Source organism: Ovis aries, chromosome 5 (assembly GCF_016772045.2).
Source record: "Ovis aries strain OAR_USU_Benz2616 breed Rambouillet chromosome 5, ARS-UI_Ramb_v3.0, whole genome shotgun sequence".
NCBI lineage: Eukaryota > Metazoa > Chordata > Mammalia > Artiodactyla > Bovidae > Ovis > Ovis aries.
The window spans coordinates 39,022,426-39,166,604 of NC_056058.1; the positions used below are offsets into that span (position 1 = coordinate 39,022,426).

At 37.7% G+C, this 144,179-nt stretch overlaps 5 protein-coding genes and 2 pseudogenes across 7 annotated transcripts; 4 read left to right on the forward strand and 3 right to left on the reverse strand.

Annotated features, from left to right (window-relative positions):
* The first annotated feature begins 9,178 nt into the window (after positions 1-9,178).
* Positions 9,179-10,126, forward strand: LOC101104974 (olfactory receptor 6J1-like). The gene has a single exon (XM_004023024.3). The coding sequence runs from the start codon at positions 9,179-9,181 to the stop codon at positions 10,124-10,126; it is 948 nt and encodes a 315-aa protein (XP_004023073.1).
* A 1,095-nt stretch (positions 10,127-11,221) lies between these two features.
* Positions 11,222-12,158, reverse strand: LOC101104726 (syntaxin-17-like; annotated as a pseudogene).
* Positions 12,159-46,458: 34,300 nt separating this feature from the next.
* LOC101117077 (olfactory receptor 11L1-like) lies at positions 46,459-47,430 on the reverse strand. Its single transcript, XM_004009421.5, has one exon. The coding sequence runs from the start codon at positions 47,428-47,430 to the stop codon at positions 46,459-46,461; it is 972 nt and encodes a 323-aa protein (XP_004009470.3).
* Positions 47,431-58,932: 11,502 nt separating this feature from the next.
* On the forward strand, positions 58,933-77,796 carry TRIM58 (tripartite motif containing 58). Of its 3 annotated transcripts, none has more exons than XM_042250407.2 (6): positions 58,933-59,437; positions 64,281-64,376; positions 66,368-66,598; positions 68,704-68,726; positions 68,805-68,923; positions 73,493-77,796. In XM_042250407.2, the coding sequence occupies exons 1-6, from the start codon at positions 59,015-59,017 to the stop codon at positions 74,080-74,082; spliced, it is 1,482 nt and encodes a 493-aa protein (XP_042106341.1). In that variant the 5' UTR covers positions 58,933-59,014; the 3' UTR covers positions 74,083-77,796. The 3 variants fall into 3 exon arrangements, with proteins under 3 accessions (XP_042106341.1, XP_004008796.2, XP_060272380.1); XM_004008747.6 differs by having other exon boundaries at positions 68,823-68,923; XM_060416397.1 differs by having other exon boundaries at positions 68,704-68,923.
* Positions 77,797-86,320: 8,524 nt separating this feature from the next.
* LOC101117332 (olfactory receptor 2W3) lies at positions 86,321-94,189 on the forward strand. Its single transcript, XM_060416398.1, has 2 exons — positions 86,321-89,706; positions 92,471-94,189. Exon 1 carries the CDS (start codon positions 86,326-86,328, stop codon positions 87,295-87,297), a length of 972 nt encoding a protein of 323 aa, XP_060272381.1. The 5' UTR covers positions 86,321-86,325; the 3' UTR covers positions 87,298-89,706; positions 92,471-94,189.
* A 19,587-nt stretch (positions 94,190-113,776) lies between these two features.
* On the forward strand, positions 113,777-114,724 carry LOC101117585 (olfactory receptor 2W3-like). Its single transcript, XM_004009423.3, has one exon. The coding sequence runs from the start codon at positions 113,777-113,779 to the stop codon at positions 114,722-114,724; it is 948 nt and encodes a 315-aa protein (XP_004009472.3).
* Positions 114,725-125,229: 10,505 nt separating this feature from the next.
* LOC114114942 (olfactory receptor 2T27-like) lies at positions 125,230-126,177 on the reverse strand (annotated as a pseudogene).
* Positions 126,178-144,179: the final 18,002 nt, after the last annotated feature.

A 144,179-nucleotide genomic window follows, 5' to 3' on the forward strand; every position in this document is an offset into this window, starting at 1 on the left:
CCAGCTTGAACACCTGGAATTTCTCAGTTCAAGCACTGTTGAAGTCTAGCTTATAGAATTTTGATCATTACTTTGCTAGCATATGAGATTAGTGCAGCTGTGCAGTAGTGTGAACATACTTTGGCCTTGCCTTTCTTTGGGATTGGAATGGAAACTGACCTTTTCCAGTCTGTGGCCACTAATGAGTTTTCCAAATTTGCTGGCATATTGAGTGCAGCAGTTTGACAGCATCATCTTTTAGGATTTGAAATAGCTCAACTGGAATCCCATCACCTCCACTAGCTTTGTTTGTTGTGATATTTCCTAAGGCCCATTTGTCTTCACATTCAGGATGTCTGGCTCTAGACGAGTGATTACACCATCATGGTTATCTGGTTCATGAAGATCTCTTTTATATAGTTCTTCTGTGCATTTTTGCCACCTCTTCTTAATATCTTCTGCTTCTTTTAGGTCCATACCATTTCTGTCCTTTATTGGGCCCATCTTTTCATGAAATATTCCCTTGGTATCTCTAATTTTCTCAAAGAGATCTCTGGTCTTTTCTATTCTATTGTTTTCCTCCTCTTTTTTTACATTGATCACTAAGGAAGGCTTTCCTATCTCTCCTTACTATTCTTTGGAACTCTGCATTCAAATTGATATATCTTTCCTTTTTTCCTTTGCCTTTAGCTTTTCTTCTTTTCACAGCTATTTTTTAATATAAATTTATGTATTTTAATTGGAAGTTAATTACTTTACAATATTGTATTGGTTTTTCCATACATCAACATGAATCTGCCACAGGTATACACGTGTTCCCCATCTTGAACCCTCCTCCCTTCTCCCTCCCCATACCATCTCTCTGGGTCATCTCAGTTCACCAGCCCCAAGCATCCAGTATCATGCATCAAACCTAAACTGGTGATTCATTTCTTACATGATATTATACATGTTTCAATGCCATTCTCCCAAATCATCCCACCCTATCCCTCTCCCACAGAGTCTGAAAGACTGTTCTATACATCTGTGTCTCTTTTGCTCTCTCGCATACAGGGTTATCGTTACCATCTTTCTAAATTCCATATATATGTGTTAGTATACTGTATTGGTGTTTTTCTTTCTGGCTAACTTCACTCTGAATAATAGGCTCCAGTTTCATCCACCTCATTAAAACTGATTCAAATGTATTCTTTTTAATGGCTGAGTAATACTCCATTGTGTATATGTACCACAGCTTTCTTATCCTTTCATCTGATGATGGACATCTAGGTTGCTTCCATGTCCTGGCTATTATAAACAGTGCTGCGATGAACATTGGGGTACACATGTCTCTTTCAATTCTGGTTTCCTCAGTGTGTATGCCCAGCAGTGGGATTGCTGGGTCATAAGGCAGCTCTATTTCCAGTTTTTTAAGGAATCTCCACACTGTTCTCCATAGTGGCTGTACTAGTTTGCATTCCCACCAACAGTGTAAGAGGGTTCCCTTTTCTCCACACTCTCTCCAGCATTTATTGCTTGTAGACTTTTGGATCACAGCCTTTCTGACTGGCGTTTTCACAGCTATTTGTAAGGCCTCCTCAGACAATCATTTTGCCTTTTTGCATTTCATTTTTTGAGGATGGTCTTGATCACTGCCTCTGTACAATGTCATGAACTTCCATCCACAGTTCTTAAGGCATTCTCTCTATCAGATCTAATCCCTTGAATCTATTTGTCACTTTCACTGTATAATCATAAAGGATTTTATTAGGTCATATCCAAATGGTCTAGTGGTTTTCCATACTTTCTTCAATTTAAGTCTGAATTTGGCAATAAGGAGTTCACTATCTGAGCCCATTTGCTGACTGTGTACAGCTTCTCCATCTTTGGCTGTAAAGAATATAATCAATCTGAATTCTGTATTGACCATCTGGTGATGTCCATGTGTAAAGTCTTCTCTTGTGTTGTTGGAAGAGGGTGTTTGATATGACCAGTGCTTCTCTTGTCAAAACTCTATTAGCTTTTGCCCTGCTTCATTCTGCACTCCAAGGCCAAATTTGCCTGTTACTCTAGGTATTTCTTAACTTCCTACTTTTGCATTCCAGTCCCCTATAATGAGAAGGACATATTTTTTGGCTGTTAGTCCTAGAAAGTCTTGTAGGTCTTCATAGAATCGTTCAAGTTCAGCTTCTTCAGCATTACTGGTTGGGGCATAGACTTGGATTACTGTGATATTGAATGGTTTGCCTTTGAAATGAAGAGATCATTCTGTTGTTTTTGAGACTGCATCCAAGTACTGCATTTTGGACTCTTTTGTTGACTACGATCGCTGCTCCATTTCTTCTAAGGGATTCTTGCACACGGTAGTAGATATAATGGTCATCTGAGGTAAATTCACCCATTCCTGTCCATTTTGGTTCACTGATTCCTAAAGTGTCGGTGTTCACTCTTGCCATCTTATGTTTGACCACTTTCAATTCTTTGTGACACCATGTACTACACAGTACACAGGAATTCTTCAGGCTACAATACTGATTGGATTTCCTTGCAGTCTAAGGGACTCTTAAGAGTTTTCTCCAACACCATAGTCAAAAGCATCAATTCTTTGGTTCTCTGCTTTCTTTATAGTCCAACTCTCACATCCATACATGACCACTGGAAAAACCGTAGTTTTGACTAGATGGACCTTTGTTGGCAAAGTAATTATGTCTCTGCTTTTTAGTATGCTATCTAGGTTGGTCATAGCTTTTCTTCCAAGGAGCAAGCATCTTTTAATTTCATGGCTGCAGTAACCGTCTGCAGTGATTTTGGAGCCCCCTAAAATAAAATCTCTCATTGTTTCCATTGTCTCCCCATCTATTTGCCATGAAGTGATGGAACCACATGCCATGATCTGAATGCTGAGTTTTCTAAATGTTGAGTTTTGAGCCAACTTTTTCACTATCCTCTTTCACTTTCATCAAGAGGCTCTTGAATTCTTCTAAAGTTCCCATGCATGCACTGCTGCAGTAAGTGCCCCTGACCCATGCTTCCATTGGAGACTCCTGGATACTCACAGGCAAGTCTGGGTTAGTGTTTTATGGGATCACTGCTCCTTTCCTATGTAAGTTATGATGGCTCTATGTTGGGTTTAATGGTGACCTCCTCCAAGAGTGTTTATGCCATATCCAGGTCTGGTACACTCAGAGCCCCTGTCCCTGAGGCAGGCCACTCTTGACCTGAACCTCTTCAGGAGACACTCAGACACACAGCTCTGGCTCAGTCTCTGTGGGGTCCCTGGGTCCTGGTGTGCACAAGGTTTGTTTGAGCCCTGGAGTGTCTCTCCAGGGTATGGGGTTTGATTCTAAACATAATTTCACCCCTCCTACCATCTTGCTGGGACTTCTCATTTGCCCTTGGATGTGGGGTTATCTTTTTTTGGTGGGATCCAACATTCTCCTGTCAACCATTGTTCAGCAGTTAGTTTTAATTTTGTAGTTCTCACAGGAGAAGATGAACACACGTCCTTATACTCTGCGATCTTAAGGATATCTCATTAAATTCTTCTCATGCTTGAAACTTTTTGCTTTAGTCTTCTGCTACCAACCAAAGGAAACTGTGCTCTCAAAGGGTTCCTCACCCTTTGGAGAGCCATCAGGATCTCAAATCACCACAAGATCTTTTCAAGGTCAAGTTGTCCATCATTCAAATTTTGCTGCAGGTTTCTTTTCCTTAAACTGTTCTGCAGGTCAGAAGTCCAAAACATCAAGGTGTCAGCCAGGCTGTCTTCCTTTTGCAGGCCACAGGGAGAATTCATTTCTTCACTTTCTCCATGTTCTAGAGTTGCTTGCACTTTGTGGCTTGTGGCTCTTCCCCCAGAGAGGTGGTTATGTGCAAATGAATTGACTAGTCAATGTAGGCTTTGAGTTGGAAAGTGGGTATGATCAAGACTCAGCACACATGCACACATGATCAACAAACTGAAAAATTCTTTAGAAGCTTAAAAAAAAAGAATAAAATGGATTATCCCTTGGAGTTTTTATACCCATGTTAATAGATTGACTTTAGTCCAGTAAAATACATGTAAGATTATTGACTACCAGAAATTTAAGTTTAAAAATGTGTTATTTTCAGTCACTTCTTTTGGTAGAAAAATAATGTATATAGAAAAACAAAATGTAAACAAAATTTGTATTTTAATGTTGAAAATTAAAAAACATCAATGAAATGTTAAAGTGAGTGAATACACGAGGGTTCTAAAGCTAGATGCAGCATCACTACAAATGCCACAAATATTGAAAAGGAAGTATGATACAGCATAAACTTTATGTCATTTTAATGATAACTTTGATGAAATTAACATGTTCCATGTGCTAAGTCTCTTAGTTGTGTCTGACTTTTTGCAAGAATCTTGGAGTGGGTTGCCATGCTCTCCTCCAAGGGATCTTCCTGACCGAGGACTCAAACCCACGTCTCTTATGTCTCCTGCATTGACAGACAGGTTCTTTACCACTAGCATCAACTGGAAAATTGACATATTTTTTTTGCCAAAAAGGTCATAATAATGATACAATAGAAAACATTACTTTGACCTGCAAAACATCTGCAGAAGAATTTATATATCCACATGACTTCATAAGTGAAATTTTGTGAATATTATTAAGGTTTATTTCCCTTACACAAATTATTTCAGGAAATAGAGGTAAAAGAATTCTACCCACCCATTTATGAGCTCAAAAAGACCTATAGTAGTATTGCAATTATTATAAAATTATGAAATTATAGTATTACTATAATAATAAAGTATAATTTTAACTGAGAAGGCAGGAGGAGAAGGGGATGACAGAGGATGAGATGGTTGAATGGCATCACCGACTTGATGAACATGAGTTTAAGGAAGCTCCAGGTGTTGGTAATGGATAGGGAAGCCTGGCTTGTTGCAGTGCATGGGGTCACAAAGAGTCAGACAGGACTGAGTGACTGAACTAAACTGATAACTGAGAAGAATATGACAAAATCAACAGCCAAAGAACAATATTCTTCATAAATATAGACAAAAGAGTTCAAAATATAAGCAAACATGATTATGTTCTCTATTAAAAGAGAACTCTATATTGTACATTATTGATACATATTCAAGGAATGAAAGTTTATTTGTCTTAAAAAATCAATCAGTTTATTATTTACATGAATAAATGAAAGAAATAATATGATCAACTAAACAAATATATGAAAATAATAAAAGTAAAAATTTATTCACAATAAAACCATAATAGGTATGAATAGAACCTCCCTTAATGTTGCAGCTATTAAGTGTATAGTACACCTTTTGCAGGAAAAAAAAGTTTGTTAGCAGGGAAGTCTTTATTTATAGAATACATTTGGCAGGATGTATCGGGCTGTCTAGGATTCCTTATAGCATATAACACTTTATGTATTTATTGACTAGGACTTCCTGGTAAATGCCATGCAAATTAAAAATGATATGCTTATATAGGGCAGGTTTCTTTAACCAAATCTTTGTATTCAATACATGTGCTGTGATTACACATATTATACAGAAGTATCATATATTAAATTGAGTTGGAAGGATGCCTTGATATATATAGTACTTCTCTGAAAAACTTCATTCAAGAGCTTAGAGTTCACCAGGAGACTTAGAGGTCAAAAAAACTCAGATATTTTTGTGTTTGAAATTATACATTTTAAAAAAGGTACTAAATGAGATCTCTGGGCTTTCTATGTGTAATTTGACAATTCAGTAATTTATCTTATCTCAGTTGAAACTCAAAATTATACCATGGAAGACAAGAAAGAAAGAAGAAAAAATTAAGGTTGATTTAAACTTGATATATATAGAGATGTTAGCAAAATGGAAGGCCAAAAATATCTTTCCCCTACAAAGACAGAAAGTTAAAAATAATATAAGGGCTAGGGAAAATTTGAGAACTCTAGAGGCCAGTTGAGAAGCTACAACACAGAGGATGATGTAAAATCATGAAAGGATTCAAGCAAAAGTGGTAGGAAAATTCAGAGCATTTGCATGCTTATCTATGATATTCCTATACCCAAGGAGAATAGCGAAACTGGGAGGAACATTGCATATCAAGATTCCTTCTTCTGGATTGAAATAAATAGGGGACTGTATGTTCAATGTCTTCCTTGTCTGGAGGCAGCCCAAGTAACTGGTTTATGTGCAGCCTCAGTGTGCTCTTGGGCCCTGTGGCAGAATTTGGAAGCCACTGAAAATAGAGGCAAATACCACTGCAATTTATAGCTCCCTGTAGTTCTAGAAACAAACACTAAGTAGAATAAGAGACCAGAAAAGGTGTCTGAGGTTCTAGAAACTTTGGGTGTGATGAGTGGTGAAGGTCTTCAGTTGCTTATAGCCAGTATATAGGGACTTCATTCAGCTGGTGTTCCAAGGGTAAAGAATACACGTACCAAAGCAAGGAACCTGGGGTCCACCTGGTCCAGGAAGATTTCACATGTCATGAGGTAACTGAGCCCACACACCACAACTACTGAAGGCCATGTGCCCATTCTTTTTTAATAATTTTAATATTAGACAAAATTTATATTTTAATATAATTTTTGTTTATTAATTTTGTGAAATTTGACTGACATTTGATATCATTTTATTTATTAATTATGTGAAAGAGCATAAGTCAATGTAACAATATGGTCTATGTCATATAGTTTTTATGAAGTTAAGAAAGATAAAAGTACAATTTTTGGAAGAGTTTCCAGGACATAGCATTCAATAAATGTAGTTGGTGATTATGCTGCTGTTGCTACTGATAACGATAAATATCAAGATCCTTCTCATGACCTGATGCCTGTACATGACATTATACAGTAGTTAAAAGACTGAGTCTTGAGCAAAGCATCTGTAATGGTTTTTCTGGGTTTAATGTGTTTCTTATAGAAATTGTGTTTGTAAGTTCTCACTTTTCTAATTTGGGGGCACTTTTACTTTTCTTTTAATTGGATTTTTTAAAATAAATTATTCTCTGGAGACTATTGTACTAGTAGAAACCCTGCCCTTAGGGAGGCAGAAATAATGAACTCAGACTTCCCTTCCTTTTCCAAGTTCTAATAATCTACAGCTATACACTGGCACTTCATAGTTGTGAATCATTCATTCCCCAACAAAGTGTTTAAAAATTCACATATCAATATTGTTGCAATTGCCAGGCTTCGTTTCTTAACTTTCTGAGGCTGTCAGAAGAAGGAAGTAAACTGTGATTCCAATCATAGACAAAACCCAAATCATGAAGTTACAGAGAAGGAATACCTGGAAACCATGCACTTGAACATTCTTAACAATTTTGAGGTATGCTTCAGCAGGTCAGGTGAGAATTTACCATATTCTTTTTAAGTTGATACTCTTTGGTCACATTGCTTTTGGGTTCTTTGTTTGTTTTTCCCAAAACTATCATTTACTCCTGTTCTATCTCTTCTTTTTGTTTAGAAAAGCTTAAAGCAAAATTTTGGAATTGATTGAATAAATCTTTATTGTTTCCAATTGAGTTTGAGCAAACTCCAGGAGATGGTGAAGGACAGGAAAGCCTGGCATGCTGCTGTCCATGGGGCTGTAAGATCAGTCATGACCTAGTGATTGAACAACAACAACATCTGAATCTTTAGCTTCTGTCTTGCATCACTATAGCCTTTGAGATGCCCATCAATTGTTCATATTCAAACCAGCCATTTATGAGACCACAAGAAAGCCTCTTTCAAGTAATATACTCCACAATTACTTTTTCCATATTCATCAAATCCATCAATATTTCTTTTTCTTTGCAAGATTATAGGAAAGTAAACTGGTTGCTGTGTTTCATATCAAGCCACTGTACATATTGACAAATTTAGTTCATATTTATTTAAATACTGAATTTGTGTTATTGTATCAAGAGTAGTCATTGTTAAGAATCATAGTGCTTTAACTTTAATTTTGGTCCAATTTATTCCTCTTACTCAAAAAAGTGTAACATACATGAATTATATATTTAGCTGTTTCCTCATTATGCAGTAAATAGATAATAATAAAAGTGAGTAAAATAATAAGCTAATAAACATTTAGGATCAGAAGAAAATGGTTTAAAGACGCAAGGTATTGTCTTATTTCTAATCCTCTTATGTAAATTTTAGTTCACTTCGGTCATGCTCATCCATCACGTCTATTGAAAAGTAGCAACAAAAATTCCCACATATAAAAATAGCCCTTTCATAACCTATCAATATAAAATTTTATGTGTTTTACGATTTGGAATTTGAAATTAGCCCAGATCCAAATCTTTATTTTTGCTTATCCAAAATATCAGCATAGCCATCCAGCAAAGTCACCTTCTCTCCAACAAGTGTCCTGTTTTCTTTGTGCTTTTGGCCCTTGTTTTCTAGTATGAAGAATACAAAATGATGCTTTCACTACTTCTCTTACTAATATTCAAAATTCAAAAGTTTCATTTTTCTACTCCTTCCTGGCTGAGTATTTGCTGTCTCTCTGAATTCTAACAAAAATATAAGCAATATTGACAAGTCATTTATTTAAACCTTTCCCTTACTCTGTAAATACCTGTGAATTTCTCATTTGCTATAAGATGTGATTCTACATGGAAATTACATAAAGTTGACTTTATAGTGGCCATCTAACAGTACAGTGGCTGGAACTTGTAAGTCAAAAGTAATGAATGTATTATGTAATCATGTTTAGTTGTTTATTTTAGCATTTTTCTTCTCAATGATAAGCCAGCTTTAAAAGACATTTTGTACATATATAATAATATAGAACTAGACTTCATTGCAACTTTTCCAGCACTCTGAATTGCTTTACATCTGAATGGATTAAGGACACTGTGATAGGTTTATCCCAAAGGACACTCTATGCATCTGTTCACAAGACTTGTGAAGAACTAAATTCATTAAATTCTCTACAATGAGGGGAAACTCACAGGTCTTTCAATAGGATATTTATCATAATCTTATTGTGGAACTAATTCAACTATTATGAGTGAATTTCACACTTGAACTCTTACCTTTGGCACAGTTTATCTCAGGAGATGTTTATACACTGGAAAAATAATGATTTGTTTTTATTGTTTTTCTTCCATAAAAAGAAAATATAGTTATAATCTATATGTGGATTATTTCCAAGATTTAAATACAAAGGCCAATCATAAATTTCTTTTTTTATTATGCCAGGTGGAAGTGAGAAATTATGGATCAAAGAAACAAGACCATGGTCACTGAGTTCATTCTTCTAGGGTTTCAGAATGGGAAAGAAGTAGAAACTCTTCTCTTTTCTGCATTCCTGCTTATGTACATGACATCTCTGATTGGCAACACCATGATTATCCTTTTGGTGTGTGTTGACTACCGTCTGCACTCACCCATGTATTTCTTTGTAGCCAATCTTTCTTTCCTTGAGGTTGCAATTACCTCCACGGTAGTGCCTAAGATGTTAGCCAACACATTTTCCCTCACCAAAGCAATATCCTTTGTGGGATGTCTTACACAGTCTTTCTTCTACTTTCTCTTGGGATCTACAGAATTCTTCATCTTGGCTGTTATGTCCTTTGATCGATATGTTGCCATCTGCCACCCACTGAGGTATGCCATCATCATGAACAAACAAACATGCATATCATTGCTTCTAGGATCTTATGTAGGTGCATTTTTGTCAATTTTGGTCTCATCAATATTGACTGCCCCTCTGCCCTTTTGTGGACCAAATGTAATTAATCACTTCTTCTGTGACAGTGCTCCTGTGCTAAAGTTGGTCTGTGCAGATATCTCTCTGGCTGAGCTGGCTGACTTTGTCTCCTCTGCTGTGTTGCTGTTGGGTTCCTTGCTCCTGACAGGAGTGTCTTACACATATATTATTATTACTATCTTTAGAATTCCCTCTGTCCAGGGACGACAGAAATCTTTCTCCACCTGTGTTTCTCATATCACAGTAGTAACACTTTACTATGGAAGCTCCATCTTCATCTATGTCCGCCCACAAAAGGGTAATGTGATGGATGTTAACAAATTTGCCACAGTGCTAAATACCATTGTGACACCAATGTTGAATCCTTTCATCTACAGTCTTCGAAATGAGAAAGTGAAAGGTTCCCTGAGAGATGGTGTCAATAAATATGTGATTATGCTAACAAATTTAAGATCTTTAAAATCTCAAAAATGATATCTTTACAACAAAGATATCTTCATGTCTGGCATTAAAGTTATTTTATCATGCAATTACTTCCAAATTAATATGCTCACATAAGGAAGGACTTCCTTTGTGGCTCAACTGGTAAAGAATTCGCCTGCAATATGGGAGACTTGGGTTCAATCCCTGGGTTGGGAAGATCTCTTGGAGAAGGAAATAGCAACCCACTTCTCGACTCTTGCCTGGAAAATCCCACGGACAGAGGAGCCTGGTAAGCTGCAGTCCATGGGGTCGCTAAGAGTTGGGCACGACTGAGCAGCATTGGAGAAGGAAATGGCAATCCACTCCAGCAAATGGAGAATCCCAGGGATGGAGGAGCCTGGTGGGTTGCTGTCTATGGGGTTGCGCAGTGTCGGACAGGGTTGAAGTCACTTAGCAGCAGCAGCAGCAGCATTTCAAAATTCTTAGTTGAACGTGAAGTACAATCCATCATTGTTACTATAAATCGCCAAATTGTCTCCTGTAAGAAACAAGCAATTCCCCCCCCCCAATTTTCTTGCACTATTTATTTCCTTTACTGTATAATATTGTTAAGCAAAAATGCAATAGGGCTCACCAAATGGATTCCATTATGCAGTTCACTAATGCTCCTTGCTAAATCCTGTTTTCCCTATTTGATATGAAAAGCTCTTAAACTTCCATTCTTTTCTCTGCTAAAATGCCTAAATAATCTACATTTAGGAGAAAAAAGAAACATATTTATAATATGCTTAACCTTGGAGTCTCCAAGTCAGGGTCATGGAAGAAACTGTTCCAAAAACTATCCTTCTGTAACCCAACATGTCCTTATCAAAGTTATGGGTTCAGTTTTCATATTTCAGGTAAAAATTCTGCTCCCTGCCAGCCCTTAAACTTTCCCTGACAAATATTGTCAGCCTCATGCCAGGCTTCTAAGTCTCTCACATTTCCATTAATACCCAGCAAACAACAAAATATATCCTCTTATCACAGTTCAATCCCACTTGAGTATCTGTAGCCACTGTTTCAATATAATCATATTCTGAAAGCCAACTGAGTGTCCAACAGCAGCAAAGGTCCTCATTAGGATAGACATGCTTGTGTCAATGATTAGTAAACTTTGGTTTTTAACTGCATTTTTTGGTCAGTTGGGCTGGGGAGAGCTGGATGGCTGGGGAGAGCTGTACAGCTGGAAGTGAGCTTCCCCATCATTTTCTGTTTTTTTTTTTTTTTTGGTATCACCTTTCCACCTGTGAAGTGCAACACCCCACCACCAAGTGCAACTGCAATTTCTGACACTTTGAAGCATTAAGGAGGCCAGTCCGACCCTTCACCTCTCCTCTTATGAGTGTGCCTGCCGCAGGCAGGGCTGCCAGCTTGTATTTTTCAGCCTTCCCCCAGGTTTTGGTTCCCTCTTCAACATTCACAGCAGCACTGTTGACATGATTTTCAGTGCTGTCAATCTTCTGCTGAGAATTCACTAGGAGAGAGAAATCAGTGTGACCAGTTGGTTAAGTTCAATTAAGTCCGCTTCTAAGGTCTCCCATGATTCTGCAGCATTTTAATCTTGAGGAGTTTCAGGCAACACATACATCTGAGTCATACTCTGAGGATCAGCTTCATCTTCAGTAGTGTGAAATGTTCTCAGTCATGGATCTAAAGAAGGCTGTAATAAAGTTTCTTTATCATTAAATTGTTTCTTAAGTTCTTCTACAGATTCTAGATGGAGTTGGAAAAATCCTGCTGTTGCAGCTGACACGTCTTCAACAGAACCTATCATTCTCTTTAGAAGTCCTAGGTCACCCTTTTGGACTTTCAGACAAAGCTTCTCCATTCCTCCAATATTGCAGCAGAGTTGCTGAACTGTACGTCCTGCATTGACATGCTCTTCATGTCACTGGTCCCATGTTCAGCACCTCTAATATTTCTCAGTATTTATCTGGCACTTTCATAACATCTCCAGATCCATTTGGATTACCATTTTAGTAAATTTCGGGATAGCTGGTTCAAAAAGGCATAATTTCACTTTTTCTTAATCTTCAGACATCCTTAAAATATGTTGTGCTTCTCCTATTTACAATAACTGTCTTCTCCACTTATGTAGAAAAACCTCCCACAATGGTGCTTGAGGCTGGTAGTTAGGCATGGCACAGATGTGGGGGCCAAAAACAAGTAATTTTGAAAGTATTCTGTTGGCATAGAAGGTGGTTTAAATGCATAAATCATAAAGATACTCTTCTCATATACAGCCTCAGTTTTTGACCATTGAATACTCTGTAAATGATCCAAGCATGTCTTTAGTCTGTGATTTTAAAAAACAAGATATAAAGAGCTACAATGATCTGTATTTATTTGTCAATTAGTGTCAGCTTCTTTATAATCAATTTTCCTAATTCCTAGATATTAATTTTCTGCCCGCCATTTCTCTGACTTGAAAATCTTGACTGTCCCTCTTTTAGTAAAAATAATGATTGGTAACAATATTTTCATTTATATTAAAACAATAACTGTTGTTCCTCAGCACCTAGCATAGTACCTGGTACATAACATTTTTCAATAAATTTTTGAATATTAAAAATATCATTGTCTAAAATATCTCAAATGCTAAAGGAGTATTAAAAGCATATCTCATTCTACCTCCATCCTGTACCAATTCACTGTACTGAAATTATTAGAAATGTTCACACTTCAGAATGTCAGTGGTTGCAACCACTCTACCTTGCTGGTGTCTTGTCATCTTACTGGTAAGTAATCCAATTTCAAAATGCTATTTTGAGAAAAATGGAGCTGCATTCAAAGAGAACTCTTACAGCCACTAGATAATAGGGCTATTTCATCAGCGGGACAAGGTAATATGCCAATTTCCGTCAGTCACTGATGAAGAACTGAGTACAGAATACATCAGATCTTTGGTGCCATTGTTCTGCTACACAGATGGGTACAAGAGGCCATTAACAGCTTTCAGGCAAGAAATACTGGTATTTGAGTGAAAGTTAGCTTGTATACCGGACTTCTCTTATGGTTCAGTGTAAAGAATCCACCAGACACAGGAGACATGGGTTCAACCCTTGGGTTGGGAAGATCCTCTGGAGAAGGGCATGGCAACCCATGCCAGTAGTCTTGCCTGGAGAATCCCATGGACAGAGGAGCCTGGCAGGCTATAGTCCATAAGGTTGCAAAGAGTCGGACATGAATGAGGAGACTCAGCACGTTTGCGCATAGCTTATATAAAATGAAGTACTGTAGTTCTTCAATGGTTTCATCTATTTTCTACAACTAAGCTGCTGCTGCTAAGTCGCTTCAGTATATCCGACTCTGTGCGACCTCATAGACAGCAGCCCACCAGGTTCCTCTGTCCCTGGGATTCTCCAGGCCAGAACACTGGAGTGGGTTGCCATTTCCTTCTCCAACACGTGAAACTGAAATGTGAAAGGGAAGTCGCTCAGTCATGTCCGACTCATAGCGACTCCACTGCCTTCTCCATCTACAACTATGACATGTGTTGAAAAGATTTAGAAATTTCCAGGGAATGAACCACCCATTTCTCATTTGTATTCTTCCAAGCATCCAAAGAAAAAATGATTATCATTTTAGATCTATTTTTTCAGAGAAAATCAAAGGGCAAAACGTTTTTATCTCATTCTATTAAGCTAGTATACACTTGCGAAAAGTGAAAGTGTTAGTCACTCTGTCATGTCCTACTCTTTATGACCAAATGGGCTCTAGCTTAGCAGGCTCTTCTATCCAAGTAATTCTTCAGGCAAGATTACTGGAGTAAGTAACCATTCCCTTCTCCAGAGGATCTTCCACATCCAGGGATTGAATCCAGGTCTTCTGCATTGCAGATAGATTCTTTACCATCTGAGCCACCTAGGAAGTCTAGTGTACAATTGTAATCTAAATCAAATAGGGATACTTCAAGAAGAGGATGTTAAAGGATAATGGTGCACATTAATATGGAGGCAAGTATTATAACAAAAATTTATAAAGTTAAAAATTGAAGCATGTAGAAAAGCATACAGAAAATCTAGATGGCTAAATAGAATAATATAATTTGGTTTAATGTTTGATGTTTATTAATAAGGGAAGTAATTTATCACTTTAACACAAAAGGAGAAAATAAAATGTATCATCATCTCTAAAGAGGATAAGGCTATATTTCAACCATCTACTACAAAGCAACTTTAAATAATGAAAACAGAGCATTTGATGGTTTCTTATAGTCAATGATTACATGAGCAACTCAAATATAAGCAAAAAAAATTAATTTGTTTCATATATTTTTAAAATAGCAAAGAAAAATTCATATTCTCATGTCTTTATAAATAAATTATAGCTATATAGGAAGAAATAGTCTTTCAAATGCTATTTTCATAAAATAGAAGGAGAAGAACTCCTTCCAACTGATTTTATAATCTCAAAAATCCACATTAAAATAATAATAACATACTTCAGTTCAGTTCAGTTCAGTTCAGTTTAGTCACTCAGTCATGTCCGACTCTTTGTGACCCCAAGAATTGCAGCACACTAGACCTCCCTGTCTATCACCAACTCCTGTAGTTCACTCAGGCTCACGTCCATCGAGTCAGTGATGCCATCCAGCCATCTCATCCTCTGTCATTCCCTTCTCCTCCTGCCCCCAATCCCTCCCAGCATCAGAGTCTTTTCGAATGAGTCAACTCTTCGCATGAAGTGGCCAAAGTATTGGAGTTTCAGCTTTAGCATCATTCTTTCCAAAGAAATCCCAGGGCTGATCTCCTTCAGAATGGACTGGTTGGATCTCCTTGCAGTCCAAGGGACTCTCAAGAGTCTTCTCCAACACCACAGTTCAAAGGCATCAATTATACAGCTCTCTGCTTTCTTCACAGTCCAACTCTCACATCCATACCTGACCACTGCAAAAACCATAGCCTTGATTAGACGGACCTTAGTCGGGGCAAAGTAATGTCTCCGCTTTTGAATATACTATCTAGGTTGGTCATAACTTTTCTTACAAGGAGTAAGCATCTTTTAATTTCATGGCTGCAATCACCGTTTGCAGTGATTTTGGAGCCCCCCAAAATAAAGTCTGACACTGTTTCCACTGTTTCCCCATCTATTTCCTATGAAGTGATGAGACCGGATGCCATGATCTTCATTTTCTGAATGTTGAGCTTTAAGCCAACTTTGTCGCTCTCCTCTTTCACTTTCATCAAGAGGCTTTTAGTTCCTCTTCACTTTCTGCCATAAGGGTGGTGTCATCTGCATATCTGAGGTTAGAACATTACAAAAATTAAAAAAAAAATTCTTAATGAATTCAACACATATTTCTCATAATATTAGCAGTCCTTTCAAACTGAAAAAGGATGACATGTCATATTTTACTACGTTTTTATTATAAAAATGCTTTGCTATTTATATCTTCAAAAACCAACCAATTAATGCAGCAATTACCTATTGGATGAGAAAATTGTATTATTGGATGCAGAAAACGGTTAAAAACATACTACATTCTACAATGTATATATATGTCAAATTATTAAATTGCATGTTAAATATAATATGTATAAAACTTTTGTCAATTATACTTCAATAAAACTTAAAAGAAGCTAGTTGTCATGTGGAAGGGGATTTGTAATAAGGAAATTTGTATGATGCAAATTAAGAGTGACCAAGCCTTTCCCAAGTCTTTTTTCTAAAGTCACCATGAATGTTCATATTCAGCCACAAAACCAGTGAGAAATAAAAAATACCTCCACCCTTATTTAAGGGAAACCTTCAGTGGCTAAGTGGTAAAGGGTCATTCTGTAATGAAGAAGACTTGTAGGAGATGTGGGTTCGATTCTGGGTTGAGGTTGAGAAGATCCCCTGGAGGAGGAAATGGCAACCCACTCCAGTATTCTTGCCTGGATAATCCTATGGACAGAAGACCCTGGCAGGATACAGTCCATGGTGCTACAGAGTCAGACATGATAGCAGCTGAGCACACATGTACATAAATTAATTAAGGCAATATCAATATTACTGTGGTATTCCACAGTAATGAAATCAGCTTATGATTCACATTTCAACTTTGTTATGTCAATTCAGTTCAGTCACTCAGTTGTGTCCAACTCTTTGCCACCCCCATGAACCTCAGGGCGCCAGGCCTCCCTGTCCATCACCAACTCCCAGAGTCCACCTAAACTCATGTCCATTGAGTCGGTGATGCCATCTAACCATCTCATTTTCTGTTGTCCCCTTCTCCTCCTCCCCTCAATCTTTCCCAGCATCAGGGTCTTTCCAAATGTGTCAGCTCTTAGCATTAGGTCGCCAAAATATTGGAGTTTCAGCTTCAACATCAGTCCCTCCAATGAACACCCAAGACTGATCTCCTTTAGGATGGATTGGTTGGATCTTCTTGCAGTCCAACTTTGTTACATTGCTTTATCTAAAGCAAGTTTCCTATCTTAGTGACATACCTAGGTGTAACTTGATGTATTAAAATCATAATGTAGGAAGAACATATATAATCATTTTCTTATGTTACAGTTACTTTTTAAAGAATTAAAAATTTAAAGTTAGTAGCAAGAAAGAAATTACAAAGATCAGAGCAGAAAAAAAAAAAAAGGAAAAGAAATGAAGGAAACAAAATAAAGATTAAAAAAAAACTAAAAGCTGATTGCTGGGGTCCAGCCCCTGCAGGATCCAGGAAAATCTGAAGGAGAAACGGCATCAGTGATTGATTTAGAGAAAGAGATAAGGAAAGAATGTTGTAGATAAGAAAATAGAGGAGAGAAAGAGGCTGATATTCCTTGCTTTACATAGAGAAATAATAAAACTCCAAGACAAGAAGTTTGCCCTGTTCACGGAGGCTGCAGGTGCCCTCCCAGTCTCCCAAGGGAGTGAAGACGCAGAATGTCTTCCTGTTCAGGTCTTAGAAACCCGAGCAGATAAGTGAATGCAGGGAGCCTCTATGCTCCAAGGGATCAGCCTGAAAAAGAGAGGGAGGGGGAGAGACAGAGAATGATTGACATGGGGAGACCAAGCTATTTTGGTGAGTGAGGCCCAATAGCTTTATTTTCAAAAGGTACTTATATACTTTTTTGTACATAGAGGGAAATGAAAGATGCAAGGTCATACAGAGTCAGCCCAAACATTCCAGCAGTTTTGCCTTTATCAAAACCAGGATTTTTTCTGCCTACCTTTCCCACAAATGATGTTGTGTACAGTATCTTCTGGCCTTGGAGGCCTGTGAACATTTTATGACCCTCTCTTGATAAAGGCTGCTCAACCAGAAAACTTATTTTCCCTCAAAGTGTTTTTTCTTTATATTTCTAATCTATGTCAGCTTCAGAAAATGCCAAACAGAATTACATTTTTCACAGAGTAAAGGTGTAGTGAGTTACAAGAAAGAACCAATTAGCTCAAAGATCTGATGTGGTTAAATTCAAGGCTACACTTGTTTTTCTTGCATTCTCACTATGTTAACTAATGCACTCCCAGGTGCACAGTGGATAAAAGATATGGGAACTTAGCAACAAGCATTGGCCCAATAATGAAATCCTACACCAGCACTACTCTAATAACTTTTAACTCTTTCAAAGGCTCTATGTTTTAGGCTTTCCATGCCTCTCACAGTTGGGAGGCTGTAAATAATCACATGCATAGCTGTAAGAGTCTGGATATACCTGCTGAGCAAGCTAGAATGCTAACAGAGGGGGTTTGATTTGAAATATTCCTCTCATGTCCAGGAGACTTATTAGCTATAGCCCTAAGTTGATTTTCTCCAGAGAAAGGTGGTCAGGGTTAGCCCCCTGTTAATGTCAGAGGAGTTGGTGAGTCATGAAATAGTAAAACAGACAGATTCTGGTTTTGGGGTAGATGCTCGAGAAAGCCTAGGGTGCCCCTTGAGTTCTGAAGCCTTGATTAACAGTTCTCTTCCACATGACCTTGTCATGGGTGGGATCTCCTGTGGTGGCTCCCGGCAACTTATTCTTTGAGAAGATAAACAAAGTTGACAAACCATTGACCAGACTCATCAAGAAAAAAGAGAAAATAATCAAAATAGCAAAATTAGAAAAGAAGACAGAAATACAAAGAATTATAGAGATGATTATGAGCAACTATATGGCAATAAGATGGATAACCTGGAAGAAATGAACAGTTCAACCTTCCAAGACTGAACCAGGAAGAAAGAGAAATTATGAACAATCCAATCCCAAGTCCTGGAATTGAAGCTGTGAAAAAAAAAAAAAACAAAAAAAACCAAAACCTCCCCAAATACAAAAGCCCAGGGTCAGATGGCTTCACAGGTGACTTCTATCAAACATTTAGAGAAGAAGTAATGCCTATCCTTCTGAAATTATTCCCAAAACATTGCAGAGGAAGAAACACTTCCAAACTTATTCTATGAGGCCAACATCACCCCTATACCTAAAAAAGATAAAGACATCACAAAAAAAGAAAAATGTAGGCCACCATCACCGATGAACACAGATGCAAAAACCTTAGCAAAATTTTAGCAAACAGAATTCAGCAGCACATTAAAAAGATTATACACCATGATCACGTTGGCTTTATCCCAGGGCTGAAGGATTCTTCAATATATGCAAATCAATGAATGCAATACACCATATTAACAAACTGAAAGATAAAAGCCATGTGATAATCTCAATAGATGCAGAAAAACATTTTGACAAAATTCGGCAATAATTATGAAAAGAACTCTCCAAAAAATGGACATAGAAAACCCTACCTCAACATAATGAAGACCATACATGATAAACTCACAGCAAGCATTATTCTCAATGATAAAAAACTGAAAGCATTTCCTCTATGATCACACCCACTCTGTTATTTAACATATTTTTGGAAGCCCTACCTATGATGATTAGAGGAAAAAAGAAATAAAAAGGAAACTGGATTGGTTAAGAAGACGTGAAACAAACGTCATGTACTAATGTGTATAATCATGATGTTGTGATCATTGAACTAGAGTCAGATCATTATGAATGCCAGCAAATTTGGAAAACTCAGCAGTGGCTACAGGACTGGAAAATGTCAGTTTTCATTGCAATCCCAAAGAAAGGCAGTGCCAAAGAAAGTTCAAACTACTGCACAACTGCACTCATCTCACAGGCTAGCAAAGTAATGCTCAAAATTCTCCAAGTCAGGCTTTAACAGTACATGAACTGAGAACTTCTTGATGTTCAAGCTGGATTTAGAAAAGGCAGAGGAACCAGAGGTCAAATTGCCTACATCTGTTGGATCATCAAAACAGCAAGAGAATTCCAGAAAAGCATCTACTTTTTCTTTACTGACTATGCCAAAGCCTTTGACTATGTAGATCATAACAAACTGTGGAAAATTCTTAGAGATGGGAATATCTTTGCAGTCCACATTACCTGCCTCCTGCAAAATCTGTATGCTGGTCAAGAAGCAACAGTTGGAACTGGATATGGAACAACAGACTGGTTCCAAATTGGGAAAGGAGTACCTAAAGGCTGTATATTGTCACTCTGCTTATTTAACTTATATGCAGAGTACATCATGAGAAGAGCAAGAAGAACTAAAGAACCTCTTGAAAGTTAAAGAGGAGAATGAAAAAGTTGGCTTAAAACTCAGCATTCAAAAAGCTCAGATCATGGCAACGCATCACTTCATGGCAAATAAATGGGGAAATGATGGAAACAGTGACAGACTAGTGGGCTGAGAGTCCCTTGGACTGCAATGAGATCAAAGCAGTCAATCCTAAAAGAAATCAGCCCTGAATATTCATTGGAAGGACTGATGCTGAAGCTGAAACTCCAATACTTTGGCCACCTGATGTGCATAACTGACTCATTTGAAAAGACCCTGATGCTGGGAAAGATTGAAGGCTGGAGGAGAAGGAAAAGAGTTGGATGTGACTGAGTGACTGAACTGAACTGAAACTAATTCTCTATTTAGCAAATTGTTATAAACCCCCCCAAAAGGCAAATGTTTGCCAGCCTCAAACTTAATGTACTTAACTTGAATACTGAAAACAGATATATGTATATTATGAGTAAAAGTTCAGTTGTTAAAATTATTTTCATAGCCTCAAACTTTATAGAATTATAAAACAACCTCAGATATGCAGATGGCACTACCCTCATGGCAGAAAGTGAAGAGGAACTAAAATGCCTCTTGATGAAAGTGAAAAAGTAAAATGAAGAAACAGTGGGAACAGTGTTAGACTTTATTTTTTGGGGCTCCACAATCACTGCAGATGGTGACTGCAGCCATGAAATTAAAAGACGCTTACTTCTTGGAAGAAAAGTTATGACCAACCTAGATAGCATATTGAAAAGCAGAGACATTTATTTGCCAACAAGGTCCATCTAGTCAAGGCTATGGTTTTTGCAGTGGTCATGTATGGATGTGAGAGTTGGACTGTGAAGAAAGCTGAGCGCTGAAGAACTGATGCTTTTGAACTGTGGTGTGGGAGAAGACTCTTGAGAGTCCCTTGGACTGCAAGGAGATCCAACCAGTCCATTCTGAAAGAGATCAGCCCTGGGATTTCTTCAGAAGGAATGATGCTAAAGCTGAAACTCCAGTACTTTGGCCACCTCGTGTGAAGAGTTGACTCATTGGAAAAGACTCTGATGCTGGGAGGGATTGGGGGCAGGAGGAGAAGGGGATGACAGAGGATGAGATGGCTGGATGACATCACTGACTTGATAGACGTGAGTCTGAGTGAACTTCGAGAGTTGGTGATGGACAGGGAGGCCTGGAATGCTGCGATTCATGGGCCCGCAAAGAGTCGGACACGAGTGAGTGACTGAAATGAACTGAACTGAACTGAACTGAACTGATGCCATAAATAAACTAAACTACAAAATTATTTGTCATATTACTGTGCTGAAAGAGTCACCCAATTTTAGTCAAATTTGTTTTCTTCAGCTAATTATTTTGGTTTTATTTAGTAAAAATCTAGCTGGTGTTCTTGGTTTTAACAGCCCTACATGAAAGTACTTCTCTGGGGAATCTCTCTTTCTTCCAGGAATTCTCCCTAAGAGCTTTCCAAATAAATTCAGAATACTTATTTCTCCTGGCAGTTCTATCATTTCAAACAAACAGGATGACTTCTATTTTCATATTCTCTTCATCTTAGGTCACAAGAGGGTATGACTTCACTTTATCAATTGGTTCTATAAATTTTGTCAGAAATCATATATCTATAAAGGAATTACCACACTATCAACATATTTGGAAAGTTCAATTCATATTTGAGAATTAGAATAGAATCACCAAGAGGATGATGATTCACACTAAATTAAATGCTAGTTCTTTTCTTAAAAACACACAAACACATTACATCATCTGTCTTTAGAGAATGTACTTATAAGATGGATCATGTTTAATAAACTTAATATTGACTATATTTCTGAAAAGTAAATGTAAATTAATAAAAAATTGAACAATTTAGAAATGTATATTTTTATGGATTTTTCCTCTGAGATAAGAATTTATTTGTAGTCTCTACTTAGTCCCTTTCATATTATACTGTATGTATTTGGGTTTTGTAATTTCCTTAGAAAAGATACCTAATGTCTCCAGTCTGTACCAGTATCCAGTGTTTTTCATTTTTCTTTTAGTCTTTTAAAATTTTTATCCTGGCCAAGTTGTTCTAACTTCTATTTCTATTTTTGAGAGACAGATGCACTTTTCTGTAGATAGGAAGTAGACAATGAAAACTGTTATGAAACTTTTTGCTCCTATAGGAGAAAATAGACTTTAATTCAACTGTTATGAAAAAAAGTGATAGTTTTAATATATTATTTTTTAAAAGTTTCTCATTAGGCCAAATGAAACACTTAAGAAATGTCGACAGATATCTACCTTAATAAACTGAGTGGACATAATTTCCAAAGGAGTTATATACCCTACAATTATATGTATTACTAATGGAAGACATCAGTAAGTTCAATCTACTGTTGTGCATCTGTTCTCCCCTCGGATGTGTGGATATTTTGAAAATAAAGGTTATGCTTAAATTGTGTACACAGGTTTAAATATGAGCCTACTGTGAATAAAAAATTATATAAAACTGTACAAAGAAGCTGAATAACATTACCTGGACAAAAAAGTTTATCTAACTAAATTGTTAGTTTATTGCATGGCTTGATGATGCTTTGGATTATTAATTTTATCAGTTGACACAACCTGCTTCAGAGTTACATACAATGTTCTCAAAGTCTGCAGCAGAAATGTCACATTTATTCAGAAAGAACACATCATATTTTAAACTCTGAAAAATACAGCCAAGTACCTCCTGAATGAAGCATGTATGTTTTAGGTTAATTCCACAAACCAATATCATAATTTTATAACTCAGATTTTTGAAAATCAATATTATTGATTTATAGAGTTTGAGATTGTTGGAAACATAAAAGAGTATTTGTGTGTGCACATTTATCTTAGTAATGATTCTAAAGCTCTGGAATATATATTGTACATTTTATTCAAAATATTCTATTTAGTGGAAGGTAACAGTTATAGATGCTCAAAATTCTCCAAGCCAGGCTTCAGCAATATGTGAACCGTGAACTTCCTGATGTTCAAGCAGGGCTTCTAGTCGCCGCATTTCACCAGATCATCTGCTTCTTGGTCAGTAGCTCTCTGCACAACACAGGTGCCCAGGGCCGAACTCCAGCAAGCCCCTGAAGCAGCCGCCGACTAAGGTCCGTCTAGTCAAGGCTATGGTTTTTCCAGTGGTCATGTATGGATGTGAGAGTTGGACTGTGAAGAAGGCTGAGCACCAAAGAATTGATGCTTTTGAACTGTGGTGTTGGAGAAGACTCTTCAGAGTCCCTTGGACTGCAAGGAGATCCAACCAGTCCATACTGAAGATCAGTCCTGGGACTTCTTTGGAAGGAATGATGCTAAAGCTGAAACTCCAGCACTTTGGCCACCTCGTGTGAAGAGTTGACTCATTGGAAAAGACTCTGATGCTGGGAGGCCTTGGGGGCAGGAGGAGAAGGGGAGACTGAGGATGAGATGGCTGGATGGCATCACTGACTCGATGGACGTGAATCTGAGTGAACTCTGGGAGTTGGTGATGGACAGGGAGGCCTGGCGTGCTGCGATTCATGGGGCCGCAAAGAGTCGGACACGACTGAGTGACTGAACTGAACTGAACTGAACTGATTGAACAGTTTTAGATATATGTTTATTTTGTATAAAACCTTTTGTCTTTGTTGTATATTGGTTTTGCTTATTTAGCTATTAAAATATCTTTTAAAATTCAATTACTCCTCTCCATTGTTAAGAAAAATTAGAGAGAACAAAAGAATTTGCAGTAGCAGTGCTTGAAGCAGTTAAAGATTTAAGCAAAATCAGTGACTGTACAGGCTCCATTTATACTCTGATTGCTAATTATATTGCAAAGATTCATGAATCCATTAAACAAGGAAGTATCAAACCCAGCATTTATGCTACATAAATGTATGATTTGAAGCAATTTTTATTGACTCAACATGTTACTGTCAAAATTATACTAGTGATGCTATAAATTAATTTTCAAATTTGATCTGTGTATTTACCATGGTGAGTAAAGCTTTGTCCTTCTGCCTAATTCTACAGTTCATTTAATTCTGTCAGTAATACTTTTCATTCAAGAAATTTATTAAGAAAAATTTATATTTTTAGGAATGTCAATATGATATGAATATTGAATTTACTCATATCATAGTTATATGACTAACATCAAGGGTTCTTATTCCAGGAAGTATCCTGTAATGGATGTAGGAAGAAGAAATTAAAGTTGTAGTTTGAAGAAAGGTAGCATATTAATTCCAATAGTACAGATATATTAAAAACATTGGAAGCCAAAGGAGATTAGTTAATAAATTTGAGCGGGGTTGTAAGAAAAGTACCCAGATGTGCTGAAATATTTAGTCTCAAATTTTAAGGGATGTGTAGTCTTGTTTGATATAGATAAGAAAATTAAAAGAGTAGACAAAGTGTATAGTGAGGAGTGATTTCTGAAGGGTCCTGAATTTTTTTGATAAAGACAATATAGTCATTTGTTTGAGACACATAGTTAATTTTGGACTCAGCTGCTCATGACCAGAAAAGAATGCTAGAACCAGATGCTGAGAATAACTTTCTGATATCACCTGGAGTGTGTAATAAAAAGCAGAGGATTTACATATTATTTAAGTTTCTCACTGTAGATCAGTTCAGTTTAGTTCAGTTGCTCAGTCGTGTTGGACTCTTTGTGATCCCATGGGCTGCAGCACACCAGACCTCCCTGTCCATCACCAACTTTCAGAGTTTACTAACTCATGTCCATTGAATCGGTGATGCCATCCAACCATCTCTTTCTCTGTCGTCCCCTTCTCCTCCTGCCTTCAATCTTTCCCAGCATCAAGATATCTTCCAATGAGTCAGCTCTTCGTATCAGATGGCCAAAGTATCAGAGTTTCAGCCAAGTTTAAACCAACTTTTTCACTCTCCTCTTTCACTTTCATCAAGAGGCTCTTGAGTTCTTCTTTGCTTTCTGCCATAAGGATGGTGTCATCCATATTTCTGAGGTTATTGGTGTTTCTCCCAGCAATCTTGATTCCAGCTTGTGCTTCATCCAGCCCAGCATTTGTAGATAAGAGCAATGTATAATGGTGCAACTATTTTAATCAATTAAATAGTAATAGAAATTATTGTCTGAATAATGTGCCCTTCATAGTCAAAAGACAACTTGCATTGTCAGCATAACCAGGATGCTATGGTGATGTTATCTGTATGAGACAAATATAGTTACTCATGTCTAGGATGCCTGTGCCTGGATTCATTCCAGAGGTCCAGTGACTCAATGAATCTGATCCTTCATTGGGTTAGAAATCCCTATTTCTGCATCAATCCATCTCCTATTAGTGAGGTTTACCAGTAAATATGGAGGAAAGTAGAATCATCTCCCACAAATAGGGCACAAGACAGTCATTTCTATCTAAGAAGCTTCTCCAACTCATGTCCATTAGAGAAAACAAAACAGCAGCTACACTTCATGATCAACATAAAGTCTGAAGATAAATTATAAGTCATTACAATTTTGCAAGATAATTAGGACTTTAAAGGAAAACAGTTTACTAAAAATGGACAGAATAGATGAGAGTTGAAAAATATTTTTATATAATTTAATTATTTCAATTGGAGAATAATTGCTTTACAATATTGTATTGGTTACTGCCATACATCAATATGAATTAGCCATAGGTGTACATATGTGCCCTTCCTCTTGAACCTCCCACTCTATCCCACCCCTCTACATTGCCACAGAGCACCAGATTTGAATCATACAGCAAATTCTCACTGGTTATTTTATATATGGCAATGTATATGTTTCAACGCTACTCTCCCAGTTTGTTGCATCCTCTTCTTCCCTCACTGTGTCTACAATTCTGTTCACTGTACCTGTGTATCCAATACTGTCTCGCATGTAGGTTCACCAGCACCATCTTTCTAGATTCCATGTATATATGAGTTAATATAGGATATTTGTTTTTCTCTTCCTGAGTTACTTAACTCTTTATAATAGGCTCTAGGTTCATCCGCCTCACTAGAACTGTCTCAAATGTGTTCATTTTTATGGCTGAGTAATATTCCATTGTGTATATGGACCACAACTTCTTTATCCATTCATCTGCTGATGAATATCTAGGCTGCCTCCATGTACTAGCTACTGTAAATAGTGCTGTAGTGAACATTTGGGTACTTTTTCAATTATGGTTTTCTCAGGGTATATGTCTTCATGTGAAGAGTTGACTCATTGTAAAAGACCCTGATGCTAGGAGAGAGTGGGGGCAGAAGGAGAAGCGGACAACAGAGGATGAGATGGCTGGATGGCATCACCGACTTGATGGACATGGATTTGGATGAACTCCAGGAGTTGTTGATGGACAGGGAGGCCTGATGTGCTGCAATTTATGGGGTCACAAAGAGTCGGACACTACTGAGCTACTGAACTGACTGATTGAGATTACTCGGTCATATGGTAGTTTCAGAGAAACATTTTTGAAGTAGTTTTATTAAAAAGTGATAATTGGTTGAATGTAGAAGTTAAGATATAACCAGAAGAAAATGATTAGAGATGTCTATCAACAAATTATGGTCATGATGGGATATGCAATGGACTAGCAACAAAAATAAATAAAAATAGGGCAGCCTGTCAAAATACACTCTGTTCATTTAAATGTAGTAAATCTCCTATTGTAAAAGAGATTGGGTCATAGGTCTGGAACTCCAAAAATTAAAATAGGAGAGTTTGGTAAATGTGAAACCTTGAGAGGAGATAAAATTATTCACAGAAAGCATAAAGAAAACCATGAGAACAAAATGTATGATTTTCCATTTTAAAAGATAGTGTGAATTATGTATGTGATTTATATAAAAGGCATACAAATAGACAGGTTTTTAATGTTTGGTAACCTTGTGTCAACACTAACTATTGAAGCTAAAAGTCTTTCTAAACCTGGAAGAAAACGGTCTAGAGGCAATACTGTTTTCCTTTTCTGCAGATAATGTTTTCACTGGGCAATGACCTTTAACAATGAAACTACAACTGTGATGAAATTCATCCTCCTTGGTTTGCACACTACCTGGGGCATGAAGATCTTGCTCTTCTTTACATTCCTGACTGTGTATGTGACAGTTTTAAGTAATGCTATGATCATCCTACTGGTGTGGAGTTATAATTGCCTTCACTCACCCATGTATTTGTTCCTTGTAAACCTCTCACTTTTAGAAATCATGCTCACTTCTGTGAACACCTAAGATGTCGGCCATTACAATTTCACAAATAAACACCATATCCCTTGAAGGCTGTATCACTCAGTCTTTCTTCTATTTTCTCTTTGGAACAGTAGAGTTCTTCATCTTGGCAATTATGGCACTTGACCGCTATGTTGTCATCAGTATCCCTTTGAGATACCTAACCATTATGAGAATCCAGGTTTGCCTGAAGATGACCTTAGCCTCTTGAGTGAGAGGATTATTGTATAATCTATTGCCTTCCATTGCAACCATAAAATTACCATTCTGTGGTCCCAATATTATGGATCACTTTTTTTGTGACACTGCCCCCATGTTGCAACTGGTATGTGGTGATCTCCAATTGGTAGAAATGGTTCATTTTATCTGTTCTTCAGTTCTCCTTCTGAATTCTCTCTTCTTTACTCTAACTCCTTATATCTTCATTGTCTTTTTGAAAAATTGCTTAAAAAAAACCCCTCTCCTATGCCCTAATTCTGAGGAAGCCACTGACCTGCTTGGGCCATGCAATGAATGGTGTACTTCAGACCCTATGCACAGCCATGGAAAACGTGTTTGTGCAGTACACAACATTTGCAAGTGTGCTTACTCACTTCAGTATCATCTGACTCTTTGCGACCCTATGGACTGTAGCCCACCAGGCTCCTCTGTCCATGGGATTCTCCAGGCAAGAATACTGGATTGGGTTGCCATGCCCTACTACAGGGGATCTTCCCAACCTAGGGATTGAACCTGTGTCTCCTGAGACTCCTGCATTGCAGGCTAATTCTTTACCACTGAGTCACCAAGGAACCGCAGTACACAACATACTCAATCATAAACAGCAGTCTAGATACACTATAGGATTTAACACTTTAGATTTCTGTCTGTGTGGGAAAAAAAAAAAACAAAAAAACTTTACATCTATTTGCCATCTATTTTCCCATCTATTTGCCATGAAGTGATGGGACCAGATGCCATGATCTTCGTTTTCTGAATGCTGAGTTTTCACTTTCATCAAAAGGCTCTTTAGGTCTTCTTCACTTTCTGCCATAAGGGTGGTGTCATCTGTATATCTGAGGTTTTGATATTTCTCCTGGCAATCTTGATTCCCTGAGCTTCATCCAGCTCAGGGCGTCTCATGATGTACTCTGCATAGAAGTTAAATAAGCATGGTGACAATGTACAGCCTTGACGTACTCCTTTCCCTATTTGGAACCAGTCTGTTGTTCCATGTCCAGTTCTAACTGCTGCTTCCTGTCCTGCATACAGATTTCTCAAGAGTCAGGTCAGGTGGTCTGGTATTCCCATGTCTTTCAATATTTTCCATAGTTTATTGTGATCCACACAGTCAAAGGCTTTGGCATAGTCAATAAAGCAGAAATAGATGTTTTTCTGGAACTCTCTTGCTAACTCCATTAACCACAGTAAAATTTAAAGAAAGCATTAGTAAAAGTTTTAATTTTGCAGAGTTGACCACTTTAAGTATCTAAAAAACTAACAAATAAATTCATTTTGATTTCTACATTCCAGCAACTGGTATTGCTTGAAGTGAACAATCCACTCTCAAGAGTTAACCATGCAAATTTAGATTCAGCACCTGCTTGTATGTCCCCTGATGATTCCAAGCTAAGTCTTTGTGCTAATTGGATGGTAGCTCAAATATATAGTGCAGGCCAGTTTTTCTGAAAGTGAAAATCAGTTACAAAATTAAATTATGAAGTAATTACTTAAAGAGGTCTATTTATTTGTTACATTGATTAAAATAATTACTTTACAAGTAATCATAAGGACATATATAGACAGGATGTCAATACATTGTAGTTACTGCCTTTTCATCATTTGTATTCTAAAATAGAAATACAAGGTTAGTAAAGACTACATTAGGAAAGTTTATTTTTATATACATTCTAATTATTAGAAACAGGTTTTTATACATTCTTATCTGAAAATTATAAGATAAAAGGAACTCATATTTTTCAATCATGTAGTTTATTCTTGTGAAGAGGAAGCATAAGTAAAATGACCTAAACTCCATATAAATGAAAATATTGAGTTTTAATTATTGGCAAATCCTGTTTCTTCCTTTTTCTTAACTTGTTTTAGAGAATCCTTACTGAGAATGGATAGGGAGAACTGACCCTGATGACAGAGATCAGCCTTATAGGGATCCCAATCACAAGAGTCTTTGGGAATTTGCTGTTCTTGCTCTTTCTTTTGGTCTACTTGGAAATACTCTCGTTATTACCTTGATTCTGATGGATTGCAGGCTTCACTCACCCATGTATTTTTCCCTCAGCAATCTCTCTTTCAGTGAAATAATTAACCACAACTTGTGCTGTTCCACAATGCTGCCAAATTTCCTGTTAGGTAGAAAGAACATCTCAGCTGGTGGATGCTTTGCCCATATGTATTTCTACTTCCTGTCTGGATACACTGAGTTTATCCTTTTTGCTGTCATGTCCTATGACTGCAAATGTGGCCATTTGCAGCCCCTTTCAGTACCCTGTGATTATGACCAGTTTACACTGTCTTTGTCTTGTCATCCTCTCCTGGATGGGTGGCTTTCTCCTTATCCTCCCATCCATCACCCTTAAGGCACGACTGCCATACTGCGGCCTCAATGTGGTTGATCACCTTTTCTGTGACAGTGACCCCTCTTCCACTTGGCCTGTGCTGATATCCATATCATTGAGCTGTTGGATTTCTTCACTTCCCTTGTCCTGCTCCTCAGCTACCTTTCTCTTACAGTGGTCTCCTATGTTTACATCATCTCCACCATACTGAAGATACAATCAGGCCAAGGTCATAACAAAGACTTTGCCATCTCTGCCTCCTATTTCACTGTGGTCTCCATGGGCTATGGGGTCTGTATATTTGTCTATGTCTGCCCCTCACAAAAGGGCACCCTGCACCTCAACAAGGTGTCTTGTCCTCTTCAGTGTCTTCACACGACTCCTGAATCCATTTGTTTTCAGTCTATGAAATGAAACCATGAAAGAAGCTCTGAAGGACTCACTAGTCAAATGCCAGAACTCTGTTAAGGGATTCAGGTTCAAGTGACAGGATCTTTGAGTATGATCTCAAACCTGAGTGTTTTTGGCTTTAAGAAAATGAGTTCATGAAAATGGGGTATGAATTTGTTATCTTTTTTGTATTATTTGCACTCATAAAAGTATAGCTAAACTGAATTTATATACAATTTACTTTTCAAGTTGGCTAAATAAGGTGTTTTTTTTTTTTTTAGCTTTATTTTACTTTACAATACTGTATTGGTTTTGCCATACATCAACATGAATCCACCATGGGTGTACATGAGTTCCCAATCCTGAACCCCCCTCCCACCTCCGTCCCCATACCATTTCTCTGGGTCATCCCAGTGCACCAGTCCCAAGCGTCCTGTATCCTGCATCGAACCTAGACTGGAGATTCATTTCTTACATGATATTATACATGTTTCAATGCCATTCTCCCAAATCATCCCACCCTCTCCCTCTCCCACAGAGTCCAAAAGTCTGTTCTAAACATTTCTGTCTCTTTTGCTGTCTCACATATAGGGTTATTGTTATCATCTTTCTAAATTCCATATATATGCATTAGTATACTGTATTGGTGTTTTTCTTTCTGGCTTACTTCACTCTGTATAATCGGCTCATGTTTCATCCACCTCATTAGAACTGATTCAAACGTATTCTTTTTAATGGCTGAGTAATACTCCATTGTGTATATGTACCACCACTTTCTTATCCATTCATCTGCTGATGGACATCTAGGTTGCTTCCATGTCCTGGCTATTATAAACAGTGCTGCGATGAACATTGGGGTACATGTCTCTTTCAATTCTGGTTTCCTCGGTGTGTATGCCCAGCAGTGGGATTGCTGGGTCATAAGGCAGTTCTATTTGCAATTTTTAAGGAATCTCCACACTGTTCTCCATAGTGGCTGTACCAGTTTGCATTCCCACCAACAGTGTAAGAGGGTTCCCTTTTCTCCACACCCTCTCCAGCAATTATTGCTTGTAGACTTTTGGATCACAGCCATTCTGACTGGTGTGAAATGGTACCTCATTGTGGTCTTGATTTGCATTTCTCTAATAATGAGTGATGTTGAGCATCTTTTCATGTGTTTGTTAGCCATCTGTATGTCTTCTTTTGAGAAATGTCTATTTAGTTCTTTGGCCCATTTTTTGATTGGGTCGTTTATTTTTCTGGAATTGAGCTGCATGAGTTGCTTGTATATTTTTGAGATTAACTGTTTGTCAGTTGCTTCATCTGCTATTATTTTCTCCCATTCCAAAGGCTGCACCAGAAAATTACTAGAGCTAATCAATGAATATAGTAAAGTTGCAGGATATAAAATCAACACACAGAAATTTCTTGCATTCCTGTACACTAGTAACGAGAAAGTAGAAAAAGAAATTAAGGAAACAATTCCATTCACCATTGCAACGAAAAGAATAAAATACTTAGGAATATATCTACCTAAAGAAATTAAAGACTTAAATGTAGAAAACTATAAAATACTGGTGAAAGAAATCAAAGAGGACACTAATAGATGGAGAAATATACCATGTTCATGGATTGGAAGAATCAATATAGTGAAAGGGAGTATACTACCCAAAGCAATCTACAGATTCAATGCAATCCCTATCAAGCTACCAGCGGTATTTTCCACAGAGCTAGAACAAATAATTTCACAATTTGTATGGAAATACAAAAAATCTCGAATAGCCAAAGCAATCTTGAGAAAGAAGAATGGAACTGGAGGAATCAACCTGCCTGACTTCAGGCTCTACTACAAAGCCACAGTCACCAAGATAGTATGGTACTGGCAAAAAGACAGAAATATAGATCAATGAAACAAAATAGAAAGCTGAATAAATACTGAAACTCATAATTTGGTAATGAAGATAATGGTGCTTATAGTACTGCATGTTGCACTAAACCCTCATGTGGTGATGTTACTGTCAGTAAAGATGATCAAGGTAATTAATAATAGTGTAGTAAAGAAGGTTTCTATGTGTATATTACTTTATACGAAATCAGGAAAATGAAACCGTTTAAATCTCTGAGGAAGAAGGCACATGCACACACAGATATATGATTAATAAAAGAATAACTTCTGAGATATTTAAGCTTCAACTGTAATCTTGCATTAACTAACATTACCAACTTCGGATTTTTATCATTTTGTTAAATCAGGTTTTGTCTCTGCACGAGGTCTTCTTTGTAAACCTCGTAGAATTACTTCATTCATAGATAAGCAACAAAATCAAATTCACTTCTTGAATTTGGTTGCATTGAAAAAGAAAGAGAGGTTGAACTAGCTCAAGTTTGAAATATCCCAGATATTCAATTTTATTTTTTAACTTTAGCCATATTTCTTGATCAGTTCAGCTCAGTCACTCAGTCATGTCTGACTCTTTGTGACCCCATGGACAGTATCACACTAGACCTCCCTGTCCATCACCAAATCCCGGAGTTTACTCAAACTCATGTCCATTGAGTCAGTGATGCCATCCAACCATCTCATCCTCTGCCATCCAACCATCTCATCCTCTGTCATCCCCTTCTCCTCTCACCTTCAATATTTCCCAGCATCGGGGTCTTTTCAAATGAGTCAATTCTTCACATCGGGTGGCCAAAGTATTGGAGTTTCAGCCTCAGCACCAGTCCTTTCAATGAATGTCCAGGACTGATTTCATTAAGATGGACTGGTTGGATCTCCTTGCAGTCCAAGGGACTCTCAAGAGTCTTCTCCAACACCACCATTCAAAAGCATCAATTCTTTGGTGCTCAGCTTTCTTTATAGTCCAACTCTTGCATCCATATGTGACTACTGGAAAAACCATAGCTATGACTAGACAGACCTTTGTTGACATAGTAATGTCTCTGTTTTATAATATGCTGTCTAGGTTGGTCATCACTTTTCTTCCAAGGAGCAAGTGTCTTTTAATTTCATGGCTGCAGTCACCCTCTGCAGTGCTTTTGGAGCCCCCCAAAATAAAGTCTGTCACTGTTTCCATTGTTTCCCCATCTATTTGCTATGAAGTGATGGGACCAGAAGCTCAACATTCAGAAAACTAAGATCAGGGCATCTGGCCCCATCACTTCATGGGAAATAGATGGGAAAACAGTGGAAACAGTGTCAGACTTAATTTTGGGGGGCTCAAAAATCACTGCAGGTGGTGATTGCAGCCATGAAATTAAAAGATGCTTACCCTGGTGGCTCAGACGGTAAATCATCTATCTACGATGCAGGAGACCTGGGTTCGATCCCTGGGTCAGGAAGATTCCCTGGAGAAGGCAATGGCAACCCACTCCTGTACTCTTGCCTGGAAAATCCCATGGATGGAGGAGCTTGGTGCAGGCTACTGTCCATGGGATCGCAAAGAGTCGGGCATGACTGAGCAACTTCACTTTCACTTTCACTTTCAGATAGCATATTCAAAAGCAGAGACATTACTTTTCCAACAAATGTCCATCTAGTCAGTTCAGTTCAGTTCAGTTCTGTCGCTGTCATGTCCGACTCTTTGCGACCCCATGAATCACAGCACACCAGGCCTCTCTGTCCATCACCAACTCCCGGAGTTCACTCAGATTCACGTCCATCGAGTCAGTGATGCCATCTAGCCATCTCATCCTCTGTCGTCCCCTTCTCCTCCTGCCCCCAATCCCTCCCAACATCAAAGTCTTTTCCAAAAGTCTTTTCCAACACTCAACTCTTCACATGAGGTGGCCAAAGTATTGGAGTTTCAGCTTTAGCATCATTCTTTCCAAAGAAATCCCCGGGCTGATCTGGCTATGGTTTTTCCAGTGGTCATGTATGGATGTGAGAGTTGGACTGTGGAGAACGCTAAGGGCTGTAGAATTGATGCTTTTGAACTGTGGTGTTGGATAAGACTTCTGAGAGTCTCTTGGACTGCAAGGAGATCCAACTAATTCATTCTAAAGGTGATCAGTCCTGGGTGTTCTTTGGAAGGACTGATGCTGAAGCTGAAACTCCAGTACTTTGGCCACCTCATGGAAAGAGTTGACTCATTGGAAAAGACTCTGATGCTGGGAGGGGTTGGGGGCAGGAGGAGAAGGGGACGGCAGAGGATGAGATGGCTGGATGGCATCACCGACTCGATATACATGAGTTTAAATAAACTCTGGGTGTTAGTGATGGACAGGGAAGCCTGGTGTACTGCAATCCATGGGGTCACAAAGAATCAGATATGACGGAGTGACTGAACTGAACTGAACTGAACTGAATTGAGGGATCATGCCTGCACCTCTTGTGTCTCCTGCATTGGCAGGCAGATTCTTGACCACAGTTCCACCTTGCCAGTGTATATTCATGGTCATCAAGTATTTTATTTCCTTCACTTGGTGATGGTTTTAACATCTGTAAAGGAGATACTTTTGAGAGGAGCTAAAGCAAAGGATATAGAGGAGAGGACGACTCTGGAAGGCCTCATAAGATCCTGAAGGAACAGTGGGTTCAATTGTGAGTACCGTTCCTGTTTAATCACCAGCCCTGGAGTCATCAGAATCTCCTTTGCTCACCATATGGTTCACCAAAATGTTCAGTTCAGTTCAGTTCAGTTGCTCAGTCATGTCCGACTCTTTGCGAACCCATGAATCATTTTAGCATGCCAGGCCTCCCTGTCCATCACCAACTCCTGGAGTTCATTCAAACTCACGTCCATAGAGTTGGTGATGCCATCTAGCCATCTCATCCTCTGTCATCCCCTTCTTCTCCTGCCTCCAATCCCTTCCGGCATCAGGGTCTTTTCCAATGAGTCAACTCTTTGCATGAGGTAGCCAAAGTATTGGAGTTTCAGCTTTAGCATCAGTCTTTGCAATGAACACCCAGGACTGATCTCCTTTAGAATGAACTGGTTGGATCTCCTTGCAATCCAAGAGACTCTCAAGAGTATTCTGCAACACCGCAGTTCAAAAGCATCAATTATTCAGCACTCAGCTTTCTTCACAGTCCAATTCTCACAACCATACATGACAACTGGAAAAACCATAGCCTTGACTAGATGGACCTTTGTTGGCAAAGTAATATCTCTGCTTTTCAATATGCTGTCTAGGTTGGTCATAACTTTTCTTCCGAGGAGTAAGCATCTTTTAATTTCATGGCTGCAATCACCATCTGCAGTAATTTTGGAGCCAAAGTAAATAGACTTCTAGCTTTTTCTCCACCAAAACTGTGTTTATTTGGGATCAGTAGAGACTTGCATTTCAGGGTCTGCAACCATAATAATGTTACTGAAAGGTGTGGGCTCCACTTGCTTGTCACTCAAACTCCAATAAACAGGCCAGGTTGGTGGAAAGGAAAATTTGCTTTGTTTCAGATCTGGCAACTGAAGGGGAGGGCAGGCATCTGTCCAAAAGTTGACTCCCCTGACAGACAATCAGTGGATAAGAGCTTTTATAGTCAGGGGAGGGGAAGAAGGAGTTGATAGGTTACATGCAGAAAGAGCATAGTCAGCTCTGACAGTCAACTTCAAATTGGTCATCAGTGGTCTGATCTAGTATCATCATGGTTGTTTTTAGTAAAGTTAATATTCAGTTCCAGGGTCAGTTATTTCCAGTTCTTGGAATTGTGGCAGCTTATGTCATGGATATAGTCTGGTTATCAGGTAGTTAACTTCTCCACTTGAGGTTTCAGTATCTATAAAACATCTCACTGGATATGTCTCAGAATATTGTCTACAGCCCTTAGAAGGAGTACAGCCCTAAAGGTCATTGTCTATGTTTATTGACTACATTATTATAATTTGGTCTCCTTTGACTGCTTTCCTTTATTTCTGCATGCTATCGTTTCTGTGATTAAACATTCTTTGACTAAAGTTTTCCACAGACAAAAAGCAGGCAGAGGACATGGGGAGGTAAAGACCATAGGGTCCTGCTCCATTTCAATGAGGTACATGCAAGTGCCCACACAGCAAGAGAAGGAGAACTCTTTACAGAGGGGAAAAGGAATTTGTGAGGGTTATATAATAAATGAAGAGTCCATGGCTTTTCACTGACTGAGTTGTTGCCAGGAAAGAAGAGGAGGCCATTCTTATTGGGCACTGCTATTGTCACAGGACGTGAGAGTTCCACTTTCTAGTCTCTTGACCCTATTTAATTGAGACTCTGCTTATTGGTACTAGAGAAGACTCTTGAGAGTCCCTTAGAAAGCAAGGAGATCAAACCAGTCAGTCTTAAAGTAAATCATCCCTGAATATTTATTGGAAGGACTGATGCTAAAGCTTAAGCTCCAATACTTTGACCACATGATGTGGAAAGATTGATTCTGGGAAAGATTGAGGGCAGGAGGAGAGTGGGAGACAGAGGATGAAATGATTAAATTGCATCACTGGCTCAATGAACCTAAGTTTGAGAAAACTCCAGGAGATAGTGGAGGACAGAGGAGCCTGGCATGCTGCAGTCTACGGGGTCACAAAGAGAGGAGACCAGTTAGCGACTGAACAACAAAAATAATCTATTTTTACACTTACATGTTACTCTGGATTCCATTTCTAAAACTGATTTTTTGAGGGAACATGGAGGAGATGTAACTATTTACACATTATACTGCCACTCAACCACACATCCTGTCGTGATAGCGCATGTGATCTATCAATCTCCTTCATAATGCACATGTTTTCTCATTATCTGTCTGTACTATTTTTTTTATTGCTGCAGAGTTTAAATATATGAGTGTGATTGCATGCATTGTTTGTGATAGCAAAGGTATTTTCCTCACATTAAGTGAGATCTTTTGTTGCATTCTCTCATTCTCTCCTCTCCAATTTTATGCCACCTGGGATTGCTATAACTAGCACTGTGTTCTATTTAGAGGTAGTTCTCTGATGCATAGGAACCAGGGGATTGAAAGACTGTTAGAATCCCTATTAATAAAGTACTACAGAAAGTGACAACGGCAGACATGGGCCAAGGATGAAGCTGCCCTATAAGGCAGTTCTTTCTGAGGCCTCATGCATTTTGTGAAGAACTAGTACCAAAGGGCGGGACTCTGTATCCAATCAGGGGTTATAGGCTGTTCTGGGGAACATCCTATAGATGGGTGCAACTGTGAGTCATCAGTAGTGAATGGGTGTTTTGGCCTGAGAAGAAAACCTAAGGAGAACATGAACATATTCACTGCAGATAAGAGCCCAATAGTTATTAATTACCTAATTTACTCAGGACTCCCTTAAGGATTTTACATAGAAACTACTATGGGGTGGATATTGCTTTCCTTCTTTCAAAATGTGAATTACTTAAGGGTGACATTAATTAATGTTACATGACATGCTATGCTCCCTGTGTGTAGAAGAGCTGGAATTTGAAAGAATGACTCCCTGATTGAACAGTATGTCCTTTTGACCACTATGTTATATAATAAGTATTTAATTTTAACACCACATTGTAAATGAACTGACAATCTAATCATCCAAACTCCAAATGTTGCAAAACAGTGGGTGAAAGGAACACCATAAATTGATATGGGGCCAGTAATGTCTTGACCCTCCTGAGCACTCCATCCTGGTTCTTCATCTGTATCTATTCATTTGGTGCCTGTTGAAAGCAAAGCTGTAAGTTATGTCAACTAAAAAATTAGTCACAGCCTGAAAGTAGCTGCTGCTGCTGCTGTAGGGAGTTACTTTATTCGGTGGGAATGTGAAGGACTTTGAGCTTGGGAGGTGGCATCTCAGTGCCCCTGAGAAAACTGCTCCAAGGAGGCAGGAGAGGAAGTCAGTCTATATACAGCTTTATAATAAAGGGGGCAGGCAGTCTGATCAAAGATTATGTTAAGTAGTAAGGAAAACCAGATATCAATTTTAGGAATTTAGTGTTCTTCTATGTATGAAAAGATTCAAGCCTCTGGGCTCACTGAATTCATTCCTTTTATATGCACCTCAGCTATCTGGGGTCAAATCCTGTTTTCCGATTGTTTAAATGTCTAATTCTTTGTTCACTTTAAAGGATGGCAGCTGTGGTAGATGGGATGGCTGCTTCCTGCATTCCCCCAGCTCCTCAGCGATCAGTGGGGTGGGAAGAGGGGTTGGCGCCATCTGCTGGTTCACAGGCATTGTATTCCATTATGGGAGTCATTCACATTTGGAGGCCTGAAATCGAAATTGCTGACGGCTGTGACATTTATTTATTGATATGGCAGGAGATATTTCATTTCACCGTTAAAAACCAGGGATAAACTAATAGTCCCTACTCTCACAGGACAGATTTAGGGTAATTAATCTTTAAGATCACCTATATATGACACAGCTTCCCTGGTGGCTCAGACAGTAAAAAATCTGCCTGCAATGCAGGAGACCTGGGTTTGAACCCTGGGTTGGGAAGATCCCCTGAAGGAGGACATGGCAACCCACTCCAGTATTCTTGCCTGGAGAATCACCATGGACAGAGGAGCCTGGCAGGCGGCAGTCCACGGGGTTGCAAAAAGTGATACACGACTGAGTGACTAAGCACACACACACACGCACACACACACACGCACACATGACACATGATCACAGAAACATATGGTAAAATCTAGTTGAAGTTAATAGAAGTTAAGGCCAATTTTAATTTTGTGTGTGTCAGAGACAGAAACAAGCAATAACTTCTTTTATGAAACCACACATTGCTTGCTAATAACATAAGAAAGGATCCATTTTATAATACTTTATTTTGTTTTGGGTATGTATATGTGGTTAAGGGCTTACTGGGAGATGGTTTTCAATCATCAGAAAGTATTTTTAAGGATCCAAACTCAAGTTAAAAATTACAGAGTTGGACAGATTCCTTAAGACATAAACTAAAAACAAGGGCAAGAAGGGAAAAGCTTTAAATAGAACAGAAGATATTGCTTGAATTACATTCCTTGCATCTAATCAGTTAAAACAAACACATGGACAAACAAAGTTATAAGAGATAGAAATCCAACAGAGAATTTAGATTCACATCCCACTCAACTTATTTATTTTTGTAATAAGCATGTTGGTAGTTAAGAAGAGTAAATGTAACAGGAATGCTAATAATATTAATTCTCCATCATTTTCATGAAAATAAATTGTTTCCTCTATTTGCTCCCCTTTCTTTATTATTATTAAATTGTCAATAAGGTAGTATATTTAACAAAAATGATGCTTATGGCATAATGAATGTATTTTTAATATTTTTTATTTTGTGTACTTAATAGGTCAATCACATGATTCAATTTTTAAACAGCAATCAATAAAATGATGTATTGTTTGATTCCATTGGTAAAACACACAATAACAGAATTTATTTACAGTAGGACAGTCCATTTATAGATGGACTAAAGTGATGGACTAAGTTGAAACTTCCATCTAATCTTCCTAGCCCATGCTATGACAAAATCACTGCACATTTATGAAATGATTCCTTAAAAAATGATACACTTAAACAACTTCTCAATTCTTGAGCAACTGAGAATAATTGAAAAACATGTAATATTGGCTCCTTTATCTTTATAACACAGTGATGTGATCCTTTTAAAGGAAGTGATATTTAAATTGTGTTTAATTTAAAACATGTTAAATCCACATTCATCAAAGTTAGGGACTCTGAGATATTCCACCTGGCATGTTCCATGAAAGGCTGGAGTAACAGCTTTAGAGAAGAGTGATAGCCCCACCTCAGGAGGGGTCTTGAAATGTTCTAATGGCTCTAGATCAATCACAGTAATTCCTCCCTTTGGAACTTATGTTCCTTGTTTAGTCATCAGTTCTTTATTAATCTTACACCACTTCCTTGCTTAAATGGAAACTGACCACTAACTCTCTCATGTGGAATTTCTTCACATCTCCCTCCCCTTGATTGAGAGTCAGTCTGTAGAACAATACACTCTTTGTTATTTAATGCTTTGCCCTGAATATTGCTCTCTTGATTGTAAAAAAAGAGAGAGAGAGAAGAAATCCTTTAAAGTTCATGCTAGAAAAATACACAACCCACTCACCTCATTGAGACAGTTCACTAAGCTACTGGCTACTCCCTCTTATTTAACAGACAATACAGGCATCATGACTTTCCTTCCTTCCAGAATTTTTGCCCTCAGTCATGTGGCCAATTCATCCTTCTTCTTAAGACCTAATTTATCTCAATTTTTTTTATACTTTTGACTTTTTTTGTGATTCAAAACTAAACCTTGTCTTATATTTCTATTTCAAGTCAATAAATTTCTACATATCACTTCCTATCAATCCACATAGCATACACAAATAATCCTATTACAACTGTATTTTTAAAAAACTCTGAACTTTTAGTCAATGTTTGTTTCATTTCCCTCCTATGTATTTATTTCCCTTGTTGACAACCTGAGACTCTAATGTCCATTATTTCCTTGCTTATACCTCTAGTTCTAACCATAGAGCTAAGCCTCAACTCAGGGTGAACTTTGTCTTTCACCACATGGGATTGAGCTAAAGTAGCTGAGTGGTCTTAAAGTAGAATACACAGACAAACTGCTTAGATCACAATAAATTAGCTATAGCCTGCTTTCCTAGGGGGCTTCCCAGGTGGTGCTAGTGGTAAAAACAAAAAACAAAAAACACCCACCTGCCAATGTAGGAGATGTAAGAGACAGAGGTTCAATCCCTGAGTCTGTAAAATCCCCTGGAGGAGGTCATGGCAACCCACTCCAGTATTCTTGACCCAAGAATCCCATGGACAGAGGAATGTGGGGGGCTAGAGTCCATGGGGTCGCAAAGAGTCAGACACGACTGAAGCGACTTAACATGCACACACTTCTACTAGGAACACATCTTTGCTTCCAAATTCACCTATCTGCCTTCAGTCAGCTATCAGTCCTATTAAAAAGGAGAAAAGAAAAAAAAAGTGAGTCTATACTGCTTTACTACTTTCTTCTGGTGACTTCCCTGGTGGCTCAGCTGGTTAAAAATCCATCTGAAATGCGGAAAACCTGGATTCGCTCCCTGGGTTGGGAAGATCCCCTGGAGAAGGGAGAGGCTACTCACTTCAATATTCTGTCCTGGAGAATTCCATGGACTGTATAGTCCATGGGGTTGTAAAGAGTCAAACGTGACTGAAAGACTTTTTTCTTTTCTTTGTTTTTAAACCTTAACCTACATTCTTTATGGTAAATAAGAGCTTCTGATCTTGTCTCAGAAACAAATCATATAAGTCCTTCAATGGAAGTTTGTAGAAGTCCTAAATCTATTTATTTGAACTCTCATCAAATTAAAATGATTCTCTCACTGCTGTCTCTCACACTAAATAAAATGCTTTCCCTATTGAATACTGATCTCCTCACATTTGCTCCCAGATCCCAACCTCAAGTTGTCACTAATTACTCTCTATTCATTCCTCAAATTTTTGCTCACTAGTGGTCTCTTGCTGCAAGTCTTCAAACAATCAGATGCTAAAATCTTGCATCTTACAAAAATACAACCACCCCTCCACTATAAACATATTTATCTCATTTTTCCACAGTTGCATTTCTCAGGGTAATTATTTGCATATACACAATTACTTCTGTCTCCTTATAAGTCAATCCCTCCTCCACTGTAATAAGTTGGATGTGTACACTTTCCAGTCCGAAGATGCTGCCCTTCCCAGAAACAATGGTATCCTCTGTGTTAAGAACTTTGAGAAAAGCACCTTAATCCTCATCTTCCATGCCCAGTGCCTCTTCCTTCAACATTCTCTTCCTTTAGCAGAGTCTATATAATCACTTCAGAAATGCCCTTCCATCCCTGTGATTGTCCCCCCTTAATGTCTTTTCAGATTCCTCTTTTCTACTTAAAACTTATGAAGTTATGTTTTGAAATTCTTCCACACTTTTTCTTTTGGCTTACACTCTTTCCTTTGGAAATCTTATTCATTTCCATATTTTCAAAAGTGATGTATATGTAAAAATTCCCAATTTTTATCTCTCAGTCAGGTTACTCCTCTGAGCTCCAGATCTATACATCCAAATGTCCATTGGTTATCACTTTTTGAAGTTCCTCATATGTGGATCAGCAATCTTTTTCTCTCCATAGTGTAAGTGAAAATGAAAGTTACTCAGTTGTGTCCAACTCTTTGTGACCTCGTGGACTATAGAGTCCATGGAATTCTCCAGACCAGATACTGGAGTGGGGAGCCTTTCCCTTCTCCAGGGGATCTTCCTCACCCAGGGATCAATCCCAGGTCTCCTGCATTTCAGGTGGATTCTTTATCAGCTGAGCCACAAGGGTAGCCCACGAATATTGAAGTGGGTAGCCTATTCCTTCTCCAGGAATAGGCTCTCTATTCCCGACCTAGGAATAGAGCCGGGGTCTCCTACATTGCAGGGAGATTCTTTTACCATTGGAGCCACAAAGGAAGCCCATAGGCAGAGTAAGGCACCCATCAAATTTAAAATTAGAAAGCATCTTCTGGTAAGATAATTTAAGTCTTGTTAAATACAAGGCACAGTGAACATAACCAAGGACAAAAGTTTGCAAGATAAGATATCTGGTTGTTTTTGTATACTCTGCCCCCAAAGCCCAGATAAATGATGTTTTCCTACCTATATCATCCAGTGCATTGTTTTCCTTCTAGCTAATGTTTAAACCAGATGGATCTGATAAGGACTAACAACTGTTCTCACAAGTCAAGTCCCTGGAAGAAGTGTGAACTTGAGCACTGGAAGAAGAAGGGGAAGAAACACCAGGGACATGTGTTGAGATGAAATTATATGAGCTAAAGCATCAAACAACACTTACTTCTGAAGCTCAGGGGTAGATGCGGAACATATCACAAGTGTGTGAAGAGACTACAAACTGGTGTCACTGGACAGGAATAAATGATTCCAGATTGTCTGTTCCCAATATTATGATCGGGAGGCATTTCTGTGATGGGTTACAATACATCATCAAACCTAAATCAAACCAACCTTGCCTTCTGTGGGGACTAGTGCTATGGCTCCAGAAACTCTTGTTCTCTTTCAGTCTTTTCTCTAAATAGTAGTGAGATTTGCAAAGGCAAAATATATCATGTCTTTCCAAATGGATACCCTTTTATAATCAATTACATTTCTTAGTGTAAAAACAAAACAAAACAAACAAAACAAAACAAAACCTTACAGGGCTTTGAAAGGCCTACGTGGGCAAGCTTCTACCTTCCTCTCCAGACTTGTCTATTTCCTCCATCCTCAGATTCTCCTGGCTGCTTCACCATTCATGTTATATTCTCCTCATGGACCACTATTTCCATTCTTATTCTCCTCATCCCTAAAGTGTAGGTTAAAGCACTATATAAACATATCAGTAGAAAGCTTTTCTAGCCTTCTGTGATAATTTAGACCTCATTGTTCTATATTAATGCATAAGACTACACTTTATCATTTCATAGCAATCACAGTAAATATCAAGAAGTCAATTTTTTCTTTGATGACTCATTACATATTTCTCTCCCCCTCAAGACAAGAGGCTCCCTTAAGGCAAAGTAGTCACCGGCCATTTTTTGAGTAACACAGACTACAACAAGCAGACTGGCATATACCAAGTGGTTGAAAATATGTGTGGAATTAATCAGTGAAATAGTAAGCAAGATGAGTAGAGGCCTTCTTTTTTTAATTATAGTATAGTTGCTTTACAGTGTTGTGTTGGTTCCTGCTGTATAACAAAGAGAATCAGCTGTATGTATACAAATATCTCTCCCTCTTGGACCTCCCTCCCACCCCCACTGTGCCACCCATTTGGTCATCACAGAGCACCAAGCTGAGCTCCCTGTGCTACTCAGCACATTCCCACTAGCTATCTATTTTACACATGGCAGTGTATACATGTCAATCCCAGTCTCCCCACTCATTCCACACCCCCTTCCCTCCACCTTGTCCACACATCCTTTCTCTGTGACTGCATCTCTACTCCTCTCCTGGAAACAGGTTCAAGTGTACCATTTTTCTAGATACCACATATATGAGTTGATGTACAGTATTGTTGTTTTTTTCTTTTTCTGACTTACTTCACTCTGTATGATAGATTCTAGGTCCATTCCTCTCTCTGCAAATAGCACAATTTCATTTCTTAATATGGTTGGGTAATTATGCCATTATATATATGTGCCATATCTTCTTAATCCACAGACATCAATTGACTTAAAAACAGTATGAAAGACAACATGAAAGCCTTTTGATGTACAGTCTTTGACTTCTAGGGCTCACAAGAATATATATACTTTGGATTTTTCTTTTCCTTCCTTTTCTTTCTCTTTTCTTCCCTTGTCATTCCTTTCTTTCCTTTGCCTTTTCTCTCTCATTTTCCTTCAAATTTTGAAAATGCAGCAGAGGCCACAGAACTGGAAAAGGTCAGTTTTCATTCCAATCCCAGAGAAGGGCAATGCCAAAGAATGCTCAAACTACCGCACAATTGCACTCATCACACATGCTAGTAAAGTAATGCTCAAAATTCTCCAAGCCAGGCTTCACCAATACATGAACTGTGAACTTCCTGATGTTCAAGCTGGTTTTAGAAAAGGCAGAGGAACCAGAGATCAAATTGCCAACATCCACTGGATCATGGAAAAAGCAAGAGAGTTCCAGAAAACACATCTATTTCTGCTTTATTGACTCTGCTAAAGCCTTTGACTATGTGGATCACAACAAACTGTGGAAAATTCTGAAAGAGATGGGAATACCGGACCACCTGACCTGCCTCTTGAGAAATCTGTATGCAGGTCAGGAAGCAACAGTTAGAATTGGACGTGGAACAACAGACTGGTATCAAATAGGGAAAGGAGTACATCAAGGCTGTATATTGTCACCCTGCTTATTTAACTTCTCTGCAGAGTAAATAATGAGAAATGCTGGATGAAGTACAAGCTGGACTCAAGATTGCTGGGAGAAATATCAATAACCTCAGATATGCAGATGACACCACCCTTATGGCAGAAAGTGAAGAAGAACTAAAGAGCCTCTTGATGAAAGTGAAAGAGGAGAGTGAAAAAGTTGGCTTAAAGCTCAATGCTCAGAAAACTAAGATCACGGCATCTGGTCTCATCACTTCATGGCAAATAGATGGGGAAACAATGGAAATAGTGACAAGCTTTATTTTGAGGGGCTCCAAAATCGCTGCAGATGGTGATTGCAGGCACGAGATTAAAAGATGTTTGCTCCTTGGAAGAAAAACTACGACCAACCTAGACAGCATATTAAAAAACAGAGACATTACTTTGCCAACAAAGGTCCACCTAGTCAAGGCTATGGTTTTTCCAGTAGTCATGTATGGATGTGAGAGTTGGACTGTGAAGAAAGCTGAGCACTGAATACTTGATGCTTTTGAACTGTGGTGTTGGAGAAGACATCTTGAGAGTCCCTTAGACTACAAGGAGATCCAAACAGTCCATCCTAAAGGAAATCAGTCTTGAATACTCATTGGAAGGACTGATGCTGAAGCTGAAACTCCAATACTCTGGTCACCTGATGTGAAGAACTGACTCATTGGAAAAGACCCTGATGCTGGGAAAGAAGAAAGGTGGGAGAAGGGGTCGGCAGAGGATCAGGTGGTTGGATGGCATCACTGACTCAATGGACATGAGTCTGAGTAGTCTCTGGGAGCTGCTGATGGACAGGGAGGCCTGGTGTGCCACAGTCCATGGGGTTGCAAAGTTGGACATGACTGAGTGACTGAACTGAACTGAACAGAAGTTTCCTCTCACCAGTTATTCCTCTTCTATCTCCTCTCCCTCCCTTCCTTCTTTTCTTTCATATAATTTCATCTATGTCTGACGCAGGATGCAGCATGCTTGGGGCTGGTGCATGGGGATGACCCAGAAAGATGTTATGGGGAGGGGAGGTGGGAGGGGGTTCATGTTTGGGAATGCATGTAAGAATTAAAGATTTTAAAATTTAAAAAATAAAAAACTAAAAAAAAATAAATAAATAAATAAATAAATAAATAAATAAATAAAATAAAAATGGAAAAAAAAAAAAAACAGAAAAACTCTAAAGCACTATACTTAATCTTTGGCACTTCAAAAATCCTACTTTGCTTTTTCCTGTCACTAGAAGATAATTCAGGTCAACACATATTTCATTTATCTTTTCTTTTTTCATTCATTCATTTCACAGATATTTAACAAGGACCAATAACATCAGAAGCTGAGTCTACATGACCAATTTCCTAATAGTATTTAAAAGATGCATAATTTTTTGTACACAGGGTTATGAAACTAACAGTAACCCTTTTGTAGAATCTGAGAATATTATATATGTAATCTTCATGTGTTGGAATTACACAATCAGATTCCCATCAAAAATGAAAGAACATGTCCAGGACAAAATTGTACCCAAATTAGTTTGAAAGAGGCAATTTATCTTCTGAGCAGTTGTTGGCAAAGGGTCATGCAGACACTCTTTTATTATGACTTGTGGAATTTCAGTTCAGTTCAGTCACTCAGTCATGTCTAACTCTTTGTGACCCCATGGACTGCAGCACACCAGGTTTCCCTGCCCATCATCAACTCCTGAAGCCTGCTCAAACTCATGTCCATTGAGTTGGTGATGCCTTCCAATTAACTTGCGGAATTTAATGTAATGAAATGGATGGCAATCATGTTTCAAGGTTCTGAACCTGCCGTTCACTTTTCTCGAACTTTCCTTCACTGTGTATTCTATGTTGATTTTCTTTATCTGATAAAGAGATTTTCCTTCATTCTTACCCCATAGATGCCACAATTTCTTCTCATGACTTTTCTAAGAGCATCTTTAAAGTCTTTGTTCCTCAAGCTGTAGATGACAGGGTTCAACAGTGGGGTGACCACAGTATAGAAGACAGAAATAATCTTGTTGATATCTGGTGACGGGTGGGCACTGGGGCGAACATACATGGAGATCATGGTTCCATAGTAGATAGTCACAACAGCTAAATGGGAGCCACATGTGGAAAAGGTTTTCATTCGGCCAGAGGCTGAAGGAATTCTCAGTATTGATGACACAATAAAAACATAGGACACCAGTGTAAGAATAAAACAAAGGCACAGCACAGCAATTGACAGGATAAAGATGACCATCTCAGTGACATAAACACTGGAACACGAGAGCTGCATGAGGGGAGGGAGGTCACAGAAAAAATGATTGATCTGGTTGGGCCCACAAAAGTCCAACCTGGAAATCATTAGAGAGGGCAGAAATCCTGTGCCAACTCCTGTCAACCAGGAGATAGCCACCAACTTGGTGCAGACCTCAGGACTCATCAGGAAAGAGTAGTGCAGTGGACTACAGATCGCCAGATATCGGTCATAGGCCATCACAGCCAGAAGAAAGCACTCAGTAGCCCCGAAGAACACAAAGAAGTACAGCTGTGCTATACAGGCATGGAAGGAGATGGCTTGGCCCTGGGAGACCAGAGTGGCTAGGAGAAGGGGCACAATGGTGGATGTATACCAGATCTCCAAAAAGGAGAGATGTTTGAGGAATGTGTACATAGGTGAGTGCAACTGCTGGTTCTGGCTCACCACTACAATAATGACAATATTCCCTGTCACTGTGAGGAAGTAGATGAACAAGAAAATGATAAAAAGCAAGGTCTGCCACTCAAGAAGGTTCTGGAATCCCAGCAGCTGAATCTCAGTAACAGTGGACAAATTTTGGGACTTCATTGCCTGTAGAAGAAGAAAACATTTTGGAAAAACATTGTTTGCAAGGCATCAAAATATTTATAAATACTGACATCTGGAACTTCAGAGACTAATTTTTAAATTAGTTCAGATCTTTAGGTACGGCATTTTAGAAGAGCAAATGCAAGATTTCATCTTGCTTTTAAAGAATACTTTTGAGATCAGAAGCTGAATGTGGATATGAAGTCTTGGAAAGAACTTCTGAAAACTTCATTTGTTGGATTTTATGAATTCTACAAGTGGTCTCAGGTTCAAAGACATAGGCCAAAAAGACTCTGACTGAAATCAAACTTCAAAACTAACAATAATAGCAAAGTTAAAAAAAGTCAATCACATAAGGAAGCAAATACCTTCCTTTTCTCATGTGTGGGCTTTGTCTGAAAAATAAGTTAGACACAGCATAACTCCTAAGATATCTTGGGAAAGTTTCCCCTTTCGAACAATATTTAAGGATAACCTGCTCTCCATGTGCATGAGTGTGTGTACAGCTTTGTGAAGCCTTGTACTGAGCTAACTTGCACCTTCATTGCTGTCTTTGTCCAGTTGGATACCATGCTCAGCCACTGTAATCACTCCTTTCTGTATACACTTCAGTTCAGTCACTCAGTCACGTCCAACTCTTCGTGACCCCATGACTGCAGCATGCCAGTCTTCCCTGTCCATTACCAACTCCTGGAGCCTACTTAAACTCATGTCCATCGTATTGGTGTATATATTCAACAGTAAATTTTTTCCTTTGAAAGTGGAGTGAAAGTGAAATTCACTCAGTTGTGTCCAACTCTTTGCCACCCCATGGACTATACAGTCCATGGAATTCTCCAGGCCAGAATACTGGAGTGGGTAGCCTTTCCCTTCTCCAGGGGATCTTCCCAACCCAGGGATCGAATCCAGGTCTCTCGCATTGCGGGCAGATTCTTTACCAGCTAAACCACAAGGGAAGCCCAAATTTTTCTTTTGCTTTCATTCAATTCATTGTCATAACCAGTTTTTGTTAGTCAGCATTCACCTGCCATACATGAGTTTTCTTTCTGTAAAGGAGGTGAGAGACAACAATGTAGCCATTTTAAAATTTGCAACCAATACATTCCAATGCATCCTTATTGCTTGGAGCATTCATTCTACATTTCCTTTATCTATTCACTTTCCATTTTCCTTAGTGATTGTATCATAATGGTCTTCTCTTTTCAAACTCCCAACACTTTCTTGTTGTGTATCTATACCCTCAGCAAAATATTAATACCTACTGTACTATTAAACAGCAGCAGCAACAACAAAATAACCAGAAAAACAAAACTGAAATCCTCCAAAGAGAACATCCAAACTCTCAGGCCACTAAATTCCCCGACTACCTACCTGAGTTCCTGTGCATCTGCTCCCTATTTCTTCCTCTGAATAAACAGCATAAGCCCAGGTTAAGGCAAATCCCTCTACAGGTGCTTCAGGTGTTGCATCCTCCCACATCGTTGAAGGTATTGCTAGTATTACACCCCGTTAGTCCCTTAATAAACAGTGGCCCCCTCTCAGTTGGATCATTTCCTCACCTTGTCAGCATGCTGGCTTTCTCTCTCTTTTATAAAGGCAACCAGAGCAATAAAAGTTCTTGATGCTTTTCTTTTCTCCAAATACTACCTGCATTTGTCTGTTCATTTTAACCTCCTCCATTCTGGAAGGGAGTCTCTCTTCACTGCCTGTATTCCCTCTTGAATCTACTGAATTACGCTTTGCCCTCTTCACGGCACCAAAATCATTCTGCTGCACTATTGCCCTTCAATCATTCACCCTCGTTCCTAATCGTCCTGATGTGTTGATGGTATGGCACATTTGATTTTTCCCTCTTTCTGGGGCTACTGTGCATGACCATGTGCTCTCTGAGTTCAGCTATAGACTTTTCTTTCCCTATTTTATCCATTTCCTTTTTCTACCATCTCCACATCTTCTAACCTGTAAAATATATCACTATGAGGCTGAACACCTCTCAATCTACATCATTTCCCTCATGATTTCAAGCAGTCTCTTGATTTTAACTGTCATCACTTGGCCTTTAACCCCCTAAAGTGTGACTCAAGCCTGAATATAAGACTCATGTAAACAACTGCCTTATTTGAAGTGCATACTGACACATTCAATCAGCATCTGAAACAAAACAAACTATCCTGCATTCCTGCCTCACCCCCCAGTCTCCTCTAAGCAAGTCTCTCTCATCTCATTAGGTCCCTCCATCCTCCCACTTACTCAAGCCAGAATTAAATTTGATTCTTGTTTGTCAAAGACCCAGTATCGGATTTCTCACCAAAATTGCCTGGCTTCACCTGAAAGTATATCCAGAAACTGCTCACCATTTGGCAACTACATCGCATCCTCTCTGGGGGAAAAAAAAGTTCCACTTACTCGTACCTAGATTGTTCAAAAGACTCCTTGCAGTCCCTCCACAGCTCCTTGCCCTTCCTTCTTCAGTAAATCCTCAGTAAAACAGCCAGAGTAAAACTTTTAGCACAGAGTATGCCATTCCTCTGCTTAAAGCCCACAGCAACACCCAGATTCTACAGGAAACATAAATATCCCTGAACTGTTCCTGATAAGGAAATGAAACAATGTGGCCAATCAGCTTATTCTTAAGTTTCATAGTTCTCCATTTTTGCTATGTTTTGTTTTTACTTCTAAACACTTGGCTAAAGTCACTAGGAATATTATCTTCATGTGACAATTAAATAGTCATATAGAGTAAAAATGGTATTTTAACAAAATCCATGTTGGGCTTTCCTGGTGGCTCAGACATTAAAGAATCTGCCTAAAATGCAGGAGATTTGGATTCAGTCCCTGGGTTGAGTTGACCCCTGGAGAAGGGAATGGCTACCCACTCCAGTATTCTTGCCTTGAGAATTCCATGGGCAGAGAAGCCTGGTGGGCTACAGTCCATGGGACTGCAAAGAGTCGAACAGGACTGAGGGACTCAGATTTTCACTTTCAAGTATTTGTTACCAGGGACACACTAACGGATCTCTCTTTTTTATCTTTTCATTTTTTTGTAAGTATATTACCATGGGACTCAATTAAATATAAACGAGTAGATTAAAAAAATAAACATGGAGAACAATAAGGGCCCATAGGGAGCTCACAGGGAAAGCAAAGGAGCTTTGTATTATAATTGACTAAATTTATAAGGCATTTGGCCCAATTTCCTAGTCATATAAAATTTCTCCCCTAATTCACATCCAAGGGAACAAGGAAGCTGAACTTTACTAATTACCATTCTTTGGCTAAATGCTTTCAGAAATGAGGAACTCAACCCCTAATGAAATAATGATCATTTACTGTTTATTTCCAAGAGTTAGAGTCACCTTAACTGCATTAAGATTTTAAAAAAAAAATCTGTTTTCTAAAATGCTGTACTGAGTTTACTTAGCACTAGAATAAACAGTGTAACCTCAGATCAAATGCTGTAGCTTTATTATGAGAATTATATGTATGAAATTATACAAAAATAAATATAATCAAGAAAGTTATTGTTTTCATATGTAACGTTGCACAGTCATCTAAATGGCCTTTGGCATCTCAAGACATTTTTGATTACTTTCAGTTTTATATGTTAAACAATTTAGGCAAGATAATTTGTCTCAAAGTAGATAGAGCATCAGCAAAGGCTAAAATTGCCTTGGTAATGAAGAATAGTCTTTAGAATTCAATATATTCACTCACAACAACTAAAATAAAATTTGTGTCATCAACACCAAACATACCATTTAGATTTCTTTAGGAAAAACTTCAAGCCTGTCCACAAGAACCTCCCCTACCTGTCAATAACCACAGCATGAAGAGCCCTAAATCATGGATACCACATCCACCTTGCCCTCCTGGAACCCAAATGTGGGCTGTGCTTTTTTCTTGAGTGGAAATTTGCCATCTTCTGTCGGAGTTTGATGCTGTAGAAAGCAGACTTTTCCTTTCAATAACTCTGTGTTTCTTAGGGACCTGGCTCTTCCAAGTACTCTGTTCCCCAGATATATATATATATATATATTTTTTTTTTTTTTTTCTGTAATTTGCCAATCATGCTAGTAAACAATGGAACCAACCTTCTGAGATTCAACTCTGCCCATTGAGGTTTATATGTCAGTAACACTCAGGATAGATGCAATTATTAAATTCTTTTGAAAGTATATTTTTAAAATTTAACTTAATATCAATCCTAATGATGTTTGACTAAAAGTTAAATAAAATTAAGAAGTGTTTTTTAAATCTAACAAGCAGGTAATCAGTGAGAGGACTGAATGTATGACAGTTGGGTTTTGTTGCATGGTATTTCTTCATCAAACTAATTACAGGTGTGGCTAAATTTAAAAAAAAGTCATGACTGAAATAATTGTTTTCATTCATTCAATTAAAGCAATCTATACACAAGTTCATTCTGAGTGTTACTCTGTCAATCTAACAAAAAATATACAATATGTGAATCTGAGAATTAGATGAGCTGAAAAAGAAAAAGGTTTTAATCCATCCATAATATAGCAAGATTAAAAAGTCAAGTGTATTAAAGTCTATTTAAATAAGAAGATCTAATTTATTAAGATCCCCTGGAAGAGGGCATGGCAACCCACTCCAGTATTCTTGCCTGGCGAATCCCATGGATAGAGGAGCCTGGCAGGCTATAGTACATAGAATCACAAAGAGTGGGACATGACTCAAGCAATTTATTAATATTTATTAATATCACATGCAATTGATTAATATTTTAGTTGTTTATATCTTTTAATTTAAAATAACATATTAAAAGATTGAACAAATGAAAAAAGAAAAACAAATTACAATTTCATTTATTTTGGAGGGGTTTATCATTAATTTATTCAGCAAGTATGCATTTGATACTTACTATGTGCTTGGAGCTCATCCAGGCATTGGAACTCACCAGTGAATCACACAAACACTATAGTGTGAGGAGGTAGGCTGACATAATTATTTATTGGTATCTGACTTACTTAATATAATTAAAAAATATTTAAACTAATGATTTTAAAATAGTGTGATTCCTGTGTATATATATTTTACAAGACTTTGAGAAGGAAAGAATATGCAGATTAAAAATGTATTCTTTTAAATATCTATAGTACTGTCTCCCAGAATTAGACACCTCATACTTTACCTTCCATACTTTTTTGTGTCCCACAAGTGGTGTAGTATAATTGCGTTACTACTGTATAGCCTGGGCTTCCCTTCCGGCTCAGTCCGTAGAGAACCTGCCTGCAATGCAGCAGACCCAGGTTTGATTCCTGGGTCAGGAAGATCCCCTTGAGAAGGAAATGGCAACCTAGTCCAGTATTCTTGCTTGGAGAATCCTATGGACTGTAGCCTGGGGTCACAAGAGTCGGACACGACTTAGCGACTAAACCACAACCACCACCACTGTATAGTCTATATCTTCGCATGCACGCATGCGTGCTAAGTCAAGTTGCGTCTGACTTCAGTTGTGTCCGACTCTGCAACCCTATGGACTGTTGCCTGCCACGCTCCTCTGTCCATTGGGTCTCCAGGCAAGAACACTGGAGTGGGTTGCCATGCCCTCCTCCGGGGTATCTTCCTGACCCAAGGATCAAACCTGCGTCTCTTATGTCTCCTGTATTGGGAGGTGGGTTCTTTACCTATAGTACCATCTAGGAAGCCCCAATATCTTGGGGTATTGACAGATAACTTTTTAAGCCTGAATCTTGCCCTTTTTTTGCAGAAAATTTTACAGATAATTTACATCATAGGTCTTTTCACATGCTGTTGAATTTGGGGAAAATAATTAACATTTATGGACTGCATGATAGTTTACTCTTTGGCGTTTGGTTTTCATATCTGATCACAAATCCAGATCTTGTAATTCCTGCATGTTTATAGAAAGAAGATGTGAGACCTGATGGGGTGTGTAGAGCACACCAGAAGCATCATCAAACACTACACCTAAAATTAGAGCTAAGACAAGGTAAATTTGTATACCTTGGATCTGCTCACATTGCAAATTTCTCATATTTAATATACAAATGTGGTTTACAATACCTTCTTTAGACAGTGATTGCAAATCTCACACAGGACATTGCATATATTATTTAATTTCTCCCATCAGCTATAGGGGCCCCTTACTCTATGAAGCCCAGAGTAAAAGACTCTGGAATTAAAATATGAATGAGATAATATTCTTTTCCTTGAATCTATCAAATCACCTTAAAAATTCTTAATGTAAATCCATTTTAAAGTATAACATTAGGGAGTAAGTCTACTTTTGTTAACATGTACATGTGATGATTGATTGGAGCTCATATGCACAGAAAACAGCCCACAGGCAAGCATTTTTTCCACTGCACAGATCAGTACCTTAGAAACCCTAGGTTCTCACTCACAGTCACAAGGAAACTTCTCTGCTTCACATTTTCTTTCTGAATTCCCTCTAAGAAACAAAGAAGTACTCTGGATGTCGGCATCCTTTACAAAGCCAATGATGTTGAGGTTGTGTCTACAGAGGATATTAGACAACCTTAGCTCAGTGAATGATCAATATAGACTCGGGGAAAAGGAACAATAAAAATGCAAGATACAACTGCTGAAATGAGAATCAACAATGGGATACTGCTTAGCCATATAAATGAATGAAATGATGCCACTTGCTACATCATGGATGGACGTAGAGATTATAACACTAAGTGAAATAGCTCAAACAGAGGAAGACATATATCATATGACATCATTTATATATGGAATCTAAAATAAAATACAAATGAACTTATTTATAAGACGGAAACAGAGTCACAGGCATAGAAAACAAATTTATGGTTACCAAAGGGGAAAGAGGGGGATAAATTAGGAGTCTGGAGTTAGCAGACATAAACTATTATATATAAAATAAACAACAATGTCCTACTGTATATATATAGCAGAGGGAACTATATTCAATGTCCTATAATAAATCATCATGGAAAAGAATATTAAAAATAATAGTTATGTATATGTATTTATCTATATCTATACCCATATCCGTATCTAGCTATCTAGCTGAATTACTTTGCTGTACACCAGAAACTAGCACAACTATATTTAAGTAAAAGACAAAAATTGTTTTTGAATGGATGGAAAACTGAAAACAAAAAAGAGGCAAAAACAAAAAACAGAGATCCTTTTAAAAACCACAAGCAGGAAGGAAAGTGATGGCTCAGTTGATTTTGAGGTTTGTTCTGGCTGGCTTTTTTTTTTTTTTTTCAGTACAGAGTGGGCTGAATTTGGGACTGCTGCTGCTACTGCTAAGTCGCTTCAGTCATGTTCAACTCTGTGCGACCCCATAGATGGCAGCCCAACAGGCTCCCCTGTCCCTGGGATTCTCCAGGCAAGAACACTGGAGTGGGTTGCCATTTCCTTCTCCAATGCATGAAAGTGAAAGGTGAAAGTGAAGTCGCTCAGTCGTGTCTGACTCTTAGCGACTCCATGGACTGCAGCCCACCAGGCTCCTCCATCCATGGGGCTTTCCAAGCAAGAGTACTGGAGTGGGGTGCCACTGCCTTCTCCGAGATTATAAATCCTCAAAGCTGAGGCAAGGGTATGGTCAGAAAGAGCTGGGAGCCTTGTTAAAAGGACTCAGGCTAGGAAAGAAAACGTGGATGCCCTGGAGAGATGGTTTCAGGAGCCCAAAGCCACTATGTCAGGAAGTCAAGAAAGAAGCAAGGAGAAATGGTCAGAGGAGGAGGATCCTATATCCTCAGAGAAGGCAGAATACATGTGAAGTGTAGTATTAGAGAAGGATGATGGCAGGAAGAGAGGATGCTAGCGAAAAGATTTAGAACTATGCAACCTGAGACTAATCAGAGACTGAGTCAGAGAATGGAGTTAGGGTAAAGATCTTGGAGCAGGTACACCAAAATGTGATTGTATCAGCACAAAGGCATATTTTATTCACCCAGGAAGAATGATTGTGAGAAAATACAAATTTAATTTGCTTCTCCGAAGGCTCAGACGGCAAAGAATCTGTCTGCAATTCGGAAGACACCTGGATTCGATCCCTGGATTGGGAAGATCCCCTGGAGGAGGACATGGCAACCCATTCCAGTGTTCTAAAGTAGGTGCATCAAAATGTGATTGAATCAGCACAAAGACATGTTTTATTCACTCCAGAAGAATGATTATAAAAAAATACAAACTTAATTTAGACCAACTCTATTAAACAAGAAAGTATTCAGGGAGGCATTTCACAGAGCATTTGTAAATGCAATGACATCTGAGTATAATGCAGCTTACTACTTACCACAAATGGGCTACAAGGAAATTTTTTTTTTTTTTTTTTTTTTTTACGGACAATCATACAGAGGTCATTCTTATCCTCCCAAAGCTAGAGACAAAATAGAGTTTAAATTCAATGACCGAAGAATAAGTCGGGGAAGAAGTACCATCTGATATTAGCTCACTCAGTCTCCTGAAAATCACTTTGACCTCCACATGCAAGGCTAGTGACCTTCCCTTGCCTTTTGTGTGTGTTCAGTTGCCCCACTAGTGTCCCACTCTTGCAATCCTGTGGACTGTAGCCCTCCAGGCTCCTCTCTCTGTCCATGAAGGTCCTCAGGCAAGAATACCGGAGTGGGTTGCCATACCCTCCTCCAAGGGATTATGTTGCATTATAATGTTTTCAAATAAAACAGAAATGTCCTTCAGCATCTTTGTAAGTCACAGTAACATAAATCAAAGTCAAAATCATATATGTTAATTGTAGAAAAATATGGATCTCACATTGAACATATAATGGTCATTGAAAATTTTCCTTCATTAGCTTCTAGGATGAACTGTATTGATTCTATTCATTCATTCATTCACTTATTTATTCAGTCAGTATTTATTGGGTATCTTATGTGCCAGTCATTCTTCAAGTTACTGGGGATACATTAATGAACAAAATAGAAAAAAAAAACAAACCTCCTTCTTACTTTCTAATTATCCATCCCTTTTGTTATTTTTTTTTCTTTAATTAGATATATTTACTACATGCCAGGACCTGCATCAGATGTGTGACATTGTTTAGTCCATTTAATCCTTTGAACAGCCCTGTATGAGAGGCATTAACAAAGTCAGTCCTCATATTTTAGAGGAAATTTGGTACAGAAACTTTTTTCAAGCCTCTTATCTAGAAAGTAGCACAGTCTTCAGCCTTGGAGCCAGGGTCTGCTTTTCTACTAAGGAGCCCTCTGCCCTTTTCCTTTCTCTTCTAAATTCACATCTTTTATGTTCTACTCATAACTGTTTCTGTTTGTTCTCAAAGAGTCTATTGTATTTATTTTTAGAATCTATTTTAGTTATCCACCTGGAACTTTCAGCAGACAGCCTCAAACTGTTTAGACCTTTCCATTTGCCAAAGTTCCAGGCCAAGCCCTGGTTCTTAGAATAAGGACCTGAAAACCTCTCAGGCCTCTTCATCGATACTGCCGTGTTCTGGTGAAGGGGCTTGAGTAACTCAGTGAAGCTAGGAGCCATGGTGTGCAGGGCCACCCAAGATGGACAGGTCATAGTGAAGAGTTCTGAAAAAAATGTGGTCTGCTGGAGGAGGGCATGCCAAATAGAAGGGGGAAAAGTGGAAGCAGTGACAGACTTTTATTTTCTTTGCCTCCAAAATCACTGAGGATGGTGATTTAGGCCATGAAATTAAGACACTTGCTCCTTGGAAAGAAAACTATCACAAACCTAAGACAGTGTTTTAAAAAACCAGAGATATCAGTTTGCTAACAAAGGTCCATACAGTCAAAGCTATGATTTTTCTAGTAGTCATATACAAATGTGAGAACCGGACCTTAAAGAAGGCTGAGCTTCAAAGAACTAGTGCTTTTGAATTGTGGTGCTGGAATAGACACTTGAGAGTCCCTTGGACAGCAAGGAGATCAAATCAGTCAGTCCTAAAGGAAATCAAGACTAAATACTCTTTGGAAGGACTGATGCTAAAACTCCAGTTCTTTGACCACCTGATGTGAAGAGCCGAAAAAAACCCTGATGCTGGGAAAGATCGAAGGCCAAATGAGAAGAAGGCAACAGAGGATGAGCTGGTTAGATAAGATCACTGACTCAATGGACATGAATCTGAACAAACTCTGCGAGACAGTGAAGGACAGGGAAGCCAGGCGTGCAGTGGTCCGTGGTGTCATAAAGAGCTGAACACGGCTTAGTGACTGAGAGAGAACAACAACAACAACAACAAAACCTCTCAGGAGCTGCAAGGACCTGAGTCATCTGCCCCTGCCTCTCACTGGGAACTTATCTACTGCCACTCATCCTCATCTTACACATACATCAGCCTGCCTGGCTGCCTCATGTCATGGGGTACCTCCTGCTCCCTCTAGCAATAGTTCAGCTTATATACTCTGTGCCCTCTGACTGTTCTCCTTGCCAGAGTTCCCTTCATTTCAACTTCTATTCACCCTTCAGTAATTACCTCAGAAACTTCCAAGGGCCCAATCTGACCCCCCTGAACCCCAGCTTGTTCAGAGCCCTGTTATATTCTTGCAGCACTGGTGAATGTCTTTTCTCCCAGTTTTTAGTTTATAATTATATGAGTTCTACTGACAGATTTTAAGACTCCCTTGAGAGTTGGGCCATTTGTTTTTTGCTTTCTTTTGTGTCTGAGATTCTGGCAGCTTGTGCTGAAGAATAAATTGAATGATTTGCTATAGGCATGTCCATCATCCCTTCAAACTCAACAAAATAAAAATTACATTTTGTGTAGATGACAGATGTTTCCCACATTTGTCTACTTTCCTGATGACCTAATGACCTCACCATATTCATCCCAAGTAGGGATCACACCCTTTCTGTCAAATCATCTTTCTTCTATGTGTTTCTCAGCCTCCCCCATTTCACAAGTGCTGCAGCACTGATAGGCTGAAGTTAGATTATTTTTCCTAACCAATGCCTTAGCCTACAGCTTTGCCACTTCTAAAATGTGCTTTACAACAATCATAACACATGTGCAATCATTATGGGACTCACTGAAGTTGACCAGATTTTATTTAAATGCTTTGAATTGTTGTTGGGCTATAGACTTATCATTATTATACACACATTTTTTTTTCGGTGGGGGGGGCATCTCCTTATTAACTTACCAACATATTTCTTTATTAAGAGCTAATTAACAGGAAGTAGAAAAAATAAATTTTGACAAAAAAACTTTAACAAATCAATATGTCATAAAAAGATAATAAGGTCATGGGGCGGTTTAGAAAATAACTGAAGGAAGGAGCTTAGCGATTCTTGAAATTTACTGACAGTGAAAAGATGTACAGGCTCCAATAAGCTACACTGCGAGCGATTCTGTTAGAAATGATCAGTTTCCTAGGAAGCTAGGATTGCTAGAATGTTAATGTTATCCTTGTGGTTGACTGTGTCTGAGTTGCAAGTTTTCGCTGGGGGTGGCTCATTTGGACGCTAGCCAGTGGATAAAGCCCATCTTGTGTCTGCTTCTCATGAGGCTGTGGGGTTCCTCCCTTCTGTGTCAGAACACCAGGAGAGATAGTGCAGGCAGCTGGGGAAGACAGCTCTGCTATCGGCGGGGCCAGGCAAGGCCCAGCTGGCCATGGCCTCGGGGTCCCCTGGGGAGCGGCTCTGCGAGGAGGCCCGGTGCCCAGTGTGCCTGGATTTCCTGCAGAATCCCGTCAGTGTGGATTGTGGCCACAGTTTCTGCCTCAGATGCATCTCCGAGTTCTGCGAGAAGTCCGACAGCGCACAGGGCGGCACCTATGCCTGTCCGCAGTGTCGGGGTCCCTTCAGGCTGGAAAGCTTCCGGCCCAACAGGCAGCTGGCCAGCCTGGTGGACAGTGTGCGGCAGCTGGGCCTGGGCGCGGAGCCTTCGGGGGCACGCTTGTGTGGGAGGCATGGCGAGGAGCTGACCCGTTTCTGCGAGGAGGACCAGGAAGTGCTGTGCTGGGTCTGTGACACCACTCCAGAGCACAGGAGCCACCACACAACATTGCTTCAGGAGGCCGCCAGGTGCTACCAGGTGAGAGGTGTTACCATGTAATGTGGAGAGCTGTGACTCCTGATCTGGAAATGCCGGTCTGTAATGGAAGACACTGACTGGGTCAGAAGTGTTAAAAATCCCTTGCCAGAGACAGAGCCAAAAGATACCCCCTGATCTGAATGAGCAAGCACCCTCCTGGCTCACATTCACCTTGGGATCTGTAAGCCTTTGCTCCATGGAAATCCCATCGTTTGGGACTCCTAATCAGGAGCTCAAACATACTGTTATTTAGACTGCTCTTCTCTGCCATGAAACTCTCTCTGGTCATTTCATTCCATGCTGGTCTTAATTTTCCTGATATAGGTAATCTGAGTTTCACAACTAGAGCTCCCTGGTATAGGAGGCTATGTTGTCCAATTGCCTCTTAGTTACAAGTGCACAACTGTTATCGGAAACACTTCCTAATAACTATCATTTGTATAATATGTTGCTTTTGCATAATATTTATATTAATTAATGCTACTGTTGTTTAGTCACGAGGTTGTGTCCAGCTCTTTGCAACCCCATGAACTATAGCTGGCCAGGCTTCTCTGTCCATGGGACTTCCCAGGCAAGAATACTGGAGTAGGTTACCATTTCCTTCACCAGGGAATCTTCTCAAACCAGGGATCAAACCCAAGTCTTGTGCTTAGCAGGAGGATTCTGTACCACTGGGTCACTTAGGAAGCCCATGTTAATTAATATTGTCATCAAAACAATCTTAATTTTTTTCATTTTTATTTTACATTGGAATATAGCTAATTTACAGTGTTGTGTTCATTTCAGGTATACAGCAAAGTGATTCAGTTATACACATACATGTATCCATTCTTTTTAAAACTCTTTTCCCGTATAGGTTACTTCAAAATATTGAGTTTTCAGTGCTATACAATAGGTCCTTGTTGATAATGTTTTATATATAGTTGATAATTTATTTTATACGTATATATATAGTAGTGTATATATCAGTTCAGTTCAGTCGCTCAGTCGTGTCCGACTCCTTGTGACCCCATAAATCTCAGCACGCCAGGCCTCCCTGTCCATCACCAACTCCCAGAGTTCACTCAAACTCATGTCCATCGAGTCGGTGATGCCATCCAGCCATCTCATCCTCTGTTGTCCCCTTTTCCTCCTGGCCCCATTCCCTGCCAGCATCAAAGTCTTTTCCAATGAGTCAACTCTTCGCATGAAGTGGCCATAGTACTGGAGTTTCAGCTTTAGCATCATTCCTTCCAAAGAACACCCAGGACTGATCTCCTTTAGAATGGACTGGTTGGATCTCCTTGCCATCCAAGGGACTCTCAAGAGTCTTCTCCAACACCACAGTTCAAAAGCATCAATTCTTCTGCGTTCAGCTTTCTTCACAGTCCAAATCTCGCATCCATACATGACCACTGGAAAAACCATAGCCTTAACTAGATGGACTTTTGTTGGCAAAGTAATGTCTCTGCTTTTCAATAGTGTATATATGTTAATCCTAAACTCTTAATTTATTCCTCCCCCTCACCTTTTCCTTTTGATAATTTTAAGTTTGTGTTTGAAGTCTGTGAGTCTATTTCTGTTTTTTTTTCTTTTTTTAATATAAATTTATTTATTTTAATTGGAGGCTAATTACTTTACAATATTGTATTGGTTTTGCCATACATCAACATGAATCCGCCATGGGTGTACACGTGTTTGTAAATACTTTCATTTGTATCATTTTTTTTTTAGATTACACATGTAAGCAATGTATGTGGGTATGTGTGTGCTAAGTTGCTTCAGTCATGTCTTACTCTTTGTGACCCTATGGACTGTAGTCGGCCAGGCTTTTCTGTCGATTGGATTCTCTAGGCAAGAATACTGGATTGCCATGGGTTGCCATGCCCTCCTCGAGGGGATTTTCCCAACCCAGGGATTAAACTTGTCTTTCTTACGTCTCCTACATGGCAGGCAAATTCTTTACTGCTGACCACCAGGGAAGCTGGTGATGTTATATGTTATATAAGCTGGTGATGTTATATAAGTGATGTTATATGACATTTATTTTCTCAGTATGACTTAGTTTACTTAGTATGATAATCTTTAGGTCCATCCATGTTGCTGTAAATGACTTTGTTTCATTCTTTTTAAGCCAGAGTAATTTTCCATAGTGGGCTCCCCTGGTGGCTCAGTGGTAAAGAACCCACCTTCCAATGCATGAGAAGCAGGCTTCATCCCTGGGTTGGAGAGATGCCCTGGAGAAGGAAATGGCAACCCACTCCAGTATTCTTGCCTGGGTAATTTCCCAGACAGAGGAGCCTGGAACTCTACACTCCACTGGGTCACAAAAGAGTCTCAACAACATCACCAACAAAAATATTCATATATATATATATATATATATATATATATATATACATACACATACATATATATACATATACACACACACACATATATATGTATATATATACATATATATATATACACACACATATATATACATATACATACATATATATATACATATATATACACACACACGTATATATATATGCCACAATTTTATCCTTTCATCTGTCAATGGCCATTTAGGCTGTGTCCATGTCTTGAAAGAAAGTGAAAGTGAAGTCGCTTAGTCGTGTCTGACTCTTTTCGATCCTATGGACTATAGCCTACCAGGCTCCTCTGTCCATGGGCTTTTCCAGGCAAGAATATGCGAGTGGGTTGCCATTTTCTTCTCCAGGAGATCTTCCCGACCCAGGGATTGAACCCAGGTCTCTTGCATCGTAGGCAGACCCTTTACTGTCTGAGACACCAGTGAAGTCCATGTCTTGGCTACTCTAAATACTGTGGCAATAAATATAAGGGTGCATAAAACCACCTTAATGTTTGAATGTTTGCTATGAATGGTGTCTGGATGGGCACAAGGTTCTGATCCCCTTTAAAGTTGCCAATACATGTTACTCTGCAGTAGGAATCCAGTGGTTAAGCTGACAGATTCCTCTCTATTCAATACATATTTCTGGACTTATGATATGAGTATCCTCAGTGAAGAGGTGACTAATATTGGAGTATCTGGCTCACAAAAGTGGCATCCATGAAACTCTGTGAAGAAGATTCTTCCTACTGGTGCTCATCAAAAGTTTTTGGACATATTCAGAACACATTTAAATTGCCAATATGTGGAACAGCTGCTCGCACAAAGAGAGTTAAAGTCATCTTTAATCTACTGACCTTACCTGAAGTACTATCACAATGAAAATAAAATGAAGATATTAACTTTATAAAATAATAATAATTTAATAAATGATTAATAATATAGAGCCTATAATAATTTTGTATATTTATATCATACATTTTAACTTAGAATAATTAATAATATAATTATTATTATTATTTTAACTTTGTTTTAAATCAAGGTTGTGATTTTTTTTTTCCCCTCAAGTACCCTCTGAACCTACCTAAAAATATCTCTTAGGTTGTCTTCTGCAAAATTCAGGTGCTAACTATTTCTTAACTAGACTTCTAGAGTATATTCCTGCCTTTTTTCTTTAATCCAGAGGGTACCATACAGTGCATGGATAATGTCATATTCTAAGGAAGTTTTCTCTATTTCAGCAGTCCTTCAACTAAGTACCAAATAAATATCTTTCAAACTCCTTAGCCTATCAATCAGTTTTAGGACCGTTTAAGTGCTCTTACGGGCTTCCCTGGTGGCTCAGATGGTAAAGTGTCTGCCTACAATGCACTATAACTCTTGTCTTAACCATTAATTTTTAGATTCAGCAAAACTAGCCTAATCACTGTTGTCCCCAAACGTGACACAACTTTCAACCTCTTTGCTTTTGCTTACAATTATTTTTGTCTGTTAAGTGTCGGAGTGTTCTAGTCCTTCCAGATTCTAAAAACAATTGCCATTTTCTTCATCTTATTAAATGTCTCGTTGGTGTCTACTGCTATTTTATGTGTTCTACCTTAGAATGTTATCATTAAAAAAAGAGAGAGAGGAAAAAAAAAAGACTGGTGTGTGGGACTTGTTGAATGACTGTGGAAAGAATTTAATTTTTTGTTTGTTTTTATTTTTTCCTGAGACTTATTGAATGACTTTGGGAAGACTTTTAAAATGTGTATATGTGTCTATCTTTGCGTATGTTCTCTGTAAATAAAATATATGTACTTACCTCTAGCAGGAGTCCTAGGGTTGAAAAGAGATTTAGTTTTCCTTAAATTATTTTTCTATCCCTTGTGAGATTTATGACTTTCTGTATTTCTTTTTCATATAATAAATACTAACTTACAAGATTTCTTCTGTTAAATAAGAAATACACTTCTGGTTATAAAGTAATGAATAAATTTAAGAAGTTGAAATATATAGATAAAAGGAATCGCATCACCTTTTCAGCCAAGCATAGGAGATGAGATTTTGTTTATTGAGTATATTTTCATTGGTCTCTGCCTAATTTTTATATATTTATTACAAGAACTTTTATTTTTAAAAATTGGTGTCAGGTTACAGAAAATAGGCTTATTTTAATTTTCTTAATAATTGTATTTCTTGCCATTAAAAATTCTGCAGCACCTTGTTTTAATTCTATGCAGTGAATAAAATAATTTTTTCCTCACTGTCCTATTTTGATTACTTACTGTTTTGCTATTTATAATGCAATGAACATACTTTTTAGATACATCTTTTATTATATCTGGCATTAACATTTAAAACATATCTATGTTTAACAGTCATTAATATTAATGAGGTCGAACATTTTTGTATGCTTTCTACTGCCTGTTATAGCTGATCTTTGTATTTCTTCCTGCGCTTGGTCAATTTAAGTACTGAATGAGAGTATCCTTAATGGCTGTGGCGTATCTTCCCAAACAGATAAAGCTCCAGGTGGCACAGGAGCTTGTGAGGAAAGAGCTGGAGGAAGCCTCAACTCAGGAGGCCAATGTGGGGAAGAAAACTGTTATTTGGAAGGTAAGAGAATACTGGGGCTTCAGGTGGCTAACCTATCTGAAGGATCCTTATTTAGACCATTAAGTCATTCTTCCACCATCTTCCCTATTCTGGCACTTTTGTTCCATTTTCCTGAGTACTCAAGAAAAACCGATCTCAGCATCACCCTGGACCATCTCATCCCCTCAGATTATATTTGCACAGTTGTGTTCTTTCTAATCTCTGTAATACTATCCCCAATCTAAATTATAAAAAAAGACTTTACTCATCTTGATCTTACCAACTCACTTGATCTTATTCACTGAGCTTCACTCACTGCATCACGTAGAACAGAGTTGTACTCTAACACTTTTGGACTTATGATTTGGGAGAATGACATTCTAACATGTATACTATCATGTGAATTGAATCGCCAGTCTATGTCTGACGCAGGATGCAGCATGCTTGGGGCTGGTGCATGGGGATGACCCAGAAAGATGTTATGTAAAATTAAAAAATAAAAATAAAAATCTAAAAAAATGTGTATTTGTTGGATGAATGAAATTTTTACTATTTCACAGCATATGTATATATATATACACATATATATGTATGAAATACACGCTCATAGTCATCATCTTACATATAAAAATAATCTGAATTTTTTCAGTCAATATATTGATATAAATATATATCTTTTTTCAGTCAATATGTTGATATATTTCTGCCATCATCAGCTCTTTTTTCCTTTACCTATTTATACATACACACACACACAGACACACACACATACACAGAGTGATTCTGAACCTGGACCAATGTTGCCTTCCAAGAGATATTTTGCAATATCAGTAGATATTTTTGGTTGTCACAACTGGGATGCCTTACTAGCATCTCATATGTAAAGGCAAGAAATGCTACTAAATATCCTATAATACAAAGAACAGTCCCCACCCCCACCCCCCCAAAAAAAAATCACAACAAAAAATCACCTGGTCAAATATCAACAGGATCAATACTGAGAAACTGTATATAGAAATGACATAGGTGTTTATATTTTTATATTATGTATTACAATATATATAGACTCTATTTCCAAATACTTCTCTGTCTTTCTCCAAGGAACCCTTTTTCTCTGATTATTCTCTATAATTTTGTAATTCTTTCTTTCTTTTCTTGAAAATTTTGACTTGTATTTATCCTCTGGCAGATATTTTCATGAGGGTTTTTGCTATATTTTTCTCTGTGATGTCTTAATTTTTCCCATAGTTATGTATATCATATGTAAAGTTAATCAATAGTGACATTTATTAATAATTTTTAAGTTAGTAATCCAAGTAAATTGTTTTTAATCCTGACCTGACCACAAATTTATGAAATCAGGAACTCTGTATCTGAGATCTGGTTTCATGCATGTCTTGAACCCTCCACTGATAATTCTTAAAGTAGAGATGTTTCCAAGAATCTTGTTCTAAGTCAAGTCAACTTGCATAATTTTTACCTTTAAAAATGTATCCATGTGAGCCAAAATACAACAAGCATGATTTTAATAAACTAAATTCTAAATTCTGTGGAAACCCTTAGTCCTTCTATATTTATAGGTGTAATTATAGTATTTAAAAGGGTGATGTGAGAGAACAATGAATTGCAACTAAACCCCTTTTCACTATGTCATTCCCCATGTGTGTGTGTTTGTTAAGTTGCCTCAGGCATATCTCACCCTTTGCAGCCCTATGGACTGTAGCCCACCAGGCTCCTCTGTCCAAGGAATTTTCCAGGCAAGAATACTGGAGTGGGTTGCCATGCCACTCTCCAGGGCATCTCCCCGACCCAGGGATTGAACCTGGGTCTCTTGCACTGCAGGCAGATGCTTTACCATCTGAGCCGCCAGGGAAGGCCCCCCCACCCCCACCCCTACCCCCACCCCCACCCCCACCCCACCCCCACCCCCACCACGCCCCCCGTCCATACATGAAGGTAGAGGCCAAATACTCAGCCCCAACTGCTGATGATTTGTTGTACTGTCACTACAGGAAAAAGTGGAAATGCAGAGGCAACGCTTCAGGTCGGAGTTTGAAAAGTATCGTGGCTTCCTGGCCCTGGAGGAGCAACTGCAGCTTAGAAGACTGGAGGAGGAGGAGCGAGCCACGCTGCAGAAGCTGCGGGAAAGCAAGAACCGGCTGATTCAGCAGAGCAGGGCTCTGAAGGAACTGGCAGAGGAGTTGGAGGAGAGGTGCCAGCGACCAGCCCTGGGTCTGCTGGAGGTGAGGCTGGGTGCCTGGGAGAAGACGGATGGGCACACCTGAGACCAAGGGGACAGATGGCAGCTTTCAGCGATAACTCCTTAAGCAGTTTTGCTCTTTAGGACAGGATCACCCTAGAATTTCCTTGGAAAGCTTGTTATTAAAAATCCTCAATCTTAACATCAGAATCTGAAGGGAGCCTAGAGAATCATACATAATAGCTCATACTAAAGACAAAACCTTAAATATTTTCAAAACTAAAATTAATTTAATGATTTACATATAATTAAATAAAAACAGACTATCTATACTATGTTGCCTGGAAAGCATTTTATAAAAACCTCATAGTGGGTCAACAATGATATTGCTGTATTTCAGTCATGGCTAATCCAAAAAGTCTTGTTAACCCATTTTAATGTCAGTCGTCAAATGTATGAGTAATATCTACAATTTTCCACTTTGAAATTTGCATGCTAATTTTCAAGGCAAATATTAATGTTCTAGCCCGTAGTGCATGCCCATTCTAGGCATTGTGGGGAAGGATTAATTTGGCTCACTACAGCTTGCCCACAGTATACTTGAGATTATAGAGCAGACAGACAAATAAATGATAATCCTCCTTAAAGGCATTAAATCCCAAGTGAATTGAGAAAGTCATCATTGTTGGATGCTTTTTCTCAAGCTAGAACTCGCTTGCAATAGAAAATTTCTGGGCACGTTTCATTGTGTTTCAATCCCAATGACTCATTTAGGAATGTCTGAAATAAGTAATTTCTATCTTCATACAAGTTCTGTGATTAAATAACACTGGTCACAGAGTAGGGGGGGAGGTCATTAAATAAAAGCATTTGCAAAGCTTTTATATTAAATATGTCCCATTTTCTTCAATATATTTATGCATCAGTAAAACATTGTTGTTATTATTGTTTGTATTATTATTACTATGTCTACTTCCTACTAAGCAAACTGTCCCAAAGGAATAAATTTTCAAAATTTTAAACAATAAATAAACACAAGAACTTTGGCATTTTCAACAATATTCATTGTCACATCTTACTGTATCTTAAAATACTGCATATTTGAAATTATCATTTATTAGCACTGAATAAATGTTAAAATGTCTTATAACACAAATCTTGAAGTTTGAAGTGAAGTTGCTCATTTGTGTCTGGCTCTTTGCAACCCTATGGACTGTAGCCTACTATACTCCTCTGTCCATGGGATTTTCCAAGCAAGAGTACTGGAGTGGGTCACCATTTCCTTCTCCAGAGGATCTTCCTGACCCAGGGATTGAACCCAGGTCTCCTGCACTGTAGGCGGACGCTTTACCGTCTGAACCACCAGGGAAGTCCTTAGGGAGACTGTTCCTCAAATAATTTGCTTTGATTTTTATACTCATTTCTCCCTTTCTTCCTCGATACCAGTAAACAACATTTCAACCTTAATGGACCGAAATAAGACCTGTTGTTCTGATGAAATATAAAGCTAATCATTTCCCTGGTTTTATGCCCTGTTAAAATTAATCTGACTGGTGGTCATTTTTTAGAGGGATAGGGGAAATAAAGTGCAGGTGATTTGTTTAATAATCTACTTTGACATAGACTTGCTGAATTTTAATGACTTCTGTGTTTTTCTACTTAGATAACTTAGACAAAGTATGTTGGTTCAGAGAATAAGGAAGTTAGGATTATCTTACAAGAACACTGAGATTATCATTTTATGTCCATACCTTTCACTATTTCTCAAATAAATTCTTCAGATATTTAGAATCTATTTTTACCTTAATTCTGTTCACAGAAAATAACTCCCCATAAAAACATTCAATTATCAGAATTATCAATTCAGAAAATAGCTAAACCAATAGGTATCATAGGAATTAACCTAAAGTTTGTGTGGTCTGATTTTGTTTTAATAGAGGCAAACTGATTATATTATTTTAAATTCATGAGAAAACTCAATAACAGTTTGTTTTAGATTTTTTAGAGGGAGTCATATCTCTTATAGTTTTACATCAATAAATAATGATTTTCAATAATTCTTAAAGAGATGTTCTTGGTGTGTCCCCAGTCTGTCAAAAGCAGTTCAGAGGTCTAACTCACACCTGCTTGTTTCTCTTTCATTTTCAGGGTGTGGGAGGAGCCTTGAGCCGGTATGTTTACTTTCCGAATCAGAGAATGGTTTGGGAGAGGCTGGGGAGGTTGGTAGATAACTCTAATGAGAACTGCAGGTTTTGTGCTCTTCTCAGAAGTAAGAATGTCACACGCCTGGAACCCGAGTCCATCGCTATGGAGCTGAAGACAATGTGTCGCATCCCTGGCATGAGGGAAATGTTGAGGAAGTTCCAAGGTAGGCTGCATTTTAGACCTTGAGGAATTATGACCTCTGGAATTTGGCTGTTGTTGCAATTTGTTACTGTACCAGTCAGGCTACAGTAACAAACAGAACCCAAAGTTTAGTGGCTAAAATCAGCAAAGTTTTATTTTGAGATCATGTTATTGGTTAATTACTGGATTGTGGAGGCTTTAATTTCACATAATCTCACTGCATGCAGACAGAGCCCCACCTCCTTCCTGTTACTGATAGGCACAGAACTGAGCAAAGTCATGGTGAATCATGCACCACCCTAAGGGACACATATAGCTTTCCTGAAGATATTATTGATGAAAGTGAGTCACATAGTCATGTCAAACTACAGGGGGGAAGGGAGAGAGCACTAGGCTCAGATTTTGTTCTTTAAAGAGTATTGGGATATTTGTGAATAGTCCTGAAGAATATCAGAGTAACTGACACCCATATAAGCTACATTTGGTTAGAATAGTGGGTTAAAAAATGATATTATCTGTGACATAAGCAATATTAGTTCCAATCTATGTCTATTTCCTTTTTTATAAAATGCTAAAAAGTTATATTCTTTGGAGGACAAAATGAAACATATTTGAAAACAGAGAAAAAAATCTTCAATATATGAAAGCATTGCAGTGTATCAGATAATATAAAGTTTGGATTATTTTGTTATCTGGCAGTTTGATAAATTTCTTAAATTAGATAGTCAATAAAGCCAAAAACATTCAGTTAATTATATTTAAGAGGGAATAACTGTAATGTTATAGTTTGTTGCATCTTAGTATTTTGTTTTTTAAAACAATATAGATTCAATGTTTTTAATTTTTTTATATTCAATTAATGCCAAATAATGAAAATAGACTATGACTTAATAGTGGGTTTGTTACTTAGAAGGAAACTGCCGTCTATGGGGTCGCACAGAGTCAGACACGACTGACGGGACTTAGCAGCAGCAGCAGCTTTGTCTCATGATAAGAAAACCCATCTTATCAATCCTGTTCAATGATTAATCCATGATCTCACAGGCAGATTGATATTCCCTGATAGCTCAGTTGGTAAAGAATCTTTCTACAATGCAGGAGTCCCTGGTTCAATTCCTGGGTCGGGAAGATCTGCTGGAGAAGGGATAGGCTACCCTTTCCAGTATTCTTGGGCTTCCCTTGTGGTTCAGTTGGTGAAGAATCTGCCTGCAATGTGGGAGACGTGGGTTCAGTCCCTGGGTTGGGAAGATCCCCTGGAGAAGGGAAAGGCTACCCACTCCAGTATTCTGGCCTAGAGAATCCCAAAGGGTTAGACATGACTGAGCAACTTTCACTTAACTGTATGAAATGTTGCAAGTTATTACACTCTCATAATCAATGTCTTTATATTCACATTTACATTTATTGAATTAATTAGCTGGTCAATTCCACAAATATTGTGTATTTTATGCCAGTTACTCTTCTAAGCGTTAGAATATAAAACTGAACAATAACATCAAAGATGTTACAGATATGGAGCTTCATGTAAGTTTTTGCTTAAATTATGGAAAGTACGCGAAATGTGAGAAGATGAAACAGAATATTGAAAAAATAAATAAATAAGTGTGGCCAGAAGTTCTTGAGTTAGCACATCTAATCTGGAATTTTTGATGATCAAGGAAGACTTCATTCATAGGGGAAAACACAGCAAATATCTGATCTAGAAGAAAGCATTTCAGGAAACAGAAATGAGTTCTAAGACCTGAGCTTAAAATATGGAAGATGCATTCCAGGAGCTATGAGAAAGTCTGTGTGGCTATTGTGGAGTGAGTGACAGGAGAACTGTAGAGGTCAAGCAAAGTCCAGGTAGCTTAGGACCCAACAAGAAGGCCATTATGAGCAGAAGTGAAATAGGGCATCAGTTATAAATGGAGGAATAGCATGATTGGACTAATGTTTCATGAAGATCACTGCGTGGTTTATTGAGAATAAATTACAGAGGGGCAAGGCTTGATGTGGAAAAGCCATTAGGAGCCTTTGTAATAACTCAATTAGAGGCTATTTTCTACTGGACTAGGGAAGTCATACTGGAGGTACAGAGAAATAGGCAAGATCTTGCTATATTGATATTTTGAAAGCAGAACTGGCAAGATCTGCTGTTGGATTAGATATGAGGTGTCAGAAAGGGAGAAAAGTTGTGAATAATTCCAAAGCTAAAATCTCCTGAATTGGCATAATGAAATTATTGTTTACATTGACATGTAAAGCTACAGGCAAGGTAGAAAAAAGGACCTGGGTTTTAGACACATCAATGTTGTGATGGATATTAAATATCCAAATGCTGATATCGGGTAGGCAGATGAATTTACAAATATGGAGTTCCAGGAGAAAAGTCTAGGCTAAAAGTATTTGGAATTAGTAAAACACATGAATGGAATTTAATGAAAGTAATATACCTGCCATCCCAAGAACATATCAAAAGTGATCTAAGAGAGAGGCAGAAGGTCCCAATCATTAGACCATTGGTTTCTCCAATAGCAGTGATGGAGGAAGAGAAGAGAAAACAGCAGAGGAGACCAAGAAGGGGTGATCAGCAGAAAGGGAGTGAAAGAGTGATGACTGGTGTCTTTGGGAGAGAGAAATGTTTTCTAGGACAAAAGGATTCTCAACAGTGTTAAGTGCTATAGAAAAGTCATTTAAGGTGAACTTTAAGGACTGATCATGCATGGGGTGCTGGGAAGAAGGTGCAGTTTGGTTAGGGTATTATTCTATTGGGTGATAGCTTAAGAAATTTTAAGAGTTTAAGAAGAGGTAGGGAGAAGAATTAGAAATAGATGTATTCACAACCTTTTCACAGATTTATTTTCTTGAAGTGGGAATGATATATGAAGACATGACATCTGTTAAATAGGTCTGCCACAACATCATGGAGACCTGCTTTTCAGTTCCTGTTATTCATGACCTCTAGAGTTTGGAGGTGAAGGCAATGGCACCCGACTCCAGTATTCTTGCCTGGAAAATCCCATGGACGGAGGAGCCTGGAAGGCTGCAGTACACAGGGTTGCTGAGGATTAGACAGGACTGAGCGACTTCACTTTCACTTTTCACTTTCATGCATTGGAGAAGGGAATGGCAACCCAATCCAGTGTTCTTGCCTGGAGAATCCCAGGGACGGGGGAGCCTGGTGGGCTGCTGTGGGTCGCACAGAGTCAGACATGACTGAAGTGACTTAGCAGTAGCAGAGTTTGGGAAAATCATATAATCGCTTGGGCTCATCCTGCTTATCTATAATGTGAGAAAGATAATATCAATCTTGAGGCTGGTTCTATGCTATAGCATAGATGATATACCCACTTAGTTTTGAGAAGAAATAAAAGATAACTAGAAGTGGTTTGAGACAAATAATAATGGGAATCATCATATTAATATTTGTTATATTAAAAATTAAAGCATGATTAATTATGAAATTTGTTTTTGCTTTTAAATTAATGAAATCAAATTTACTAGTTTTGAGTGTTGACCAAAAAAAAAAAAAAGACATGAATATTTTACATCCTCCTTGCTTCACTGAGGTCATTTCATTAGTAGATGTATTTTTAAATTATATGTACAAATAAAATGTCATATCAATATACTGAGACTTCACAGTATAGTTATTAATAGTAGTTTTCAGTAATTTTCTTTGCTGCATAGCAAATTACCACACACTTAGCTACTTAAAATCACATCCATTTACTTCCATTCTTTAGATCTGATAATCATGAGGGATCAGCTGGTTTCTCTGTTTAAGGTTTTATAAGATTAAAATCAAGGTGTTGATCAGACTGGACATCTCTCAGGGGTCTAGGGAAAGGTCCACTTGCAAGCTTATTCAGTCTGATGATATAAAGCAATTCCTTGCAGTTGGAGGACTGACATCCCCATCTCCTTGTTGATTATCAGTTGGAAGTTCTTCACCTTTCTCCTCCACTGTGGCCCACTCCATCTTCAAAGGCAGCAATGATATATCAAATGCAAATATCCCTGATTTTTCCTTCTACCACCATGCCAATAAACAAAGAACTATATCTGATTTTAAAGGGTGGTTATATTAGAACCCACTCATATAATCTCCCACTTGTCACATAACAGAATCATGAGAAAACCACCTGGGTTTGAAGGCCATGAAGTTCCTCTTAGAATTCTTCCTACCGTAGTAATATAGCTTTGAAAGTGGTGTGTTTAAGACCAATGTAATTTTTCTATAGGCTTTGGTAAGAAAAAAAAAATCCCAAGGGAGTTATACATTTTATTTTAAATGCAGATATTCCAAAGAGTACCCAAGTGCTCTGGATAGAGATAAAAGGAATCTAAGTGGTTATGAACTTGGTTTGTCTTATCATCAATGGTTACGGTTTAATTGGGGCAGTAATTAGTCCTGGATTATGTAGACATAACAGAGGAATATACTCAAACTCAATAAAGCATCTGCAAGATGAAATACTTATTTTTTATCTCCATGAGTTATTAGAGGGAGAGTAAAAATGGTATGACAGTCATCAATATCATGGGTTCTTAAGTTTTCACCAGTCTTTTCTGTTCTTTTACATGTTTCACAAAATTGTTTCTACAGTTGACATAAAATTGGATCCTGCCACCGCACATCCTAGCCTCCTCTTGACTGCTGACCTGCGCAGTGTGCAGGATGGAGAACTGTGGAGGGATGTCCCCAACAACCCTGAGCGATTTGACACGTGGCCCTGTATCCTGGGTTTGCAGAACTTCTCATCAGGGAGGCATTACTGGGAAGTCATGGTGGGAGAAAGAGCAGAATGGGGCTTAGGTGTCTGTCAAGACACAGTGTCAAGAAAGGGGGAAATCACACCATCTCCTGAGAATGGGGTCTGGGCCATGTGGCTGCTGAAGGGAAGTGAGTACATGGTCCTTGCCTCTCCATCAGTTCCTCTCCTCCACCTGGAACGGCCTCGCTGCATTGGGATTTTCTTGGACTATGAAGCAGGGGAAATCTCCTTTTATAACATCACAAGTGGGTCTTTTATCTACACGTTCAACCACCTGTTCTCTGGATTTCTTCGACCTTATTTTTTCATCTGTGACACGACGCCTCTTATCTTACCACCTATGACAGAAGTGGAGTTAGAAAATTGGGCATCCAGGGGTCATTTTGACTCTGCCTCTAATATCAGAGATGATTCTTCCTAAGATTGTGTTGCTGAGATACACTTGCTGAGATACACTCCAAACCTAGCAAAGTCTTCTGCAATAGAATGGAGCATATCGTATATACATATGTGAAGGCTCAACAGATGTCCCTATTTAGGTCAGCTGTTTACTCCTTGTCCCTATGGAAATTTTCCCATAGGAACAAAAGGGAAAGTATATGTTATATGTGTTTGGATAAGGATTGTGTAATAATTTTAGAAATGGAGCAGTCTTATCACTGTTTTCCCAAATGGCTCCACATACTTTTTTGATGAGGTTTTCTTCAAACGAATGGACCTTGTATTAAACAAAGATATCTATACATTTATTTTAATGTCTCATTCCTTTTAATATCTCTTCAATCCAAGTCTTCCACATATTAAGAATTAGAAATAGCGATTCTTAAATTGGTTCAAAACAGTCCAATATTGTTCTAACGTCAGATCCCTAATTGTTTCATCTTTTCTTACTCTCTCTCTCCTCTTTTTCTCACTCTGGGCTCTGCCTCTTTCTATCCCTGTCTCCCTCTCTTTTTTCTTTATTGCTTCTTACTATGTTTTTTTGCTTTATATCTCATCATTTAACCTCCATTTCCTTCTAGATTAACATATTCAGAACCATCCCTTTATCCATGATTCCTGTGACTATTCAATTATTCTTTAAATCCTCTTTATTCAGGGGTCAATTTTTGAGAGTGATGCAATTCATTCCTCTGATTATATCACTGAGTCCAATGCCATACCTCTCACAAGGACATTTTCCTTTCTCTTTGGATATATTTTTGATTGAAATATAATTGGTTTATAATATAAACCAATGTTAGTTTCATGTATTCAGCAGGGATACTTTTTTATTTCTGAGTAGAAATTTCTCAGAATTATGATTCAACTAGTTCTTTGACCTAGTCATTTTCTAGTTGTAAAACTTCAAACAATTATTTCTTTCTCTCTCAGACTCCTTTACTTAGTACAATTTTTATAATGTGGGACAATGATATTGACATTACAGTATTTTGGGAAATAATTGAGGTTGTGATTTATAGGGTTGCTTTAAATTCAACTTTGCCTCTTAAATACAATATGAAAATGACCATAAAGATGAAATGATAATATTTGACTTATTTTTAGTGTATATTGTATATATTCCAAACAAAATTCTTAAAAATTATTGAAAGTTAACTATGCTTCCATCTTCTATATATATATTTGATAAATACTTGCTAACCAAATGCTTAAATGCTAAATGTTGAAATGTTAAATAATTATTAATTAATAGAAACTTTAGATGACATTACCTAACAAGACTTTTTGATTTTTAAGGAGCTTTTCTCTTCCAGAGAAGTTCCTTTGACTAAAATCTTTCACATACTTTACAATAACATTAATGATATAACTTTCTTTCTATATTTTAAACACATTTCAGACATTTTTGTATTTGGAGGAGCATTTATGGATTATAATAATTTTAGCAATGGGGAAATTTCATCAAACTGTATTTCCAGATGGTTTTAGGTATTCTAATGATGGGGACTTATATTAAACAAAGATTTCATATTTGATACATTTATGTTTGATCACAAGCAAACTATTCCTCTGTCTTTTTTAGAAACAGAGGTAATAATAATGTACCTTACATCCCTCTTGTTGATATTTTATACACCATGCACACCCTAGGCCTTTTCCATTCATGATCTAAATAGAAAGCTGGATCTCAGTTCATGCTTTCCCATCATCAGGGCTTAAATGGGGCCTGGAAACTTACGGTAACTCCTGAGTGTTCATGTCACTATAGGGTCAGCATCTATGACAGGCGTTTGTAACAGAGAACAAACACTCAGGACCGTAGAGCCCTTTTTCCAAAAGGATCAAGAGGGACAGGGTCACTGGTCTAAGATCATGTCACCCCTGGGGGCTCCACCCATTCGCCAGGACAAGGAAGCCTCATGACCTCAGGCCTGCTACCCTCTTCAAGGGATGAAAAGGGAATCTCAAGAATGCCTTCTCCCCAGGAAGCTAACATCCTAGTGTCTACTGTCTCCTTTTAACCCTATTATCTCATTGTGCATCCTCTTAAGATTTATGTCAGCTAATAAGCCAACTTAAATCTTTCTTCATCCCTTGCATTCCATGTTTCACAAAGCTTTGCGCATCTCCTATTATAACCCTTATTTTTGGCCTTCCCAATTCCATACACACGCACATACTCAAACGCAATACACAGAGGCTTTTCCAGTGGATGACAACTCCATTTTTTTCGGTTACTCAGGCCAACAATCTGGTTAACTCCTTTCTTGATTTTGCTTTCTCATCTAGTCTATCAGTAAACTCTGTTGGCCCTACCTTCAGAATGTATCTAGAGTTCAGCCCTCTCTAACCACTCTACTGTTGTAACCATGGTCTGAACATCCATTCTCTCCCTCTAAGTTATTAGTTTCCTAATAGCAATCCTGGCTGTACTTTGGCCCCTTCCATATCCCTTTTCAATGCAGCAGCCAGGCTGATCCTTTTAACGCCAAGATTGTAGTACCATTGCAATTACCTTCTATTCAGTTTAGAGTTAAAGCCAAAATCTTTTCAACAAAACTTCAGACCCTAGAAGATCTGAGCACAAGTTTCTCCTCTGATTCTGACTTCCTCCCCTTACTTCCCTTTTTATTCTTCTCCATCTATCCTGGTATCCTGGCTGGGTTTACACCAGACCAGGCACTTGCTACCATCGGGCCTTTCTCCCAGCTGTGCCTTCCTTCCACCTGCAGTTTCCTTTTCCCTGATATTTAATTCATTTGCTTTCTTCCTTAGTTCGTGTTAGTGTTAGCTGCCCAGCTGTGTCCATCTCTTTGTGACCCCATGGACTGAAACCTGCCAGACTCTTTTGACCATGGAATTCTCTAGGCAAGAATACTGGAGTAAGTGGCCATTCTGTTCTTCAGGAAAGAGAAGGGATAGAACCTGATCCAGGGATAGAACCCATGTCTTCTGCATTGCTGACCTATTCTTTACTGCCTGAATCACAAGGGCATGGTCAAATCCTGCTTTTTAGTGAGAACCATACAACCTGACCTGTCCCAGAGCTCACCTAGAGTTCACCCTCCAACTTCCCTTTGTTGGGCGCAATGAAGGCACTTTTTTTCAATATACTACTTATTGGGTTCTAATATATTATATTGTCCTATTTATTAAATATTTATTTATTTAATTGCTTTTGCCTTTTCTGGATAGATTGTAAGCATCCTGAGGAGAGGGATCACAGTCTATTGATAATGATATGTCTGACATATCTCAAACAACTCACTGGTTTGTATGTGGTTACAACTTAATGCTCATTTGTTGAATAAATAAATGATTAGCTTTTGTTAGGCAGAATTAAGTGATGGATCTGAAAATATTTTGTGAAATATAATGCTATTATTACTAATTTATAACTAGAGAAGTACTGATCAATAAAGCTTAATGTCGAGTGTTAAAAGTGTAAACCAATTTTTAAGTGTAGAAGAAGTTTGAATAAATTTGTAGAGATACTGGTTCCAGTGACATGATGCATTGTTATGCCCAGGTTCCACTGAGCCACCTGTAGCTTTGATTCCCTATGACAATACAGTGACAACTTTAACTCATTCATTGCCTTGTATGCATTCCATATGCAAATTCTCATACTCACTAAGAATGTGGGGAGCATTATATAAGTTATCTGGAATAAAAATTTTGTAGAAACCAACTTTTCTATGCTTTGTGAACTCCTTTTTTGTTTTAACTGCACTATAGAGCCACCTCCTCTCCCTCCAGTTCTCTCCCCGCTGTCATTTCCCTTCCAGCATCTATCTCTAGTTATCTGCTGGACTTTATTTTTAAGCCCAAATCATTATAAAAAATGACCAAAATCATAAGGAATGATTACAAAGTCAATCTCAAATGTTAGGTTCTAGGTGTTCTGAAGCTATAACTCTCCAGAGTTATGTTTATAGTTTACCAAAAGACTAGATGTTTCAGTCAAATAACTAATTTGATCATTTTCCCCATGTCCCAATCCTGTGAGTGATTTGTCTTGTGAATTAACTAGTTAAGCTAATTATTCTAGCATGTTGAGAAGGTGCTAAATGAAAGGAACTAGGAGGACAATGATGTGTGGGGCTGATTGGGAACAGGAAGTGAAAAAGTTTCATCCTCAGGCAGAAGGAACTGAGCTAATTTACAGTGGTGATATTGAGGCCTATTGTCCCAAAGGGCAGATAAATTGGGAACACTGGGATTTATTAAATCTGCTCTCCAAGAACTGACTCCTCAATGTATATTTTGTATGTGCTTCTGGGGTCTTCTGCAAATTTACCTTTTTTATTATAAGAGGGAAGGATGGAAGTGATCTTTATCTATATAAAATACATATTCTACAAACCTATAAGTTCCACACATTTTCCTATATTGAATATTTCACTCTCTACTCTGTGGCTCTCTAGCTATGTCTTCTCAAAAGGTCCCAGATTATTATTTTGCTAAATCCCCTAACCAATTGATTCAAACTAGCCTGGTTTTCTCTGATACTGTCTGACTGTTTTCAGGGACTCAATTGCTGTTCATTTACTGACTTTTTATTATTTATATTTTGAAAAAAATTTAGCCTTGGTGTGTCACATCACTTAAATAAGAACATTAAAAGCACAGTCATATATACACAGTCTAATAAATCAAGAGTTCCTGATACTTGCTCAATTTTACCCTAGTTACTTCTTGAAACTAAAGTATAAATCCACTATACTGACATCTTCCTTTCAAATCCTAAGTAAATAAATAAAATTAGTTGCCCTACTGGTTCCTTAAATTAATAATAAAGTTCTAAATTAACCATTCCACCTATCCAGTTTTTCAGCTGTCTAGGTCAATGAGTCCTTTCTTTTTCATGAAAAAAATTCTTAGAAAAAAAACACGACAAAATACTTTTGCAATATTATCAATGGAACTAAGGGGAAAAAATTATTCTTTCCAAGTAGGATGGGACTGATTATACCTTGGCTAATTTTTAGATACATAATAATTCTCAGGAACAGAGAAAGGAAGCAAATATTCCATTAATATTTATATTTATGGAATAAAAATTGAGTCTCCAATTTTACTTACATGAAGTAATAAGTCCTTTTCATATCAAGGAACAAATATTCATAGTCCTCATTTTCTGTCTGGACCCTATGGGAGATTATAGAGTTTGATGTGATGTATACCTACATCACACCTCAGTGTATGTACTAATGACCCCTATGGGTTCAGAAATTTCCCTAGAGGTTGGGGCTGTTGAGAAACCCAGACCACTGGTCCCTCTCCAGTCTTTCTCAGGAGAACTGCATCTTATTGTCATTTCCATAAACTCCTCTGCACAAATATCATGGTCCACTTCACTTACAGAGGAATGGGCCAACCCAACAGAAGTGCCTTTATTTCCTCCCACATGTGGAATTGCACTTGGCTGGAGCACCTGTGTGCACACAGGAGGGAATAAGACAACCCACAATCCTCCTGTAATAAGATCCACACATTCTGACTTCGACTTTTAATGGTACCTGGTAGCCTATGAGTAAAAATGGTGAGTAGATTTCTGGATTTAGGAGCTCTGATATTATAATTTGTAAGTTTTTTTATGTTTGGTCATTCTGATGACCAAACATGCATTCCTGACTTACAGCTCCCTAAGCCTTGGAATTTCCTAAGTGTTGAGAATGATAAATATGTCTTTTGTTATGTTAGTGAGGTGCCTCTGGAAAGTACTTTAAGGATGGGGACAGTTATGGTTGGAATTTTCAGCCCCACCTCTTGACCTCTGGGGAGAGGAGAAGGGATAGAGGTTGAATCAATATCCAGTGGCCAATGTTGTAATCAATCAATGATATTTCATGAAACCTCCATGAAAGCCCAAAAAGACAGGATTGGGAGAACTTTCTGGTCGGTGAACGTGTAGAGATGCAGGGAGAATGCCCTTCCAACATGCCTTGCCCTCTACATCTCTTTCACCTGGCTGTTTCTGAGTTATATCCTTTTCAAAATATACTAATGATCTAGTAAGTAAAATGTTTTTCTGTGTTCTATGAGTCATTCTAACAAATTCATCTAACCTGAGGAGGGTGTCATGGGAATCTCTGATCTAGAGCCATTTGCTCAGAAGCACAGGTAACAACCTGGACTTGTGGCTGGTGTCTGAAGTCCAAGGAGGGGATTGATGGAACCTTCAATCTGTAGCCAGTTGGTCAGAAGCACAGGTAATAGTTTGGGCTTGCAACTGGCTTCTGAAATGGTTAGGCAGTGGGAGAAGTCTTGTAAGACTGAACATTTACCCTGTAAAATCTGATACTTTCTCTGGGTTGTATCAGAATCGAGTTGAATTCTCAGACACTCTGCTGGTGTCCAAGGTTTGTTGGTGTGGGGATCCTCTTATCTAGCATGTTGGAAACTAGGTCTCAGAACATCTAACAAAGGAGTTCTGCTCATCAGTCTGCCCCCCTTTGTTGGCTTGTTAAATAAATTTAAAAAAAAACATAAAATGTATCAAAGAAATAGAAAAATAAAAAATGAGAAACATCCTCCTTGCTCTTGGAAAATGTATGGATTTTGACTGACATTTGTTGTTCAGTTGCTCAGTCATGCCCAACTCTTTGCGACCCCATGCCAAGACACAAATCTACAGACAAATAAATATATGAAGCTCTTATTTTTTAGTAATAAGAAAGAAATAAATTTACCAATGCAAAATAATTTTTGAAGTATAATATATAAAAGTATTGAGGGACAAAATATGAATAAATGCAGCATAAAAGTTCATTTTTTTTTTATTAGGGCTGGAGTTTGTTATCTGTCAGGCAAACATTAGAAAGTAAGATCTAAGATGTGTGTTTCATTAAAAAATAATAGCATTGAAAAAGATATTATAGCTTCACGGGAGGAGATGGTGAAATGCCAGCTCTTGACTGAGAAGATCTAGGCCTGCTGTCTACTCTGAAATCGTCAATCCCATTTTCTTTCATATGCCAGTATATCTACCCTTTGTGTGAGTTTGAGATTATTGAGTCTGCAAGGTTAGACATGCTTTGGAAATAAATTAAAATTTGTAATTGTATAACTTCCTGCTCTCTAGGAGCTGAAAAAAACTTTTTTTTTTTTTTTGCTTTGTTGTTTATGTCTGTGCATTTCTGAGGTAGAAGGGTACATTCGGGGACCACAGTGTTCACGTGCTGAGCAGCACCTACAAGGAAAATAGATTTTACCTCTAGGTACAGTGTCAGTGCACACTCTCCTAAATGCTCAATTTAGAGAGATGTTATGGGGAGGGAGGTGGGAGGGGGGTTCATGTTTGGGAACTCATGTAAGAATTAAAGATTTTAAAATTTAAAAAATAAAAAAAAATAAAAATAAAAAAATAAATAAAAGTTACTGATGAGGCTGTTAAAAAAATAAAAAAAAATAAAACATGTTTTAAAAATCAGCAGGCTTTAAGCGGGTGATCTGTTCTGGTATCTCCAACTTCATGCAAAATTATATCTGAAAAACTGTGAGTTGTCAATAATTGGATTAATTTACTGACCTTTCTATGAGTCATCACCCACGTCGGTAGGGAGAGCTTTGATCTCTTTAGCACTTGTTCAGTTCAGTTCAGTTCAGTTCAGTTCAGTCGCTCAGTCATGTCCGACTCTTTGCGACCCCATGAATTGCAGCACACCAGGCCTCCCTGTCCATCACCAGCTCCCAGAGTTCACTCAGACTCACGCCCATCGAGTCAGAGATGCCATCCAGCCATCTCATCCTCTGTCATCCCCTTCTCCTCCTGCCCCCGATCCCTCCAAGCATCAGAGTCTTTTCCAATGAGTCAACTCTTCCAATGAGGTGGGCAAAGTACTGGAGTTTCAGCTTTAGCATCATTCCCTTCAAAGTAATCCCAGGGCTTATCTCCTTTAGAATGGACCGGTTGGATCTCCTTGCAGTCCAAGGGACTCTCAAGAGTCTTCTCCAACACAGCACTTCAAAAGCATCAATTCTTCGGCGTTCAGTTTTCTTTACAGTCCAACTCTCACATCCACACATGACCACTGGAAAAACCATAGCCTTGACTAGACGGACCTTTGTTGGCAAAGTAATGTCTCTGCTTTGAATATGCTATCTAGGTTGGTCATAACTTTTCTTCCAAGGAGTAAGCATCTTTTCATTTCATGGCTGCAGTCACCATCTGCAGTGATTTTGGAGCCCCCCAAAATAAAGTGTGACACTGTTTCCACTGTTTCCCATCTATTTCCCATGAAGTGATGGGACCAGATGCCATGATCTTCATTTTCTGAATGTTGAGCTTTAAGCCAAGTTTTTCACTCTCCTCTTTCACTTTCATCAAAAGTCTCTTTAGTTCCTCTTCACTTTCTGCCATAAGAGTGATGTCATGTGCATATCTGAGGTTATTGATATTTCTCCCGGCAATCTTGATTCCAGCTTGTGATTCTTCCACTTGTTACTGTCTTTCTTCTTCTTTTATTTTTTTTAAACCATTGAACAATAAATAGGAAGTGTTTCTCCAAGGTAGGGAAGACTTGAACTACAACGTTAAACAATGAATTGTTTATTCTTTGATCTCCCAAGCTGTGCCCATGTATATAAAATGAAAGATAACTGGGTTAGTGCCCATTCTCTCCCCTCACCAAGACAGTGGTGACAAATCCACATGACATACAATAAAATTCATTGTTTGCAAAACACAAGTGCACGATTGCATTAAATATGAAGATATTCATAGTGGCTGTTAAAGGTTCTTACAAAGTATAAACCACCGGTGGAGAGGTGAGAAGGTAGGGGAGGCTGTTAACACTGAACCAGTATGTTAAGAAGGACCTCAAACAGAGAAAGGAAAACTTATTATATTCCTTCCAAAGTCTGAATATAAGGGGAGAAAATGTTAGTTCCTTCCCAGAGCTGCTTAGAAAGTAAAGGTACTCTGGATCCCATCTGAGAGGTGAGTTTCTTCCATGGAGAAAGGTGTGTGATAGAAACAAGGCTTGTGAACACTCTATCTCAGGTCCCCAGTGTTTAAGGCAAGTGTTCCACTTGAACAGGAGAAAAGGCACAGCTTCTTGATTGAAAACTAGCAAGAACATTCTCTTTCAGCTGTCTCTAATCTTCCTGTGAAGAAGCCATTCTTACTTCTACATCAAAGTTGTAAAAGCAGTTCAAGAGATTGAAAACCAGACTCTTGCCTTGTCACTGCATTTGGCTCATCTTCAGCTCCTCATGCTCAATTTTCTCTTATATCCCAGGATTTACAATTTTAAGAGTATGCAATTGTGCATCAGTTTGTTTCAAAACACTGGTATCATTATGTAGACTGAAAATTTCTTTTAGTCTTTTATTCTTCCTAACTTCCTTTCTTCCTACTTTTCTTCCTTTTCAGTTTGATAATTACATATATATATGTATATATATATATGTATATATTAAGGGCGATGAGGCAATGATTTCTGTAAAGGAGGAATAACAGTTAAAAAGACACATTAACTGATTTTAAAAAAAGACAGAATCATTTCTAGGGAAATTTCCTAGGTATATAATCCTATACTCATACATGTATAAATATTCTTTTTAAATTTTATAACAACTCATGATTACTATTTCTTATTTTATGTACAAAGGATGTGTAAACATTAAAATCTTCCTTAAACTCCATCTCATGTTCTAGAAGTGAGTCTTTTTGATAATTCAATGTACATATTTCTAGATATTGGTTCTATTTTGATATGAATATTTATATATAGATTTAATGACCAAAAACATGGGACCAGATCACATATAAACTCACTATACATTACTTTTTGCCTTTTCCTTTTTTAAAATTAGTAAGATTTTTGGAAAAAATGCCAAATGAAGCCGCATATATATATTATTTTTATTTAGTAGTTATTTGTTTCAAGTTCACAAGGCTGTTATTTATTAAATCATTTCTATAACTGAACATATACATTATTTCTGAGTATAATCTGTCTCAATCAATACTATAATGAAGACTTTGGAGGAATTATATTACATGTTGTGTGTTAATAAATGCAGGACAGATTCCAATATTCAGAATTAATGAGTCAAAAAAAAACCCACAGGTGATTTAAAATTTTATAAGGTATAATTGTTTTTGTTAAAATAACATGAAGAATGTCAGCATATATGTTATTTATAATTAATGATCTCTTCTAAGATTCTGCCAAAGATACTATTCCAATTTAAATTCCTATCAAGAGTTAATGGGCTAATTTCCCCACACTTTGCCCAACTCTGTATATACCACACCTATAAATACTTATATATCTAAGAAGCAAATACATTTATATTTATACTTTATATACTCAATCATCAGTGAGAACAATTCTGATGTTTTGTCACATTATTGTAAATAATTTTTTCTGTAAAATGCTCAAATTATTATTATACATTTACTTTGTTACATATTTTCTTATTAAGGCAGCTTTCAGTTTTCATGTTGAAGCTCTATAGTACTGACATTATTCTTTAGACTTTGTTAGTTGTCTTTTTGTAGTATAGATTTTTTAAAAAATATGGAATTAAATATATATTTTGCTTCATACTTTCAAAAATTGTAACTTATCTAGTGAGATCTACCTAAATCCAAGATGATCAGGAAAAAGAAAAATGAGAAAGAGAGAGAGAGAGAGATGTACTGAGCAATGGTTGACTTTCCTTAGTGGCTGTATTTTTAACACTTTGAATATTTGATTTGTAATTAGTTTTGGTGAAAGGAGTAATTTAAGTATCCACACTCCCCAACCCCAAATGTCTTTTCAGTGATCATGTTGTTTATGTTGTTGTTATTTTATTTTTCTTTTTTTGTTGTTGTTATTTTATTTTTCTTTTTTTGTTGTTGTTTTTATTAAATATTTATTTATTTGGCTGCATCAAGTTTTAGTTGCAGCTTTCAGGATCTTTCTCAGCAGCCCAAAGTGGGCTTAGTTGCCCACAGCATGTGAGATCTTAGCTCCCCAGCCAGGGATGGAACCCATGTCCTCTGCATTGCAAAGTGGACTCTTAACCACTGGACCACCAAGGAAATTCCAATCATATTAAATTATTATATTTTCAGTGTATGTTTGGATATATATAAAGTATAATTTCTCCTCATTAGACTTTTTTTTTCAGAATTTTCCTGCCTAGTCTCATTTTTTTATATATCATGAGTTTTATATAGCATACATATAAACTTTCATATTTACTAACTTTTTCATATTAATAAAATAACAGAACATATGTGTAAGTAGTTTGAGTATTACCATATTAGATGGGAAAACTATGTAAAGGTAAGTGATCTTTCAAATAGCTTGTAATGGTATCTTGTTGGTTAAGAGATTGTAACAGAGGAGATTGGAATTGCAACTCAAATTGTTTGCAATCTACTTCTCTGTATCTGTCAGTAAGACTGGTGATTTGTCCTCTAACATTCTTTGTTCTGAATGTGATAGGTTCTTGGAATTGCAATTTGATAGAAGTTCTGAACATATATGTGAATAATTGCATTAAAGTTGCCTTATCCATTGCAAAATGTTATATTTTTTCTCAAGCAGTATATAGTATTTTGGAAGAAAAAAATTATTCCTTCTATGCAAGACCTATCTGAGAGAGAGAGAAAGACATACACACATAGGGACAGAAAAATAGAGACAGAGATGGCAGGAAAGAGACACAGAGAGATTAATTTTATGTGCATTTTAGTAATATTTTATTGTCTTATATATTATCTATACAGACACTTTAAAATTACCTCAAGAATAATAACCAAATGAGTGAAGTGTGTCTTTGGGATAAAGAATAGATAAATATTCTGCATAAAATGGATATGTCTTTGGGCCTTTGAGGTTACAGCAGGAGCTTAAAAACTTGTGTCTGAGGAAGAATCAATAGTTGGGCCATGGCAGGATTTATCTTTTCTGACTTTGGGATTAGAGGCACTACCATCAGTGAAAGATAAAGACTAAGCCACATTTTCTGAATTCAAAATTCATTCTGCCCTTTCTAGAATATGACAATTTACTTAACACACATCTGTCTCAGTTTCCTTTTCTGTAGGTCAAGGATAGTAAGAGTGCCAACTTCGTACCATTCTAGTTGGAGTTAAATGAGTAAATAAGTGTAAAAAACACAGAAGAATGTTTGTAAACACTCGTGGTAAACACTCCATTTTATTGGCTTTTCACATTATTAGTATCAATATTCCTCTTCAGGTGCAGTAGAGATGGATGGAACCAATGAGAGCAGCCAGGGAAATTTCATCCTTTTGGGATTTTCTGATCGGCCCCATCTGGAGAGAATCCTCTTTGTGGTTATCTTGATAGCATATCTCCTGACCCTTGTGGGCAACACCACCATCATCCTGGTGTCTCAGCTGGACCCTCACCTCCACACTCCCATGTACTTCTTCCTCACCCATCTCTCCTTCCTGGACCTTAGTTTCACCACCAGCTCCATCCCTCAGCTTCTGTATAACCTGAGTGGAAGTGACAAGACCATCAGCTACACAGGCTGCACCATCCAGCTCTTCCTATTTCTGGGTCTGGGTGGTGTGGAATGTCTACTCCTGGCAGTCATGGCATATGACCGGTTTGTTGCAGTTTGCAAGCCCCTGCACTACATGGTGATCATGAATCCCCGGCTTTGCCTAGGTTTGGTGTTGATAGCCTGGGGCTGTGGTGTGGCCAACTCCTTGGTTATGTCCCCAGTCACCCTACGCTTACACCGCTGTGGGCGTCACAGTGTGGATCACTTCCTGTGTGAAATGCCTGCCCTGATACGAATGGCCTGTGTGAATACAGCTGCCATTGAGGGCACTGTCTTTGTCCTGGCAGTGGGCATTGTACTCTCACCCCTCGTGTTTATCCTGGTCTCCTATGGTTACATCGTGAGGGCTGTGTTACAAATTCAGTCAGCATCAGGCAGGCAAAAGGCCTTCAACACCTGTGGCTCCCATCTCACAGTGGTCTCACTTTTCTACGGAAGCATCATTTACATGTACATGCAACCTGGAAAGCGCTCCTCCCAGGATCAAGGCAAGTTCCTCACCCTCTTCTACAACATTGTCACCCCACTCCTGAATCCCCTGATTTACACCCTCAGAAACAAAGAGGTGAAGGGGGCATTGAGGAGGTTGTTGCTACATGACAGAGAGAAGAAAGGGGTAAGAGTGAAAGGCCCAGACAGGCATCTCTAGCCTGGTTATGAACTCCATCAGGCACCATTGATGGAATCTGGAATTGTTGGATCAGATCTGGGTCTTACCTTTGCTTCCCAATTTATATACCTTTCCCTGGACTTCTTTACAACTGGTTTAGTTCCACTGAAACAGAATATGTTTTGATGAGTGAACTGGAAAACACATATCACCCAAAAACCTCTAGGTGATCTGTAAAGCAGGTGATATGGATCTGTAAAGACACAGTGATATCGATAGTTATAAAGATGAGTTTCTCCAACTTTGTGCCAGAGTGCCAAGAAGGAAACTTCTTTTCTTAATAAGAATTTTGCCTTTGTTGTTTGTTTTTAATGCACTAATGCAATGATGGGTGTTTTAGTGAGAACGATCACAGATCAATCACTTCTTAGTCAACAAACATCAACATGGGAATTCAGCATAGGGATGCTTGCATTTTTCAAATTCCTATCCAAAGCCTTTCATTTAGTCATATGTATTATCTACACTTTGTCCTCAAACTTTGACATTTTCCCCAAAGTTTGTTGTAAGAACTCTGGATAAACCAAGAAGTTAACCTATAACAAGAATATGTGTGTCATTTAAATCTTAAAGCATCACTATTTCTCAGGTATGTTTTTATTTTATTAGTGAGAAGAACCCGATATTTATTAAGTTCCTGTTATGAGTCAGGTGCTCTTAAGTCACCTAAACTTCTCTGCATCTGTGGAGATCATATGACTTGTATTACCCTTATTTTGCCCATATGGTACTTGAGGCTTTGAGGTTAAATCATTTACTCAAATAGAACTGAACCAAAAAATTTCTCCATGTTCTGTGTGACTTTCAATCCCTGATGATTCTATTGCTACACAAATTTGTAATGAGTAAAAATATGTAAGCATTTAATAAGTAAAGCAAGCAGCATGACTTATTTCCCTTCTTTGCATAATACAGTCCCAGATGTAGGAGAGGAAAAAGTTTTCCTGGAACCTTTTTTAGTCCCTTTCTGGGTCTGAAATTAAACTTACAAAGATAGGTTAATGGGAGAAAATAACACAAGTTTATTTAATATATGGTTTTCATGGCATAGGATACTTCATGAGGAAATGAAAATCCCCAAAACTGTATTTTTTATTTCACATTTGATGAAGAGTAGACAATGGTGAAGAAATTTGATAGGCAATGAGGGCTGAGCCATTGGTAAGAAATTGGGGAAAACTTAGCAAAGCATGTGTATTCAGATGCCTCTCAATGTTCCTCCATTTTTGAAATAAGAATGTCCCTTTCCTCAAGGAATAGGAAATAAGAAGGGTAACCTCATTGGAGGGTTTTATGAACCACTTCAGATGAAGGTCAGAAGTCCTTCCTGCTCCTGCCTTTTCACAAATGTCTTCAACTCAAATATGCAATATACCAAAATGCCATATTTTGAGGCAATATGTACTGAACCCTATCAAGGGTTTCTTCCAATTAATGTGCAAATGAATTACCCAGGATCTTTATAACATTTAGATTCTGATTTACTAATGTAGTAAATCAGAGTCTGAAATTCTGCATTTCTGCAAATTTCCCAAGGGATGTCCTCACTCCCTTGCTGCTGACCCTCAGATAACACTTTAATGCCATAGGAAATTAATCACCTACCAATTTTTTTTAGCAGGATATGCACACTCTGGAAAAATCTGAGATAGAACTCACAGATTAAGGGGAAATAAAATGGGGAAGAAGTAAAGAGAAGAGGCCGACTGAATGCTGCCATCATGTCTATTCTCAGTCCCCTCAACTTCACAGCCTCTCCTTCTCCACAATGAGCCTTGTGGAGAAGGCTCACCCTCCTTGTCTAACCTCTTCACTCTCTCACCTTATCTCCAAGGACGGAGTCCCATTGGGGTCATTTAAGTATATATGTTGATGTATGGCAAAACCAATACAATTAAAATAAATAAATTTTTAAAAAAGTGTATATGAGCCAGGGACTACTGGAAGGGAGATGTCTGTGCTTCAGGGGGATCAGCTTGAACATTCCAAAATGCTTTTTTAAAGAAGTAATGATTTGGGCTCCCAGGGTGGCTCAGTCATTAAAGAATATGCCTGCAATGCAGAAGACCTGGGTTTGACCCTTGGGTTGGGAAGATCCCCTGGAGGAGAGCATGGCAACCCACTTCAGTATTCTTGTCTGGAGAATCCCCATGGATAGAGGAGCCTGGCTGACTGCAATCCATGGGTTCACAAAGAGTGAAACACGACTGAGCAACTCAGCACAGCAAAGCACAGTGACAAGGTTGGGTTGATGAAATAAGAGAATGAGAGCTACTTGTATGGTAGTTAGAGTTTCTGCCTAGAGTTATAAAATTCTACAATGCTTCCTTGATGCAGAACTGATGGGGGAAAATTTAAGAGATAACCAGGGTTTGTAGACAATCAGCCGTAGAAAATTGCTCATATGGAATTGTTTCCTTAATTTCTTTTCTACTTTCTCATTATTAGTGTATAGGAATGCAAGGGATTTCTGTGTGTTGATTTTATATCCTGCAACTTTACTATATTCATTGATTAGCTCTAGTAATTTTCTGGTGGAGTCTTTAGGGTTTTCCATGTAGAGGATCATGTCATCTGCAAACAGTGATAGTTTTACTTCTTCTTTCCAATTTGGATTCCTTTTATTTCTTTTTCTGTTCTGATTGCTGTGGCCAAAACTTCCAGAACTATGTTGAATAGTAGCGGTGAAAGTGGACATCCTTGTCTTGTTCCTGACTTTAGGGGAAATGCTTTCAATTTTTCACCATTGAGGATAATGTTTGCTGTGGGTTTGTCATAGATAGCTTTTATTTTGTTGAGGTATGTTCCTTCTATTCCTGCTTTCTGGAGAGTTTTTATCATAAATGGATGTTGAATTTTGTCAAAGGCCTTCTCTGCATCTATTGAGATAATCATATGGTTTTTATTTTCAATTTGTTAATGTGGTGAATTACATTGATTGATTTGTGGATATTGAAGAATCCTTGCATCCCAGGGATAAAGCCCACTTGGTCATGGTGTATGATCTTTTAATGTGTTGTTGGATCCTGATTGCTAGAATTTTGTTGAGGATTTTTGCATCTATGTTCATCAGTGATATTGGCCTGTAGTTTTCTTTTTTGTGACATCTTTGTCAGGTTTTGGTATTAGGGTGATGGTGGCCTCATAGAATGAGTTTGGAAGTTTACCTTCCTCTGCAATTTTCTGGAAGAGTTTGAGGAGGATAGGTGTTAGCTCTTCTCGAAATTTTTGGTAGAATTCAGCTGTGAAGCCGTCTGGACCTGGGCTTCTGTTTGCTGGAAGATTTCTGATTACCGTTTCAATTTCCGTGCCTGTGATGGGTCTGTTAAGATTTTCTATTTCTTCCTGGTTCAGTTTTGGAAAATTGTACTTTTCTAAGAATTTCCATTTACCATTGCAACGAAAAGAATAAAATACTTAGGAATATATCTACCCAAAGAAACTAAAGACCTATATATAGAAAACTATAAAACACTGATGAAAGAAATCAAAGAGGACACCAATAGATGGAGAAATATACCATGTTCATGGATCGGAAGAATCAATATAGTGAAAATGAGTATACTACCCAAAGCAATTTACAAATTCAATGCAATCCCTGTCAAGCTACCAGCCACATTTTCACAGAACTAGAACAAATAATTTCAAGATTTGTATGGAAATACAAAAACCTCGAATAGCCAAAGCAATCTTGAGAAAGAAGAATGAAACGGGAGGAATCAACTTGCCTGACTTCAGGCTCTACTACAAAGCCACAGTCATCAAGACAGTATGGTACTGGCACAAAGACAGACATATAGATCAATGGAACAAAATAGAAAGCCCAGAGATAAATCCACACACATATGGACACCTTATCTTTGACAAAGGAGGCAAGAATATACAATGGAGTAAGACAATCTCTTTAACAAGTGGTGCTGGGAAAACTGGTCAACCACTTGTAAAAGAATGAAACTAGATCACTTTCTAACACCGTACACAAAAATAAACTCAAAATGGATTAAAGATCTAAATGTAAGATCAGAAACTATAAAACTCCTAGAGGAGAATATAGGCAAAACACTCTCAGAAATAAATCACAGCAGGATCCTCTATGATCCACCTCCAGAATTCTGGAAATAAAAGCAAAAATAAACAAATGGGATCTAATTAAAATTAAAAGCTTCTGCACAACAAAGGAAAATATAAGCAAGGTGAAAAGACAGCCTTCTGAATGGGGAGAAAATAATAGCAAATGAAGCAACTGACAAACAACTAATCTCAAAAATATACAAGCAACTTCTGCAGCTCAATTCCAGAAAAATAAATGACCCAATCAAAAAAATGGGCCAAAGAACTAGATAGACATTTCTCCAAAGAAGACATATGGATGGCTAACAAACACATGAAAAGATGCTCAACATCACTCATTATTAGAGAAATGCAAATCAAAACCACAATGAGGTACCACTTCACACCAGTCAGAATGGCTGCGATCCAACAATCTGCAAGCAATAAATGCTGGAGAGGAACCTCCTACACTGTTGGTGGGAATGCAAACTAGTACAGCCACTATGGAGAACAGTGTGGAGATTCCTTAAAAAATTGGAAATGGAACTACCTTATGACCCAGCAATCCCACTGCTGGGCATACACACCGAGAAACCAGAATTGAAAGAGACACATGTACCCCAGCACTGTTTATAATAGCCAGGACATGGAAACAACCTAGAAGTCCATCAGCAGATGAATGGATAAGAAAGCTGTGGTACATATACACAATGGAGTATTACTCAGCCATTAAAAGAATTCATTTGAATCAGTTCTGATGAGATGGATGAAACTGGAGCCGATTATACAGAGTGAAGTAAGCCAGAAAAACACCAATACAGTATACTAACACATATATATGGAATTTAGGAAGATGGCAATGACGACCCTGTATGCAAGACAGGAAAAAAGACACAGATGTATAACTCAGAGGAGAGGAGGGTGGGATGATTTGGGAGAATTGGAATTCTAACATGTATACTATCATGTAAGAATTGAATCGCCAGTCCATGTCTGACGTAGGAGGGGGGGGTCATGTTTGGGAACGCATGTAAGAATTAAAGATTTTAAAATTTAAAAAAAAAAAACTGAAAATTAAAAATCAAAAAAAAAAAAAAGAAAGAAAGAAAATTGCTCATAGGGCTTCTCCAAACTCATTCTCTTTTTGGAAATAACTTGCTGGACATCCTACATGAGCTTGAAGAGCAGCCTCTTGAGAAGAGGGGACTTAAGGAATAGTAACTGGACTATTGCCAGTGTTCCTAGCTTTGGAAAATACCCTAAAGATAGCAGAGAATGTTCACAGAACTCTAAGGAATGAAAGTAGTCCAGTGTTCACTGAGGGGATTTTTATTATGCTTCTTCAGTTAAGGGACGGATTTCAACTGAGTAAAATTTAAAGATTTTATTGGCTTTATTCAGTGATTTATGCTCAGGCATCATCCCTCTAGCAGAAAGGAAGCAACTAACCAACTGTGTAAAATGAAAGATGCTTATAGGCAGAAGAGGGCAGAGACTTGTACTTGGCAAAAACACATTTGTTTTCGTGCTGTTATTTGTTACTTTCCTTGTAGGAGAGAAACAAGTATCTAAGGTAGATTACCTAATTAATGGACTTCCCTGGTGGCTCAGACGCTAAACCATCTGTCTACACTGTGGGAGACCTGGGTTCGATCCCTGGGTCGGGAAGATCTGCTGGAGAAGGAAATGGCAATCCACTTAATGCTGGTCATGCAATCCTAATTGGCTGGCTTAAGATTCCATTTCTAGGAGAGCTGAAACTATATTTTAAAAGTCTGATGATGTGGAGTTTGTAATAAGCAACTCCATTCAGATCTGTTATCTATAATATCTCTGATTATTTTGTGACATGGGGGAACCAATAAATATAGTTGCTATGGAATTGTACAAGATACTCCACTCACTGGCTCTAAGCCAGAACAAAGTTGATTTTACTGGAGTCCCATTCTTCCAGAAAATAACTACAGATAAGAAATCCCCTTACTCTTTTTATGCCCCTCCAAATGGCAAACTCTGAAGAATGACTCATCCTCAAATAACTCATATACATCCCCTCTCTCTTCTTCCAAAGACATTACTCCCTTTTTTAGCTACTAAGTAAGGTCCCCAAGCCATTTTCTTTACAAGGAGATTTTCTTCATGTTGAAGTATATTTCTAGGCCCAACATCTAGGGTGCAACATCAGCAAACTGAAATTCTGTGTTCTGCTTGATGAGAAATGCAGTATAACCAGTCAGCCAATCTCCAAATGCCCCAAGGTAATTCTGGGCTTTATTCTTGGTTGGTCCTTGACATTTTTAGATAAGGTCAGATATGCATTAGAAGAGAAACAGGCCCCAAATGGAGCCATTTGTGCTAAGAGCCATGTCAGCAAAGTAAGACATAATAACCAATTTAATTGCAGTCACAACTTCTTCTAGGAATATAATATCAACAGCTAGGTTTGTAATTTTCTCATCAGCACCGATGAGGTAATCCACCATGTAACCCTCTTCCATCCCCAGGAGATCCTTTACATAAGCCTGAAGTCACCCACTCTTCCTCTTCTGCCTATGTAGGCCTTCCATTTTGCACAGCTCCTCAGAACTGTTCTTTACTTGTTAGATGGAATGTTGCCTGGTTCATGAATTATTTGATAAACCCAATTAGGTCTTTCAAATTTGCTCAGCTGAATTTTTGCTATTTATTGGGTTGGCCAAAGATTCATTTTTTTACTCCCATAAAATGGCCCTAGTAGTGCTTTGTGGTCTTTAACTTCATTTGAATTGTTATGTTTGATTGTACTCTGGCAACTATTAGCATGCATTAAAAAAAAAAAAAACCATCAAAATTGATGAATTTTTGTGTAGCTATTTTAATATTGAAGACAGAAGAAAAAACATTTTCAGCATATTATGCTTTATTATTTTAAGAAAGGTAAGAATGCAACTGAAATGAAAGAAAAGATCTGTGCAGTGTATGAAGATGGTGCTATGACTGAATGTGTCAAAAGTGATTTGTGAAATTTTGTGCTGGAGGTTTCTGGCTAGACAATGCTCCCTGATCAGTTGGATAAGTTGAAGTTGATAGCAATCAAACCGAGACATTAACTGAGAACATTTAACGCTGTACCATGCGGGAGATAGCCGACATACTCAAAATACACAGATGTATAGAACAGACTTTTGGACTCTGTGGGAGAGGGAGAGGGTGGGATGATTTGGGAGAATGGCGTTGAAACATGTATACTATCATGTAAGAAATGTATCGCCAGTCTAGGTTCGATACAGGATACAGGATGCTTGGGGCTGGTGCACTGGGATGACCCAGAGAGATGATATGGGGAGAGAGGTTGGGGGGGCGATGGTTCAGGATTGGGAACTCATGTACACCCATGGTGGATTCATGTCAATGTATGGCAAAACCAATACAATATTGTAAAGTAAAATAATAAATAAATAAATAAAAATAATAAAAATTTATATGTATAGAAAAAATATATCTAAATCAAGCATTGACTATTATTTGTACCAGCTTGATTATGTATGTTAATCACTTTGATGTTTGGGTTCCATATAAGTTAAGTGAAAAAATCTTGTTGACCATATTTCTACATATGATTCTCCAATGAAATGTAAGGAAATTGTTTCATTTTAAAAACAAATTGTGACAGGCAATAAAAAGTGGATACTGTACAATAATGTGCAATGGTAGACACTGTGGGAAAAGCAAAATAAATGACCACCAACCACACCACAGGCCAGTCTTCATACAAAGAAGGCGATATTATATATGTGGTGGAACTGGAAAGGAGTCCTCTATTATGAGCTCCTTCTGAAAAACCAAACAATTAATTCTGACAAGTACTGCTGCCAGTTAGATCAACTGAAAGCAACACTCAACAAAAAAGTGTCCAGAATCAGTAAACAGAAAATGAATAATCTTCCATCAGGATACTGTAAATCCATATATATATATATATATATTTTTTTTTTGGTGACTAGGCAAAAACTGTTACAGCTTGGCCAAGAAATTCTGATTCATCTTCTGTATCCACCAAACGTTGCATCTTCAGATGCGCATTTAGTCTTTACAAAATTCTCTTAATGGAAAAAAATTCAATTCCTCAAAAGAATGTAAATGATACCTGGAATAAGTATCTTTTCTTTACTCAAAAAGGCAAAAAGTTTTGGAAAGATGAAATTATAACGTTGTCTTTAAAATGGCAGAAGGTAGTGGAACAAAATGGTAAATACATTGCTCAATAAAGTTATTGGTGAAAATGAGAAGAAAAATATGTCTTTCATTTGTACTTAAAGAAAATGAAGGAACTTTTTAGCCAATGAAATAATATGTGCAACCTCAGCTGATCATGCACTTTTCTTGCACTGCCATTTCTAGTATTCTATACAGCTCACTCTTGCCCAAATGTCATTGCGGAAGAGTGTTCCACTGCTTGTCAGGCATTGAACTCAAATCCTTGAATCATTTTCCCTGAAATAAAGGGCATCAAACTTGTTACTAATTTATTTTTGTCATTTGATTCTCTCTAAGGAATGCCCTTTACATTAAAGTAGTTTGAAAAAGTCATCTCCTTAATTTTCCAGCACATTTTGCTTCACATTTATTTTTCCACGTGTTGAAAAATTGAGGTTAAAACTTCATCAACATGTGATATAGGACAGAATAAGATAAACTGGCGTCTCTAGTGGGTGAATGGTTTCTGTTCCAATCATTTCCTGTTGACTGCAACTCTTTTTTCAGGTACTCCTTTTTTATTCTCTATTAATGGTGCTTCTTTTTTAAACAGCTCTTATGTTTTATTTTTTGTCTACCTATTTTTTATTTTCTATCTCTATTTTGATTCTTGTCCAATCAACTCTTTTTTTAGACCACAGCCGGGACTCCCTCTCCTATTAATGTCACAATTACCATGCATACTTTAAAAAATAACTTTGAGTAAAATCATGACTCATAAATATAAGTGAACTCATGTTAAAGGGTTTTTTTTTTTTCTTTTTCTTTTACTCATAGGATCTGAGGTGTTCAGGCAGATGCTATAAAGAGCTTAATGGAAATTGAAGCCAGTAAAACTTTACTAAGTTAAGAAATGTTGATTTGAAGTGAGAATACAGCAAAACTGTTCTGTCCACTGGGTAGAAGGCAGTCAATTAAATGTCTACTAGACACGGCATGACATGCATGTCTATTAATTGCCTACAACTTACAAAAAGTACAAATAGCTCAAATTCAATGAAAGGGGGCTAGAATCTGAGAGCCAGACATGTGTGCCAGAGATAATAGTTTTCTTCAGAAACACAACTTTTTTTTTCTATACTGTTAAAAACAATTAGGGTTTTCCAAGTGACAGAGTGCTGGAGAATCCACCTGTCAATGTAAGAGATGTGGGTTTGATCCCTGGGTCACGAAGATCCTCTGGAGTAGAAAATGGCAACCCACTCCAGTATTCTTGCTTGGAAAATTTCATGAACAGAGAAGCCTGGTGGTCTACAGTCCATGGGGACCCAAAGAGTTGAACACACTGAGCAACTGAACACAAAAGCAATTAGCACTTTTGGGGTCTTTGATATGTGGCTGCCACTATTAAGGTTTTACCTGCATTTACTTGTTAAATCCTCATTCAAGATGGTGAAATGGGTAGTGTCACATCTATATTACAAGAGAGAAAGTTAGAGCTCCTCTATTTTAATATCCAGTTCCTGGGAGAGTAAGAATGCAGAGGTTTAGCCACTGTGCTATATCACTTGTATGTAATCCTGAGTGGACTAGTGGGGTTCAGGAAATGTTACTCCAAAACATGGTACTTTAGCATGCTGAATAGTTTAAACACAAGGAGTTTGAGAGAATGATATAAGCTAAAAGACTCTGACCTTTCCCTCACTCATGTCCCCTGAAATATGTCATAAAATTCCCATGTGAGAGGTGCCCCCCTCAAACCTGGAGTAATGGGACATTCTTATCTCTAAAGACAAAGGGATACTAAGAAGAATTCTAGCAAACAGGCTATGCTAAGTTTCCCAGAGTTTACTACACTTACCTCATACTCCTTAAACTATCACATTCGTCCATGACAGTCCACTCTTCATCAAACCTAGCATAAAAATATTCAGAGCCAAGTCTTTTTTTTTGGGGGGGGAGTCTCATTTCCTTTTGAAGTTCCATGTCACATAAAACTTATATTAAATAAATTCATGTGTTTTTCTTTTGTTAATTTATCCTTGTCACTTTAATTTTCAGACCTAAGAGGACCCAGGAAAACTTTTTCCTGTTCTACAAGTTGGAGTCCTCATATTAATAAGTCCTACAGACACTGCAATTTAAAGTACAGTACTTTTCCACCTGAGAAACTAATAGCTTTTATTTTGCTTTTCTAACCACAATAAAGTTTCTTTTTCTGTTAAAGTAAAAATTGAACTGAAAAATTTAAAAGAAATGTATTTACTTTATTCAAGGATATTCATGAATCAAGCAGCTTCCTATCTAGCAGATAGAAAGGAGCTTTGAAGAGCCATGCAAGGCAAGATATTTTATAGCCATGTGGTGAGTTAGTACTCCACAATGAGTCTCACCTATTAGACCTATCCACAATTTTCATCTTCACGGTAGGTATTGCAAAGGGAACCAAAACTACATCATTCATCTACTGATTCATCGTCAATTAAATATGGTGAGCACCTATTATGTGCCAGCTAATTTTTCAGGAACTAGAGTTATGGCAGCAGATATGACTACAAAGATTCTTACAATTGAATAAAATTGAACACACAGACACCTAGATATACAATATAAATAGTGAAAGTGAAAGTTGTTCAGTCATGTCCGACTCTGTTCCATGGCCTATATGGTCCATGGAATTCCTCAGGCCAGAAAACTGGAGTGGATAGCCTTTCCCTTCTCTAGGGGATCTTCCAAACCCAGAGATCAAACTCAGGTCCCTCGCATTGCAGGCGGATTCTTTACAATATAAAAAGTAAAATAATTAAAGATGTGACAACTGCTAGATGAAAGAACAGGTGTTATATCTGAGTCAAGTGTCTATGTGCGGGTTACAAACTCTGGATTTTAATTTGAACATTTTGAGTTTAAGTCCCTTTTGGAAACTCCCTTTCCTAAAAAAGGGTCTGAAATTCTATGCAGAGCCTATATCAGGTATTTATTTTGAAATTTCTGAAAATAATTATGGTCAAAACCATGAAGAAGACAGATATATTTCAGGAAACGATAAATGTTGAAGTGGTCAATTGAGGCAAAGGACTTTATGAGTGGCGAAAGGAGAGAGAGAGAGAAAGAGAAGAGATGATTGAAAAGGAGGAATAGAACTAGCTGAGGTGAATGAGGAAAATTGCCAAAAGGGAGGAGCACATATCAGTGAGATCAGAGAGTCATTAAAGGAAACTGCAAATGTCCCATGTGATGTGACAATCCCAGGGATGTTAGAAATCTCTTTGAAAGCAGTTTTAGGAAAGCATTAGGATTTCTAATGAGCTGAACATTTAATACAGGACAAGATAAAACTTAATCCTCATTTTTATGGTGCTTGTCTAAGAAAGGAAGACTACAAAAATAGTCCAGAGTTAGAGATGGGGACAATGACCTCTGCTCTCAATAGACATTTTTCTTGAAAACAGTTAGTTGAGAGTGTTAAAGATAAGTCCTCTGAAAGCATAATTAGAAGAGGAAAAATATCAAGTCAACAGCAAGTGTGGATTTTTAAAAAAGTTTTGATACATTTGACCTAATTTGCATTTAAAGTCAAATAAAAAATTTAAAAATTAAATCACAAGAAACTGCTAGAAGTTATTATCCCTAATAAAAACAAAATTCTTCCTCATCAGAGAGAAAATTGGTGCATGCAAACTCTACAAATATCGGATCTTGTTGTTTCGTCATCTCCAGAGCCTGGCAGCCATTCTTCATGAAATATTTTTGAATAGATGAATGAAGTAATACATCAATAAGGGAATGTTGTGTAACTGACACTAGAGTATGTAATTACTGATGCAATGGATGTGACAAAAAAGAAATCATTCAAGATGAAGAAGTGTGTGTGTGCTCAGTCTTGTCAACTCTTTGTGACTCCATGGACTGTAGCCTGGCAGGCTCATCTGTCCATGGAATTTTCCAGGCAAGAATACTGAAATGGGTTGCTTTTCCTCCTCCAGGGGATCATCTCAAATCAGGGATTGAACCTGCAACTCCTGCATTGGCAGGCAGGTTCTTTACCAGTTAGTTACCTGGGATGCAATGGATGTAAGGGACAAGAAATTACTCAGGATGAAGAAGGAAGAAAGACAGTTCTCAAAGAAGACAGGAGACAAAGCAGATGAGAGCACACATGGGGAAAGCAGTCTTCTCTTAAATGAGGAACAATTACTGTTCTGCAGTTACAGATAGAGGGAGCAAAGGAGCACTTAGTTACAAGTAATAACAGAAGTTATCTAGGAGATAACTTACTTGTCCCAATATTTTGTTAAGTGCTTGACTTATATTATTTTATCAAAAATCACAAGAAATTGGTGCAGCACTCATAGCTGATAGTAAATAGTAACTTTACCTGTTAGAATCTACTCCGACCCCTTGGTGAATGCTTGTTTGTTCTTTGTTCTCATCCACTGCAACATTTACTGTAGCAGAACAATGACAACCACAAAAGCCACAAATAACCTTTCACCTCCTGTCTACCTGGAAGTAACCTATAAACTTTAATTTCAAGAAAGTGTTGAGGATAGGAAAAAGCACTTATCATTATGTCTACACTGTCAAGCTCTTCATATACTACTTGTTTCTGTCTATTATACTGTTATCACAGACGATGTGATCACTGCTATGACAAGCAAGACACAGGGACGATTGTGCATTCACTCTCAGAATCAGGATTATCCTCTAGTCTAATTGAAAAATTCCTTGGGATGCACCTGGGCAAATTAGGTCCCTATTAACAGTTGATTAATTTCAATTGTATTCTAAATAATTGACCTGGGAATTAAAGTAACTAGAAACTGCCAATCAAAAATAATGAGTGAATAAAATGATATCCATTTAATTAGTAAACTCTTTTCTTAAAATCTACTTAGTTAAGAGGATAGCTATAGAGTAAAGAATGTTTCATTTCTTCTTGGAAGCAGCAGAATGTTTAGGGAATGCATACGTACTGGAAAAAAGCCATAACAGAGATTCATTTATGAGTCTTCTTTATTGTATTTTATAACCTTAAAGAGAGCCAAAGCCAATTGTTTCTAAACTTTACTTTCTCCATCTGTGGAAAGTTGACATCTATCAAGCAGGATGGCTCTTTCAAAACAGAATTAAGAGATGGAAAATAATTATCTGAACATCAAAGAAAATCTTGACAATGTGGTGGTTGTGGCAGATTCTACATGATTGCCTGTGATGTTCCTTCTCAATGCCCTCACCTTCACGTGTTCCTTTCCCCCATAGTGCAGGTGGGAACTAACACTTCCTTCAAATCAGTAGAACATGGCAAATGTAATGGGATGTCAGTCCTTTGATTAAGTGATGTTGTATAGTAAATGTGAAGTTTTTTGCAGGTGTCATTAAACTTTCAAGTTTATTGATTTTGGATTAATTTTAAAAAGATTATCTTGAGTGGCTCTGACTAAATCACACAATGGTCCAAAAGTGAGAGACTGAACTTTCAATGAGATCCAAGTGTTTAACTTCTGCTGGCCTCAAAGAAGAAACCTGCCATTAGTTCCACAACCCAAAGTAAAATAATTCTGCCAACAACTGCATGAGCTTGGAAGTGGAATCCTCCGCAGTCAAGCCTCTAGATGAAAACACAAACCAGCTAATACCTTGCGTTCAGTCCTGTGAATCCCAGTGCCAAGGACCCAGATATGCTATATACAGGCTGATGACCCACTGAAACTGAGATAATAAATTTGTGTTTAGTTTTAACTCACTAACTCTGTGGTAATGTGTTGCACAAAGATGGAGAACTAATATGGCCACTTTGCCAGAACCGATTACTTTTGGACAAAGGACACAGTTACCCTGAAGTGATCTTACAAGAAGGGGGCCAAAGTAATAAAACTCAATCAGAATTCAGAAGACAAAGTCTTTGCTCTATCCATAGCGGGTGAAGCATGAAACTAAAAGAGATTCAAAACAGTCTAGCTTTTTTGACTGTCAGCCTCCACGCTTTTCCTTTGTCTGGATAAAAAGTACAAGCCTCCGACAAAAATTTCAAATCACACAAAGTATCATCAGCTGTTTCTGTGGACAGAATGAATTGTCTGGTCATATTCCCACCTGAGATCTCAAACATTAGCTAACACTTGTAGAAAACAAAAACAAAAACAACTATATAAAAAGCATAAACAAGCTGCTCTACTCCATTTCTTTAGCTGGTGGTGAGGCCAAAGTTACAACTTAGGCTTTTATCTCCTAACTCCCTTTCACAGTCTCTTTAGGCTAAGCCAGCACCTCAGTGGTAATGTGGCTCTATGCCTTCATAAATGCAGGATCTATGTTTTTATGGCCTCGTCCTTGTTTTATTGCTGATGTTTGTCACTGTCCAGAGTCAGTGATCATGGGGTTTTTAGAGATGCTCCAGCTGCCTTATGCTCCTTTTGCTGTTGCTGCTGCTAAGTTGCTTCAGTCGTGTCCAACTCTGTGTGGCTCCATAGACGGCAGCTCACCAGGCTCCCCTGTCCCCGAGATTCTCCAAGCAAGGACACTGAAGTGGGTTGCTGTTTCCTTCTCCAATGCATGAAAGTGAAAAGTGAAAGTGAAGTCACTCAGTCGTGTCCAACTCTTTGCGACCCCAGGGACTGTAGCCTACCAGGCTCCTCTGTCCATGGGATTTTCCAAGCAAGAGTAGAGGAGTGGGTTGCCATTTCCTTCTCCAATGCTCCTTTTAATTGAGTCTAATTACTCCATCCAGTTCAGGAATCTGCTTTCTTGCTTTTGGGGCAATGGCATGAAGAGCTAAATAACCAGAATAAACTCTCAGCTTTCAATTGAACAGAAACTTAGGAGTTTTCTTGTATGAAATCGTTTCTCTAAGGACACCAGGTCCTCTATACCCTCTAAGCCCAATAATATGGTTCCAAGCCCAAAAACGCTTCCAAGAAATAATTAAGTGTAGCAGTGAGTAGAGTCACCTACAATTCCTCTTTTATCGAACACCATGCATTGGCTATTGTTTTAAAAAGTGTTGCACATTAGGCAGATGGGACCCAAACTTTGCAGTGTGCTTTCTCAAAGCTGGTGCTATAATTAACCTTCAGGAGAACATTGCATTTCTCTATCAAGCCAACCCCTTCTAGGTATGACTGGTGCAACCCAAGAATTTGAGCCTGTTGTTACATTTTCTTGACAATAAAATGTGCCCATTGATGGGAGGCAATGTTAAAAATACAATTCTTTTGGGCAGAACACCATGTGAGTTTCCCCAAGTCCTGTATCTCAGCCGTATCTGACTCTTCGTGATCCCATAGACAGTAGCCTGGTAGGCTCTTCTGTTCACGGAATTCTCCAAGCAAGAATACTGGAGTAGGTAGGTATTCCCTTCTCCAGAGGATCTTCCTGACCCAGGGATCAAACCTATGTCTCCTGCATTGTAGGCAGATTCTTTACCATCTGACCAGGGAAGGCCAGATCACCATGTAGGGCTACAGAAAATCAAGCAGGCAGAAATCACCCTAGCAAGTGATGACAAATATGCATGTGGATTTTGCAACTATGCTTGAAAAGATAAATCACTACACTATATGATGGAGTCCAGAGCAGTCTACTCTTCATAGACTATGTTCATCGGGGAATGTTGCTGTTCAGCAGCTCTGTAATGACTTCCAGTGTTACCAGATGGGACGTGCAGCAGTTGTAGCATAAAGGGTAAAGATGAAACTGTAGACCAAGCGTAGGTGGTGGATCATATGGTTAAGCACATGACTGTCCCCTTCACTGACACCTTGGCCACTTTGTACCTGGGCCCATGGAGCAAACAGTGCATTGGCTGTGGGTCAAACAGACTGTATGACATCCACAACAATTATATAGATTTGCCCCTATTATAATTCCCCATATACATAAAACAAAATAGAAGAATATGTTTTTTAAGTCACTTCCCATGTCTAGAAAGGAGCAGAACTTGATGTTTAAACCCAAAACCTTTAAAAGATACTTTATCAATTTCCTTTTTATTCTGGAAATGTATATAAGAAGTTATAACTGAAGGAGATTCTCAGATTCCCTAGGAATGGAAGAATATACAGATTTAAGGCCAGGAAGAGTATCATGGAGACAGGCTTATATATTTATTAGACATTGAAGACTGTGCATGTGGTGGGAATTAAATCTTTTGGCCACCTAAGGAGTCCTTATATGATCTTTCAAGCTAACAATAATCTGGATAAGCAAAGGCCTGACTTGAGCCAGCTAAAGGAAAAACACAATCTTCCACTCATTTTTGGATTGTCATCAGTTCCTAGATAAAAAGAATTAGACTAGCAGTGAAACAAGGTGCACTTGATAAATTCTTATTCCTTAGTCCCCCAATGTTTTACTGAAATTCCTGCTCCTGAATATATCCAAGGAGACTTCTAAGGTAGTATATCTTACCTGATAAAACACAGGCAATAGGCTGTTTATGAGCATTAGGTAGCAAACAACTTGAATCTGGCTTACAAAAGACAATGTGTTATGGTCCACTTGTTATTTTCCCAGCTCAGAGGAAATAACTGAAACACACAGACTTAGAAACTAGTGAAATGTTCACATAAACATGTGAACACAAGTGTTCCTCGCCCATGCCATGCTAAGTCACTTCAGTCGTGTCTGACTCTGTGTGGCCCTATGGACTCCAGGCCACCAGCCTCCTCTGTCCTTGGGATTTTCTCAGGCAAAAAGTACTGGAGTGGCTTGCCATGCACTTCTCCAGGGGGGTCTTCCTGACCCAGGGATCGAATCTGTGTCTCCTAAGTCTCCATCATTAGCAGGCAGTTTCTTTACCACTAGAGGTCCTGGCCCATAGAAGAGCTTATTACTGTCACAAAGCTAAGCAATACTGCCATCCAGAGGAAGCAGAAAAGATTAGAGCTTTTTCCCATAGTTCAAAATGTATGTGTGTTGAGGTAAGGAAAAGGGAATGGGAAGATAAATGTAATATCATTCATTCATTCATTCTTTATCTCCAACAGAGATTAGTTTTTAAAAGTTACAGTGTACTATCAAGAATATAAGTAAATTGTTGTCCCTGTTACAGCACCAGTCTCATATTTAGGAGCCTTACTGGAATAAATAAGTAAATCTTGAAACACTGACTTAATCAAGGAAATAGTGCATCTCTCAGGAAGCAGTAGTATAAACTCTTAGACATATATGCAGTACCCAGAAAAACCAAGAAAATCTTCAGAAATATAGGCAAGAAAGGAGACTTAGAGCTTGCATGTGAGAAACTCACCCAAGAGACAGAATTTGCTCAGTTGTCTGATTGATTTTCTTCAAGGAACTAGAATGTGCAGTAAGTTCAAACATCTTTAGATTTCCAAGAGGCATCTTTTCTAAAACTTCTGAATTGGCTTAGGCTCTATTCTCCAATATACTATCTTCATTTGATGACTCTTTCTCACATAGTATGTGTTTTTCCAGAGATATTTATACCAATATCTGGATTTATCGTAGTCAAAGTACTGTAGACCTACTGTCCTAAGACCAAAAGCAGTTTTACAAAATTACTCAATACATGTCAGAGTCTAGGGAGATGAAGTAATTTTTTGGAAAGATGATATCGCAACAAAAGTTATGCTATTTGAATAATTAATTACATTTATATGTTCATAAATACACTTCTTAAAGGTAATTTAGTATTTTAACTTTGCAAGAATTTTTATTTTTTATGGAAGTATGATTTCTTTACAATGTTGTGTAATTTTCTGCTATACAACAAAGTGAGCCCGCCATGTTATTTAATTGCTAAGTCGTGTCTGACTCTTTGCGACCCCATGGACTGTAGCCGGCCATGCTCCTCTGTCCATGGGATTTCCCAGACAAGAATATTGAAGTGGGTTGCCAGTTCATTCTCCAGAACCAGCCATATGTATACATCTATCCACTCCCTCTTGAACCTCCCTCCCACGTGCCCATCCCACTCCTCTAGGTCATCACAGAGCACCAAGCTGAGCTCCCCGCGTTATACAGCAGGTTCCCTTTGCTATCCATTTAACATATGGTAATGTATATATGTCAGTGCTACTCTCCCAATTCATCCCACCCTCCTTTTCCTCCACCGTGCCTACAAGTTCTCTGTGTCTGCATCTCTATTCCTGCCCTGGAAATAGGTTCATCTGTACCATTTTTCTAAATTATATATATATATGCTGCTGCTGCTGCTGCTAAGTCGCTTCAGTCGTGTCTGACTCTGTGCGACCCCATAGATGGCAGCCCACCAGGCTCCCCCATATATATATACATTAATATATGATATTTGCTTTTTCTGTTTCTGACTTACTTCACTCTGTATGTCAGACTCTAGGGCTTGAATGGTATAACTGGGATGAAGAAAGAGACTTTATTGTTCAGTTGCTAAGTCATGTCCGACTCTTTTGCAACCCCAGGGACTGCAGCCCTCCACCCTCATCTGTTCCTGGAATTTTCCAGGCAAAAATACTGGAGTAGTTTGCCATTCCCTTCTCCAGGGAATCGTCCTGATCCAGGGATCAAACCCAGGTCTCTTGCATTGACAGATGGGTTCTTTACCTCTGAGCCTCCATGGAAGGAAGAGAAGCTAGAGGTAAAATAAGTAAAATATCCACTTTTTTATGCTAAGGTAAGAGTATAACCAATAAATTGTTTATTTGACCAATTTTAACTTTACTGGTGAAAGATATTTGGTTGCATTGACAAAGTTCTAAAATAGTTAAAAAAGTAAAAGATTAGAATTAGATAACCTTGGAAGATGTGGTATAAATTGTATATACCTTTTCCTTAAAATATATTTTTTCCTACCAAAGATTGTATTTCATTTTAAAATACTCTTAGAAAATTCAGTATAAGATAGTTTAAAAATAAAACAAATATCTTGAAAGATAAATGCATATCTGAGTCTATTTACTTAAAAGGTAAAAGAAGACAGCAATGAATAAGTTCACTTACCTTTTTACAAAGGAGATAAAAGTCAGATATTTTAAAATGTTATGACAAGGGAATTCTGTGGTTATGCTAAACTTAGGAAACTAGTATTCTGGATAAGTTGAAATGTGTGATGAGGTATATACATATATTGTGAAATCAAGTCTTATTGATTTCACTGTTTAATAGTTTTATATTTAGTGGGGAATGCCCAACCAGATTACAGGCAGTCTATAGTCCTTTATCTGTTTGATATGGTTATAATCAGTTAGTTAAAACACAGTATTCAGGTTTTGTATGTCCTAGTCAACTAGCATTTAAATTAAAAAAATGTTTTATTTATAAGACTGATTTTATAAATTTATATATAAATGGCACCCCACTCCAGTACTCTCGCCTGGAAAATCCCATGGATGGAGAGCCTGGTGGGCTGCAGTCCATGTGGTCGCTGAGGGTTGGACACGACTGAGCGACTTCACTTTCACTTTTCACTTTCATGCACTGGAGAAGGAAATGGTAACCCAATCCAGTGTTCTTGCCTGGAGAATCCCAGGGATGGGGGAGCCTGGTGGGCTGCCCTCCTTGGGGTTGCACAGAGTCGGACACGACTGAAGTGACTTAGCAGCTTAGCAGCAGTTTTATATATATATATATATATATATATATATATATATATATATAATGAAAATTCAACTCAATAGGAGAACTAAGGTTGAATTAAAGCAATCTTAATTACATTGGCAAAAAATCTCTTTTGACATAACTTAACTGGCGCTAGTGATAAAGAACCTGCCTGCCAATGAAGGCGATGTAAGAGACTTGGGTTTTATCCCTGGGTCAGGAAGATCCCCTGGAAGAGGAAATGGAAGCCCACTCCAGTATTCTTGCCTGGAGAATTCCATGGACAGAGAAGCCTGGCAGGCTACAGTCCAAAGGGTCTCACAGAGTCAGAGGCAACTGAAGCAACTTAGCACACATGCAATCATGAGGAAGATAAAAGTCATCATCACATTAAATAAAGAAAATGAGTATATTAAGACAGGAGTTTCCAACCCCCAGGCTGTGGACCAGTATTGTCTAGCGTAGCAGGAGGTGAGCAGAGGGCCAGTGAAGGATACTTCATCTGCAGCTCTCCATCACTCCCCATGGCTCACATTACTGCCTGAACCATCCCCTTCACTCCCTCCTCGTCCCCATCCATGGAAAAATTGTCTTCACAAAACCAGTTCTTGGTGCCAAAAAGGTTGGAGGACCACTGTACTGGGACATGGGATTTTAAGGGCTATCTTAGAATTTGGAGTACTGAACTCAATCAGAAACTCTGTAGCCCATAACATGTTTCTGTTTGCTGTTTTTTATTACTGACCTTCAGTCCCAATGTGGTCCCCAAAGTTGACCTTGTTACTTTAAGGTGTTTATTTATATGATGACATAAAATTTGGTTAACTTTAACTGATTTCATTTTCATTATTTTAATTTTGGAGAATTCATATAAAGATTCAGATTTAGATGATTGACAATATTTTGTGGGAATTCAAAGCTTAAAGCTTTGAACCAGAGGTTATGTCAATTGCATCCACAGACAGATGATCAAACTGACAACAGAAGTGTATGTAATCATTCTCCTACTGAATTGTAGAGCAATTTAGTCCCATTTGTTTCATTATTCTGGCAGTCATTTTAATACTCCTTGGAGAAGTGGTTGGAATTTCCTCTATGTAGAAGCTGACGAGTTCAAAAGAAGAGAGCCAAAGACCATAGTAGTTTAGATTTCTCACAGAAAAGCATTATCTTCATTTGATACATATATTCACTGATTTTTAAAAATACTTTGCCTCTTCTTAGAACTTCCATTGAGTGACACTCATTTGTATGAACAAAATGGATCATGAGGTATACGAGGAGATTCCTTTTCATGAAAAATATGAACAGAACAAATGAAATGATGAAACATGGAAGAAATATAAACAGATCAGGAGAAGAATTAACCTTACAGGAATTACTTTCAAGAAATATAAAAGAAGATATAAACTGCAACAAACATAAGATCTACAGAAATATTCCTTGACAAAGCTAAAATAATTCTTTCTACTTAAAAATATGATAAACAGTTTTAGAAAATCAATAGAAATGTTAGATGACCAAAATGAGGAAATGGTGAAATAAAAACACAAAAGAATAAAAATAAGACATAAAATAGGAAAAATAGAAAATTAGTATAGCAGACCCAACACTGAGTAATAGCGCTTCTACAGCTAGAGAACAGAGGAAATGGAAGAAAGACTATCAATGGACTAAATCAAGAACATTTCTTAAGTTGTGATTTCTGAAAGTCATGTAAGTTCACATTAAAGTGTTTCCTGAGTCTTCTTAGGTCAGTGGATGACAATATTGTGCTATTTGGTATGCTCAAGATAAATACTAGAGTCACAAGCTTTTACAGAGGTTAAAAAGTACGAGAAAGTAGAATAGTTTTCAACTTCTTGATAATGAACTGAAGTACAATTGATAATTTCCTGAATGTAATATAGCTAACCATATCCTTCATGTAAAAAGCTAAAACAAAGATATTTAGCTTCTCAAAAATTTGAATGCTCCAGAAAACTGTTTAAAGCACAATATTTCTCTAAAAACAAAGAGCGAACAATGAAGGAAGAAGATATGGGCCACAGAAGACTGCAGATTCAATACAACATGTGAAGATGGGCATTTGAGGTGACAGTTGTCAGTCTTGTACCAGAAGGAGAAGGTGATCAGTTCAGAATCTCCAACCAGACACAGATGTCTCTAGGTTGCTCTGAGACTTGAACCCATGAGGCCAAAGCCCAAAGCCCACAGTCTTCCAACTGAACTCACACATCTGGTTTCAGGACTTAAGGTTTGTGTTGTCTCATCATGGAAAGAATTCAGTGAGAGACAAAAGTGATAGGTAGGAAGTGGATTTGTTTAGAGATAAACACTCCACAGACAGACTGAGCCATCTCAGAAGGTGAGAGCAGCCTCAAAATATGGTTTTGTTTGTTTTTATGAGCTGGGTAATTTTATAGGCTAATGAGTGGGACTCCAACTAATTTAGGGAAGGGCCAGAAGTTTACAGGAATTGAGCAACTAACCATTTTTGATCTTTGATGATCGGCCTCAGAATTGTCATGGTGTGTATGGATGAGTGTGTATTGATGGTGTGTATGGATTTAGCTTGCTGATGTGTTACAATGAGTGTAAACTGAGACTCAAGGTCTACTGGAAGCCATCTCTTCTACCATCTTGGATCTACTAGGTTCTAATCAGTTTATGTTGTGTCAGTATAGGAAGTTCATCCTACAGCTAAAGAGACAGATAGTGCTACACATGAACCTGTATAGGGAGAGTGAATTAAGATCATGCATTCTGAGACAAAGCGTGGAGAGCAAGTTTAGAATTAAACATATGCAGAGTCTCTTGGGCAGAGAGTCTCCTGGGCAGAAGAACTTTCAGCACTGGGACTCATTAAATTCATTAAATTGCTTCTGTATCTATCAGGCAACTACTACATTTCCTGTGTGCTTCACAGCTCCTAATAAAACTTATGTTTTGTACCAAGAGAAGAAATGAAGCAAAGATATCTCTTATTTTCTTGAAAGCAAAAGAGTAACAAATGGAAGATTTTAAGTGATTTATTTGGTTAATGTTGCTCAAGAAACTCTTTGTATGATGATTTCATTTTCATGAAATTATTTGAATGATTGATGCACTGTTACCAAACTGATATCATGTTAACAAATTCCTTTAATCTCCTATTTTCCACAAACCCTATGAGAGAACCAGCAATATATTTGCACAAAAAAGTTACTGCATAACAGGATAGATCGTTAGTTCAAATTTACCCAGTGAACTTTTGGAGCTAAAGTATTAATACATATGTGCTGACACTCCCTTTTCAAATACAGAAAAGATTAAAACCAACAAGTCATATGCTTTACCACAATCTATGAACACAGACTGCTATGTCATTCACCATAAACTGCTCTATGGAAGAGTTTCAGGTTTCATTTGAACCCTAATCCTACTGTGGTAAGAAAGTAGAGAAATGAGACAATACTGTGCTGTATCTTCTTATAGGCAGATGCTTGTGTCTTGCTTGACTAGGATAGTAAAACATTTCTTGGAAAAAAGAGGAAAATTAAATTATTCATTATTTTTTATAAAATTACGGGTTTATTTTGTATTTTTAGCTAAAAGTATGTTATAAGGACATTTCCTATAAAAAAAGAAGGGAAAAAATAAAATTAAAAAACTTTAGTTTTGCTCATTTTCTGTTTCAGAGTGAGAAAAAAAAATCTAGTTATACCAAAGCACAACAGACTTCCCCTGTGACTTCTGCCTCTGAACCTTCCAATTTACGCACTAATGGTTCATGGGGCTATGAAATGCCCCACAGCATAAAGATCCCTATTGTTCTAGATCCTCTCTGCACTGTCATCCAGGCTTCTCTTCAGAGAGACTACCCTTGCCTTGTTATCTCCATAAAAACCCCCTCTTCAGGGCAATTGAGGTCCTTTGGTGTTAATTAGGAAAGGACCAAGTTTAGGAGAGATTCCCCGTTTTCCTCTCTCACGTGCATTACTCTCTTTGTTTACGACATTGGAGGGAGTCACCCACAGCCCACCAGCTTCAGGCTGGACCTTCTCCGGGAACAAAAGGAAGAGGACAAAGGACACACAGAAATTACAGAGCAGAGTGTTTTGCTGGAATTAGACTATCTGTCTCTTTTACTTTTGTACTCAGACAACATTAGTTTCTTTGACTCTACACTTGGCAACATGCCACTAAAATAATGAGTAAGAGTTTTCATATCTTATTTCCTCTGACCTTCTTTCATTTCTTTGTTCATTGAATTGCTAATTAGTAATTTTTTTTTTTTTTTGTCTTCCAGAGAATGTAGATATACAAAGGGCTAAAGAAGAATCAGCTCTATTCTTAGGGGCTTCCCTGGTGGCTCAGAGGTTAAATGATGCTAGGGCACATTGGAGATGAACACATGCCACATATTAGCAAATTCAAAGTTAAATGGACCACAAAACTATACAAAATCAAATGCTTAAAATATATTAGAGTTATCTAATAGATATCCCACAGAAAATAAATTTTGAATAAAATAACAGGCAGTTATATATAAGGGCATGCAAAATAAAATAGATAAAATATATTCATATCCTTGACCCAAAAAGTAAAGAAGATTATGAACTGCAGTAAGTTATTCAAATAAAAATGTCCTGAAGGGAAAAACAAACAAACAAACAAACAGTCTGAACTAAATGAAGTAAATATATATGTAGAGATATAGAGAGAAAATAGAAAGACACGGCAAGCGAGAAGAAATGGGGGGGGGGGGAACAGACCAAGAAGCAGATAATAACATAGTAGAAAACCATTCCATCGTCCAATTTAAGCCCAAAACAAGATGATTTAATCAGCTGTAGTAGGATAGGCATATATAGAAAAGTCAAAAGTTGATGTGGTAAAGATTTAAAATTGAATATGAATGACTGTCCACTCAAAATTTTATTTGTTATGATAGCAGGCACTAGGAACCCACTTCTGCACTGCCACTGAGCTAATTGTGTTCTAAGAATGGCAGTGAAATATGGCATTGTTTGATATTGTATGTATAAAGATAAATATGACACACAGTTTAGTCCAAAGAATTAGGTAGAGAGTTTACAGGCATAAAGTGACTTTGTTCTAAGTTGAATCAATTTGGTATTATTTATCATACATCTCTTATGTAAGTGTTCAATAGCAATGCAAGAAAGAGAATAATAAATTAATTCCAAGACATCTATAAGATATAATCATAATCAAAAGGTAGAAATAATGCAAGGTTTGGTGAAATAAATGCCTATATACATGAACAGAGGGTATCTTAAGAAGAAAATAAGTATGTGGGGATGTATACATATATACAAACTATCAGAAGAGAAAGATAAAAAAATGCTTCAAATAAAGAATGATAGAACCTTCATAGAGGAAGGCTGAATCTTGCCAAAAGAGTGGAAAATATTCCCGGCAGTAATAAACCAGATAAAGAAATTGTAACTTTTCCCAGTATTGAAAATATAGTTTTAAAAATAATCTTTTCTCCAGATCCATTAGGAATTCAGTAACTATTACAATAGCTAATTAAAATGTGAATCATTGTGGTTCTCCTACTGAGTGAAGTAAAGTGAAAGTCGCTCAGCTGTGTCTGACTCTTTGTGACCAAATGGATAGTCCATGGAATTCTCCAGGCCAGAATACTGGAGTGGGTAGTTGTTCTTTTCTCCAAGGGATCTTCCCAACCCAGGGATTGAATCCAGGTCTCCCACATTGCAAACGGATTCCTTACTAGTTGAGCCACAAAGGAAGCCTTCTTTTACTGAATACAAGTCAAATATCCAGGTACTGGAAATGTAGGATGAACCTGGATGTAATCTTCTACATCTTTCATGAATGGATCTGGAAGAGAAAGTGAGAGTAATTCAAAAGAGCTACATTCACAAGGTGCTATATTAACCTGTGTAAAGTGTGGGATATGAATATGACTAAGTAATGTATTGTTTCTAAGCTCTACTGATCAAGAGGACAACTGAATTCATCATCTGTGGTGGCATCTAAGAGGTGGATAAATCATATCTGGCCCAGGTATTTAAAAACCATAGAGACAAGAGACCCCAAAATGTTCTATCAAGTCTGAGATTTTGGGGAGTGATTTGGGAGAAGTTGAACTTTATCAGGATTAATGAATGCCAATAGCTATCAACCACTTCCAACCAGCTTCAGAAACATCCAGGGAATTTATTCACAGAAAAGGAAAAGAAGTAAATTTAATCTTAGAATGACACCCCAACTTTCTCTCCAGGGCAAGGTATTGTACAAATGAGCAATTTTTTCTTTATGTGTATCATAGTACAGCTACCTCAGAATCTAAAGCAAGAATATACAAACTCTCAAAGCTTTATAATATTTTCATCTTTAATTTTTATAGGAAAATTTCCTCAGCATATTTTATTTTCTCTATTCTTTTATTCTCTTTAAAATTATTCTATTTTTAATTCTCACTAAAACTTATTTTCTTAATGATATTCATGTTTTGTGTTTTGCTTTAAGTAGTTTTCTTATAGCCAGTATATAAAATTTCTATGTAATTTCTCTCTGTTTATTTTTAAACGTTTAAGCTATGGTCACACATTTTCACTAAAAGTTTCAAATTTTATTAGCACGATAGGCATACAGAACAGTTAGAGGCTGTACATGATTATTATTATTATTTTTCCAGTTTTGCTGAATTGCAGTAGAGATGGATGTAACCAATGAAAGCGCCCAGGGAAATTTTATCCTTTTGGGATTTTCTGATCGGCCCCATCTGGAGAGAATCCTCTTCGTGGTTATCTTGATCGCATATCTCCTGACCCTTGTGGGCAACACCACCATCATTCTGGTGTCTCGGCTGGACCCTCACCTCCACACTCCCATGTACTTCTTCCTCACCCATCTCTCCTTCCTGGACCTTAGTTTCACCACCAGCTCCATCCCTCAGCTTCTGTATAACCTAAATGGATATGACAAGACCATCAGCTACACAGGCTGTGCCATCCAGCTCTTCCTATTCCTGGGTCTGGGTGGTGTGGAATGTCTACTCCTGGCAGTCATGGCATATGACCGGTTTGTTGCAGTTTGCAAGCCCCTGCACTACATGGTGATCATGAATCCACAGTTATGCTTGGGTTTAGTGTCCCTTGCTTGGGGCTGTGGGGTGGCCAACTCTTTGATCATGTCTCCAATGACCCTGTGGTTACCCCGCTGTGGGTACCAGAAGGTAGACCACTTCCTGTGTGAGATGCCTGCCCTAATTCGGATGGCCTGTGTCAATACAGCTGCCGTTGAAGGCATTGCCTTTATTCTTGCAATAGGTATTGTGCTGTCACCCTTAGTGTTTATCCTGATCTCCTATGGCTACATTGTGAGGGCTGTACTAAGTATTCAGTCATCTTCTGGGAGACACAAAGCCTTCAACACCTGTGGCTCCCATCTCACAGTGGTCTCACTTTTCTATGGAAATATTATTTACATGTACATGCAACCAGGAGCCAGCTCCTCCAAGGACCAAGGCAAGTTCCTCACCCTCTTCTACAACATTGTCACCCCACTCCTGAATCCTCTGATCTATACCCTCAGAAACAAAGAGGTGAAGGGGGCATTGAGAAGACTGACTTTGGTAAATTTCAGTTTAAGAAAGAAATTATAATAAAAGACAATGTTAGGAATTCCCTTTTAAATGTTTTGTTCTTAAAAAATTAATGGAATCTAATTATCCACTTTTTAGAAATCTTGATAATACGCTATTAGGAACAAGGAACAAGAATTTGCATCTTACTTTCACTGTCCTACAACAAAACCCCAAACAACAATAACAACAAAAATAAAAGCTCTTTAAGCAAAGTTTGTCTATAATTCCTTTTTATCTGTTCATTAATTCAATGCCAATTATTGAATGACTTTTCTGCTTCAAGCACTATATTCTAGGTGCTGGAATTAAATTTCTAATCAATATTGACTAGGTCCCTGTGTTTGTAAAATTTCCCTACTGTGTGTACCAGTAATAATAAATGACAATAAACATATAAAAAACACTCATTTAATGTTGTGAAAAAATAAATAATTATATGTTGGAAAGTAACCATTTAGCTGTTTAAATGAGATATTCCCTGGAGGTATTTGGTGAGATATTTCAGCTGCATTTGATCATGAAAAGGGAGACCTGCAGCAATCATGCCAGGAGAAGGAATGTCAAGTTCAAACTTCCTAAGGTAAGAGTAAGCTTGGCATGCATTCAAATCAGAATAATGAGCATTAAATGTGGATTCTATCATTGACAATAACTGTATATACTACTATCAGATAGTTAAGAAAAGGCCAGAGCATGAAAATTTTACAGGCAATGTTAAAGAGTAGGGAATTTTAGTGTAAGCACAGGAAACTGTTTAGAAAGTAATCAATCTGACTTACAGTGTTACACATCCACTTCATCTGCTCTGCAGAGAATAAATGTTTTGGAACAAAGGTGAATCAAGAATCTATTGCAATAAATCAGGAAACATTAGGTAATGTTTCACAGTAAGCATTAACAGTGAAAAGAGAAAAATTGTAAATTGACTGTGTGTTTTATAAGATCAAACCAAGGGTTTTCTGATGTAATTTATGGAGTGAAAAGAGATAAGAATCAAGAATAATTCCTTGGCTTGTAAATTGAGCAATTAGTGCTTAAAGGAAGTGACTGGTTTGTGCCTGCAAAATCACTTCAGTCATGTCCAGCTCTTTGCAACCCTATGGGCTGCAGCTCACCCAGGCATCTCTGTTTATGGGATTCTCCAGACCAGAGTATTAGAGTGATTTCCCAGGGTCCTCCTTTGAACCTGTGTGTGACTGGAGTAAAAGCAACCATCTCATCCTGTCATCCACTACTCCTCCTCCCTTCTATCTTTCTCAGCATCAGAGTCTTGTCCAATGAATCAGCTCATCACATCAAGTGGCCAAAGTTTTGGAGCTTCAGTCATAGCATCAGTCCTTCCAATGAATATTCAGGGTTGATTTCTTTTAGGATTGACTGGTTTGATCTCATTGCTATCCAAGAGACTCTCAAGAGTCTTCTCTGGCACTACAGTTTGAAAGCATCTATCCTTTGGTGCTCAGCTTTCTTTATGGTCCAAATAACACATTTGTACATGACTACTGAAAAACCATAGCTTTCACTATACAGACATTTATCAGCAAAGTGATATCTCTGTTTTTTAATACATTGTCTAGGTTTGTCACAGCTTTTCTTCCAAGGAGCAAGCATCTTTTAATTTCATGGCTACAGTCACCATCTGCAGTGATTTTGGAGTGCAAGAAAATAAAGTCTCTCACTGTTTCATTGTTTCCCCATCATTTGAAGTGATGGGACCAAATGCCATGATCTTAGCATTTCAAATGTTAGGTTTTAAGCCAGCTTTTCCACTCTTCTCTTTCACTTTCATCAAGATGTTCATTAGTTCCTCTTCACTTTCTGCCATTAGGGTGTTATCATCTTTATAACTGAGGTTGTTGAATTTTCTCCTGACAATTTTGATTCCAGCTTGTGATTCATCCAGGATTTCTTATGATGTACTCTGAACATAAGTTAAATAAGCAAGGTGACCCCCCAAAAGATGTCCTTTTCATTATAGAGGACTGGAATGCAAAAGTAGGATGTCAAGAAACACCTGGAGTAACAGGAAAATTTGGGCTTGAAGTACAAAATGAAGCAGGGCAAAGGCTGCTTTAGAGCTCTGCCAAGTGGACACACAGCTAATAGAAAACACCCTCTTCCATCAACACAAGAGAAGACTCTACATGTGGACATCACCAGATGGTCAACACTGAAATCAGATAGGTTACATTCTTTGCAGCCTAAGAAGGAGAAGCTCTATACAGTCAGCAAAAACAAGACTGGTAGCTGACTGTGGCTCAGATCATGAACTCCTTATTGCCAAATTCAGACCGAAATTGAAGAAAGTGGAGAAAACAACTAGACCATTCAGGTGTGGCCTAAATCAAATCCCTAGGGCTATACAGTGGAAGTGAGAAATAGATTTAAGGGCATAGATCTGAAAGACAGAGTGCCTGATGAACTATGGATGGAGGTTTGTGACACTGTACAGGAGACAGGAATCAAAACCATCCCCAAGAAAAAGAAATGCAAAAAAGCAAAATGGCTGTCTGAGGAGGCCTTACAAATAGCTATGAAAAGAAAGGAAGCTAAAAGCAAAGGAGAAAAGGAAAGATATATCCATTTGAATTCCAGAGAATTCCAAAGAATAGCAAGGAGAGATAAGAAAGCCTTCTTCAGCAATCAATGCAAAGAAATAGAGGAAAAGAACAAAATGGGGAAGACTAGAGATCTCTTCAAGAAAATTAGAGATACCAAGGGAACATTTCATGCAAAAATGTGCTCGATAAAGGACAGAAATGGTTGGGACCTAACAGAAGCAGAAGATATTAAGAAGACATAGCAAGAATACACAGAAGAATGGTACAAAAAAGATCTTCATGATCCTGATAATCACGACGTTGTGATTACTCATCTAGAGCCAGACATCCTGGAATGTGAAGTCAAGTGGGCCTTAAGAAGCAGTACTATGAACAAAACTAGTGAAGGTGATGAAATTCCAGTTGAGCTATTTCAAATCATAAAAGATGATATTGTGAAAGTGCTGCACTCAAAATGCCAGCAAATTTGGAAAACTCAGCAGTGGCCACAGGACTGGAAAAGGTCAGTTTTAATTCCAATCCCAAAGAAAGGCAATGCCAAAGAATGCTCAAACTACCGCACAATTGCACTCATCTCACACGCTAGTAAAGTAATGCTTAAAATTCTCCAAGCCAGGCTTCAGCAATATGTGAGCCATGAACTTCCTGATGTTCAAGCTGGTTTTAGAAAAGGCAGAGGAACCAGAGATCAAATTGCCAACATCCGCTTGATCATGGAAAAAGCAAGAGGGTTCCAGAAAAACATCTATTTCTGCTTTATTGACTATGCCAAAGCTTTTGACTGTGTGGATCACAAGAAACTGGAAAATTCTGGGAGGGTTGTCTCTTGCTTTGCTCATTTCCCCCTGAATTGCTTGGCAACTCTGCATCTTTTATGAGTCTATGTAAATTTTTGAATTGTTTGATCTAGCTTTGTGAAAAATGTCATGGATATTTTGATTGGGATTGCATTAAATTTATCGATTGATTTGGTTGTTATGAACATTTTATAAATATTAATTCTTTCAATCCAAGTACTTGATATATTTCTCACCATCTTTTGAATTCATCTTCAGTTTTCTTTATCAATGTTTTATAGTTTTCAGTTTATAAATCTTTTATCTCCTTGGTCAGGTTTATTCTTAAATATTTTATTATATGATGTGATTTTATTTCTTAAAATTTTTATCGGTGTAGAGTTGATTTATAGTGTTGTATTGATTTCTGTTGTAATGCAAGGTGAATCAGTTATATATTGACATATATCCACCTTTCTTTAGATTCTTTCCCCATGTAGGTCATTAATGTGTATTAAGGAGACTCCCTGTGCTATACAGTTGTGTCCTTATTAGTTGTCTATGTTATATATATATATATAGTAATGTGTATATTTCAATCACCTCTCTGATATTTCATTATTAGTATGTAGAAATACGACAGATTTCTGTGTATTAACTTTGTATCCTGCAATTTTACCAAATTCATTCTGGTAGTAGTTTTTTGATGGTGTCTTTAAGATTTTCTTTGTTAAGTATCACGTCATCTGTAAAGATTGAGAGCCTCACTTGTTCCTTTCCAATTTTGATTCCTTTTTATTTATTATTCTTGTCTGGTGCTATGGCTAGTACTTCCAAAACTCTGTTTAAAAATAGTGGTGAGAATGGGTATCCTTATATTGACCCAGTTTTTAGTAGGAAGGCTCTCACCTTTTCACTATTGAGTCTTGTGTTGGCTGTAGATTTGTCATAATTGTCTTTTATTATTCTTGAAGTCCTTTGCTAAAATAAATGTTGATAATTTTTTGCATCTAAATTTAATAGGGATATTGGTTTAGAGGTTTCTGTTTTTCTTGTCGTTTCCTTGTATGACTTTGGCATAAGTGTTATTCTGGTCTTATAAGAGTTTGAAGTGTTTCATCCCCTTCAGTTTTTTAGAAGAGTTTTAGAAGAATTGGCATTAATTATTCTGGTGGTTTAGTCCCTAAGTCAAGTCCAACCCCTCCCGACCCCATGGACTGTAGCCCGCCAGACTCCTCTGTCCATGTGATTCTCCAGGCAAGAATACCAGAGTGGGTTGCCATTTCCTTCTCCAGGGGATCTTCCCAACCCAGGAATCAAACCTGGGTCCCTTGCACTGCAGGCAGATGATTTACTGACTGAGCTTGAGGGAAGAATTAGTTATAATTTAATGTTTAGCAGAACTGGAAAGTGAAGAAAAGAGTTTCTTGGAGTTCTCTGTGTTGGGAGATTTTTGGTTACTAGTTCATTCTCAATATTAATTACTGATCTGTTGAGATTTTCTGCTTTTTTCTAATTCAGTCTTTGTAGCTTATGTGTTTCTGGGAATTTATCCCTATTTTCTAGGTTATCTAATTTGTTCACTTACAGTTGCTCATTGTAGTCTTTTATGATTGTTTACATTTCTTTGTATCTAGTGTAAGGTCTTATCTTTCTTTTGCATCTAATTTTATTTTTCTGAATACTTTCTCTTTTTTTCTTAGTCTAGCTGAAGGTTTGTCAATTTTGTTTATCTTTTCTAAAACCAGTTCTTAGTTTCATTAATCCATTCTATTGTTTTTCTAGTCCCTAATTCACCTTTAATTTTTTATTGTTATTTCCATTCTTCTGTTATCATTTTGCTTAATGTGTTCTTCTTTTTATAGTTTTTAGAAGTGAAAAGTTAAATTGTATATTTGAGATATTCCTGATTTCTTAATGTTATACACTTATTACTTTAAAATAGCTCTTCAGAGATGCTTTCGCTGCATTCCATAAGTTCTGATATGTTATGATTTCATTTTATTTATTTGAGAATTTTAAAATTCCCGTTTTAAATTTTTTATTTATTTTTTAATTTTTTAATTTTTATTTTTGCTTTATTTTACTTTACAATACTGTATTGGTTTCACCATACATTGACATGAATCCACCATGGGTGTACATGAGTTCCCAATCCTGAACCCCCCTCCCACCTCCCACCCCATATCATATCTCTAGATCATCCCCGTGCACCAGCCTCAAGCATCCTGTATCTTGCATCGAACATAGACTGGCGATTCATTTCTTACATGATAGTATACATGTTTCGGTGCCATTCTCCCAAATTTTTGACCCATTGTTTCTCAGAAGTGTGTTTAGTTTTTACATATTTGTAAATTTTCCAACTTTCCTTTTGTTGTTCGAGTTTCCTACCACCGTGGTCAGAAAAGATAGTTGGTATGAATCCAACCTTCTTAAATTTGTTAAGATTTGTTTTGTGTCCATTCATATGATTTATCCTGGAGAATATTCTGTGTGCACTTGAGAGGAATGTGTATTCTGATTCTGTTAGATGGACTATTATACATATGTCTGTTAAGTCCACTTGTTGTAATGTATCCAGTTACAACATTCCTTTGCTGATTTTCTGTGGATAAGATATCCATTGTTGATAGTAGATTATTGAAGCCACATTATTATTATTATACACTTGTCTATTTTTATCTTTAGGTCTGATGGTATTTGCTTAATATATTTAGGTTACTTAGGTGCTTTTATGTTCAGTGAATATATATTTACTATTGTTATATCTTCTTAAAATAGTGACCTCTTTTTTATTGAAGTACAGTGTTGTGTAATAATAAAAATATTTTTTCCAATTTTTTCATTATAGGTTATTATGAGTTATTAAATAAAGTTTTTTATGTTGCATAGCATAGCATTGCTTTTTATAAAAGTTATACATGACTATTTTGTTTATAGTCATGTGTATCTGTTAATCCCATACCTCTAATTTGTCCCTTTTCCATCTTTAGTAACCATAAGATTGTTTTCAATGTCTGTAAGTCTGGTTTTCTTTTATATAAATCTATTTTTATTTATTTTTTTAGGTTCCACATATAAATGTTATCCTATAATATTTGTCTTTATCTGAATTACTTCATTCAGTATGATAATCTCTATATCCATCCATATTGCTGCAAATGATAATATTCCATTATTTTTTTATGGCCAAGTAGTATTCCATCATGTGTATATGTGTGTGTATATACACACATATAAATACATACCATATATACATATATGTAAATACATATACATATATAGTATGTGTATATATATATATATATATATGTTTGTGTGTGTATACATATATATACACACATAGTATGGGGCTTACCCCAGGTGGCAGTAGTGGTAAAGAATCCACCTGCCAATGCAGGAGACATAAGAGATGTGGGTTCAGTCCCTAGGTTGGGAAGATCCCATGGCAGAAGGCGAGGAAACTCACTCTAGAATTCTTACCTGGAGAATCTCATGAACAGAGGAGCCTGACAGGCTACAGTCCATAGGGTCACAAAGAGTCAGATATGACTGAAATAGCTTAACATGCACATACGTGTCTTGGAAGAGATATGGAAGAATAACTTTTTGATTGAAGGATGTGAAACAATTTATCTGGCAATATATACAAACATTAATTTTGAAGGAAATGACTGATAACTATTACCACAATAATGTTAATTTTTAATAAACATCAGCATTAAGAGTGTGAGAACTCATATCAAGGAAGGCTAATATAGTTGTAGCACAAGTAACTGGAAATGAATTTTGTCAATATTTGATAAACAACTACTAAAATTAACAACAAAATGCCTAATTCATTATTCTTTTTTTAAAAAATAGACAAACTGTTTAAATGCAACTTCAGAAAGAATGAAGTAAAAATGGACAGTAAATATGTGAGGAATCACACAACTTTGCTGGTAATCAAAATAGGCAAAATAAACAGCAACAAGACCATACAGATACACTCATCATATGCACAGAAATATATTATTTTGAAAATTGTGCATTTTTTAAGGTTGTGAAATTAAAGGAATTCATTCTTGAATGAGTTGAACTACTAGAATTATTTAGAAAACACTTTGGCATTATCTATTGTAGTGCGTTGAAAGATGGCCCCCCAAAATTCATGTAGTTTTGGAACATGTGAATGTGACATTTGGAAATAGAGCTTGGCATTTGTACTTAATTTGGGATCTCAAGATGAAATCATCGTGGATTTAGGGTGGGTTCAAAATCAAATGAGTAATGTTTGTATAAGAGAAAAGAGAACATTAAAATATGCAAAGGAAAGAAGACTGAGTGAATAAAAAGAAAGATCAGTTATGCTACACAAGCCAAGGAATGTGAGAAACAATCAGAAGTCAAAGAGTCTAAGAAAGATTGACACTTGAGCATTCACAGGTAGCCTAGACCAGTCAAAAACTTGAAATAGAATATCTGAACTACAGAGTTGTGAGAAAGTAAATTTCTATTGTTTTAGTCATTCAAAGTTTGTTTTGATTTTTTATGGTGACCCTAGTAATCGAATACACATTATTAATTTTAAAATGTGCATAACTTCTCCCTAGCAAATATACTCACAGACATATTTTTTAATATAATTTTATTTATTTTAATTGGAGGTTAATTACTTTACAATATTGTATTGGTTTTGCCACACATCAACATGAATCTGTCACAGGTATAAACATGTTCCCCATCCTGAACCCCCCTCCCTCCTCCCTCCCCGTACCATCCCTCTGGGTCGTCTCAAAACCACAATGAGGTACCATTTCACTCCAGTCAGAATGCCTGTGAATCCAAAAGTCTACAAGCAATAAATGCTGGGGAGGGTGTGGAGAAAAGGGAACCCTCTTACACTGTTGGTGGGAATGCAATCTAGTACAGCCACTATGGAGAATAGTGTGGAGATTCTTTAAAAAACAGGAAATAGAAATGCCTTATGACCCAGCAATCCCACTGCTGGGCATACACACCTAGGAAATCAGAACTGAAAGAGACACATGTACTCCGATGTTCATCGCAGCACTGTTTATAATACCCAGGACATGGAAGCAAACTAGATGTCCATCAGCAGATGAATGGATAAGAAAGCTGTGGTACATATACACAATGGAGTATTACTCAGCCGTTAAAAAGAATTCATTTGAATCAGTTCTGATGAGATGGATGAAACTGGAGCCAATTATACAGAGTGAAGTAAGCCAGAAAGAAAAACACCAATACAGTATACTAACACATATATATGGAATTTAGGAAGATGGCAATGACGACCCTGTATGCAAGACAGGAAAAGAGACACAGATGTGTATAACGGACTTTTGGACTCAGAGGGAGAGGGAGAGGGTGGGATGATTTGGGAGAATGGGAATTCTAACATGTATACTATCATGTAAGAATTGAATCGCCAGTCCATGTCTGACGCAGGATGCAGCATGCTTGGGGCTGGTGCATGGGGATGACCCAGAGAGATGCTGTGGGGAGGGAGGTGGGAGGGGGGGTCATGTTTGGGAATGCATGTAAGAATTAAAGATTTTAAAATTAAAAAAAAAAAAGACTAGAAACTATAAAACTCCTAGAGGAGAACATAGGCAAAACACCCTCCGACATACCTCACAGCAGGATCCTCTATGATCCACCTCCCAGAATTCTGGAAATAAAAGCAAAAATAAACAAATGGGATCTAATTAAAATTAAAAGCTTCTGCACAACAAAGGAAAATATAAGCAAGGTGAAAAACAGCCTTCTGAATGGGAGAAAATAATAGCAAATGAAGCAACTGACAAACAGCTAATCTCAAAAATATACAAGCAACTTATGTAGCTCAATTCCAGAAAAATAAACGGCCCAATCAAAAAAATGGGCCAAAGAACTAAATAGACATTTCTCCAAAGAAGACATACGGATAGCTAACAAACACATGAAAAGATGCTCAACATCACTTATTATCAGAGAAATGCAAATCAAAACCACAATGAGGTACCACTTCACACCAGTCAGAATGGCTGTGATCCGAAAGTCTGCAAGCAATAAATGCTGGAGAGGGTGTGGAGAAAAGGGAACCCTCTTGCACTGTTGGTGGGAATGCAAACTAGTACAGCCACTATGGAGAACAGTGTGGAGATTCCTTTAAAAATTGCAAATAGAGCTACCTTATGACCCAGCAATCCCACTTCTGGGCATACACACCGAGGAAACCAGAATTGAAAGAGACACATGTACCCCAGTGTTCATTGCAGCACTGTTTATAATAGCCAGGACATGGAAACAACCTAGATGCCCATCAGCAGATGAATGGATAAGAAAGCTGTGGTGCATATACACAATGAAGTATTACCCTGTCATTAAGAAGAATACATTTGAATCAGTTCTGATGAGATGGATGAAACTGGAGCCGATTATACAGAGTGAAGTAAGCCAGAAAGAAAAACACCAATACAGTATACGAACATATATTTATGGAATTTAGAAAGATGATAATGATGACCCTGTATGCGAGCCAGCAAAAGAGACACAGATGTGTAGAGCGGACTTTTGGACTCTGAGGGAGAGGGAGAGAGTGGGATGATTTGGGAGAATGGCATTGAAACATGTATACTATCATGTAAGAAATGAATTGCCAGTCTATGTTTGATGCAGGATACAGGATGCTTGGGGCTGGTGCACGGGGATGATCCAGAGAGATGATATGGGGTGGGAGGAGGGAGGGGGGTTAATGTTTGGGAACTCATGTACACCTGTGGTGGATTCATGTCAATGTATGGCAAAACCAATACAGTATTGTAAAGTAAAATAAAAGAAATATTAAAATTTATAAAAAAATAAAATGTAGTAAGAATCAGTATTACTTAGGATTCACATTTTTTTCTATTGTCTAAGTTTTTTTAAAGACAGTTATTTTTTATATTGATTACTGATTGGCAAATTGCTGACACTGCATTTTTGTTAAAAAATTGGTGAGGATCTTATGAAGCATAGAAGGAAGGCACGCTATGTTTCATTAGCAGTCCACTAAAGATAAGGTGAAGTGGTTTGACCATGAGATGTCTACAGAAAAGTACCATTTGTTGACTATATATTTCTCATCTCTGTTACTGTAAAATCCTTCTGTAACTAAGGTCAATTCTTTCTTCTCCTATTCTCAGTAGATATCAACTTATTTGGTTATTTTTCTTCTCAATACTTTCCTGAGGGCTCCAGACATCTCTTTGTTTCTCAGGCTGTAGATGAGGGGATTGAGCATGGGAGTGAGGATGGTGTAGAAGATAGAGACCACTTTGTCCTGATCAGCAGTGTGATAGGATTTGGGGAGAAAATATTTGATGATGGCAGTTCCATAGAAAAGAATCACCACAATCATATGGGAAGAACAAGTTGACAAAGCCTTCCTCATCCCCATGTTTAATTCTAATTTTAAAACTGTGGAGAGAATCTGCCCATATGAGGCCATGATGGCAGATATTGGAAAGAGGAGAAATATAACACCACTGATAAAAAGACCATTTTCATAAAGAGAAGTGTCAGCACAAACAAGTTTCAGGAGAGCTGGGATCTCTCAAAAGAAATGATGGATTTCTCTGGAGCCACAAAAAGGAAGATTCAGAACATAGACAACATGGACAAAGGCATTGATTAGTGCACCCAGCCAAGTGCCAGCCACCATGAAAATGCAAACTCTAGGGCACATGAGAATGGAGTAGTGAAGGGGATGGCATATAGCCACATAGCGATCGTAAGCCATGACTGCCAGGAGAAGGCACTCTGCTCCCACCAGAGTCATGAAGAGGAAGAGCTGGATTCCACAATTAGTATAGGAAATGTTGTTTCGTCCAGACAAAAAGTCAATGGCTATCTTGGGAACAAAAGTAGAGATATACAAGAGGTCCATCAAGGAAAGTTGACTGAGAAGAAAATACATAGGAGTATGGAGATTAGAGTTCAACCAAATTAGTATCACCATCATAATGTTGACAACAAGGGCCACAAGAAAAACTAGAAAGATGAAAGTAAAAAGTAGCTTGGGGACCAGGATGCAGTGAAATAGCCCCAGGAGAACAAAGTCAGTTCCAGTGGTCCTGTTGTTCCATATCTCCATTCTGTCCATCGCAGTTCATTTCCTTGGGTAGAGTTTACAAATATCTTTAGGTCCACATTTATTTTACAGTGTATCACTTTCATTTTCTTTCTTAGAAATATCAATGATATATTTTATGTATAAAAGTTTTGACTACATTTAATTCTATGTCTTTACCACAGAATGTTGTCACTATCACAGCTTTAGTGCAAAAATTCTTAAGACAGTTTCATAAGTACTTCTGAAGAAGTACTCTACACTTGCAGTATTTTAAGAAAAATGTAAACTTTTTGAAATTTTCTAAGTACAATTTAATTAAAAGAATAAAAGTATTTATCTGTATAGATCTGCCTATTTATCTATAAAAAATTCATCACATATTTAAAATCATTCCATGGTCTTGCATAGTTCTAATTTCCAAGTACTAAAGATAAAATAAAGATTTCAATCTTAAATTAATAAGTAATCTTCTACACACCTACACAAAATGTGTTGAGTGTTTACATATGTCATGTTTTGATCATTATAACAACTTTGAAAGATAACTTTCTTTGATTTCAAAATATGAATTTGACTCTCAAAGAGACCAACTACTTTATACAGATATAGAGTAAGGGAATTAGAACTACTATAATTAGATCTAAATTTTTGCAAATGTTCTGATCTAGACTTAGCATGTTACCAAATTTCTCTAAAAGAGAAATCTTTAAGGTGTTCTGTTTTTAAATAAACAATGTGTAAGATTGCTTTTACTTTACTTTTTTTTTTTAAATTTGACAATCTAAGACCATCCAGAAAGTACAGAAAGAAGTTCAGTGTTGAACAGGCTGCTTTCTGAGTCAGATTCCAAATACTGATACCACATAGTCACAAGACTCTTGATATTATGCAAAAGAAATACAGTAGCAAAAAACCAGACAACTGTTATTGATATAGCCATTTGGGTTGGTAATTTTCATCTGTGTGGTTAGTTCAGCAAAACTTAGGGAGTAAAAAAACATACAGTAATTAATATAATGAAGAAATAATCTAGTCTTTAGAGGAAAAAGTGAAGAAAAACTCCATTGATAGGTTCAAATACAATGTGAGAAGTATTTTCTTATGCACAGACATTACATTTTTCAAGATGCCCCTCAAATTTGTGACATGATAAAGCAGAATATCAAACAATTAGACTTGCTCCTTGAAGAATGTAGTTAGTTATTTGTTGTCACAATCTATAGTGACTTGCTTTTATGGCTTGAAATCTGACCATCAGATATGTTGTTCTACATAAGAAATTTCACTAAAATTGGCATTGACTCCTGAATGAGAATTTCTTTAAATAAGCCATCTCAATTAAGAAAAAAAGAAAAAGATTACCTTTACTCAGGCTTTATTTGGCATCTGTTTTTATCCCAGGTCTTTATGAAAAGTGTCTGTGAAGCTTCATACACTTTGCTCAAAGGAAAAGGGAAAGTGAATAAAAATGCTTCTGTGAGAAAATTTAAAAAACAAAAACAAAAACTCACACACATGCACTTTAATCCCTGAGGGTAAATTAATTGTATTGTATCTAAATATAAATGCATCATTTAGTATAAAACTGTATATATTTCAGGGTCAGTAGTGAATATTACTCACTGGCAGGTGCAGATGGAGTCTAGGTAGGATAAGGGAACTATAAAATATTAAGTAAATTATTAAAAGGCTGTCCTATATCTTTAGCCATCTCTTAATTTGATGTTCATCATCCAGCAAATACTGCTATTATAGGGCCATTAAGACTTTAGACACTCAGAATTTTGAAATTTTTAGTTACTTCAAATAAGGTACTTCTCTTATTTACCACCAAATAATTTGGTTTATGATGGTCTTGAAGTCCAAGACTGCGTGAAGTGAGTATTTGGTTCTGTTTGCCCATCCAAAGTGAAAATTAACATGTAAGAAAGTAGACATAATCACAGACTGTTCTTTTAGTATTAATATAAAATGATTAATACTAATATTGTCCAATAATACTTAATACCTAATATTGTTCAAATGATTTCCACAAATGATATTTTATATGATAGCCCATAAATTGGTGAAAAATTATATTTTCAATAGGTTTATATACTAATAATGTTTTTAGAAACACATTTACAGATTTGACTGACGATTTAACTGCCTATATCTTTTTTTTTTTTAACATGACAAAAGTGTTTCTCCTGCTTTGGCAGGCATGTTTTTTGTCACTAGTACCAATAGGGAAGTTCAACTTATACAAGCCCGCCAGGTTCCTCTGTCCTTGAGATTCTCCAGGCAGGAATATTGGAGTGGGTTGCCATGTCCTCCTTCAGGGGTCCTCCAGACCCAGAGATTGAACTTGCATCTCCTGTGTCTTCTGAATTACAAGCAGATTCTTTACTCACTGAGCCATCGGGAAAACCCCAAAACTTACACATAATAAGTGCACAAATCTGGTACTAAAAAGTATTGTTTATATTAAACTAAAACTTTGAATAAATTATTCCTTAATTTTACTTTTAGCTAGTTTGCAAAACAAGGCTGATGATGTTGGGAAAGGTAAATACTTACCTAAGTAGAACACTGTCTTGCATCACCAAGCTTTTCAATTAATTTTTTTGCTATCAAATAAATCCAACTTTTTTTCAGAAATATTAGCTATAAATTTTATTTGTTCACTCAAAATATCACCAGAAATTTATTAACATGAACGAAAGAATTGCACACGAAAATATCCAGAGTGATTCATCTCTTAATGTCAGGTTCACATATTACCAATAAACTAAGAAGGTTAAACAGTCATCAGATATCTCTCTGCCATAAAGAGTGTGACAAATTATAATTTATCTGTACAATCTTCAGGGAACATATCCCTTGTTTGCCAATCTCCTCCCTTAGGTAACACAGTCATTCTATTGGCCTTCAAATGCCCCAATTAAATGTCTGTTTTCTTACGAATAAAAATATCAATCAGTTTCATAATCATTTTTATCAGCACTAAATTCCCCCACCTCAACAACTCAAAAATTGCCAAGTCAATATCCCAGTTCAGAATTTAATAGCTGTGACTGTAGAATACTGTCTTTTAATATCTATGCCATGCTGCATGTGGGTTATTAGTTCCCTGACCAGGGCTCCAACCTGAACCCTCTGCACTGGAAGGAAGGATTGTTGACTGCCAGACCATCAGGGAAGTCCCAGAGAGCAAGTGGATTCTTTCCAGCCTTCACCATTTTTTAGTGACCTCAGATATGTTATTTGACCTTTCATTCTTCATGTATAAAGTGGGATAATAAGAGGATGCAGATCCATGTATATGATTTTGTGATAGTGGTATACAATTAATGATAATCAGTTACAATCATGGTAATTGATTATTTCAAATTCCTTAAGACAGTGGCAGTTGCAGAGTGATAATAAAAGTTCCACCATATGGAAATGAATTTGAAGTTTAGCTATAATTAGGACTATGAATTGATCTGTTTAGTTTTATTTTACCTTCTCTCGTATCAAATACACAAATTAGAAATATATAACAGCCAACATATATATTTTTTCAGTTGGAGTATAACTGCTTTATAACATTGTATTAGTTTCTGCTCTACAATAAAGTGAATCAGCTGTATGTGTGATTCTATTTCCTGAATATCATATCACTCATGTACATCAAGTCCTTTAGGTTTTTTCAACTAGGAATAATGCATCCACCATTGTGGATTTTGTGCACTTGTGATATTATTGTACATATTTTATTAAAGTATCCCTGAACACTGTAATTCAAATATTATTCTTGCTTTTCTCTATACAGAGAAACAGATAATTGTTTCTCAGAAGTTAAGCTTGATTTCAGAAAGATGCATCCAGGTGAATTTGAGTTATGGGAAGATATTAAGTCACACTGTGATGTTGGTTAGGTCACACAGTGAGATGTTTGATGTAGTATTGATTTTAAGGTGGGCCAAAGGGCTTTTTCTAGGGCATTTGTGTACTATATTAAACATATTAGTATTTACTGATTCACTTGTATGTGTCAACCTGAGTTATAAGTACTTTGCATATATACTCAATCCTCAGACCTGCTAATGTTCATATAAGTAAGACACTGTAAACAATGCTGCTTCAGTGCCTATGATCGTCACCACCATATTTTCCATCTACACAACTTCAATATCACTAAAGTTTTGATTGACAATTATTTTAATCTATTTAGAAAAAATTAAAATATAGTGTGAATATCTAAATTCATCAGAAATCAACATTTGAGAGGGACTTCAGCATGCCTCAAAAACATTACAACATATAATGAGAAAGTCCATCTCTCCTTTCACAACTAAACTTATTTGTGCAAAAGTTACCAAAACAGAAAAAAAGAAAAAAATAATATTAGCACTATAATTACTAAAAGGAAGGGAGAGTGTATAAACAATTTTGGAATTAATTTGTATAGTTTCTGTGAATTTAAGCCTTTCTATAAGTTTCCTTTGGGCAATAAAATAGCATATGCACAAAACGTGTGTGTGCTCAATTGTTCAGTCATGTTTGGCTCTTTGCGGCCCCATGGACTGTCACACTCCTCTGTCCATGGAATTTTCCAGGCACAGAATAGTGAAGTAGGTTGCCACTTCCTACTCTAGGGGATCTTCCTGAATCAAACCCTCCTCTATTACTTCTTTTGCATCTCCTCCACTGACAAGTGGATTCTTTATCACTAGCACTTTATCACTTCCAGGAAGCCCTAAGAACAATAATACTCTAGAATTTTTTAAAGATAACTCAAGTTTTTATCTAGCTTTGAGGAAGCTCTATGCACAATAATACTTTAGAATTTTTAAAGATAGCTCAGGTTTATATCTAGTTTTCATTATCAATGAAATAATTGGAATATAAGGGCTATCATTAAGATCACCATCCTTTTAAAGAAACATAAAATCCAAAAAATTAAAATATTTCTAATATAAGTGACAATCTTTATATATTAAGCTATTATTAGGTAGGCATTAACTAGACCCATATTTCTCAGAATCCCATTCCATGTATGGTTCATGGCTAGCATTTACCAATGAGAGGAATTCAAATGTATTTGAAAAAAAAAGAAGGGAATAAAAGGAGTTACCATCTGAGGAAGGCAGATGCATTAGTAGACATGGATTTTAAATTAGCCTCCTGGTGAGCTTCTGCAAAATATACTATGTGGTTGTTAGAGACTGAATAGGAGTATCGCATATGTTCTGAAGTTTGTAACTTCCTCTAAGTGAATTTCTCTGTGTGTGTGTGTTTGTGTGTGTGTGTAAGTCACTTCAGTTGTATCTGACTCTTTGTGACCCTATGGATTGTAGCTCACCATGCTTCTCTGTCCATGGGATTCTCCAAGCAAGAATACTGGCATGGATTACCATGCCCTCTTTCAGGGGATCTTCCCCACCCAGTGACTGAACCTGCATTTTTTCTGTCTCCTGCATTGGCAGGCAGGTTCTTTACCATTAGTGCCACCTGGGAAGCCCAAGTGAGTTTCTAAGACCACTCCCAAATTGCCTTCACTCTTTTAGCACTTCTAAAGTATAAACATGCATCTAATTTCCTATGATAAAATCAATTGTACCTGGAAAATAATGAGTGAATACTATTTATAAAATAATGCAAATGATTTGTACACATCATTTTTTTGTGAGCAAATTACTAAGGATATAGAATTTCAAAATTAGGAGTCCGAAGTCAATCTCCTGATTAGACAATAGATTGGGTACAACAATTACCAATGGAAGATGGAGCAAGTATTTCAGACTATATACTGTGACCAAAATAAAAATTATGCAAATTGTCACTGGTCATTGGTAAAAATCACTTGCAAGAAAGGCAAGAAAATTTACTCTTTAAAAAAAATTGATGTATAGTTGATTTACAATGCTGAAATGCTAGTTTCTGATGTACAAGAAAGAGATTCAGATACTTTCATTTATAATTTTTTGTATACTTTGGTAACCATAAGCTTATTGTATATGTCTCTGAATCTGTTTCTGTTTTATAAATAAGTTCATTTTATCATATTTTAGATTCCACATGTAAGTGGTACCTCATGGTATTTGTCTTTCTCTGTATGAGTTCACTTAGTATGACAATGTTTAGTCATTATTTATTAAATTTAATAAAATATTTATAAAACATTTATTCATAATTTAATAATCATTAACATTAATTTATTAATATTTATTCATGTTTATTCTAGGCTTATTCATACCGATACAAATGCATTATTTCATCTTTCAATGATTAAGTAGTATTCCATTGTATACACGTAACACATCTTTATCCATTCATCTGTTGATACATATTAAGGTTGATTTTATGTCTCAGCTATTATAAACAGTGTTGCTATGAACACTGGGCACAAGTATTTTCTAAATAGTGTCTTCATCTTTTTCTTTCATATCTATGCTCAGGAGTGAGATTGCAACTCTATTCTCAGTTTTATAAGGAATTTTCATACTGCTCTCCATAGTGGTTGCACCAATTTACAATATAAACTTACTGTTAAAGAATTCATTTACACTAGACATACAGAACCCATTATTTGTCGACTGGAGTATATTTTTTCTGGTGCCTTAAAAAAATTGCAAGAAGAAAACAACAAGCTCAGTCCTTTAAATTCTCCTCTGAAAGCATAGAATCAGATGACTGTCCTGAAATAATCCTTTATTTTTTCATTAAGGTGAAAATGCAGAATACATACCTTGTGATTAAAATGACCTAAAATATTAAAGCAAGTAGAACTTGCTGCCTCATTAAGACTTACTTAATGTTTAGAAAACTGACTGGAAAGAAAAATTGAAGTTGAAACATCTAGATGGGTTACATCTAGTTGAAACATGTAGATGTTACAAACATCTTGAACAGCCAAATTCTGCCGATCTTTCCTTGCAAGCAAAAGTCCTCATTCTCCAGTTCACTTTGTTTTGCAGTAAGCTAGATATTGTGTAATGAGTTCACACTTGACAGTCATCTTGTAGGAATATTTATTTTCAAGATACAATTCTTATTTTACTCATTTGCAGAACTGAACAGATTAATAATGAGACACTCACAAATAACACGTGGGTAGATACCTTAAGAATTATCCTTAAATACCATAATATTCAAAATATATGTTCTATAAATCATATTAGTTTCTGCAAATGGATCTGAGGTCATTTCCAATGGGTATTGTGATGTAGGTAATGGAATATCCTAAATATAGGACAGCAAATGAGACACAGATGTAAAGAACAGACTTTGGGACTCAGTGGGAGGAGGCAAGAGTGGGATGACTTGAAAGAATAGCATGGAAATCTGTACATTATCATATGTGAAAGTTGTGGTACATGCATACAACAGAATATTATTCAGCCATAAAAAGGAATGAAATTGGTTCATTTCTAGTATTTTGGATGAACCTAGAGCCCATCATACTGAGTGAAGCAAGTCAGGAAGAAAAAAACAAATATCATATTTTAATGCATATATGTGGAATCTAGAAATATGGTAGTGATGGATCTATTTTCAGGGTAGAAATAGAGGCACAGAAATAGAGAATCGACTTGTGGTTACAGTGGGGGAGTAAGAGTGTGGGACAAATTAAGACAGTAAAATCAACATATGTACATCTCCATGTGTAAAATGGCTAGTGAGAAGCTGCTCTATAACACAGGGAGCTGAGCTTAGTGCTTTGGGACAACATAAGGGGGGTGGGATTTTGGAGGGAATGAGGCTCAAGAACTGGACATGGAAGAACAAACTGGTTAAAAATAGGGAAAAGAGTACATCAAGAGTGTATATTTTCATGCTGCTTATTTAACTTACATTCAGAGTACCTCATGCAAAATGTCGGGCTGGATGAAGCACAAGCTGGAATCAAGATTGTCAGGAGAAATATCAATAACCTCAGATATACATATGACACCACCCTTATGGCAGAAAGTGAAGAACTGAAGAGCTTCTTGATAAAAGTGAAAGAGGAGAGTAAAAAAGTTGGCTTAAAGGTCAGCATTCAGAAAACTAAGATCATGGTATCCAGTCACATCACTTCATGGCAAATAGATGGGGAAACAATGGAAAGAGTGAGAGACTCTTTTTTTCCTTGGGCTCCAAAATCACTGAAGGTGGTGATTGCAGCCATGAAATTAAAAAGATGCTTGCTCTTTGGAAGAAAACCTATGACCAACCTAGACAGCATATTAAAAAGCAGAAACATTACTTTGCCAACAAAGGTCTGTCTAGTCAAAGATATGGTTTTTCCAGTAGTCATATATGGATGTGAGAATTGGACTACAAAGGAAGCTGAGTGCCAAAGAATTGATGTTTTTGAACTGTGGTGTTGGAAAAGACTCTTGAGAGTCACTTGGTCTGCAAGGAGATCCAACCAGTCAATCCTAAGGAAATCAGTCCTGAGTATTCATTGAAAAGACTGATGCTGAAGCTGAAAACTCAAATACTTTGGCCACTTAGTGTGAATAACTGACTCATTGGAAAAGCCACTTATGTTGGGAAAGATTGAAGTCAAGAGGCAGGATAAGGGGACAACAGAGGATGAGATGGTTGGATGGCATCACTTACCTGATGGACATGAGTTTGAGCAAGCTCTGGGAGTTGGCGATGGACAGGGAAGCCTGGTGTGCTGTAGTCCATGGGGTCACAAAGAGTTGGACATGACTGAGCGACTAAACTTAACTGGACTGAGGCTCAAGTGGGAGGTGATATATGTATACTGAGAGCTGGTTCATGTTGTATAGCATAATCTCATACAACATTATAAAGCAATTATCCTCCAATTAAAAAGAAAGAAAGAGAAAGGATAATAAAAAAAGACAAAAATATGAAGTAAAAGAAAAAAAATCCCAAAACAACAAAGCAAAATAAAAATAGAAAAATTTAAGATATGCATGTTAAAAATAAATATATAAAATACAAATAAAGATAAAATAACAACACCAACAACTGAAAAGAATGAAACATACAAAGAAAGAATTATAGCAATAGGAATATTTTCTTGGTGCCTTTTCTGTCAATGTTCCTGCTCCTTCAATGAGCCAGAGCTCATCCTGGCCTCCTCAGAAGCCCTCCATACCTCTAGGTTGGTCTTCGACCTTGTGTGGGCTCTGTGAGGCAGCCCAGACACTGATCTTACCCAGCTTCTGTGTGTACTTGCCCCTAAAGTCTACTGCTGTTAAGGCCAGACCAGTCTCAATTGTGGGAACACTGTTCATTCAGATATTCCATAGATGCAGGATTTACCAAGTTGATCTCAGGGATTTAATCTTTGACTTATGCAGCTGTAGGGAAAAAATTCTGTTTCTTTTCCTAGTCATCCCACACCTGGGACTCATCTTTGGTTTTGGCCCCATCTCTGTGTGTGTGTGTTCCACTTACAGGTGTCTATTCCTTACGCAGGCAGGAGGGAAGGAAAGCAGTGACTGACTGGGGCACACTTATTCCCTCAGATCCAGGGGGATATTGCAGCCACAATTGAAATGTAGGAGAGTTGCCTGCAGCAGTGGGGACTGGGAGGCAGTTGCAACAGACTGTGGTTTGCTTGCCTTGATGGGAGTCTTTCCCAGTTCCCTCAGTAGCAGATGCTGGTCTGTGGATGGTGGTGATGGCCCCATTCTTTGCATGTCCCTCAACAATGGTGCCTGTTTCCTAGGCAGCCCACAATTCCTCTATTTCATTCCTGCTCTTGCAGCCCCTCACTCCCATCCCCTTTCTTTATCCACAGAGCCCAAAGTGTCCCTTTCCCTGAAACAACTATCTTAACCCCGCATATTAGCACTCAGCCCCTTTCAGTGTTGGCAGATATCCATCTCAGGTAAGAATGCCCAGAGCTAATTCCCCAAGAGACTTTGGATGTGTATCACTCAGGACCCCAGAGCTTAAGTGGACATAGGAGGCCTTGGCTTGAGGGATGGGTGAGCCTACTCAGGGGAAAGGAGTTATAATGGCAGCCCCATCCCTTGTGTGCCACTCAACAGTGATGCCTTGCTTCTAAGATGTCCCAGGCTTCATTTCACAAATTTCCCTGTTGTGGAGTTCATTAGCCCTGTCCCTTCAGGCTGTCTTTTCACAGCCAACACCCGTCTCCTCCCTGGGTCCATTCTCCAAACCCCACGTTCCAGCATCCAGCCCCACTTTTCAACAGGCAAGTCATGATTCATGTTAGGATACCCAGAACTGCCATGCAGACCATGTGTGCAGTTCTTACTTTCTTTTACCTTCCACAGACCACCCATTGCATTCTCTTTTAATCCTCTGAAGTTCTCTTTCTATCACAGCTGATTTCCCTACCTTGTGGGAGCTTTTCTCAGTGAGTGTGGGAATCTCCCCTCACCTTATCTTCCTACTAGGTTTGCTGAGGTACTTCCGCAGTGGCTCAGCAGTAAAAGAATCTATCTGCAATGCAGAAGACATAGGAGATGTGGGTTCAATTCCTGGTTTGAGAAGATCTTCTGGAGGAGGAAATGGCAACCCACTCCAGTATTCTTACTGGATGAAACCTATGAACTGAAGAGTCTGGAGGTCTACAGTTCATAGGGTCACAAAATTTGGACATGACAGAGCACACACCCACACAGAGTTGCTGGTCCCTTTTCTGGTTCATCTTTTCTTTTTTGTTTCTATCTTTTGGCCTACCCCTTTCTGAGGAGATTTTTCTTGTCCTTTTAGGTTTCAAAGTCTTCTGCTAATGTTGAGCAAGTGCTCTGTGGGAATTGTCCCATTTGTCAATGTGTTCTTGTTGTCTTTGTGAGGAGCATGGAATTCTATGCCTTCTTATTCTACCATTTTGACCATTTCTCTTTCCCCCTTGTTAACCATAAGTTTGTTTTCTCTATCTGTGACTATATTGCTGATTTGTAAATACATTGATTTGTACCATATTTTTAGATTCCACATATAAGTTATATTTGTCTTTCTCTGACTTATTTCGGTATAACAATCTCTGGGGTTTCACAGGTTAGAGCTAATGGTAAAGAACCTGCCTGCTAATGCAGGAGACATGAGACGAGGGTTCAATCCCTGGGTTGGCAAGAGTGAACGTCGGCATTTTAGGAATCAGCGAACTAAAATGGACTGGAATGGGTGAATTTAGCTGAGATGAATATTATATCTACTACTGTGGGCAGGAATCCCTTAGAAGAAATGGAGTAACCATCATAGTCAACAAAAAAGAGTCCAAAATGCTGTACTTGGATGCAATTTCAAAAATGACATGATGACCTCTGTTTGTTTCCAAGACAAACTATTCAATGCCACGGCAATCCAAGTCTATGCCACAACCAGTAATACTGAAGAAGCTGAAGTTGAATGGTTCTATGAAGACCTACAAGACCTTCCAGAATTAACACCCAAAAAGGGTGTCCTTTTCATTATAGGGGACTGGAATGCAAAAGTAGGAAGTCAAGAAACACCTGGGGTAACAGGGAAATTTGGCCTTGGAATGCGGAATGAAGCAGGGCAAAGACTAATAGAGTTTTGCCAAGAGAACACACTGGTCATAGCAAACATCCTCTTCCAACAACACAAGAGAAGACTTTACACATGGACATCACCAGATGGTCAACACCCAAATCAGGTTGATTTTATTCTTTGAAGCCAATGATGGAGAAACTCTATACAGTCAACAAAAACAAGACCAGGAGATGACGGTGGCTCAGATCATGAACTTCTTATTGCCAAATTCAGACTTAAATTGAAGAAAGTAGGGAAAACCAATAAACCATTCAGGTATGACCTAAATCAAATCCCTAATGATGATGCAGTGGAACTGAGAAATAGATTTAAGGGACTAGATCTGTTAGACAGAGTGCCTGATGAACTATGGACAGAGGCTCATGACATTGTACAGGAGACAGGGAGCAAGATCATCCCCAAGAAAAAGAAATGCAAAAAGGCAAAATGGCTGTCTGAGGAGGCCTTAAAAATAGCTGTGAAAAGAAGAGAAGTAAAAAGCAAAGAAGAAAAGGAAAGATATATCCATTTGAATGCAGAATTCCAAAGAATAGAAAGGAGAAATAAGAAAGCCTTCCTCAGTGAGCAGAGCAAAGAAATAGAGGAAAACAATTGAATGGGGAAGACTAGAGATCTCTTCAAGAAAATTAGAGATACCAAGGGAACATTTCATGCAAAGATGGGCTCAATAAAGGACACAAGTGGTATGGACCTAACAGAGGCAGAAGATATTAAGAAGAGGTGGCAAGAATGCACAGAAGAACTGTCCAAAAAAGATTTTCACGACCCAGATAATCACGATGGTATGATCACTCACCTAGAGCCAGACATCCTAGAATGTGAAGTCAAGTGGGCCTCAGGAAGCATCACTATAAACAAAACTAGTGGAAGTGATGGAATTCCAGTTGAGCTATTTCAAATCCTAAAAGATGATGCTGTGAAAGTGCTGCACTCGATATGCCAACAAATTTGGAAAACTCAGCAGTGGCCACAGGAGTGAAAAAGGTCAGTTTTCATTCCAATCCCTAAGAAAGGCAATGCCGAAGAATGATCAAACTAGAAAAGACAGAGGAACCAGAGATCAAATGGTCAGCATCTGCTGGATCATGGAAAAAAGCAAGAGAGTTCCAGAAAAACATCCATTTCTCCTTTATTGACTATACCAAAGCCTTTGACTGTGTGGACCACAATAAACTGTGGAAAATTCTGAAAAATATGGGAACACCAGACCACCTGACCTGTCTCTTGAGAAAGCTATATGCAGGTCAGGAAGCAACAGTTAGAATTGGACATGGAACAACACACTGGTTCCAAATAGAAAAAGGAGTACGTCAAGGCTGTATATTGTCACCCTGCTTATTTAAGTTATATGCAGAGTACATCATGAGAAACGCTGGGCTGGATGAAGCACAAGCCAGAATCAATATTGCTGGGAAAAATATCGATAACCTCAGATATGCAGATAACACCACCTTTATGGCAGAAAGTGAAGAAGAACTAAAGGGCCTCTTAATGAAAGTGAAAGAGGAGAGTGAAAAAGTTGGCTTAAAACTCAACATTCAGAAAACTAAGATCATGGCAGTCCCAAGCCAGTCCCATCGCTTCAATGCAAATAGACAGAGAAACAGTGAAAACAGTGGCTGAATTTATTTTTGGGGTCTCCAAAATCACTGCAGATGGTGATTGCAGCCATGAAATTAAAAGATGCTTGTTCCTTGAAAGAAAAGTTATGACCAGCCTAGACAGCATATTAAAAACCAGAGACATACTTTGCCAACAAAGATCTGTCTAGTCAAGGCTGTGGTTTTTCCAGTAGTCATATATGGATGTGAGAGTTGGACTATAAAGAAAGCTGAGCACTGCAGAATTGATACTTTTGAACTTTGGTGTTGGAGAAGACTCTTGAGAGAGACACTTGGACTTCAAGGATATCCAAATAGTCCATCATAAAGGAAATCAGTCCTGAATGTTCACTGGAAGGACTGATGTTGAAACTGAAACTCCAATACTTTGGTCACCTGATGTGAAGAGCTGACTCATTTGAAAAGACCCTGATGCTGGGAAAGATTGAAGGCAGGTGGAGAAGGGAACGACAAGTGAGATGGTTGGATTACATCACCGACTCAATGGGCATGAGTTTGAGTAAGCTCCCGTTGGTGATGGACAAGGAGGCCTGGTGTGCTGCAATCCATGGGGTGGCAGAGTCTGACATGACTGAGCACTGAACTGAATGGCTGAACCAATTTACATTCCCACTCCTGGTGGCTCAGATGGTAAAGCGTCTGCCTGCAATGCGGGAGACCTGGGTTCAATCCCTGGGTCAGGAAGATACTCTTAAGGAGGAAATAGCAACCTACTCCAGTACTCTTGCCTGGAAAATTCCATGGACTATGGCCTATCAAGCTCCAAAGTCCATGGGGTTGCAAAGAGTTGTACATGACTGTGACTTCACTCACTCTCAACAGAGTAGGAGGACTCCCATTTCTCCACACTTTCAATAACATTTTTAAAATTAATTATTTTAATTGGAGAATAATTGCTTAACAATATTCTTATTGCTTTTGCCTTACATCAACATGGATTGGCCACAGGTATACATGTGTATGCCCCATCCTGAAACCCCTCTCACCTCCCTCATCACCCTATCCCTCGAACTTGCACTAGTTTTCTGTTTTACATAAGGTAATGTATAGGTTCCAATGCTATTCTTTCAAATAATCCCACTCTTGCCTTCCCCCACTGAGTCCAAAAGGCTGTTTTTAACATCTGTGTCTCCTTTGTTGCCCTGAATGTAGGATTATCAGTACTGTCGTTCTAAATTCCATATATATATGCATCAATATACAGCATTTGTCTTTCACTTTCTGACTTACTTCAGTCTGTATAACAGGTTTTAGGTCCATCTGCCTCATTAGAACTGACTCAAATGTGTTCCTTTTATAGCTTAGTAATATTCCACTGTGTATATGTATCACAATTTCCTTATCCTTTCATCTGCTAATAGACATCTTGGTTGCTTTCATTTCCTAGTTATTGTAAATAGTGCTGCAATGAATGTTGGGATATATGTGTCTCATTCAACTCTGGTTTCCTCCGTGTATATGCCCAGAAGTGGGATTGCTGGGTAGTATGGTAGTATGGCAGGGAACTAGAATGCAAAAGTAGGAAATCAAAAGATACCTGGAGTAACAGGCTAATTTGGCGTTGGAGTGCAAAATGAAGCAGGACAAAGGCTAACAGAGATTTGCCAAGAGAACACACCGGTCACAGCAAAAACCCACTTCCAAAAACACAAGAGAAGACTACACATGGACATCACCAGATGGTCAATACTGAAATCAGACTGATCATATTCTTTGCAGCCAAAGATGGAGAAGCTCTATACAGTCAGGAAAATAAGACCAGGAACTAACTGTAGCTCAGATCCTGAACTCCTTATTGCCAAATTCAGACTTAAATTGAAGAAAGTAGGGAAAACCACTAGACCATTCATAATGAGCTAAGTCAAATACCTTACAATTATAGAGTAGAAGTGAGAAATAGATTCAAGGGAGTGGATCTGATAGAAAGAGTGCCTGAAGAACTATGGACAGAAGTTTGGAACATTGTACAGGAGGCAGTGATCAAGACCATCCCAAGAAAAGGAAATGCAAAAAGGCAAAAGGATTATATGAGGAGGCCTTATAAATAGCTTAGAAAAGAACAGAAGTGAAAGGCAAAGGAGAAAAAAAAAAGATATACTCATTTGAAAGCAGAGTTCCAAAGAATAGGAAGGAGAGATAAGAAAGTCTTCCTCGGTGATCGATGCAAAGAAATGGAGGAAAACAACTGAATGGGAAAGACTAGTGATATTTTCAAGAAAATTAGAAATACCAAGGGATGATTTCATGCAAAGATGGGCATAATAAAGGACAGAAATGGAATGGACCTAACAGAAGCAGAAGATATCAAGAAGAGGGGGCAATAATACACAGAAGAACTATACAAAAAAGGTCTTCATGACCCAGATAACCATGATGGTGTGATCACTCACCTAGAGCCATACCTCCTGGAATGTGAAGTCAAGTGGGCCTTAGGAATCATGAATAAAGCTAGTGGAGGTGACGGAATTCCAGTTGAGCTATTTTAAATCCAAAAAGTGATGCTTGTACATCTGTAAGCTATTGGTTCACATACTACTGAAGCCTAGCTTGGAAACTTTTGACTATTACTTTGCTATCATGTGAAATGAGTACAATTATATGGTAGCTTGAACATTTTTTGGTGTTGTCCTTCTTGAGCATTTGAAATGAAAACTGACCTTTTTCAATCTTGTGGCCACTACTGAGTTTTCCAAATTTGCTGATATATTGAGCACAGCACTTAAACAGCATCATCTTTTAGGATTTGAAATATCTCAGCTGGAAATTCATCACCTCTACGAGCTTTGTTGGTAGTAATGCTTACGAAGGCCCACTTGACTTCACACTCCAAGACATCTGGTTCTAGGTGAATGATCACACAATTGTGATTATCTGAGTCATGAAGATCTTTTTTGTACAGTTCTTCTGTGTATTCTTGTCACCTTTTCTCTTCTGCTTCTCTTAAATTCCTGCCATTTCTGTCCTTTATTGTGCCCATCTTTTTATGAAATGTTACTTTGATATCTCTAATTTTCTCGAAGAGATCTCTTATATTTCCCATTCTATTGTTTCCCTTTATTTCTTCTCATTGTTCACTTAGGAAGGCTTTCTTATCTCTCCTTGCTCTTCTTTGGAACTCTGCATTCAGATGGTATATCATTTCTTTTCTCCTTTGACTTTTATTTATCTTCTTTTTTCGCTATTTGTAAGGCCTCCTCAGACAGTCATTTTGCCTTTTGCATTTCTTTTCTTGGGGATAGTTTTGATTACCGCCAACTGTACAGTGTTACAACCTCTTTCCATAGTTCTTCAGGCATTCTATCAGGTCTAATACCTTGAATCTCTTTGTAACTTTCCCTGTATAATTATAAGGGATTTGATTTAGATCATTATGAATGGTCTAGTGGTTTTTCCCTACTTTCTTTAATTTAAGTCTGAATTTGGCAGTAAGGAGTTCATGATCTGAGCCATAGTCAGTTCCCTGTGACTGACTGTAGAGAGCTTCTTCATCTTTGTCTGCAAAGAATACAATCAATCTGATTTCAGTATTGACCATCTGGTGATATCCATATGTACAGTTATCTCTTTTGTTCTTGAAAGTGGGTGTTTGCTATAACCAGTGAGTTTTCTTGGCAAAACCCTGTTAGCCTTTGCCATGTTTCATTTCGTACTCCAAGGCCAAACTTTCCCGTTACTCCAAGTGTCTCTTGACTTCCTACTTTTGCATTCCAGACCCCTATGATGAGGACATCTTTTTTTGGTGTTGGTTCTAGAAGTTCTTGTAGGTCTTAACAGAACCATTCAACTTTAGCTTCTTCATTATTAGTGGTTGGGACATAGACTTGGATTACTGTGATATGGAATGGTTTGCCTTGAAAATGAACCAAGATCATTCTGTCATTTTTGAAATGCCACCCAAGTACAGCCTACTCCTTGCTATGGTGTCCAGTGCTTAGGACACCTGTTAGCCTTTACAGGTGTATTTTTGGTATATGCATTATGGAAAGCAGTATGGGGTTTCTTCAAAAAACTAAAATTAGAACTACTGTAGTATCAAGAAGTTCCAATCCTTCATATATATTTGAAGAAAACAGAAACATTAATTCAAAAAGATACAAAAGATAGGTGCATACAATTATTTGATTGTATTCTTTGCAGACAAAGATGAAGAAGCCTCTACAGTCAGTCACAGGGAACTGACTATGGCTCAGATCAAGAACTCCTTCAGCAACACCTGTAAGACTTAGCAACACATAGTTACTCAGTCGTGTTTGATTCTTTGTGACCCCATGGACTGTAACCCATCAGGCTCCTCTGTCCTTGGGGAGTCTCCAGGGAAGAATACTAGAGTGGGTTGCCATGCCCTCTTCCAGGGGATTTTCACAACCCAGGAATAGAACTGGGGTCTCCTGCATTGCAAACGACTCTTTATGAGCTGAGCTATCAGGGAATCCAATTCCATTAGGTACACATGCCATATTTTCTTTATGTCTTTGTCTGCAGATTGGCACTTAGGTTATTTCTGTATCTTGGTTGCTTTAAGTAATATATATATAATTCTTGCTCTGAACATTTGGGTGCACCTATCTTTTGTATCTTTTTGAATTAGTGTTTCTGTTTTCTTCAAATACATATGAAAGATTGGAACTTCTTGATACTACAGTAGTTCTAAGTTTAGTTTTTTGAAGAAACCCCGTACTGCTTTCCATAATGCATATACCAATCTAGATGAACACCAACAGTGTACAAGGGTTCCTTTTTCTCTACTTCTTTGCCAATATTTGTTATTTGTTGTCTTTTTTATGATAGCCATTCTGATAAATGTGAGGTGACATTTCATTATGGCTTGGATTTCTCTGATAAATAGCAATGTTGTATATTTTTTCAAGTGCCTGTTGGAAATCTGTATGTCTTTGGGAAATAACCTATGAAGATATTATGTCCATAAAG

Excerpts from the sequence above, each read along its gene's own strand:
- LOC101117585 (XM_004009423.3), top strand. The coding sequence starts at position 113,777 with ATGGATGTAACCAATGAAAGCGCCCAGGGAAATTTTATCCTTTTGGGA.
- LOC101117332 (XM_060416398.1), top strand. The coding sequence starts at position 86,326 with ATGGATGGAACCAATGAGAGCAGCCAGGGAAATTTCATCCTTTTGGGA.
- LOC101104974 (XM_004023024.3), top strand. The coding sequence starts at position 9,179 with ATGGTCACTGAGTTCATTCTTCTAGGGTTTCAGAATGGGAAAGAAGTA.
- TRIM58 (XM_060416397.1), top strand. The coding sequence starts at position 59,015 with ATGGCCTCGGGGTCCCCTGGGGAGCGGCTCTGCGAGGAGGCCCGGTGC. Across the intron at positions 59,438-64,280 it reads AGGCCGCCAGGTGCTACCAG|ATAAAGCTCCAGGTGGCACA; the intron begins GTGAGAGGTGTT and ends CTTCCCAAACAG. Across the intron at positions 68,924-73,492 it reads AATGTTGAGGAAGTTCCAAG|TTGACATAAAATTGGATCCT; the intron begins GTAGGCTGCATT and ends TTGTTTCTACAG.
- LOC101117077 (XM_004009421.5), bottom strand. The coding sequence starts at position 47,430 with ATGAAGTCCCAAAATTTGTCCACTGTTACTGAGATTCAGCTGCTGGGA.